Genomic DNA, 115,347 nt, shown 5'->3' with positions numbered 1-115,347 from the left:
TCGGCCCCTCCCCCACTTGTGCATGCTTTCTCTCTCTCTCAAAAATAAATAAACATAAAAAAAAAATCTTTAAAAAAATAAAAGAGTGGGGCTCGAGATAACAGTAGCCCTCATGGTATATGACCCCCACCCCCAAACCCCCTGGTAGATACCAGATTTTCACACGATGGGTAAATGGTGTTCAAGGATAACATCAGACACCGTATATCAGCACTGCTCGCTTGTCTCTCGCTGAGTATGTAAATTAGGAAATTTCATAATGTCGTGGTCTCCGTCTGCTAGGGCTACCATAGCAAAATCCACCGACAGGTGGCTCAAAGCACAGACAGTTCTTTTGTTACTGTTCTAGAAGCCAAAAGCCCAAGGTCAAGACGTCATCAGGGTCAGTTTCTGGTGTAGTCTCTCTTCCAGGCTTGTAGATGGCTGCCTCCCCTCTGTGTCTTCACACAGCCTTTCCACCTTTCCTTTTGTGCATGTAGGGAGAGAGAGAGAGAGAGAGAGAGAGAGATCTGATGTCTCTTCCTCCTCATATAACGACGTCCATCCTATCCGAATAGCCCCACTCTTGTGACCTCATTGATCTTAATTACTTCTCTAAAGTCTTTACCTCCAAATACAGTCTTCTTGTGGGTTAGTGTTTCAACATGTGAATTTGGGAGGAGAAGGAAGGAGAGACAATTTAGTCCATAACAGCTAGTTAGTAGGTATTCTGTAGGTTTGCTAGAGAGAGAGAGGGGATATACAATGGCTTATATTCCTGGCAAGCCAACTTAGAGCAAGTGTTGCCAAATTACAATATTAATAATTGCTAACATGTATTTATTGTTTACTGTGGACCAAGCACAGTTGTAAAGAGTTTGACTGTGTTATCTGAATTAATTCTCCAAACAACACTCCTAAGTAGATACTACTATCAACCTCTTTTTGCAGATAAAGAAACTTTGGCACAGAGAGGTTAACTGACTTACCCAAGATCACAGAGCTAGACAGTGACTGAGCCAGGATTCAAACCCCAGCATCAGACTCCAGAATATATGCATTTAACTACATTATGAGAATATGGACAAAATAGGCAGTGTTTTAAAGGTACAATGGGCCGTTCATCTAGAAGTAAATATATGCAGAGTAATAACCTTAGCATAATCACCAGTGATGGCTAAATCAGTACGTAATTGGACTAACATGAAATTTGAATTAACCGGTGACCCTGCTCTGTGTTCGTCGTATGCTGCAATTTATACAGACAAGATGGTTAGAAAGTTTTTCAAATGCATCTTCAGGCGTCTCCAAGGCCTGGAAAAGATCTGTCCACTTCAACAGGCCTTAAAACCCTGACTTTTCTTTCCATTTAGACAAGCAAAAAAAAAAAAAAAGTCAGTATGTATGGCTGATTTCTCTCTTCTTGTATAAACCGGACAGAATCAAATCTCTTCCAACTCTACCCAGAATGGATTTTCCAGAAACAAGCACCTTTGAGAGATTGTCTTTCTCCTGGACTCCTCACCGGGAACATCAGTCATGCTTCTCTTCTTTGTCACGTCTGGCAGAGTGCCTCACTGATGGGGGGTTCATTACCTGGGGCCATGGGCGTGTCCTCCGGCAAGCAGCTTCTCTTTGGGGACAAAGTTCTGCACAAGCAGAGCTCAAGGTAGCCTGGAGGGGAAGCAACAATTCTACCAATGAAAGATCGGGCTTAAAAGTGAACGAAGCATTTCCACTTACACCATTAGGTCCCCGGGTTCTTAGGCCCCTGGACTCAGACTGACTCACACCACCGGCTTTCCTGGGTGTCCAGCTTGCAGATGGCAGATCGTGGGGACTGTTCAGCCTCCACAATCATGTGAACCAATTCATCTCCTTTTATCTATATGCGTATAGATAGATACACACATCTATATTCTAAGTATACGTAACTATAGATATCCTTATACATATTTTTTAATGTTTTTTTTTATTTTTGAGAGAGAGAGAAAGAGACAGAGTATGAGCAGGGGAGAGGCAGAGAGAGGGAGACCCAGAATCTGAAGCAGACTCCAGGCTCTGAGCTGTCAGCACAGAGCCCGACACGGGGCTCGAACTCACGGACCGCGAGATCATGACCTGAGCCAAAGTCAGACGCTTAACTGACTGAGCCACCCAGGTGCCCCTATCCATGTCCATATCCACACATATATATATGGCTTAGATTATATATTATATATAAGGCTTATATATATAAGGCTGAGATTATATATTACATATAAGCCATATTCATATATAAAAAGCCTATGGCTTCTGTTTCTCTGGTTGAACCCTGCCTAGTAATATACTATCCAACCAACTCAACACAACCATCCAGAAGTTAGTGTCTTTCCATACTACCTGCCATCTCTGAGTCTAGACACAGTGTACAACTAAACGTGCTGCTTGAAGCTCTACCCACTGGGAGTAGTTTCCTTCACCAGTGTCCTTCATGTTCGGGCCTGAGCAGCACTGAGTGATACCCATTTGAAATACAAAACAATCTGTAAACCAGGCTTAAGTTATTTCTTCCTGAGTCAACTGGTCATCAGGAACATGGTCAAGAGGCCACAGATGAAGGAAAAGGAAGGGGCGATGCACCTTCAGAGTCAAAGGAATCTAAGGGGCGCCTGGGTGGCTTAGTGAGTTAAGCATCTGACTCTCGATTTTTGGCTCAGGTCATGATCTCATGGTCAGTGGGTTCGAGCCCCACATCAGGCTCCACAATGACAACATGGGGCCTACTTGGGATGTTCTCTCTCCCTATCTCTCTGCCCCTCCCCTATGTTCTCTCTCTCTTTCTCTCTCTCTCTCTTTCAATATAAATAAATAAGGGACACTGACAGCATGGGGCCTGCTTGGGATTCTCTCTCTCCCTCTCTCTCTCTCTGCCCCTCCCCTACATGCTCTCTCTCTCTCTCTCTCTCTCTCTCTCTCTTTCAGAATAAATAAGGGGCACCTGGGTGGGTCAGTTGGTTAAGCGTCCAACTTCGGCTCAAGTCATGATCTTGTGGTCCATGAGTTCGAGCCCCACGTCGAACTCTGTACTGATAGCTCAGAGCCTGGACCCTGCTTTGAATTCTGTGCTTCCTTCTCTCTCTGCCCTTCCCCTACTCATGCTCTCTCTCTCTCTCTCTCTCTCTCTCTCTCTCAAAAATAAATAAACATTAAAATTTTTTTAAATAAATAAATTAAAAAAAAAAGGAATCTAAGCCACTTGTTATTCAACTTACTTGTATTTCGGACCTTCCTTGCTCAATCTTTCACAAACCATTCCCATTTGACCATAGATTGCTGTACACACACACACAATTTATGGCTGGTGGGTCAGACAATACCTAGTTCATGATGGGAAACTCAGATCACATGGTCACCCAATACACCATGGTGAGGCATTCTCTACCAGGGCCTGATAGCAAGATAGAAGCTATTTTTCAAAAGGAAAATACTCATATCCAGCACAAGGCATAGATTTGCTCCAAAATCCTACAGCTTGGTGCTGTGACTAGCCTGTTGGTCTTCACCCAGAGGCTCCTTACAGCATGCCCGTTTGCCACAGACATTTTAACTATCATTGAACCTGATGGGTAAAAAGGCCCAAGTGATAGGGTGGCTTAGGCTACAGCCTGAACTCATGGCAGGGCATCCCTTTGCTCGTCTCTACTTAAAACTGGTAGCCTTACAGCTGATTCTGTAGATGACCCAAGTAACACAGTCAGGTACTCCCCAAATACAAAAAGGCTCACCAAGCATTTTTCCTCTTTTTTCATTGTAGGTGGTCCAAAGAACAGCAACTTTACTTTCACTTTGGAAAAGTGACATTAAACCACCAGAAACTTCAGGGCGCCTGGGTGGCTCAGTCAGTTGAGCCTCTGACTTCAGCTCAGGTCATGATCTCAGAGTTTGTGGGTTGGAGCCCCATGTCAGGCTCTCTATGCTGACACCTCAGAGCCTGGGACCTGCTTCAGATTCTGTGTCTCCCTCTCTCTCTGCCCTACCCTGCTCATGCTCTGTCTCTGTCTCTCTCAAAAATAAATAAACATTAAAAAAAAAATTAAAGCTCCAGAAACTTCAATGAGGTCACAGGCCCCTGAATTTTTGTGGGATCGCCCACCTTCCAGTTCACATTAGAAGCTCCCTGAAGTATTTGCCACTTTATGAACATCAAATCCAATCATCATCATGTCCATCAGCAAGGTAGAGTATGATGTTTTGTGGAATGTCAAGACAATCAAGATCTTGCAGAATAAATGTAACAACAGAATTGGTTTACCCTGAGGCAAGTTTGTGAAAGTGTACTGTCAGCCCTGACAAGTAAAAGCAAACTATTTCTGGTGGTATTTACAAATTGATATGGAGGAAAGGACATATACCAGGTCAGGAGCTGTGAAGCAAATGCCAAGAACATGTCAATGTGCCCCAGGAAAGATACTACATCTCAAACAGCATCTGAAACTTTAGTTATCACCTCATTAGTTTATAGTAGACTTCACTCATTCTTCAAGATCCATGTGACTTTTGCAAAGGTGAAACTGATGAGTTCAATGGAGATGCGTAGTATCATGTTTTGCATCGGTCTCAGCCTATTGATAACCAATGCTGTGGCTGGACCAGCCCTTGTGGTTCTTATTATGATTGCAAGACACCATCAGCAATAGCCATCAGGAAACTTTGAAAAACAAGTATATTTCTTACAAGTCCTGCAAATTACATGGCACACCTGAGGCCACAGAGCAAAGTGATGGGTAGGAAGAGAGAGCAGGAGGCTGGAGTTCTGCTTTTATTGGGATTGAGGGTGGGATGACTAGGGTTTAGCAGACTCATTCTTTATTGATGAGTTTAAAACATAAAAGCAGAAAATTAAGGCCTGGGAAGAGAAAACCCAGCAGCCCAAATGCTCAGTTATCAAAATCAACTAAGATCTCTAAAAGAAAGGAGACTCGGGGCAGCTTGACTCTTCATCCAGTCCTGTGGCTGGCACTGTGTTCATTCAAGATAGCTGTCTTTGAAGTGCATGCCTCAGCAATCAAAGCTTAAATCAGGAATTTGCATCACAAAAAAGGAAAAAAGAAAAAAATAACCAACTATCCGGGCTTACACTACATACCACTATCTACACTTCTTTCAAGCCTTCAGTGGCAGCATTAGTTTTTGCAATCCCCCCAGGGATACTGTCTTACTTCTAATTTACTGTCTCGGTATGAATGGAAGTCCTAGGGGCTTCCACTTACCCCTTCCTACCATGGTGGCCATCACCCATGGGTCAGAGAGCAAATGTGGGGACTCTGCCAGTTGTCAACAGTGTCTCTTCCATTTATACCTTCAGAAACTGGGGAAATAACCACTAGCTGAGTCTCTGGACCAAACCAGCCCAATATGGGTCTGATTTGAGCTAAACTTCATCTACAATCTGAACATGGTAAAATTTCACTTTGATTTTGGGACCCTCTGGGATTTCAAAACCGTTTCAGAGCCAGGGTCTAGTAATCCCCAAAAGGTCTTGGTATTTCCTTTTTCCAGTGCACATTCTAGTAAATTGCCTTTGGTCCTTTTAAAGAAATCTTAGAAGAATATTTACAATGTATACTTGCGGCAATGGTGTCGAGTCCTTCCTTAAGGGTACCTGGTCTACCTTGCAATCCAGGGGCTCTCTCTCTGTGAATTTACTTATGTCTGGAAACTGAGTAAGAAGCTTCAGCTCTCCTCTGTGACAACTTAAGTCTGGTTTTCTGCTATGAGGCCTACAGTTTTTCCTGTTCTACAGACCAAGCAATACTCTAGCAGACTCTATATATTTAGTTCTAAGGGACACCATGATCAACTAGCCACTGCCAAAGATCTCTGCCATTCAAAACATTCTGATTACTATTATGTCCTTCCTGCCCTTTACCTTGGATATCCTCACCTTGTCTTAGGCAGTTAAATGCTACCACTTGTCCCCTGCTACTTCAAAATCACATCATCCCCTTTAAAATCTGGGAACCCAACTAAACAACAGCATCTATGGTCATACCTTGCCTAGAAAGGTGAGCAACCACAGAGATTTTTAAGGATGCAGGTGCTCCCCTCACTAATATATATCTCATTGCCTTTGGGAAGGGAGTATCTTTGGGCCATCTTGTGGAATGTAGTTGTGAGCTGGCTGTGCAGGTCATGCATAAAACATTTAGTTTGATATCCCTAACCCCCTAAGCCTCTGGATTCCCTCCTCCACATTATGCCTTGGAAGCTATGACATCCCAATCGCATTAAATACGTGCTATCATTGAATCCAAATTTTAGTCAACCAATCAAGTAACCTATTGAGCCATCTCTGGCAGTACTTAAATCTACACTCTCTAGTAAATGCATCAATATCAATAAATTTGGCCAGAACTAGTGTTATACTCTACTCACTTCAGTACCCTGAAGCATGCTGAGCTTTGACCTTAATTATAGTGCTAGCTGACCTTAACTGCGGCTACAATTGCCTTATGGAGACTCTTCTGCAGTGATGAAACATGACGGTTCCATTAGTGATGGGATCTTCTAAAGATGGAGAGAGCCAGTACTGTCAATATGCCTTTCCTTCTAAAATAAGTTTAACAAAATCTCATTCAAAAACACAATGGAACTTTTTTGAGTTCGATTTTTAAAAATTATTCTAAGTTAATCACAAAAAGTAAATGAGTGAGTTCTTCCTCTTCTTCATATTATTTCCTGAAAAACTCAGTCCTAAACCCTTTGGTTTGGACCAAGCATATTACATCTCCAAGCTGGGATGGAAGGAGGGATGTAGGAGACCAAATAAAGGAAGTAGATTTCAGAATACAACTGCCCACCACAGGAATGAACCACGAAGGGTAAAGAGGGATCCATGCAAAAGAGTGGCCCAGTGTAGGATATCAGAGCTCCAGCAGGGCTGGGGGGTGTCTCTGCATATGAACAGCACGTCATGGGCTTTGGAGCCCAAGAAGGTGAGGAAGATAACCATGGGGGAGAGCAATTTTTTCAGAGATTCATGTCTAAGTAGGGCAAAGAGGGGGCCTCATATGGGTACAGCCCAACATGAGCTTCAGAAGCCAACAGGGGTAAGGAGGACATTCACATAGTTGTACAGTACAGGATGTCAGTGCATAAGCCAGGGGAAAGGGCTTCCATGTGGAAGGCGATAACGAGTGCAGAGTGTCAGAGGATGGTTAGAGTAAGGTGGTGTCCATGCAGAAGGGCAGCTCAGGGCAAGGAGTCAGAGGCTTAACAAGGTAAAGAGAGTGTCCATATCAGGAAGTTACCAGCAGTGAGTGTCAGAGGCCAAGTGCATCTGCAGGAGATATGCGATGGTGGCAGTGATGGGAGAATGGATACACACAGGAAGTTGACCAAATAAATATATTAAGGATAATGGAAGCCAGTTTTCTACTGTCAGAGAAAGGAGTTAAAAATATGGAAAGGAAGAAAAATGGAATAAACCCTGTGGTTCATTGTTCTCAATATAATATAAATTATTTTTAAATAATACAGAAATAAATGTAACTGTATGTGACTATCTGTATATGAATATACATCTTTGTCCCAAAAGTCTTAGTGCTATTTCAAGCTTTTATGAACTCAGAAATATACATGTTACATGATTACAAAAAGAAAAAAAGAGAGAACAAGAGAGAATTCTTAACTAAAAACTCTCAGCAAACTAGCAATAGAAAGGAATCTCCTCAACCTGATACAGAGCATCTGTGAAAAATCCGCTAACATGAATGTGAAAGACCAACTATTTTCACCTAAGACCACTCTCACCACTTCTATTTAACAAATTACTGAAGGTTCTAGCCAGGGTTAGGCAATAAAAAGAAATAAAACGCATTGAAAAGGGAATATGTAAATTCTACTTATTTATAGCTTACATGATCATCTATCTAGAAAATACAAGTGAATCTATAGCAAAGCTACTAGGACTAATAGGCAAGTTTAACAAGGTGCAGAATACATGATCAATATACAAAAATCAGTTGTATTCTATGTACTAACAATGAACAATTGGAAATTGAAATTTAAAAAATACCTATTTATAGTTGCATCAAAATACATGAAATACCTAAGAATACATCTCATTAAAAAATATGTGAAAGAATGTACACTGAAAACTATAAAATATTTACTGAGAGAAATTGAAGAACTTTGAAAAATCATGATATATGCTTTACCAATAGGTCAGGAAACTCAATATTGTTAAGGTGTCAATTTTAAGCAAACTGATCTGCAAATTCAATGTAATCCCAATCAAAATCCCAGTGGACTATTCAGTAGAAACTGACAAGCAGATTCCGAAGTTCATACAGAATGCAAAGAACTTGGAATAGCCAAAATAGCTTGAAAAATAAAGAGCAAAGTTTGAAGGCTAACATTAACTCATTTTAAGACTTACTACAAACTTAGAGTAATCAATAAAGCATGCTTTGGTGTGAATACAGACACATAGATCAATGAAACAGAATAAAGAGTGCAGAAATAAGCTCATATATATATATATGATTTTCTACAACTATTTTCTTCAAAGATTCAGAAGCAATCCATTGAAGAAAAGCCGTGTTTTGAACAAATGGTGCTAGAACAATTGGGTATCTCTAAGCCAAAAAAACAAATAAAAACAAAATAAAAACCTACAATCCATACCTTGCATCACATGCAAAAATTATCTCTAAAGCTTTTAAGAGAAAACCTCTCCTAACTTGGGTTAGACAAAAATTGGGCTTTATCAAAATTTAAAACTTCTGCTTTTCAAAAGATACTGTGAAGAGAATGAAACATCAAGCTATAGACTGAAAGAAAATACCTGCAAAGCATATATGTTATAAAGGATGCATATCTGGACACAAAAGAATATCCAAAACCCAATTTAAAAAAAAGACAAATGACCCAATATAAAAAATGGGTAAAATACTTGAACAGACACTTTACTTGCAGTTAGGTTGGCAACCAATTGAACGGAAAAATACTTAACATTGTTAGTCATTAGAGAAATGCAAATTAAAACCATTGCAAGATATCCCTACAAATCTACCAGAAGAGCAAAAATTAAAGAGACTGACCATACCAAGTACTGCTGAGAATGTGAAGGAATTGGAACTCTCATGCATTGCTGGTGGGAATATAAACAATACAACCACTTTGGAAAACAATTTGACAGTTTCTTCTTTTTTAATTTTTTTAATGCTTATTTATTTTTGAGCGAGAGAGAGAGAGAGAGAGAGAGAGAGAGAGGCAGAATCTGAAGCAGGCTCCAGGTTCTGAGCTGTCAGCACAGAGCCAGACACAGGGCTTGAAGCCACGAGCCACGAGATCATGACCTGAGCTGAAGTTGGACACTCAATCGACTGAGCCACCCAGGCACCCCGACAGTTTCTTAAAAAGCTAAAAATATGATCAGGCCATTCTACTCCAGGTATTTACCCAAGACAATTAAAGCATATTCCATACAAGGACTTGTATATCAATGTCCATAGCAGCTTTATTTGAAATAGCTAAAAACTAGAAACAACCCAAACATCCTTCCACAGGTAAATGGGTAAACTAACTGACAGACAACGAAATATTACTCAGCAGAAAAGGAATGAACTATTAACACACACAAAACATGGAAGTATCTCAAAATAATTATGCCAAGTGAAAGATGCCAGACTCTTAAAAAAGGAGTACATCATATGGTTTCTTTTATACAAAATTCCAAGAAATGCAAACTGATATATAGTATCAGAAATAAGATTAGGGGGTGCCTAGAGCCCAGGGAGAGATTGTGAGAAGGTAGAATTACAGAGAGATATAAAGAAACCGTTGGGGATAATGAATATGCTAGTTATTTTTACTGTGGTCATGTTCTCTTCAGTGTAGTCATGTGTCAAAACTTACCTACCAAAATGTACATTTTAACATATGCAGTTTAGTGTATGTCAATGGTATACAAAGAAAACTATGTTTTACGGACACCTGGGTGACTCAGTCGGTTGAGCGTTCAACTCTTCATTTTGGCTTAGGTCGTGATCCCAGGATCATGGGATCAAGCCCCACATCGGGCTCCACACTCAACCTGGAGCCTGCTTTAAAATTCTCTCTCTCTCTCTCTCTCTCTCTCTCTCTCTCTCACACACACACACACACACTCTCTTTCTCTAAAATAAGATATAAAAAAACAAAGAAAACTGTTTTAAACTTATTTAATTACTATATTGTGCCATACATGATTCTAGTCAATTTTTAAACTTTGTAAAACTTTCATCAGTTACTCCCCAGTGACATAAAAGATTTCCTTTAAAATTCTAGCTTTCAGGTCATACAAAAAATGAGGGTTTTCCTTTGAGACTCTCATTTGTTTTGCTTTTTTTATTGAGACCTAACTGACATTCCATAAAATTCACCCCTTTAAAGTGTACACTTTGGTGGTTTTTAGTATATTCCAAGGTTGCATAACCATCACTGCTATGTAATTCCAGAATATTTTCCTCACCCCAAAAGGATACACCATACCCATAAACAGTCACTGCCAATTTCCTCCCCCCTCAATCTTTTTTTTAACTAATTTCATTTCATATTTTGTTAGCTGTGAGCTTTTCACAGGTGACCTTTATCACATTGAGGATGTTCCCTCCTTTTTCAAATTTCTAATTTGTTGAATGTTTTTCATTAGAGTATTGGGTTTGCCAAATGTTTTTCTTTTGTCTATTTACGATCATGTGATTTTTATCTTCTAATTTTAGTAAGATGGTGTATTAATTTTCTTGTGTTGAACCAACCTTGCATTCCTGGGACAGATTCCACTTGGTTATGGTGTGCAATCCATTTTATATGTTGCTAGAGTCAGTTTGCTAGGGTTTTTTTTTTTTTGAGGATTTTTGCATCTATATTCATAAGAGATAGTGGTCTATATTTTAAATTTCTTGTGATGATAGTGGTCTATATTTTTCATTTCTTGTGATGATGTTTGTTTTGTTTTGGTATCAAGGTAAGACTGGTCTCATTGAATGAATGAGAGTTTCCTCTCATCTTTTTTTTTTTTTCTGGAAGATTTTATGATGCATTGGTATTAGCACTTTAAATGTTGCATAGAATATACCAGTGAAACCATGTGTTCCTGAGCTTTTCTTTGTCAAAAGTGTTTTGATTACTGATTCGATCTCTTTACCTGTTATAAATCCATTCAGATTTTCTGTTTCTTTTTGAGTCAGTTTTAGCAATTTGTGCCTTTTAGGAATTTGTCCATTTCACCTAGGTTATCTAGTTTGTTGGAAGAAAGTTGATTTTATGCATACATGCCAGTTTGATGTGATCTCACAAGAAAAAAATCTAATGGAGATACATCCAGTGACAGATCGGACCAAGCCAGGAAACTTCCCCTAATGGGAACCAAGCCAATGGTCTCAGAAATTCTCATCCATAAAACTGTTCAAACAAACCTTAAAATAAAACTTTATTACTCAAAATTCAAAAAGCTAAGTGTAAACAAGTATAAATAACGAAACTTCCCAATGACATTTTTTTGTTAATTTATAGCACTTGTACTTCTGAAGTTGTTAAAGCCTAAGACTGCACTAAGACTATGGGGACATCCTCACACACACACACACACACACACACACACACACACACACAGCCTAGCCTGAAGGAGCTTCCAGTGATCAATTAAAATTAATAATGATAATAATGGATTATAACCTACAGTTTACTATGCATGATAATTGTAATTATAAATACAGTAAAACCTTGGTCTGTAAGCATAATTTGTTCCAGAAATATGCGTGTAATCCAAAGCACTTGTATATCAAACTGAATTTCAAGAACCAATGTCTCACTTGTGATCATGTGACATTCGGCGTCAAATACTACTCATATTGCAAGACATCGCTCATTTATCAAGTTAAAATTGTTAGAAATGTTTGCTCATGGGGGCACCTGGATGACTCAGTCAATTAGGCAGCTGACTTCGGCTCAGGTCATGATCTCATGGTTTGTGGGTTCGAGCCCCGCATCAGGCTCTGTGCTGACAGCTCAGAGCCTGGAGCCTGCTTCAGATTCTGTTTCTCCCTCTCTCTCTGCCCCTCCCCCATCTGTGCTGTGTCTCTTTCTCTCAAAAATAAATAAACATTAAAAATTAAAAAGAAAAAAGAAATGTTGTTCATCTTGTGGAACACTTGCAGAACAAGTTGCTCACAACACAAGGTTTTACTGTAGTTTACCATTTACAATAGTAAATCCATGAATGAACAACATTTCAGGAATATTTACCTAGTTACAAATAGCTCCCAACAACATATTTATTTATTACAAAGGACAAAAAGGATAACTTTATAGTTGGAGCAGTCTGGCAGAAACCACCTGAGTAATGGGACATATTGAAATCACGTGACACTTGATATAACGCAGTGAGAACAACATCACTTCTATCATGTTCCTGCTAAAGGTGTGTAACATAAATATAATAGTGAAGAAATATCAGACAAACCAAACTGAGGAATATTCTACAGAATAATTGGCCTATGGTCTTTGAAAGTGTCAAGTTCACAAAAATCAAATCAAGACCCAGCAGCTGTTCCAGATTGAAGGGGATGGAAAAGACATGCAAAAGAGTAAAAGCAAAGTATGATTCTGAACTGGGTCCTTTTGCTATAAAGGACAATATTGGGACAAGTGGCAAATCTTGAATAGGGCCTGACATTTCAGTGATGGTAACATATCAGTGCTAATTTTCTATTTCTATGCCCTTGATTGTAGGAAATGCACACTAATTAATTTGCAGATAATGGGGCATCATGGACCAATTTATTCTCAAATGGTTCAGGAAAAAAATTTGTTGGTACTTAATCTGCAACTTTTCTGTCCATTTGAGGATGCCTCAAACTAAAAAAAAAAAGGAAAATTAATAAGTGGAATAGTTAAGATGTGTTTAAAAGAGTTTAACAGGAATAATTTTGCCCTTCCAAATATTAAAGTATATTGTACAGCTACAATTCTTGAAATGGTAGTAACTGTGCAAGGAGCAACTTGCATATCAGGAGGACTGTTAAAACAGGGGCGCCTGGGTGGCTCAGTTGGGTAAGCATCCAACTCTTGATTTTGGCTCAGGTCATGATCTCAGAGTCATGGAATCAAGCACTGCATCAGGCTCTGCACTGAGTGTGGAGTCTGCTTAAGATTCTTTCTCTATCCCTCTGCCCATATTCTCCACTCAAATGCCCTCTCTCTCCCTCTCTAAAATAAAAAATAAAATAATTTTCAAAAATAAAATATTTCAAAAAGGGGAACAAAACAGATCTGTGTTTATAAGAACTTAATATAGTATATGGGAACCACCCAAATTGTCAACAGAGACTGCCTCACAAATTGTCGCACATTTATGTACTCCAGTAGGTTATCACAATTAAACATAAATTTTATAAATTCCAAAGGATGTGCACATGATATAATGTTAAATGAGAGAAGAGTAGAAATGATCTGTGTGCACATGATGGGTTCTTGGGGTGCTGGCAATGTTCCATGTCTTGACCTTGGTGGTAGCCATACAGTCATTAACTCTGTTTCATAAATATGTTCCATGTATTTTCTTGATGTATGTTACAACAAAAGATCTTTAAAAGGACACCAGACCCTTTGTTATACTGGACTATAGTGTAGATATTGAGCTGCTAAGCGGACCAAATTTTAGCACCCTCTTACACAGATGAGGAACCAAGTTTCAAAAAGTTAAACCATTACTCTCTGGGAACTGATAGGTATCAAGGTCAGGATGTAGACCCCTCTGTGCTTTGGCCACAGCACTACCCTGTGTCCCCAACATTAGTGGTGAGAGAGACAACAGTTATTGTGATTATGTGCCCCAAAAGTGTGTCAGACAGTGCGCTGGGCACTTTACACATATCAGTCATCTAGCCCTCACAGTAGCCTGCAAAGAGGGTATCATTACTCCCAATTTGCAATTCAGGAAGAAGGACACAATACAGGCAAAGAGTGAGGCTACACTTCAGATCCTAGTGCACTCACTAGACAAACACTAACTAATTAGCAGCTCTGTGTCAGGCTCTGGAAAGATATGGGAGACATAAAGATGCAAGACAGAATCCCTACCCTCTGGGAGCTTACCATCTTGATAAACTCCAAATTTCAACCAGTCCATCTATGCCAACTGCTCTTCTCCAATAGGAGTGCCTACTGATTTGCCTGAATACAGTCCCGAGTCAAACGCTTCTCCCGATAGCAAGTTACCTCACCCCAAAGTTAACAAATGAACAAAACACCCCAGCAGCTATCATTCAGAGTGATCCTACCTGAATTAGGTTCAGAGCTTTCTTTTACACTTGCCTGTTCTTTTGTTATTATACATAAAGATTAGACCCAGAAAGATTGACCAAAGACCAACTTAAAAATAAAAGACATTCTTTCTATTATATCACATTTCCTACTTATGCATTGCCTTTCTTGGAGTCTCCCAACGCAGCTATGTAAATGTTAACTCATTCTTCCTTCTGGTATCCTTGGGAGGCAGGAAGCCAATGTTATTTCACAGATAAAGAAGCTAGAGTCCCAAGAGGTGAAATGCCTTCCCCGGGGTCACATAACTACAGGCAGTTGGGGGTGCTGGGAATGGGGTATGGGGTTAAGAATCCCCGCCTGGGGTCCCCTGGCTCCCAAATGGGGCCTCTTTCTTATAAGATAACTTGGTATGTTAAAACAGTTGGAATCTTGCTCTGTAACAGGAATGTTATGGGACTGCTGAGAAAAAAACATTAATGCATGGTACATTTTCAGGAGGAAGGTTTAGAACATGTGGCCATCGCCTACAGTAGTTGAAACTACATCCAATTTGGGGACTAATATTTAGACTAAATGACCCTTCCAGTGACTATGAGTCTATGACAGTTTTGTCCTGTCAGGAGAGGACAGAAACAGGGGCCTAACCTCTTGATAGACATCTTAATCTGTGCCATTTTAAGTATATGCATTTCAGTAAGAAAAACGAGCTAAGTTTGGGGTGGACAAGCACCCCATAACAATGCGCTATGCTGGCTTCCTCACTCTACTGCTTGACGAAGTCACTGCCAATGGCAGTGGCTGGCAAAACAGAAACAGGGAGACTAGTTTATTTTTCAGGTAATCAAGAATTCCTGTTGTAATTTTAAGTCTATCAAATTAAGTTCCCAACATCCTCTTGTGTAAATTTTTAGATACTAAATGGAAATATGAGGCATGGGTTGAGCATTTTATACTCTATACTCTATAGTAATCACTCTATATTTGTTTCAACAAATAACTATCAACATTTACCTTTCAACTACTGTGCATCAGGCACTTTTCAGTCCCTGAGAGTATAGAAATGAATAAAGCAGAGACTATGTGCCCTTGGGGTATACATCCACCAAAAGTCAAACTGGTACCATCGATAAGTTGGGGAAAGAAAAAAAAAGTGCCTTTGAAGACATAACCTTATCTGAGAAAGAACAGCCTTTATCTGAGAAAGCAACTTGAAAATCTTCTAGTTCAACATCCTCTGAAACGCCTTCATTTACATGTTTAAACGTCCTTGTAACTGACAAGGTTAAGGTTAAGCATGCCAGGCCAGTCTCTGAAAGAAAATTTTCCTTTTTCATGTTAGAGTACAACTAACCCTCAGACTGAAAGCAAGGTGGTTTTCATTGACCTTCCTTTCACATCAATGTCCCTGGAATGAAATGGGAAAAAAAAAAACAAGCCAACGTTAAGGAGGGGTGGAAAGAGGGTATATGTGTGATTATCACAAAGCTGCCATGAGTTTCCCTGAGACAGTGTCAACAGTGGCTCTTTCCCATAGGAAGTGAAATCTCCTGGGGAAGTGTTGGAAGCCACGGAGGCTGAAGTGGAGCAAAGTTCTTAAAAGGGAAGCGCCCCCCTGCTGCAGGGGAGGCCCGCAGCTGGGCCCACTCAATAGACTGCAAATGCAAAACTGCATAGACCGGTTTTCACCTCTGAGCAGTTGCATGATATCTCAGCTCATCAGTATCTGTCAGTATCTGCTGGGGGGGGAAGTGCAAAGCCAATGGCATTGCATGCATGGGAAAGTTTACAAAGACTCCAAATATACACACCACTGTGTGTTTTCAATCTGCTGGCTCAATGTTTTTGCCAGCTGACAGAAGAATTAAAATCCTGTTGAAAAGTTTGCTGGAGAAATGGTCTCTTATTCTGGGGGAAGAGTCTCACAGGCGTTTTGGCTTGGTAGGACATTGTGAGGACTGTTTAGAAATGAATAGAAAGTGTAGAAGTTTGGGTGTTCTTATGTTTACTATGAAAGCATCACATTAAAGGGGTTAACAAATACTGCTCTGAAACATAATTGAAAGCGGATAGCACTGATTATGGCCTTTTTTGGTATCCAACTGATGCATTTTTAACAAAACCCTAAAGGCATTACAATTAGTGGTTTTTCCCTAAGTGATTCTTCACCTGCACTCTGCATTTATTAACCTTTCTATCCCTGCTCTTATTGCCAAGGAATAAGTGGTCAGTATTCTAGCAACTTCTACACCTAAGGTAAAGTACTTTGTACAAGAATATCTGCTTTTTCCAAATTTTCCATTACTGACTTTGTTCCACTTAAAACATTTGTTCCATTTAAAAACATTAAGACTTAGTGCCAGTGACCCCACTTTATACATTACAGCTTTTAAAAATAAGTTTCCAGAGGCACCTGGGTGGCTCAGTTGGTTAAGAGTCCAACTCTTGATTTTGGTTCAGGTCATGATCTCACAGTTCATGGGTTTAAGCCCTGTGTCAGGCTCCATGAGGGATTCTCTCTCCCTCTCTCTCTCTGCCCCTCTCTGCTCCCTCTCTCCCACACGTGCACTCACTCTCTCTCTCTCTCCCTCTTTCTCTCTCTCAAAATAAATAAACTTAAAAAAAAAATAAGTTTCCTGAATCTGCTTTAATAATATGAACACTAGATATAGTGACTGGCACTCATGAGGCGCTCCAAATTTGTTGAATGAATTAATGAATGCACATGTTCTGTAGCTATAAATGTACAACATCAGCTTTCTGAAGTTTGTTCAACACTAAAACTGGTTATTTCATTTAAATGTTCCTGTGTATTGAATTTGTGTGTTTAAAGGGATAGATTATAGCTATGCTATAAAATAACTATAAATATCCTGCTAATTATTTATAAAAATGAGTTATGTGGACATAACTAAGCTTAACATTTACCAATAAAAAGTAGATCTGATCTAACTCTTCTGGAACAACCCTTTAAAGTAAACCAATTCAGAAGCGCCCGGGTGGCTCAGTCGGTTAAGCATCCGACTTCGGCTCAGGTCATGATCTCACAGTTCGTGGGTTTGAGCCCCGCGTTGGGCTCTGTGCCGACAGCTCAGAATCTGGAGCCTGCTTTGGATTCTGTTTCCCTCTCTCTCTGCCCCTCCCCCACTAGCGCTCTGTCTCCCTCTGTCTCAAAAATAAATAAACATTAAAAAAAATTTAAAGTAAACCAATTCAAAGTACACCCGTTCCTTCCCGTCTTTGTGCTCCTCCATTACAACTTGATCTTGTCCCCACCTCCAGATCTTCTCTCAAGACCTGCTCCCTCCACTTCAAGCATCCCTAGGAGTCAATACCCTTCTAGCTCTAGTGCCAGACTTTAGGAAAACTTGGCTTTAAACAATTATGCAACTTTTTTCAACAACAAGTAATGAGAACTTCGACTCACACAAGCTCATGTCCTGTGACCACCATCTCTTAGTCCGTTGCTAAAATGGTTCTGCCCAGAGGCGCAATTCTTTTGCTTGGTTCTCTCTCCTCTTTTCCACGGGGGAGAATGAAGAAAAAATTACAGAGTGATCTGCCCTCAGAGTGGAAGAACTCCCCCATTCCTCAACTTTGTGACTTCCCCACATCTCACCACTCAATGGGTAGATTCTCCTCCAATAAGAAGGATATTGAAAAGGGATGGGATTCTTCCATCCTTTCTACTTTTCTATTCCTCTACCCCCTCCTTCCTCCACCCTCCCACAAGAGATGAAGAGTTGCTAATTTTATTGATAAGAGCATAGGACATTCACTAGGTCCCATCTACCAGTAAGTAGGTTCTTGGTGCCTTTAAGGGCCACCAAGAACTTCTTTCTCTTCAGCCTCCTCCTGTGCAGGCTGTGCGAAAGATCAATTCTCAGGGCATTCATCTCTTTGTTTCCCACCTCTTTCACACCTATAATGGCATGCTAAGACAGGTGTGGGGACCCAGACTTCTTTCTAGCTCTCTCCCTCCCCAAAGTTTGACCTGAGTGGGTTGTGCCAAGATTTAGATTCAGGGTGAAAAGTAGAAAACTCCTCTTAGACCATAAGCCAAACACACATGCTTCAACTCAGCTTTCACCAGAAAGTGCAGCATTGTCTGCTACCAGGGCCTGCCCAGCTATATTTATGGCAGTACAGGGGACCTCTTAGTATATGAGTGTACAATATCTGACTTGTTTAAGAGAAGCAAAGTCATCATAAAGCAAACCTATGTATTAATAAACTGACTTCTGATGAAATTAATCTCTAACCAAAGCCCCTCCCTTTCAAGATATCAATATCTTCCTCACCATTATAGCAGATAATAAAGTCAAATACAGTAGAAGCCTACTGTGAAAAGAAATTGTAAATACTGCAAAAGATACAGAATTTCATTAGTTGATTAAAGAAATATTATACAACTATTTGAAATATATGCAAAGCCAGAAATAAATGATATAGCATAATTTGCCAGTTAACAAAGAGAAAATAAACAAGAATGATAACATAAAAGATACTTTCAAAATAAAGATATTCAGGGGGCACCTGGGTGGCTCAGTCTGTTGAGCGTCCAACTCTTGATTTCAGCTCAGGTCATGATCTCACAGTCATGGGATTGAGCCCCACACTGGGATCCACACTGAACATGGAGCCTGCTTGGGAGTCTCTCCCTCTCTCTCTGCCCCTCCCTGGTTCAGTCTCCCCCCCACCCCACCTCTTAAATAAATAAGCATTTAAAAAATAAATAAAGATATTCAACTGTCAATAGATTCACAAAGTGCTTGGGAAAAATTAAATACAACTTTTGACTATTTTTACAAAAATAGCTCTTTTGTGATAATATGGCAAAAGTTCAACATAATGTAAAGGATATTCTATCCTGCTATTGCACAATTTTATCCAAAAATTATTAGCCTCCCAGGGCACCTGGGTGATTCAGTTGGTTGAGCGTCCAACTCTTGATTTCAGCTCAGGTCATGATCTCATGGTTCTTGGAATCAAATGACAATGCAGAGCCTGTTTGGGATTTTTCTCTCTCCCTCTCTCTGCCTCTTCCCTACTCACACTCTTTCTATCTCTCAAAATAAGTAAACATTAAATAAATAAATAAATAAATAAATGAAATAAAAATTATTAGCTTCATGATTGGTTTATCTATTGCTGCATAACAAACCAGCCACATATTTAATAATTTAAAAGAATGAGAACATAACATTTCTCACAATTCTATTAGTTAATCTGGTAGCTCTTCCACTTCATATGATATTGTCTAAGATGCTGGATTGATAAGAAAATCCAACATGGCGTTATTCACATGGCTGAAAGTTGGTGCTAGCCATTGGCTGGGCGTTTAGCTTGAAGTGTTTTCTGGGACCTCAGTTCTCCTCCATATGGTTTCTTGGGCTTTTCATAGTTTGGTGTCTAGGTTTCAGGAAGTATTGCTCCAAGAGAGCAACTCCCAATGTACAAGTGCTTATCAAGTCCTCAGTTGCATCAAATTTGCCAAATTCCCATTTTCCAAAACTTGCCATGTGGCCAAGCCCAGAGTCAATAAGGAAGGGAATACCAGAAGGTAAGTTTCACTAAGGACCACCAAAGTACAGTCCACAAAGCACCCTCTGGCCTCTAATGTGTCCTGCCCTTCCCACGTTCAAAATACACTCACCCTCTCCAAAGCTCTCAAGGTCTTATCTCATCAAGTACAGAATCTCATCATCTAAGTCAGGTCTAGATGCGATCAAGGTCTCCTGAGTGGAGTTCTTTTTGATCTGAAGACGTGTCAACTAAAGACACAAGTTTTCTGATCCTCACACAGTCAACATACAATGAAGAGGCAAGGAAAACTTCAATAGGTACTTCTACTCAAAAAGGTTGAAAATGGGAAAAACACAGCAGTTACTGGTCCATAGCAATTTTTAAATCCAGCCAGACACATATAGGCAGTGTTTTTGTTTTGTTTTGTTTTGCTTTGTTTTTTATCATGACCTAGTTCAATTTCCTGAGAGTGATTTTCTGTGGCTCTTACCTCTACCCTCTGTGCTCTAGACTTTGTTCTGAGCTATCCTTATTTTTCCAAGAGAAATGACCCAGGCTTGCATCTAAGCTTCTTTCTTTGGCTTGCTTCCTCCTCCCCAGATGAGTTTGAGGATCTTAAGCCACCTTCTTATTTTGAATTTGTCTCTGTCCTTTTAATCTAGGCCAGTATAATTTCAGTACATACTTTGCATTTTTATGTATCAAATTATAACTCACCCTAATAAACAAAATCACACACACAAATCTCTTCAAGACAATCCTTTCTCTGTTTAGGGAGTGCAAATCAGAATCCCATGGGAAAATACTCTTTAGCTTCTTAGAAATATCTTTGTCTGAGAGGATCTTTGAGATACTCCTTATGTCTTTCAGATCCCATAACACAGACCTGAACCCTGAAGACATATTTCACTACCAACACCTTGGATTTCATCTTCAAATGAAGATCATTTCATACTTTGAGAAATTTTTTTGTAGAGACTGAGGGTGAAAAACAATTTTATTAACAAACCCACATGTTTAGAGCCTCTTTAGTTCTAAGTTCTGCTTGAAATCTGAACAGTTCCTTCTTTGGTTCAGCTTGTTCCCCCTGTACTTTACTACAGGAGCAAAAAGAAGCCAGTGGCACTTTCCACATCCTTCCCAGAAATCTCCTTAGTCAGATCCACAAGTTCGGTAGGTACTCTCTCTGTTTCCTGGAATACCACAAGCAAACAGTTTTGATCATTGTTCTGCCAACATATAACTCACGTTCTCTGTTCTTCAGCTTCCAATAGGAATTTCCTCACTGCCCTTCCAGACTCCACTAACAGTCTTTTTGTAGTTCCTCCAAATTTCTCCCTTCCTTCTACCAGACTCAAAATCAATGCCAGGTCATAGTTTCTGTTTTAGTTATCTGTTGCTGCATAACAAACCACCCCCCACTTACCACAATTTATTACTTCCTTTTTTTAATGTTTATTTTTTATATATAGAGAGAGTAAACAGGGGAGGGACAGAGAGAGAGGGAGATAGAGAATCCAAGGCAGGCTCCAGGCCCTGAGCTGTCAGCACAGAGCCCAATGGGTAGCTCGAACCCACAAACTGCGAGATCATGACCTGAGCTAAAGTCAGACACTTAACCGACTGAGCCACCCAAGTACCCCACAATTTATTACTTCTTACATCTCTGTGGGTTGACCCAGAAGTTATTATCCTCCACATGTTGTAGGCTTGAAGTCAGAATGTCTAGAAAACCTAAAACGGACTCACCTAGGGGCACCTGGGTGGCTCAGTCAGTTGAGCGTCCGACTTCGGCTCAGGTCATGATCTCACAGCTTGTGAGTTCGAGCCCCACGTCGGGCTCTGTGCTAACAGCTCAGAGCCTGGAACCTGCTTCTGCTTCTGTGTCTCCCTCTCTCTCTGCCCCTAACCCACTCACATTCTGTCTCTGTCTCTCTCAAAAATAAATCTTAAAACTTTAAAAAATAATTAAAAATAAAATAAAAAATAAAATGGACTCACCTCCGTGGCTAGAAATCAGTACTGGCTACTGACTAGGAGCTTACTTGGAGTTGGCTAGAGGGCCTCACTTCTCCTCCACGTGGGCTTCTCTCATGATTGCTCATGTTTTCTCATAGCATGGTGGATGGGTTCCTAGAAGCATCCCAAGATAATAAGGCCCAGTGTGCAAGGACTTACCAGCCTTTTACTTGCATCACCCTCGCTAATGTTCTACTGGCCAAAACTAGTAACATGGCCAAGCCCAAAATCAATATGTAAGGAACTAATAAGAGTACAAATACAAGGAAGCTTGGTTCGTTGAGCATCACCAAAGTTAACAGTGTACCACAGCCCTAAAATTAACACATGTTTTTGTTTGAGCAAATGATTAGTGCATAACTGTCATTATAAAACTATGTGGTTGGGGCGCCTGGGTGGCTCAGTTGGTTAAGTGTCCGACTTCGGCTCAGGTCATGATCTCACGGTCCGTGGGTTTGAGCCCCGCGTCGGGCTCTGTGCTGGCAGCTCAGAGCCTGGAGCCTGCTTCAGATTCTGTGTCTCCCTCTCTCTCTGGCCCTCCCCCGTTCATGCTGTCTCAAAAATAAACATTAAAAAAAATAATAATAAAAAATAAAACTATGTTGTTAATTATAAGGCAAAATAAATTTGTTTTTATAAATTTTGATTTTAGTTTTCCAAAATCATACCTATCAACCCTGTTTTACTTTGTCTACTATGACATTTTGGTCCTCACTTTAAGTGGATTCCATTTAAGTGGACTTTTTCTGGTTATTTTGTTTCCCCTTTAGTTTTTGTGCCTTAGTTTCACTGTCAGGTCAAGAACCCTTTGCAGAGGAGGAGTGAGTCATAAAACGGAATTTGGGCATCATTGGTCCTTGGAAATAATACCATCATAATAGCACCCACACATCAACCCTCATGATGAGATATATTTTTTTTTAACTTTACTCATGAAGAAGAATTAAATAGTCATTCTTAGTCATTATAGTCTTAAATAGTCTTAAATAGTCATTAAATAGTAAGCCCAGAAGCTTACTAGGCACCAATAACCATTTGCCTTGAAATTACATACAATAGTACCTTCCTCATCAAGTCTTAATGACCTACAGCTTTTACAAACTGCTTCTGTATGAGAGTTCTACAGAAATTAGATCTGAAAGGCCTATAGATGTTACAAAGAACATGTGAACAAAGGTATACTTTTTAAGTAGAGGTTTAATTTTGATCTCTGCTACATGTTTAAGTTTTAAATGAAACTTTAGTAAGAGTACATTGTGTTTTATAATACTGTGCAGTCTACACTTAGCATTGGATAGCTGGGATATGACTTCTTTACATAATGATAGAAAAAATCTCAAGTGCTTGAATTCACTGAGACTTAGGAAACAGTCTTTTTCATTCTTATTTAATCCTTGATGAAATTACATAATTTGTTTTAAAAAGGGGGGGTGGCTGCAAGTCTAACCAAAAAGTATACATGCTGATCATTTTGTTTTTCTTCCATGAGATTCTTAGTTTAATCATATAATAGTCAATGTAACATAAGCTTCCTTTTTTTTTTTTTTTACACCAGCATAAATCTGACAGGCAGTGTAACTGAAACTAATCAAAATGCTTCCACAGAGTCAATGATTTCAACAGTGCTGTTTTGGGCCTCCCAAGGGTGTTGTTACCTATTTTTTCATTTCCTTTTCTTGAACAGATCTATCATTTTACCAGGCCCAAACTTTCCGTTCATCTATCTTCATAAGCAATTAACAAAGGATGCCTCCTCTTGGCACTTTGTCATTTTGACTTCAGTTTCCATGGCAATCTCAAGTCATTTTTAAAGGACCTGTAAACGTTGCTTCAATATGAGCCCTGTTTCTGGAAACTTGAAAACAAAACTGCCAAAGGCAAACCAGCTGGCCTGTCACCAAGGGGGAAGGTAGGACCTTTATTAGGGATGAGTTTGTGAGAAGCATCAGCTCCTGGGTTCACAGGTGAATCTCACTAGTGATTCCTCTTGCTAAAAGACATTTCCCAGAACCCAAAGTACACCTCAGGAGGTAATATGCTCTACAGCAAACTCTTTCAACAAATGGATACTGTCTTATTTTAAAGAACCTAACGAGAAAGAGATTGGATAGCTTCCTTCAGAAAAAGTTTCCCATTAGTCATGATTTATCAGGAATTTCTTCACATCCCTTAATATTATGAAGTCTTCCCCTTTGTCTCTTTTCTCTCTGAATTCTCACTACAGTAAAACACTGACTATTCATTCATTCACAGCCACCATTCATTGGGTAGCCACCATGTGCCCTTATTATATATCAACACTCTACTGGGTAGTTCATCATTCATCGCTATGATCTTACAAAGTAAATATTATTAGCCCTGTTTCATTGATAATGAATTAAAGCAATAGTTCAGAAAAGCAATATTAACTCACCCAAGTTCTAGTCATACAGCCAGTAAATGCTGGAGCCAGCATTTAAACCTCATGTTCTATCTTCCCAATTAGTGATGGAAGCCAAGGTCAACACTCCTCTTAGGGAGATATTATTCTGCAGAAGAATGTTTATCACATGTTTGACTAGGACCCCTTGGCTTACATGGCCAGGTTGATGCACTAGACGGTGTCACAATGCCACTAAGTCAGTGGACTAGCTCAGAACAGAATTTAGAACACAAGTGACCCAGACCACCCAGACACTTGAAGAACCTTATTGGGATTTCAGGTTCATTTTTTTCTAATGTGAGTACTCAGTTCTCAGTTAATACAGCACTCACAGATGATAGAAACAAACCAAACCTCTAGGGATTTAAATGGCTTGTCCAATTTCACACACACACACACACACACACACACACACACACACACACACACACGGTATATTGGAGTGAATTTGTAGATTACTGCCAATCCCTTGACTCCATCCACTAAATAACTGATTTGGGTTGAAGTCTTAGGAAGATGAATTGATGATATACAAATACACACATACAGGAAATAGAAGGATAGTAAAATCCAAAGGGCACTGTCTCTCCAATAGTCAAATCTACAAAAACCAAGATGCTGCCTTTTTACAAATAAGGTATTGTTCCAGATATTTCTGGACTATAAATGACTTGAGGACAGAAAACAGTGTCTCAGTCCCCACCACACAATATCAGCCTGCAAAATGGCAGCCATACTGTCAACTCTCAACAAATATTGATGGGATAATTGTATAATAATGTATGGGATTTCCCTCTGATTTAGAATGACCTATTCTACAACTAAACCAGGTATGCAGGTGTGTGATCAAGGATGAAAGTGGAGGCAGATGAGTTACCAGCCTCTCCCCCTGTACTGCTGTGGTGTTCTCTGACGCCACTGCCTCTACCACAGATTCCACCTCTAACTTTCAAAGTTCTGGAAATTTCCATGGCATGAGAAATCTGTTTTGACACTGCCTCAAAAATCATTTTCATTTTGTTCATTTGGATTCAAAACAAGAAGGACTAAAAGAAATACTACAAAACCCAATCTTCTCATCATTTGAGGATGCCCAAGTAGAGAGCACCACTGCTCTCTCCATTTCTGGGTGGTAATCTTACAGACAGAGCCTTTACTAGGTGGAAGTGGCCTCTGCATGTCTTCAGTGTATTTTGCTCCTGTTTTTGCTCTAGCTTGTCCCACATTATTTTTTCTTCTAATTTCCTGAAAGCTAGACAAAGGAAACTCACTTTTTGGCATGACTGCTATCATGGTCTAGTAACTTGGTTCTGGACTGAATGACCATGTGTTTCAAAAAACACTTTGCTAGCTTCCTGCATTATGTGACCCTTTCAAAAAGTATCAATTTTTCTGTGGTTCCACATTGTCACTCTGGTTAGACCTGTGATCTTCTCAAGGACAAGAGATATCATGCTTATATATGTTCCATTAAACCAAGATTATTCTGCTTGTTTTATTCATATTAAGAAATGGCCAGGAGTGCCTGGGTGACTCAGGTGGTTGAACATCCTACTCTTGATTTCGGCTCAGGTTGTGATCTCCTGGTTCATGGGATCAAGCTCCACATCGGGCTCTGTGTTGACAGCATGGAGTCTGCTTGGGATTCACTCTGTCCTTCTCTCTATGCCTTTCCCCAGCTCACACTCTCTCTGTCGCTCTCTCTCAAAATAAAAAAAAAATTTTAAGGGCCATCCTGGGGCGCCTGGGTGGCTCAGTCAGTGGAACATCCATCTCTTGATTTCAGCTCAGGTTATGATCCCAGGGTTGTGGGATCAAGCCCCACATCAGGCTCCATGAGCATGGAGCCTGCTTAAGATTCTGTCTCTCTCTCTCTCTCTCTCTCTTCCCCTCCCTCCCTCTGCCCCTCTCCTCCTCTCTCTCTCTAAAAAATATTTTTTTTTTAATTTAAAAAAGAAAGGGCTTGGGGCACCTGGGTGGCTCAGTCAGTTAAGCATCCAACTTCAGCTCAGGTCATGATCTCATGATTCATGAGTTTGAGCCCCACATCAGGCTCTGTGCTGACAGCTCAGAGCCTGGAGCCTGCTTCAGATTCTGTGTCTCCCTCCCTCTCCCCCTCCCCCACTCTCTATCTCGCCCTCGCTCTCTCTCTCTCTCTCAAAGAAATAAACTTAAAAAAAAGAGGGTGATGTCTATAAAGCTTCATTAAAAAGGGGGGGGCATATTATCCAAAAGCATTTTTTTAAATATCAAGAATACCAAGGAGCTCCTAAATATATAAAGCAAATATTAACAAACCTAAAGGAAAAAGCAGATTGCAATATAATAATAGTAGAGGACTTCAATACCCCACTCTCATCAACAGATAGATCATCCAGACAAAATCAGTAGGAAACATTAGACTTGAATGACACATTAAACGAGATGGACTAACAGACATTTATAGAACCTTTCATCCATCCAACAACAGCAGAATACACACTCTTCTCAAGCACACATGAAACATGCTCCAGGATAAATCATATGTTAAGCCACAAAAAAGTCTTAATAAATTTGAGATTGAAATTATATCAAACATCTTTTCCAACCACAGTGGTATGAAACTACAAATTAATTAAAAGAAGAAAACTAGAAATTTAACAAATATATGGAGATCAAATTACATGCTATTGAAAAACCAATGGGTCAAATAAGAAATCAAAAGACAAACCAAAAAATACCTTGAAACAATTAAAATGAATCACACCATAGCAAAACTTACGGGATACAACACCTACATTAAGAAGAAAGACCTCAAATAAATAACCTAACAAGGAACTAGAATAATATTTTAGAAACCAAGCCCAAAGTTAGTAGAAGAAAAGAAATGAAGATCAGAGTGGAACTAAATGAAATAGAAATGAAAAAGACAATAGAAAAAATAAAACCAAAAGCAGGGGTTTTTTTGAAAATGCGAACAATATAGATGAATCTTTAGCTAGACTAACCAAGAAAAAGAAAGGACTCAAGTAAATAAAATTATAAATGAAGGGGAGACATTACAAGTAACACCATACAAAAAAAAGGATTGTATGAGATACTGTAAACACCTACAGTAAAACTTTGGATTGCGAGTAACCTGTTCTGCGAGTGTTCCATAAAACGAGCAAACATTTCTAATAAATTTTAACTTGATGAGTGATGTCTTGCAATGTAAGTAGTACCTGACACCAAATATCACATGATCACTACCGAGCCAATGGTTCTTGAAATTCACTTTTATATATGAGTGCTTTGGATTACAAGCATGTTTCTGAAACAAATTATGCTCACAAACCAAGGTTGTGCTATATAGCCTATATATCTCAACAACTTTGACAACCTATAAAAAATTAGTAAATTCCTATGAATATACAACCAACCAAGACTGAATCATGAAGAAATAGAAAATCTGAACAAACCCATTCCTAATAAAAAGATTGAATCATCAATCAAAAACTTCCAATGAAGAAAAGTCCAAAATCATATGACTTTATGGAAGAATTCTATCACATATTTAAATAAAAATTAATACCAATCCCTCCCAAATTCTTTTAAAAATAGAAGGGAATATTTTCAAACTCATTTTATGAGGCCAGCAATACAAGGACAGTACAAGAAAATTATAGGCCAATATCCTTGATGAACTTAGATGCAAAAAATACTCAACAAAATGTTAGTAAACCAAATTCAGCAATACATTATCATGATTATATACCACAATCAAGAGGTATTTATTTCAGGGATGTAAGAATGGTTCAATATCCACAAATTAATCAATATGATACAACACTTTAACAAAATGAAGGTTAAAAATTATATGTTCATCTCAATGCATTTGATAAAAGTCAACATCTATTCATGATAAAAACTTCCAATGAAGTGAGTGTAGAGGGACTAATTCAATATAATATAGGCCATATATGACAAACCCATAGCTTGTACTCATGCTCAAAATCATATTCAATGGTGGAAAATTGAAATCTTTTTTTCTAAGACCAGGAACAAAACAAGGATGTCCATTTTCACTATTTTTATTCAACATAGTACTGTAAGTGCCAGCCATAGCAATCAGACAAGAAAAAGAAATGAAAGGCATCCAAATTGGAAAAGAAATAGTAAAACTGTCTCTATTGAAGAAGAGAAAAATAAATGGAAAGATATTCAGTGTTGATGGATTGGAAAAATTAATATTGCTAAAATGCCCAACTACCCAAAGCAATCTACAGATCCAGCACCAATTGTACAATGGCATTTTTCAGAGAAAGAGCAAACAATCCTAACATTTGTAGGGAAGAGAACTGTGTGGAATAGAGTAGCCAAAGCAATCTTGAGCAAAAAGAACAAAGCTAAAGGCATCACACTTCTTGATTTCAAACTATATTACAAAACCTTAGTAATCAAAATGGTATAGTATTGGCATAAAAACAGGCACATACATGAATGGAACAGAATAGAGAGTCAGGAAAAAACCCACCCATATATGGTCGATTAGTTTATGACCAAGAATACGCAACAGGAAAAGGACCATTTCCTCAATAAATAGTGTTAGGAAAACTGGACAGCCACATACAAAAGAATAAAATTGGACCACTTTCTTATACCGTACACAAAAATAAACTCAAAATGGTCTAAATAGTTGTATATAAGGCCTAAAACCATAAAATTCCTAAAAGAAAGCATACGAGGTAATCTCCTTGACATCAGTCTTGGAAATGGTGTTTTTTATTTGACACCAAGAGCAAAAGCAACAAAAGCAAAAACAAACAAGTGGGACAACATCAAACTAAGCTCAGCAAAGGAAACCATCGATAAAATGAAAAGGCAACCTACCAAATGGTAGAGAATATTTGCAAATCATACAAATGATTAGAGGTTAATATCCAAAATAAATAAAGAATTCATACAACTCAATACAAAAAAAAAGCTGTCAAATTAAAAAATGGGCAAAGAATACGAACATTTTTCCAAAAACATACAAATGGCTAATAGATACATGAAAAGATGTTCAGCATCACTAATCATCAAGGGAATGCAAATCAAAAACTATCACCTCAGACCTGTTAGAATGGCAATTATCAAAAATATAACAAATAAGTGTTAGTGAAGATATAGAGAACAGGAAATCCTTGTACACTGCTGGCAGGAATGCAAATTGGGCAACCACTATGGAAAACAACATGGAGGTTCCTCAGAAAAATTAAAAATAGCACTACCATATCATCTAGCAATTCCATCTCTGGGTATTTATTCAAAGGAAACAAAATTGATATCTCAAAAACATATATGCACCCCCATGTTCACTGTAGCATCAGTTGCAATAGCCTAAACACAGAAATCACCTAATGGTGCATTGATGGATGAATGGGTGAAGAAAATGTGAACTATAAATATTATAATTTTTGTATATGGAATAATGGAATATTACTTAGCCATAAAAAAGAAGGACATCTTGCCATTTGGGACAACATGCATGGACCTCAAGGACATTATGCTAAGTGAAATAAATCAGACAGGGAAAGAAAATACTGTTGTGATCACTTATACATGGAATCAAAAAACAAAAACCAAACTCATAGAGAAGAGATTGTGGTTGCCAATGGCAGTGGGTAGAGGGATTGGCAAAATGGGTGAAGGTCATCAAAAGATACAAACTGCCATTTATGAGATAAATTAAGTCCTGAGGATTTAATGTACAACATGGTGACCACAGCTCACAATACCGTATCATGTATTTGAAAGTTGCTGAGAGTGTAGATCTTAAAAATTCTCATCACACGAAAAAAAGTGCTTTTAACTATGTGTAGTGATAGGTGTTAACTAAACTTATTGTGGCAACCCCTTAGCAATACATACATATATTGAAATCATTACCATGTAATGAACACAATGTATATGCCACTTATATCTCAATAAAATATATATTACTTTTTAAAAAAGAAAAGAACAACAACTATGGTCACCATTCACATACCATTCATGGTTCCTTGATTTCAGGTGTGCTGGAATTGGAACCACTTGGGAATACAGTTCAGAAAATGGACTTGAGTGGAAATACATACGCAAACAAAACCTTTTCCCCTACGGAGAAGAGAAAAAGGAGCTGAAGTGTCTAACAGCTACCAGGAAGTGCCCGTCAACCAGCGTGAATAAGAAAAAGGAGAACAAGGGAAATAGATTGCCCTCAGGAAGAGAGGTATTATCATGAACGCTACTTTATCTCTTTTGAACTGTGGACATCCATGAACTTAGCAGTATTTCCAAAACATTTTTAAAAACCCATAAAATAAATAAATTTCAGGTAAACTCTACCAAACTTGGCAAACAGAAACCTCCTTGCCAAAGGGTTTAAATTGGACAATTTCTAGAAAACCATGCTCCCTCTAAGCTAGACAGAAAGTAAAGGACTCACGTATGTTGAGAACCTTTATCACACAAGGAATGGCCATATGTTTATATGATACTTAATTTTTTCTTTGTTAAATTATTTTCACAAAAAATTTCAAATGTACCCCCCCAAAAATAACTCCCAGCTGCCAGTCATCCAGCTTCAATAATCAATGACATTCTGCCATACTGTTTAACAACAGTAACTTTTTTCTTAAGCTAGAATAGATTAAAACAAGTCCCTGTGTTCAAGTTATTTTGCCACTAAATACTGCAATAGGCATGTAAAAAGAAAAGAATATTCTGGCACGTAACCATAACGCTGTTAGCACACCCAACAAATTAATCATCTGATAGCCAACTTCATAAAAGTTCCCCAAATATCTAAAGCAATCTTTTTTGCCATAAGTTTAGTTAAAACAGTGTATAAGGTATTATGCGTCTTAGGTCTCTCTTGTATTTCTTTCACACTACAACATTCTCCTCCCTTTGCCCTGTTCATCCCATGCCATTGGGTAGTTGAAGACACTGGATCCATAGTCTTGAAGAAATTGCCAAACTCTGAATTTGGTTGCAAAGCCATTTCTTAAGCTTCGAACACTCTGGCCAGCTGAGATATCCCAGAGGAGTGTACCTTGGTCTTGTGGGCACTGTCTTTCCATTTGTTTAGAGAAACTGGCAAGTGTATAACCTGAGTGTCCACACGACCCTGTTCTCCTAGATCCAGGTGGAGGGATGAAACTGATCACTTAGAACCCAGAGACACAGCTTTTCCTGGAGAGGTCTCTCTCTAATAGATTTCACAGGCAAGCTGGAGGACCAGAGGAGTGTCCCCACAATTCAGTTATGGGAAAGAGCAGCCTGGGCCTGTGTAGGGGCTCTTCTAGGAAAGAACAAAAGTTGATTGTTGAAGGTTGGGGGGGGTACTATTTATTTCCAGAAGAGGAAGCTCCTATCACAGACAAATATACAGGACTTGCTGAGGCTTAGAAGTAGGGGCTTAACATCTCTTGTCGGAAAGACACGTAGCAAGAGGCAGCCTGGGGTGTGCTCAGATGCATTTGTTTCTGTCTACCCGGCCCCATTCCTTTCTTTGTATTTGCAGACACAGAGCCCAGGATCTGAAGATTAGAAACACTAATCAGGATGATGTTTGTACCGCATCTTGTTCCAGGCGGCTTGGAGCATTTGGCAGGTGGCATCTTGCTCAAGACACTAGAACTCCCAGGTGGGAGGGATTTATGGACTGGCAAGGGGGCCTGCTCTATGCACCTCGCCCAGTAGCTCAGTAGCCCCTATGGCCCGTTTTGGCCACCCCTTGCACACCTGTTCTCAAGGTGACTCCTTTAGTTTCAACCTGGGCTACTTGTGAGGGTCCAGTTCCCTCACCACAATCTAAGCGAGACGGAACCAGAGCCCCTTGGAGTAATGAGAAATGAAACTCCAAGATACACCGTTTGATGAACTGTCTGGGAGAACAGCTCAAACGCAAATATGCCTGTGCCTCAGGTGCAATGAGCAAACACTGGCTCACTGTCAGCTTCATGCCAGGCTTCGAGCTTAGCACGGGGGTGTAAAGAGCATATTCCAGACCTGGCCTCTGGCAGCTGTTAGTCTGGGCACAGCTGTGTTCTATCTATCTCTGATCTGTTTCTAAAAAGTACTTCCCTAATGGATTACAATGTAAATTTTTAGTCTGTAAATTATGCTCTTGTTCAGAGTGCCTTGTGCTATAAATAGATGATAAATAATTTGGGATAGTTATGTGGTATCTTTTGCCTAGGACTTTAAAGCATTTCACAAACACTGCCCATGAATAGTAAATTAATTAGTATATTAATTCCTTGTTTACAAAAGGATGATAGCCACATGGGGATGAGTCAACTGATGGATGTCAGAGTAAAAACCTGACTTCACTACTGATTTGCATTATGACCTCAGGCAAGCCACTCCCCATCCCTGATCCCTGGTGTCCTCCCTGTACACAGCATTGTCAGCTAAAAGTCCTTTGACCCTCTCCTCTCCCCCAGTGTTTGGAAATGCTGTCACAGGAACCGCGGCAGAAGAATTATTGATATGTAGGGACGGGAGCAGGATGCTCTTTCTCCTTCACTGCAATGATTCACAGAAAAAGACTTTCCTGCCCCAAACACCTATAGACCCAAATGGCCCTGGGTAGTCATTCACGCTCTACACTTACCTCTAACCTCCTTCCCAGTGTGACAGTCAACGTACATCCATCTCTGAAAGTTTAGCCACAAAGGGATTAAGTTCTACGTTCAGGTAAGTCTGTCCTGTGCTCAGTGACATCTCAGAGGGCATATCAGAACCAGAGATGAGCAGAGAGAACCAGCAAGGGACAACCATCTGCAAGTTCTTCGGGTCACCCAGGATTTGCTTGAGAAAGGCCCCCACCCACTGTTTCACCCAGATCTGCTTTTAAGTTCCATGCATGAATTTAATATTTGTAAGCGGGTCAGCTTGTGTTAACACATTCACCAGCCCTAGATCAACTCTGACAAAAGCAAGCAGATCCCAGCTATCAGTGGAACCTGAGTAACCATCCAGTTGAGCTCACTCAGAAGTAAACATCTGGAGCCAACCAATGAGAACAGGTATAATAAGTTCCAGGTGACTCACCTCTTAGCCATCTGCACACTGGAACTTGCAGGTGGTCACTGAGTCTGATCCCAGGCTGTTTACAATGCTGCAGTCCTTTCTTTAGTAAATTATTTCTGTGTGTGCTAAGAGGCCTAAAATTATTTACCATACATTTTAGCTACATATTTACTCCTTTACAACCTAGAGAATCCATCACTTTTAGAAATCCCAATTAACTTTATATTGTTCTTGAGGGCTCAGCCTCAGTGAAATACCTCACACAGAGGAATCAAAAATCGAGCCTCCAAAATGGAATATTTTATTTTTCTAATACATAGGTCTGGCAGCCCGAATGCACTTTAAAAAAAAGAAAAGTTCCCCCCAAAAGTTTTCAAAAATAACACATGAAACATAGTGAAAGTCAACTTGTTCCAGCCAGAAATACCTATTAATTTAGACTTCTTGAGTTAAGTTGAAACAGATTTAGCACTTCTTCTCTCAGTTTCTAAAAGTCTTTGTCTTTGATTAAAAATAAAAACTGAAGCTAGATGATTGGTATTTTGACTTCCAACCAAGTGTTATTTCTGGTACAACTACACAGACTAAAACACCACTCGTGGCAAATCTTGTGCATTTTTATGTGAATGTTTGTTTATAGTCATCTCGTCTTGGCTCCACACCATCATATCTTGCTCTGCATCAAGTATGTGTATGTGTTGATCTCCCTCTCGCTGTCCATAAGTCTATTCCAAGGTTCTGGCGGAGAATCTTGATGGAGAACCCAGGGAGGGGCCAGCAGACAAGGACACTGTGCTGACACCCACCACCATCTCCAGGGGGCAGGCTCAATAAGGGCACTGAGAAGTGGACCACTCCAGACTCAGGAGATCCCAATTGGTTTGCCTTGACCTTGAGCTAAAAAAGACTCTCCAGAGGCACTGCGCATCGTGGATAAAGCAAGGAGTTTGAAGACAGATGACCCAGATCCAAATATTAACTCCACCATTTCTTACAAATCAATTAAATCCTCTGAGCGCCAGTTTCTTTCTCTAATGCGGCAGATTGTGGTAGAGTAAATGAGGGAATACAAAGAGGGAAGGGCTTTGAAAACTGCAAACCTACAGATTAATGCTCATTATTGAGATGGTGACAGGTGGACTGGGGCTCAGAGGTCAGAACCAGCTGTGGGCTTCCTACCGTCTGAGGGTTTCTGGGATTGTGGCAAGAATGAGTTGGGGAGTGTGAGGCAGCAGACCAGGAGATGTCCCAAGGCCAAGTTAGTATGGCTGGTTATCAAGTCTAAAGGGAATGAGTGTTGGGGCTAGGTGATGTGGGGAGGAGAAGGAGGGGGAGGAGTAGGGGGAGGAGGAGGTTAGCGGTAAGGTGGGACTTTAGGTTGGGAGGGGAAGGACCTAGAGCTGGATGAATGGATGTGGGTGCCAGACTAGAGAGAGGGCTCCATAGATGGAGGGAGTGTGATATGGGCTAAATGTTGCCATCTCTGGACCTGCCTCTTCCTTCTCCTTATGGGCTGTTGGACACAGAGACTTCAACTTCCTGCTTTGTCACCCCTGAAAATAATTTTTAAAAGCTACACATCTTCTCATACCCTTTGAAGTTAACATCTAAAATATTTCTTCATTGTTTAAATAGTTGCCAAGGATATAACTGCTGCTGAATGGACACTGAACACTAAAAAATAAAACTCATATGACCTCCAAAAATGTTTCCAGTGCAATCTAATACCATAGCAATTTGATATCCACCATAATTCTTTTTTTTTAATGCTTATTTACTTATTTTGAGAGAGAGAGAGAGAGAGAGAGAGAGAGAATCCCAATAAGGCTCCATGCTGTCAGCGCAGAGCCCAACCTGGGGCTCAATCTCCCCAACTTTGAGATCATGACCTGAGCTGAAACCAAGAGTCAGTCACTTAATCGGTAGAGTCCCCAGGTGCCCCCATAATTCATTTTAAGTATATGCCAACAAGCAAAAAATTATTTCATTTACTCCTGAGGTTATATCTCCATTCCACTTCCCACACATGAATGTGTGATAATGTGATGTTTTACGTCTGAAACACTTTTATTGATCAAGCATAACTATCTGAAGCAAGAATATGTATATAATTTGAAATTAATCTTTCACATTTTAATTAATTTGAAATTAGTGTCTAAAATTTCCTGTGACTATATAGCTCTAGGTATCAAAGAAATATTTCTAAACTGAATTGTCACTATGGGTATCACTAATACACAATTTATGAAAATAACAATTTTTATAAATACAATTTTTATAAATAATTATTCACCATAAAAGGTAAAATTTTATTAGAAAAACTACTCTTCATCAGACTTCTTGCTAAAATAGATGGGGTCTGTCATTAACATTATTCCCATCTTGTAATTATTGTTGTTACAGTTATTGTAAGCATTATGATAGAATTTTTATAGAAGCAAAATTAGAATGGAAGGAATTTTATCATAGCTATGACAATTATCAAGCCCCTTCTGATATGGTGATCTATCAGTGAAACTGATCTAATTCTCTTACAATTCAATTAGGTCTTCCCTCAATTTGCATGAAAGCAAAGAAGTAGAAATCATCTGAGTTGTAAAAAGATTACTCAGTCAATAGACTCATTCACTGTCTTTTAAAAACAGCGTTTGCTGGGCACCCCAGAGATTTGCCTACCTTGGGGCAATGCAGCATCACAAGTAGGGGGGAGGCAGAGGACCCCCCCCCCCCGTTTTATAAAACAGCCTCTGTGCAAGAACCAAAAGGAGGCACTGTATCCTGCAGGAACAGCTCACAGGAATGGGCAGAGCAGTTGGAGGAAAGTGATGAACCTAGAATTTGGACTCTTAGCAAGCCTTTGTGCATCCCCAAGGATGTGGATACCCAAATGTGAAGCCCACTGGGCTAGAACCTGAGTCTCAGGGGAGCTAGTGACCTGGGACAGCTGGGGCTTCTCTGACTTCTCCAAATAGCATTCTCCAAACTGGGTGGTGTGGGATTTTAGGGCCCTTTGAAATGTTAGAGATTCCCAGTGAAGAGGAACTTCTAGGTCAAAAAAGTTTGGGAACAGCTTTCTGGTATTTTCCCCACTTAAGACTTTCACAATAAAATCTGAGTTTTTAAAGGCTGACGAAATCCATTTAACTTTATTTAACGCAGAATTTCCCAAACGAACTTGATCCAGTCCCATCTTCTCCAAAGAATATTTGGTTATATATAAAGAGACATTAGTAACCTGCTTTGGTCCTAAGAGCTCCAAGGTGAATCTCCTGTGTCTTGTCTACATGGCCTGACTTATTCATGACAACCATAGATCTCTCAAAAACCCTCCAGAGGGACCAAGACCCAAGAATGGTTTGTTCCATTGACTGATACCTACTAAGGAAGTATTACCTTTTGCTGTAGCTTTCCTATTGAGTCAATCCATTTTTAGATAGAGGTTCTGATATAACAGGAAGGTTTCTGTGCTGTTGACTTTGGGTAGCAGTCACTGCGGCCATGAACTTGAAAGTCATTCCCAAAGGACAACACGTAGATGGTCATCTTGCTGCTTTCCCAGCTGTCCTTCTGGGTCCCCTGGTTATTGGCAGTATGGAACAAGCCAAAAGAGGATTATAATCAGATGCAAAGTAAAAACCCAAACATAGATGAGTGGGATGTGTGTATGTGTGTAAAGAGAGACACTGTGTCTCAGTACACGACTGTTTTTCATTATATCTAGAGCTATGTGGATTTTAACCATCTCATTTGAATTTTCCATCTTTTCATTGCAAAACATGAAGAGTCAGCTATATAATAATGATTATGAGTAGACAAAGTTCGTGTGTCACAGCTGGAGAGAGAAGCATGGGAATGAGGGCCAGGTCACCTGACGTGGCCCATTGTTTGGGGCATCTTAGGCATCTGACCCCTCTAAAGATCACCACTAAAGATACACAAAAATGTGCCTGGTTACCCTTTCCCTTTTTTCACCAGAAAGACTACAAGATGACAAGTTAGAAATTAGTATTCTGTATACAAGCTCTGAACATTTTGGTTAGTATGGAAATCCAATTAGACTCTCCATTCTTGACTAGAGCTCAAAGTACAAACAAATTGGTCAGTACCTGCTGGAAAAGAAGGCTGGAGAGTGAGCCTGTGGGGCACCTTTCTTCCTGGAATACAGGAACCATGACACATTTTCTGTGTGTACATTCACTCTACACACCTCCTCAGAGCAAGCAAATTGGGTAGAGTCAAAGGCCAACAAAGCTGATTACTGACTCAGCTTCAGCCAGAATCCACTTTGCTCTTTGGAGACCTCGGCTCTCACCTGTGAAGCTGGAAACTAATGCATTTTTAGAAGCCTCCACAAACCGAGGAGAACAAAACTCAAAATAGCTGCAAGAAAAAAGATGAAGAATCAAAAGTAGTTTTTGATTAAAAGCACTTGAGATTTCTCAAAGAATTATGCCCCCAAATCCCTTTTATGGGAGGACAAAGGCAGCAGAAATCAAATGGTTGGCCTGCAGTTTAAGAGGGAGTGTGGAAGTGTGATCCAAAAAAGAGTCTCAACCCTCCAGGTCTTGCGTCCTAGAAGCTAAAGTTCAGAGGAAACCACCCTGAAGTGCTTGGAAATAAGCAACACGCAGCAGGACTATCAGCTGGATCCTCATTTGAGGGAAAGAATTTTCCCAAACCCTCAATCACCCATCTGTCCCCATCCTGTTGGGGGGGCAAATGTACCAGCAGCCAGGGGCTGTTCCGTTTCCCTCAGCAAGGAAGGGACTCCCACCCTGTTTTTGGGCAAGTGGGTGCATTATGTTCTGACTAAATGTATCCCAGGTATGGAGGACAGCTGTAGCAGATTTTCAGCATGCCTCTGCCTATTTCCCAAGAAAGTCAGTTTTCCTCTCCATGGGTTCTCCCAGGTAGTAGCTAAGGGTAGGGGAGAGAAGCATAGAATAAACATGTTGCTCAAGGACACTTTCTGGTCCAAACCCACAGTGTTTTGTGTAAATCTGCTGTTTTGATTCTGCTGGAGAGGCAACCACAAATCTGAAAGGTGGAAAAGTGAAATCGGGAAATCAGCCCAGGTGTGAAGCTGGGTGTGAGGTAGAGTAGAGAGAAACATTCTGTGTGGCCCCAGATGCTCATGAAGGGGTGGGGTGGGGGGAGTGGATGTGGCTGTGCCCGCAAGTCCTATCACAGAGGGAAGTGCATCTGGCAGGACTGGCCGGGTGGGGCTAGGCTCCTGCACCCAGGGGGGCTATCTGTAGGAAGAAGGAGCCCTTGGGTCATTTCTGGGCCCAGGGCAACATGTGCACTACCCAAAGCTCTAGACGTTAAAATTCCTTTCTGTCCCAGATGTACCTCAAGTATTTCCAACCATTGTGTTTATTTATCTATTTTTATCACAGCCTGCAAATTAGATTGTTTGCTTGGAGAAGAAGGGGACACTTCTCACCCAGCAAGGCCATTTCAGCACTGATCTGACGTTAATGGAACTACCCTCCCCACCCTGCCCCACTATGCTGGGTACTGGCGAGAATAGCCCTGGAGTGTGGCAGAAAGATCCAGAGTTTGGTAGCAGACAGGTCATTTGTCTACAAATCCCAGCTCAGATATTTGGGCTTACAGTCTCAGCTTCGATTGTGTCATCCCAAAAGTGAGAATGACAGTCCACCCCTTACAAAGCCATCAGCATTGGAGATGATCATGTAAAGCACAAGGCACTAGTGGGCATACAAATGGCAGTTGTCACTACTATTATTATTGTATTATCACTATTCCTTCAAAATCACAGAAACACTCACTAGGAGCAGCACTAGTCCTTTAAGATATTGCCAAGGCAGGGCTAGTGTAAAGGCAGGCAGCTGGCTGCTGGAGATCGTGGGCAGGAGGTCAGGAGGTAGTGTGCCTGAGACAGGTAAGGCTCAGTGGTCCCACCCAAGGGAGAAAGGAGGGCTGGGGACCATAGCAGAAAGGTAACAGTGGAGTCACCACACAGGAGGGAAAGTACTCTACTGGGCAGGAGCAGACTTCAGGACCAAAAGTTCTGCCAGGACAAGACAAAGCAGAAATGAACCAGAGCCAAGGAATGTGCTGCTGGGGAGGAGACAGGAGGGACTCACTTCCCTGAGTTCCTCCCACAGAAGGTATTCGGCTGCTCACCTGAGGGTAAGGATAGGAGGGCCCCTCCTGCGGGATTTTAGGAGGAACCTGGAACATGCAGACTACCAGCATGAAATTCTCCAAACTTTGTTGATTGCTTACCTGATTTCATCAGGTACCTTCCATATACATATTTTTATTTACAAATTATTTGTCTGCATTGATTATATATGAAGTATGGTTAGATTTAAAAAACACACAATATCTGTACAATATTGTACCCATAGGTCACAATACCTAGGAATTGTGACGTTCAAAACTGGTCAAGAGGGGAGATCTCACGTTAAATGTTCTTACATAATTTTTTTCAAAAAAATAGAAGTTCCAGTGGGTTTTTTTCCCCTGCCCCTCAATGGATCTTCTTGCACACGCAATTTTGGATACTCTTTGCCCCCCAAATGGGAGGTGGAGTCAGGGGGAAGGGTGTTTACCTCCACTCTCAGAAAGATAAAACCTCACTTTTCTTTAATACCAGTGGTCTGAAAGTGGAGTTACTTGTTTTTGTTTTTGTCTCTGTTTCTGTAGGTCAGAGGGTTAAAATCAGAGAGAGAAAAACTTGGACGGTTGACTTATGTAATAAAAGTACACGGAGCCCACCTTAACGCTTTTTAGAAAAACAGGAGATGATAGAAACAGAAGGATTACCACGTCTACAAGTGAAGGATGTTGACTCCTCATTCTTATGTCACTTACGAACTCAAATCTGACGCTCCGTTTCTACACCACTCATATCAAAATAGGAGCTGCCTCTTTTGCTCCTCATAAGGGTGTCCCAAAGTCACAGCCCTCACGGTGTCATCTGGCACAGCGTGGCGCCTACCACAGCCAGGTAGCCGTGTTAAGAACACAGGACTCAGCCAGGGGGAGCCTCACCTGGTTTGCCTGCTCTCAACTCAGCTATCACAGAGTGCTCTCGTTCGTCCTATTTACGCTCCTGATTCCCCACTCCTGTCTTTGTTCACACTCTCACCTGCCTGGAATGCTTTGGCTCCTCCCCTGTGGTCCCCTCCAGCTACTGATTAAATCTACTCAGCTTATAAACTCAGTTTACGCTTTGAAAAATGGACTGCTCCCACTGTTTTGTCCCCCACTCAATATCAATGCCAATAACTAGTTAATCGTTTGTGTTTCTGTCTCTTGCTTTGCCGTAAGATCCATGAGGACAGGGAGTGGGTCCCCTTGCCTAACAGACTCAAGTATAGAGGACTTCAGTAATTCATACTCATGTAGCACCCCAATGCGGGCCCAAATCAGAGAGGGTACTCAGCTCCGTGCAGTCGTAAAGGGACCCAGGCTGATGCCAACTCTGCTACCTCCATCCTATGGTTTCCAGGGTCATCCTAGGCATTGACACCCAGCTAGAAGAGGGGGAAAGTACAGGAGACTTTCACAGGCCGGGCCTGGAAATGGAAAGATCACTTTCTCCCACAATGCACTGGCCGCAGCTCAGTCACTACAACAGAAACCAAGAAATATAGTCCACTTGTGCGCCCAGGAGGTGAGGAAGCGAGCTCAGTCACGAACCAGCTTCTGCCCCAACATTTCGAACCAGCTCACACTCAGCTGTGAGCACTCTAAGCCGGGAAGGTGAGCCTGCCTATGCATCTAAGGGAGGGTTTTGCAGGAAGCTTGAGTGCATTTTCCCTCAACATCTTTCCAGACTTGGGCACAGTGCCATCTGCTGCTCATAATAAAAAGCAGGAAGGTTTGGGGACCCCAGGAACCATGTTCGAAGAGCCAGAATTTAGCACTCTGGAATTTTCACTGGCTTGGTAACCAGAGGAGATTAGAGGAAATTCATACAGCAGCCATTTTCATCCAACAGACACCAATCAATAACTGTGAGGACAGGGGAGACGAGTTGCTTAGTGGGTTTTAGCTGACTTTATTTTTCTGTGACATCAAACTAGGAGGTAAACACAGGGATGAAAATCAAGAGGAACATGTGAATGTTCTTATATAGGAAGACATTAATGACAATGGGGCATTTGATTGGAGTCAAAAGACCTAGATTCGAGTCCCAGCTTTGTCATCAGCAGGGCTATGGTTTCCTCAGTTTTAAAATGAGGAAACAAGAAGACTTGACTAGATCCCTTCCAGCTGGGAGTTCTAATCCAGTCATATAAGACCCTTTTTTTCTCTTCCAAGTTTTTCTCTCAATTCCAGTTAGTTGAGTTAAATTTCCATGTAATATTAGTTTCAGGTGTAGAATTTAGTGATTCAACACTTCCACACATCATCACGTGCTCGTCACAACAAGGGCCCTCCTTAATCCCCATCCCCTATTTCACCCATCCCCCGACTTACCTCCTCTCTAGCAACCATCAGTGTGTTCTCTATGGTTAAGAGTATATTTCCTGGTTTTCTTCCCTTTCTCTTTTTTCCCTTTTGCTCATTTGTTTTGTTTCTTAAATTCCACATGAGTGAAATCATATGGCGTTTGTCTTTCTCTGACTGACTTATTTCACTTAGCATAATACTCTCTAGCTCCATCCATGTTACTGTAAATGTCAAGATTTCATTCTTTTGATGACTGAGTAATATTCCACTGTGTGTGTGTGTACCACATCTTCTTTACCCATCAATGGACACTTGGGCTGTTTCCATAATTTGGCTATTGTAGACAATGCTGCTATAAACATCAGGGTGCATATATCCCTTTGAATTAGTATTTTTGTATTCTTTGGGCAAATACCGAGTAGTGCAATTATTCAGTCCTAAGGTAGTTTTATTTTTAACTTTTTGAAGAAATACCAAACTCCATACTCCATACACAGAGGCTGCACCAGTTTGCATTCCCACCACAAATGCAACACATTTCTCCACATCCTCACCAACACCTGTTGTCCTTGTATTGTCGATTTTAGCCATTCTGACAGGTGTGAAGCAACATTTCATTGAATCCAACTTGAATTATTTTATTAATGTATTGTTGGATTTGGTTTGCTAGTATTTTGCTGAGAATTTTTGCATCTATGTTCATCAGGAATACTGGCCTGTAGTTCTCTTTTTTAGCAGTGTCTTTATTTGGTTTTGGTATCAGGGTAATGCTGGCCTCAAAGAAGGAATTTGGAAATTTTCCTTCCATTTCTATTTTTTGGAATAGTTTGAGAAGAATATGCATTAAATCTTCTTTAAATGTTTGGTAGAATTCACCTTTGAAGCTATCTGGTCCTAGACTTTTGTTTTTTGGGAGTTTTTTGATTACTGATTTGATTTCTTTGCTGGCTATTGGTCTGTTCTAATTTTCTATTTCTTTCTACTTCAGTTTTGGTAGTTGATATGTTTCTAGGAATTTATCTATTTCTCCTAGGTTGTCTTATTTGCTGGTATATGGTTTTTCATAATATTCTCTTATAACTGTATTTCTGTGTTGTTGTTTGTTATCCTCTCTCATTTGTGATTTTATTTGAAATCCTTTCTCTTTTCTTTTTCTAAGTCTGGCTTATCAATTTTATTATTTTTTTCAAAGAACCAGCTCCTCATTTCACTGATCTATTGGTTTTTAGTTTCTATATCATTTATTTCTGCTCTAGTCTTTATTGTTTCCTTCTTCTGCTGGTTTTAGGTTTTGTGTGTTCTTCTTTTTCTAGCTCCTTTAAGTGTAAAGTTAGCATATTTGTGATTTTTCTTGCTTCTTGAGGTAGGCCTGTATTGCCATATACTGCCATCTTATGACCACTTTTGCTGCATCCCAAAGGTTTTGGACCATTGTGTTTTCATTGTCATTTGTTTCTGTGTATTTTTTATTTCTTCTTCTATTTCCTGGCTGACCCATTCATTGTCTAGTAGCATGTTACATAACCTCCACTTGTGCTCTTTCCAGGTGTGTGTGTGTGTGTGTGTGTGTGTGTGTGGTCAACTTCTAGTTTCTTACCATTGTGGTCATAAAAAGTGCATTGTATGTCTTCGATCTTCTTAAATTTGCTACGGATTGTTTTGTGGCCTAATACATGATCTATTCTGGACAATGCCCCATGTATACTTGAAAAAAGCATATAGTCTTCTGTTTTAGTATGTTATGTTCTGAACATATCTGTTAAGTCCATCTGGCATATAGGACCCATTTTAAAGATGGCAGTTGAAGCCATATAAATACATTGGATCCGCCAAGGAGAGTGGCTTTTGTTTTCTTTTTAAAAAATATCCAAATCTGTATGTTTCAATTTTCTTATCAGAAACATGTTTCTTGCATTTAAAGACATAAATATGCATGTATTTTTTAATTAGGTATGTAGGACTCACCAACTTATTGGTGGTTCTGATGAGGGAAGAGAGTTTCTAGGTTGGTGTAATGGGGCTACTGATGAAATTCTGCAACTAATTAATAACAATACTAGTTAACCCACTTGTGAGCATCAACTGGAAGTCAGACACATTCTAATTGCTTTACACAGGTTTTCTCACTTTTCACAAAAACCCTTTGAAGAGCACAATTGTTGGTGCTTTTTAACAAAAATGAAAATTAAGACTCAGAAAATACTGAAGAACAAATTTCGAATGGGGAGGAAGGAGAATGACAGATGGAGACCTCTCCATCAAAATGCAGTACTATGCTCCCTCCCATGGTGCAGATATAGTGTTGGGATGTCAACTCTTCCCCTGGTGTCTAGGTGACCCAGTGGACTGGGAACAGAAGTGGTGTAATACTAAAACGTAGATGTGCCCTTGTCATGCTCTCTTCTGCCCCCTCTCCTGACTGCACGCTGACACCAAGGCAATCTTGGAAGCTACCTAGAAGATGGCAGAACCTTCTTGAGTCTGGACCCCTGAACCTTGTAGAGTGGACCTCCTGTGCCCCATTTCACCCGCCACCTCCTGACTTACCTTGGAATGTTACACAGATAAGAAATAAATTTTTATTGATTAAGCCACTAAAATTTGGGAGTATCTTTATAACAGGACTACTACAGAGCAGGTATATTGCTATATCTAAGTAAAACTGAGTGTAAAATAAAGATGAGAAATATTGGATGTGTTGAGTTTGAAATCTTGTGGGACAACCACATGAAGATATTCAGTGAACAGGCAGTGGAGACACATGGAATCATTGTTAATGCACACAAATTCACCTGTGTGTGCTTGGTCTTAAATAAATAATAGGGGCACCTGGGTGGCTCAGTCAGTTAAACATTTGGCTCTTGATTTTGGCTCAGGCCATGATTTCATAGCTCGTGGGATCAAGCCTCACATCAGGCTCTGCACTGACAGTGCATTGCCTGTTTGGGATTCTCTTTCTCTCTCTCTCTCTCTCTCTCTCTCTCTCTCTCTTCCCCTCCTCCATTCTCTCTCTCAAAATAAACATAAATAAATAAAGGAAGAACTATTTAATTTCCTCTTTCTGCCATTTCCCCCCAAAGTTGTAGCCTCTAAACAGGTTGTGAAATGGGAGATAGGAGCCTCTCCTCCTCCCTTGTATATCCTCACCACATGAACACCTCACTACTCCAAGCCTCATTCCCATCTGTAAGGAAACGTCCTTTTCTACATAATAGCTCCAAATTCAAGCCAGCTGTTTTGTCTCTTATTCAACTGAAAAAAACAATGAACCAGTCTCATGTTGAAGAAACGTTATTTTTCCACAGATCCTGATCTTAGAACTCAGCCTCACACAGGATGTGACTTCACTCTGTAAGTTTGGGAATTGCTGTTTTCAGGATGGCAGCTGATTTGTCAGACAGGATTGGCTCTTTTAGGGAGTGTGAAGAGAGGGCCAAAGGTGGCACCCTGGGGACCCCAACATGTGGGAGGCGGGTGGAGAAGCTGCTCATAAGGGCTAATGAGCAGAAGCAGTAGGAGGTCCAGGAGTATCTAGTTCTCCCCAAACCAAAGGAAGACAAAATGCCACAGAGTGAATAACTGATTGTTCAAATTAAAAAAAAAAAAAAAAGCAAACTGAGAAAAAGGTCACTGAATTTGATGACAAAAATATCATCTGTGACTTTTGCCAGACCAATCTCAATGGAGTTGCAGGCATAACAATCAGAGGTTGGTGGATAAAAAGATGTGGCAGAGGGAGCAGGGCTCTGAGATGTCCGGTCCTGGGTCAGGGCTGACGGTCCAGATGAGCTCAGGGAGCCAGCACCTCAATCCACTCCCACCATGTTCTAGCTGTCCAACCACTCCTGGACTCAGTTTCTTTATCTATAAAAAGGGTTTAATGATCCCTGTTTCAGAAGCTGAGGCTTCAATGAGAAAATAGTTGCAAATGGCTTTTAAGAAACCAAACATGGGGCACCTGGGTGGCTCAGTCGGTTAAGCATCTGACTTGGACTCAGGTCATGATCTCGCGGTTCGTGGGTTCAAGCCCCACATTGGGCTCTGTGCTGACATCTTGGAGCCTGAAGCCTACTTTGGATCCTGTGTCTCCCTCTCACTCTGCCCCTCCCCTGATCATGCTCTGCCTCTGACTCTCTCTCTCAAAATAAACATTTAAAAAAAAAAAAAAGGAAAGAAAGAAAGAAACCGAACAACTCAGAATGAAAAGTTACGGGTGTTGCAGGTATCGTAAAATCTTCTTCTCGATGAGGCAAGACAGATAGACAGCCAAGCACCTGGGCCCCACAATCCATCTCCCTCTAGAACTGCTTTACCGAAATGCCCTTGGGGTTCTGGTTTGAGGAATGTCATCGGAGCAGCCCTGAGAAACCCTGTAGCTCCTTTGCCAAAAAGCTGCTGAAGACTTGTGTATCGTGCTACACAGCCTCACCCTAAGCTGACCTGGCGAGTGTCCTCGGGTCACAACAGTGTGAGTAACTGTGTAAATAACCGTGTTTCTTCCAAATAATTGGGCTGTTTTTATCTTGCTGCTCATCACGTTCCCCTTTTCTGCAGTGATTTCCAGAATGCTTGAAGACAAATGTGTGGTTCACCCACTGCACGTACCTAAGTTGCCATGTATGCATTGTTGTACTAGACTCTTCTCCAGTACTTTCATATCCCTAGTCTTGCTATTCTCATAATTTAAATGTGTTATATGATTTCATATTACACATTCTTATAAATAGGCTAAATGTTTTGTTATAAAAGAGGATATAATTTTCTTGGGTTGGGGTTGAATAATTTTTAGCCCCATATTATAGCTGGTTTTCAAATATATATTAATACCTCTCCAGTTTGCCTATATATCCCAGTAAACTTGTCCCTGTGAACCTTCCTTTGCACCAGAGCTCATGACAGTAGCTAACACTGACTGAGCTATGGGCTCTTCTAAGTGCTTTTATATGTATGGATTCATTAATCATCATAAGAATCCTATTTATGTCTGCTTTACAGACGAGGAAACTGAGGCCCCTAAAGGTTAAGTAACTTTGGCAAAGCTACCCAGAAGGGAAGTGATGGATCTTAAGATTAAAAATCCAGTTGTCTGGCTCCAGAGTCTGTGTCCTTTCCCATCAAGTATGGCGGGGTAGCAATGCCACTCCTCTACATGCCCAGTGAGAAGATACTTTAAATATTTGCTTTCCGATGCTTTGTAGGATACTGGTAAGAAGAGCTGGGGAAGGGGAATAAGGTAGCTGGATCAAAATTTTTTTTGCCCAAAGAAATAGGCAAAATATAGCTAAGAAAAATACCATGCCTAAACAGAAGTGTTAGGAATACAGATTGCTTTGTTAAATACATGATTTTTGATTTAAGTCATCTTCCTTCCGTGGCTTCAAACAGTTCTACTCTTCTTCTTAGGATGTTAATTGCCTATACTTGTCGTGTGTCTTATCATAATGTTAACTTTTTGAAGGCAGCTGGATGAAATAGATATGAATCTGTGCGAAAAGCAAGTTATACATAATAAACATGTCATGTCAAGCATTTCTACTATTTATTAACTTAGCAAAGTAGAGAATGGTTCCGTTGGCAACAGAATATTGAAAAAAACAAGGAGACGATGTTGCTGATTCAAAAGCTTTTGCTTTCTCCTCCTTTATTTCTTCTCTGAAGGTAGTTAATGAGATTATAGTTTAATCCCTGGCCGTACTTTGCCACTCTGCTATCTTTAGTATAGGCTTATGGATGATAATAGTATACTTGCTTAATAAGCAGGATATGAAGCGAATGCTGTTCCTACATCTCAAATATCCTGCTCACTTGTCATCATTCAGGCCCCAGGCAATGTCCTACCCCCTCCACAGAGCCCTTCCTGCTGTCCCAAGCATGCCAGCTCACATGGACATGACTTCCTTCTCAATCCCTACAATGATCTTGGACTTCCACATCAGTTCTACAAATGCAATGCTTACCACCTGACATTGTCATTCACACGTAAATGCATATCTGTATCAGGCATTAGATATAAGTTCCTCTAAGGAAGGAACTGAGTCTCCTCATATTTACTATGTCCCACAGCACCAAGTACAAAGGAAGGGCACTAGGCAGTATGTGTTCAGTGCTCGGTGCATTATGTGCTTGGTGCATTACGTGTTCAGAAGAAGGGGAGGAAGTGAATGAATGAATGGAAGTAAATTTAGAGGTTTCTCTGATTGACTAATTCTGCCTTTGCTTCGGGTAATATTTCTCTGAGGAAGGTCTTTCCATCTTCTGCATCTAAATTACTCGAAATGATGAAATTATCTCTAAAATGCAAATTCCTAAACTCTACCCCCAGTCTCTACAATCAGAATATCTGGAGTTGGGGTAGGAATTTATATCCTAATAACCTACCCTAGGTAATCCTTTAGCACACAAAATTGAGAGCTACTGGCCTGTCAGAGTATGCTTACAAGATATTATTTGAATGATGAATTGGAATAATGTGGATTAAATACTGTTCCTCTCCATAGATTTTGTAATCAAGTCCCAGTTTGTACCAACCTGGGTATCATACTCCTTCTGTAAGAAATCAACTCTCCTGGAAGAAAGGGTTATTTATTCATTTATTTATTGCAAGCAATGTTGTAAATCCGTTGAAATTGAGGTATTGCAAAGCCCATAATCATATACTATTATGCCTCAATGACACTTCTGCCTCTAGCATCACTTCACTTGGGAGTTTTAGAACTTGCACAATTCCTGAGAGAAGCCACATCCTCCTGGTCAAGACTGGGCAAGACTCCTAGAGTCTTAGTCTTGTCTCCAGGGGTCACCTGTGTACGATCATTGGAATATGTCACGAATGCTCTCCTTTTGTCTTCCTTTTTGAAGGGTCTCCAGGTAGGGGACACAGGACACAGAGAGCCATTTTCAAACTAAGTCAACGGCCCTGCTCTGGAAGCAGCTTCTAACCCAGGCAATAGATGCCCCAACTGCAGCAGGAAAACACACACACACAAAACCAAAAAACTTCTTATCTTCCACCTTATCAGATGCAGACTTCATTTCAGTGGGAGATTTTTAAAGCTTCACTAGAAAGTGAACCCAATAGGTCTACCAGGACAATTCAACTCTGCTTTTTGCTTTTCTCCTTTTCTGCAGTACAGAACATCCTCCTTCAGAACCTGAAGCTATGACTCCCCCTTCCCTAACAGGTACTGTGTGTGGTATGGATCTTCCTGGTCTTTGTGAGTACAGGAAGACTCCCTTGAAAGGAATTCCATTGAATTGGCTCTGGATGACTTGGTGTCATTTTTCCTAATCCTGTACTCACGTGATATTCATTGATATTCAAGTCGCCTTTTATATTAGGACTGCCAGAAATAGAGGAATAGGACCCTTTCTTCTGGAGTTTCCATATTAACTCTCAAAACTAAGCTCCCTAGTCTGATGCTTACTTGAGCACACTCTTTCATCTCCAACTTTTTTAATCCCTTTATAGGTTCTTCTACAATATTTTCTCTTTACCTTTAAGTATTTTTCATCACAAGCACATGTACACACACACACACGTTCCCCATGTCAGCTCCATATTTGGGGGCTACTTTACTAGGCTATCTCTTGTGTTTCACCTACATTTCCATTATTCCACGATATTACCACATTCCAGGACTGGCCACCATTTCTGTGGCCACTGCTCATTAAATTCACAGGTCACACTAAAATGGAGCAAAAGAAAGGGTTTCAGGGGGCACCTGGCTGGCTCAGTCAATACAGCATAAGACTCTTGATCTTAGGGTTGTAAGTTTGAGCCTCACGTTGAGTGCAGAGATTACTTAAAAATAAAATCTTAAAAAAGAGAAAGAAAGAAAGAAAGAAAGAAAGAAAGAAAGAAAGAAAGAAAGAAAGAAAGAAAAAGAAAGAAAGGGCCTCAGACAGGTCATATGAGTGCTTTGTTTAAGATGCTGGCTTTATAGGGGCTTCTGGGTGGCTCAGTCAGCTGGGTGTCCAACTCTTGATCTGGCTCAGGGCATGATCTCACAGTTCCTGGGTTCAAGCCCCACATTGGGCTCCACGCTGACAATGCAGAGCCTGCTTGGGATTCTCTACCGTTCTCTCTGCTTCTCTCCCTCCCTCTCTCATATATATATATATATATATATATATATATATATATATATATATTTTTTTTTTTTTTTTTTTTTTTAAGATGCTGGCTTTATAGAAATATATTTCATGTTTTGCAGAGGAGCCCGTGCGTCCTAGCTAGAACCAGCCGTTTGGCGCCATCTGCTGGACACAAGCAGTCACAGGTTGGGGGAAATTCGGTCATGCTTAAGGAGTCAGGTGCCCACTGATGCTCATCCCTGGGACGGTTCTGAAGAAGTGTTCCCACTGGATTGATGCTCTATATCCCTTTATGACAAATCTCCCTAACCTTTAATAAATATCTCAAAAGCGAAGGGTCTTTCCTACTACGTCCTATTCCCTCTGCAGTTTCATAAAGCGCCGTTGTTTTATTTAGTCAAGCAAGTCACGAGAACGAAGGAGCCCCACGACAAAACCATCAACAAATAGAGGGCAGAAGCCACATTTCCTGTCACTGTATCCTTAGAACTGGCACGTGATAGCAGTTCTGGAATTTATTTTGTTTTGTTTTCGTGGCTTTTGAATAAGACAGTAAGTAAGTATCATCTGAGGTGGGTAAATCTGACATACAGAAGTCTTTCTTTGAAGACAGAGTTTTCTAGACTACTCTGCCTGGGTGGCTCCTAAAAAGCTCCTAACCGGGAACCCTCTCCCCACCTCTTATGTGTTGAATCTTTGTTAAGGGAAGAAACACCAAAATTTTAAAAGCCAATAACAAACTCCTGGGTGGGAGGCAGGAGGGAATAGGGTTTTGCATTATAGTGACTCCATGACACCTAGCCTAAAACTGGAGAAATAGTAGATGCTTAATACATTTTTTTAAATGATAATTAAAATATTTGCTCAATATGATAGTTAATTTTGTGTGTCAACTTGGCTAGGACTTGAGGCCCCACTGTTTGGTCAAGCACCAGTCTAGATGTTTCTCTGAAGGTATATTTTAGCTATAATTAATATTTAAGCCAGTAACCTTGAGTAAAGCTGATTACGCGCCCCCCCCCCCCAATGTGGGTGGGCTTCGTCCAATCAGTTGAGGAACTGAAGATCAAAGACTGAAGCTAGCCAAAGTGGAAAGGCTTGTGGTCAAGACTGTGGCATAGAAACCCTGCCTGAGTTTCCAGCCTCCTGTCCCATGGAATTTGAACTCAAGGCTGCAATATCGACTCTACCCAAATGTCCAGCCTGCTGGCCCATCCTGTGGATCCCAGCCCTCTTTCAGTCTCACTCTTTCTCGCCATATATTTAAAACCTCTTTTTTTTCCATCTGGAGAACCCTAATATGCCCAATACCATACTTCAACCTATATTCTGTATCACTGGTTCTCAAACTGATAGGCATCAGGATACACACCATTTAGATCAGTGTCTCTGGGAGTACAGCCCACGCACCTGTATATGTAATAAGTTCTACAGTTGTGCATGTAATAAGTTTAGCGATGCACATTTTACCAGATTTGATTAAGACCTTCTGGATGCACATTATATGCTTATTCTTTATAGCCCACACACATTTTTATGTGCTTAAAGAATATATTCTTTATAACTTGTATAGCTTCTTTTTTTAATGTTTATTTATTTTTGAGAGAGCACAAATGGCGGAGGGGCAGAGAGAGATGGAGGGAGACATAGGATCCAAAGCAGGCTCCAGGCTCCAAGCGGTTTGTTAGCACAGAGCCTGACGCGGGGCCTGAACCCACAAACAGAGAGATCATGACCTGAGCCAAAGTCGGCCGCCCAATCGACTGAGCCATCCAAGCGCCCCAATTTTTAATTCGTTATAGGAAGGGGAACTAACATTAAATACCTGCTATGTGCCACATCCTGGTTTAGGCTCTTCTCAGTGTATTATCTCATATCTCACCTAATTCCCTTAATGTTAGAGAACAGACCTAATTATCACAAGGTTAGTAACCTGCTCTGGACACACATTCATTTGTTCATCAGATATTTGCCGAGCAGCTGCTGTGGGTCAGGAGCTTCGCGTGGCCCTGGGGCTGGAGAAGTGAACGAGAGACACAGTCCCCTCGTGGAACTAAAATTCTAGAAAGGATAACCAGTAACAGTCAAGTGAACAAGAAATGAACGCAGCCTTAGGGCACGTGAGGCATGCTGCACAAGAAAGGAGAGTGGACAAGACTGAGTCACTGAAACAGTTCTGCCCCGAGTTAAGGCGATTGCAGATGGGGAACCCCAAGCTCATGGAAATGTGGAGGAGGCGACATGAAGAACACGGTGGGGGGGGGGGGGGGACTGGGCACTGCTGGACAGGACGCAATCAGGGCTGCTTTTGCCCAGCACCAGAATGGAGGCGTCTCAAGAAGGCAGGAACTCAAAGAAAAGGTGTGACAGGGGGGTATAAATTTGGGAGTCACCGCTGAGAGATAGGATTTAAGGCCATGGCAATGATGAGATGCCCCGGAGGGAGTTCCCACACAGAGGGTAGAGCCCAGGAGCAAGACCTGAGGACGGCAGCCATCAGAGGTCAACGGGAGGGGTACCTGCTGAGGAGCAGCGACCTGCAAACAGGAAGCAGGAGAAGCAGGAGAGAGAAGCGTCACAGAAGCCCAGCTAGTGCGTGACCGGTCCAATGTTCAGATCTGGGGTCTGCGTCCACTGCCCTTGCTCAGCTCACCGCATTCTCCTGGTGCATCTGGAGGGCAGAGTGTTACATTCATATCATGCCCTGTCAGCCACGCTGGCATATGTTAGCTCAGCTGATACTTGTGGTTTTAGAAGGCGAGTGAGGCAGGTGTTACTGTTTTACAAATGAGGACACAGGTGCCCAAAGTGAGATAACTATTGAGTGGGGGAGCCGGGATCTAGCCAAGCATCTTTCCTGTTGAGTTCACATCTCAAAGAGGATTTTTTAAAGCTTATTTATTTATTTTGAGACAGAACACACACACACATGCATGGGGGAGGGGCACAGAGAGAGGGAGAGAGAATCCCAAGCAGGCTCCACGCTGTCAGTGTGGAGCCTAATGCGTAGGTCAAACTCACCAACCATGAGATCATGACCTGAGCCCAAATCAAGAGTCAGATGCTTAAATGACTGAGCCACCCAGGTGCCCGTACTGATCAATTCCAATAAGAAAGCCACTGCTCCATATTTATAAGCTAGGAGGTAAAAAACAAAACAAAACAAAAAACAAAACAACAAAAAAAACAAACACATGATTTCTCCCTGAAGAAGTTTACAGACTCACAAGAAAAAAAAAAAGACCAAAATCAAGGCAAAACCCCATCAATACAAGGTTATAAGTGCAGTAACCCAAGCCGCCTCAGATGGGGCACCTGACCCAACGCGAAAAATGGAGAAAAGGTTTCAGCTGAGCTGAACCTTGAAGAAAAAAAAAAGATAGGAGCCAAGATGACCCTGGAGAGGCAGGCAGGGTTGTGTCTCCAAGAGCTCAATAAACTGGTAAGGGGCATGGACTGAATCATCCAGGAGGCCATCAATAGCATTTCTGCAGGAGAGCCGGTGTGGTCAGAACTGAGTTTAGCAGCTGGCTACAGAATGGCTTGAGCGGGGAGAAGCTTGAAGAGAGAGGGGCTGAGAAGCACCAAGGGGGTTGGGGCCATTGTCAACTAGAGCTGGCTTGTACCATCTTGCAAAAAAGCCAGTGAGGTTTTTAGGAGTTTGGGGGAGAGACTATTAAACCTTGGGTGGCTTGAAATCAGCCGTGGTGAAAGTACTGATGTAACAGACACCATCAAATGCTACAAATCAAGGCTTCCCCCCCAGAGCTGTTTGTTAATTACTTTCCAGCCCACTACTGATGGAAGCAGAGATGCGAGTAGATTCCAGAAAAGCTCACGAAGTTGTTGTTTTTTTTTTTTAATTTTTTTAATGTTTATTTATTTTTGAGACAGAGAGAGACAGAGCATGAACAGGGGAGGGGCAGAGAGAGAGGGAGACACAGAATTTGAAACAGGCTCCAGGCTCCGAGCTGTCAGCACAGAGCCTGACGCGGGGCTCGAACTCACAGACCGTGAGATCATGACCTGAGCCGAAGTCGGATGTTTAACCGACTGAGCCACCCAGGTGCCCCACGAAGTTGTTGTTTTTAAAGGGTCAGGTCTTGATGACTAACTCAATGTGGGGGGAAGAGTCAGAGGTACTGCTAAATTTCTAACTTCTAAAACTGGGTGAATGTCCATGACATGAGTTGAGATGGAGAACCGAGAGGAAAGACCGGCTTGGCCAAGATGATGAACTCAGGGGTCGAATGTGTTGATCTTTAGATGTCTAAAGGGTTGCAGCCAGCAACTGGTTACGGAGGGTCTGAAGACCAGAGGACAGCAAGAGCGGGACCAGGACAGGGAGAATTTCCAGGGCGAGGGAGGAGAGAGCTGAGCACTAAGCATCGAGGCATGCTGAGGAGGAGCATTGGAAACACGAACTTCAGCTGTGAGGGAGGCCAGAAGGAGCACTCAGGGCAGCAGGAAAAGGACACAGAAGCCAAGCGCATGATCACAGGTGTCCGTTGCGGCAGAGGAACCAACAAAATAACACAGAGGGAAGTCTCCACAAGCCATGCATCCCATGGCACCATCTTTTTAAAATTTTTATGTTTAATTTATTTTAATGTTTTTTAATGTTTTGTTTATTTCTGAGAGAGACAGCACGAGCAGGGGAGAGGCAGGGAGAGAGAGGGACAGAGGATCTAAGTGCGCTCTTTGCTGACAGCAGTGAGCTCAGTGTGGGGCTTGAACTCATGAACCCTGAGATCACGACCTGAGCCGAAGTTGGACGCTCAGCTGACTGAGCCACCCAGGTTCCCCCCACTGTTGCACCATCTTGAGGTACAAAAAGTAGCATTTCTATAATATTCAAGCCACAGTGACAGGATAGTCCCAGTCCTCCAAATGCCAACAGACCATTCTGACATTCTTAGGGTTCCTACCTCATGTAGAGTCTAAGAACCCCACACACGGCTATACCAATGAAGATATGGATCCCAATAAGACTCATTTAACAGAGAAGGGGCAGAAGGGGTGGCCAGTCCCCCAACGTGTCTCTGCTAACAGCCACTAGTTCTCTGCCAGAAGTACTTGAAATCAAAGATTTCTGAGGCTGCGGCCAACAATGTGAGATATGGGGGGGTAGAGTTGCCTCCATCTATCCCCAAGGTTACTACATGCTAACGTAGGCCATAGCTCCAAGGTGCTGCTCTGTGTACACACACACACACACACACACACACACACACACAAACACACCACAGCCATCTCCCCTATGATTCTGGTGTGCCTGGGACAGAAGCAATGACAGCATCAATTACCTGCTGGGCGTGGAAAGCCCCTCCCCTCCCATCAGGTACCCCAAGGTACCTTCTGACCAGCTGGCCTTGGTCTAGTTCTGCCTATCTCATTAGTCATGCTAATCTACTTCAAGGGGACAGTTTCCCTATTTCAGGTGTTTCCTCTAGAAAGGGAGCCAGGAAGGTACTTACTGAGGTCACCCTCCTGGATCTTTCTGTCCATTCATTTACTTCAACCCAGGTGCAGTGGGGTGACTCATCTGAGTGATAAATTTGGGAAGAATCAATCACACACATTTATTTCTTCCCTTCTCTTTCTCCTCTTCAGAGGGAGTTGCTTGTCCGCAAGAGCATGGGCTCTGCTTTGCTCCTCCAGGGCCCCAGGGGTGTGGTAGCCAGGGCTGCCCCAGTGGACGTGTCCATAAAAACTTAGCAAGTCAAGTTTCCCAGTAGATGAGCCACACCCTGCAGCCAAGCCTTCATCAGTCATAAAGGAAAATGTTAATTTTCCATGTGCCCTTCTCCCTTGCCTGATTTCTCAATTTGTTCAGAAGCCAGGCAGGGAGGAAGATCTTAGACACAGCCGACAGAGTCTCAGTCAAAAGCATTCAGAAGGGGCGGCGGGGAGGCTCAGTTGGTTAAGCATCCGACTTTGGCTGTCATGATCTCATGGTTTGTGAGTTTGAGCCTCACATCAGGCTCTGTGCTGTCAGAGCAGAACCTGCTTCAGATCCTCTGTCCCCCCTCTCTCTTCCCCTCCCCCACTCATTCTCTCTCTCTCTCTCTCTCTCTCTCAAAAATAAATAAACATTTTTAAAAAGTATTCAGGAAATACTGAATCTGTGTGAATAATGCATGTTAGCATGTTCTATTTTCTGAGCCCCCTCAAAGACCCTGGGTGCCTGGGTGCCTCAATCAGTTGAGCATCCAACTCTTGATTTCAGTCCAGGTCCTGATCCCAGGATCAAGGGATCAAGCCCTGCATTGGGCTCTGTGCTGAGCCTGAAGCCTGCTTAAGATTCTGTCTCTCTCCCTCTGCCCCCTCTCCCCCACTTGAGTGCTCTCTCTCTGTCTCTCTCTAAAATAGAGAGAGACAGAGAGAGAGAGAGAGAGAGAGAGAGAGAGAAGTCTCTAGTGTCAGTATCAGTTCTTCCTGAAATTGTTCCGGCAACCTTCAGCTATGGGTCAAGGTGTGGGGTCTACCTCAAGCCAGGGCCCCCCGACCCTTGCCCAAGGAAAAATTAATAAGTAAGCATGTTAGTGCACACTCTGCCCAGAAATGCTGTCGCTCAGGAACTAAAAGGGGGAACTCCTGTGGCTCTTCCCAGAAGAAAGAAGGTCTGCTGCAAGATCACTGGGGTGTCCCCAAGCCAGAAATAGCAAGGGCTAACATTTTGAAATGTCAGCTTCTGCTAAAAACAATCCTACATCCTGTTACACATCCATTGAATTTAGCGATAGGAGGGCCTCAGTGATCTTGGACAGAGCAAAAGGGTTCTCACCCAGAAACATTTAGGAAATACTGAACTCCATGTGAATAATGTGCATCAGCAAGGTAAAGGCCACGGATAGAATAGTGTCCTAAATTTTGCTTAACAGAGACTGTGTAACCCATAATCTCTCCTTCGAGGCCAAAAACCTATGAAAATCCCAAAAAACATTGGAAATTCAGGGAGTCCGATATCACATAAGACATCAGGGTACAGGAAATTAATTAGAAAAGCTGGTTGATGGTTGTAAAGAGAAAAGCAGAACTAAGAGAGGCCTTGCTTACTTAGTGATGGAGTTATTTTTAGAATGGTAGGGACTACCTTATGTTTCTAGGCCAAGGGAGGAAGGCCCAAGAAAGGAAAAGATGGCCAATAGGATAAACAGAACAATCTTAGTCCCTCAAGGTGTTTATTATCAGGCAGCTTTTACTTGGTAAATCCATCCTATATCAATGACCAATGAAAGGAAGCCCCAAACTTATAAGGTGTAAATGCAAAATACATGGGTAATCATTCTTTCCAGATATTTCCAAAGATGGCATAATGATTTCAAGCCAGTCTTATCGATATTTAAATGTGAGGCAGTTGTTCTTTTTTTTTTAAGTTTATTTATTTATTTTGAGAGAGAGACAGAGACAGTGAGCAGGGGAAAGGCAGAGAGAGAGGAAGAGAGAGAATCCCCAGCAGGCTCTGTGCCGTCAGTGTGGAGCTCAATGTGGGGCTCAATCCCACAAACTGTGAGATCATGATCTGAGCTGAAACCAAGAATCAGAGGCCTAACCATCTGAGCTACCCAGGCACCCCAGGGCAGTTGTTGTTAATATTTGGGGAGTTACGGATAAAACTCTAATTCCCTACAAAGGCACCTACAAGGGTATCAGGGGTTTCACCCCTAATTTCCAGGTTTGTCCCCAGAGCTATGGTCCAGAAGTCAGGAAGTTGAAGGTCCCACCCAGAAGTCAGCAAAATGCAGAAAAGGACTGTCAGTGGCCACATGTCCACAACCTGGGGACTGAGAGCCATCAGAGGAATATGAAAGGGGCTGCAAATCCATGTGTTGAAGCCCACACACTGTGTGGCCACAATTCTCCCAGTCTGGCACAGATGTACCTTCGAAGTCCTGTCCTAAGCCTAATGGCAAGAGAGTCTCAGAGTTCCCAGGGGCACCTGGGTGGCTCAGTCAGTCAAGAATCTGACTCTTGAGGGGTCAAGATGGCAGAACAGCATGGAAGGTTTTTTTTTTTTTTGCATCTCTTGTCCCTGAAATGCAGCCAGATCAACACATAACCATCTTGCACACCTAGAAAATTGATTTGAGGATTAACACAACAATCTGCACAACCTGAACCACAGACCTCGGCAGGTACACAGCGCAGAGAGGTGAACTGGAGGAGAGAGAAGCTGTGGAAGGCAGGGAGCTGTTTTTGCTTGTGGAGAGAGGACAGAGATGGCGGGGGCGGGGGGGTGGTTTGGAGAATATGGGAAAAGCACCCCCCCCCCAAAATCAGCTGGAGAGAAAGTGGAAAAGTGGAAACAGCCACAGGGACTGAACAAGAAAAGGGAGAAAGGAGAAAGGAGAGGATTTAAATTTCATTAAGACTCTATAAACAGGGGGAGCGCAGAGTCTGAAACTCCGCAGCTCAATACCTGGCGGTGCTCTGGTGGGAAGGGAAAATCCCCAGGAACAGAGTGAAGTCCGGGCAGTCCTTGGACCACCCAGGGAGAGGTGGTTCCCCTGTTGGGAGGACATTTGGTAGAGGCTGTGCGGCCACCCCACAAGCAAAGGTCCCAGTGGACCCTGGAGAACAACCACATTCGCTGGTGCTGGAACAAGGACATTAAGGGGGAAGCCTGGTACCAGATGTGTGTTGTAATTTTCCATAAACTCTGAAACTCTGCTGCTACACAATCGTGTGAACCTTTTCTGGGGCGGGCTGGCACCCAGCCGCAGTCTCTGGGCATTGGCAGCAGCACGGTCTCCCAAATGTTCCTGGGGTGGGTGGGCACCCAGCCATTGCTGAGTGACACCCTCCCCAAGACGGTCTGAGCAGGTCAAAGCCACAGTCCCTCAGAAGTGAGGGGTCAGGAAACACAGCCACATCTGAGATAAAACTCAGGAGGGAGGTGCTGCCTGGAAGCCTGATGGCATGGTCATGGACAGTGTAGAAGCAGGGAGTAGACGGAAGCCGGAGACAAAGGAGGGGTGCTCGACTGCCAGTCAGGGAGAGCACAGAGTTCTGATACTAGAGACTGGGTAGCTGGGTAACACCATTTTCACCCCTCTCACGCATACACGCCTATAAGCGCTACAGCAATCCATCCCAGTAAGCTGAGCAACACCATCTAGTGGAGAACGGAGCCGTTACACTAAACCCTGACCAACTGGGCCAACAGCACTCTTGACAAACACAAGTCTCTCCACTTGCTTAGTTTACAGACTATAAAGTGCTTCACAGTTTGACTTCTAGGGGAAACAGATTTAATTTCAATCATATCTCATTCTGTTTGCTTGTCCTTTTATTCAATTTTTTTCTCTTTCTTTTCTTATTCTTGAATACAGAAAGAGAAAAAATTTATTTTATTTTCCATTTTTATTAAAAAGATTTTTCCTTAATTTTTTCTACTATATTTTATACTTTTTTGTAAATTTTTAAAATTCTATTTTACTTTCATCATTTCATTTTATTCTATTTTATTGTATTCATTTTTCAAATTTTCAAACATTTCTTTTTTTCCTTCTTTTTTTTCTTATCTTTCCCTTTTTTGTCTAATCTATCAAGCTTCTTTCAACAACCAGATCAAAACACACCTAGGATCTAGCATCCTTTATTTGATTTCTTTGTGTTGTTTTTAATTTTTAATTTTTTTTTACTTTATCAATTCCTTTTCTTCCTTCAAAATGCTGAAATGAGAAATTTACCCCAAAAGAAAGAACAGGAAGAAATGACAGCCAGGGACTTAATCAACACAGATACAAGCAAGATGTCTGAACTAGAGTTTAGTATCACAATAATAAGAATACTAGCTGGGGTTGAAAACAGATTAGAATCCCTTTCTAGGAAGATAAAGGAAGTAAAAGCTAGTCAGGATGAAATAAAAAAACGCTATAACTGAGCTGCAATCTTGAATGTGTGCCACGGTGGCAAGGATGGATGGGGCAGAGCAAAGAATCAGCGACATAAAGGACAAACTTATGGAGAATAATGAAGCAGAAAAAAAGAGGGAGACTAAGGCAAAAGAGCACGATTTAAGAATTAGAGAAATCAGTGACTCATTAAAAAGGAACAACATCAGAATCAAAGGGGTCCCAGAAGATGAAGAGAGTGAAAACGGCATAGAAGGGTTATGTGAGCAAATCATAGTAGAAAACTTTCCTAACCTGGGGAAAGACACAGACATCAAAATCCAGGAAGCACACAGGACTCCCATTAGATTCAACAAAAACTGACCATCAACAAGGCATGTCATAGTCAAATTCACAAAATACTCAGGCAAGGAAAGAATCATGAAAGCAGCAAGGGAAAAAAAGTCTTTAACCTACAAGGGAAGACAGATCACATTCGCAGCAGACCTATCCACAGAAACTTGATAGGCCAGAAAGGAGTGACAGGATATATTCAGTGTGCTGAATTGGAAAAATATGCAGCCAAGAATTCTTTATCCAGCAAGGCTGTCATTCAAAATAGAAGGAGAGATTCAAAGTTTCCCAGACAAACAAAAATTAAATGAGTTTGTGACCACTAAACCAGCCCTGCAAGAAATTTTAAGGGGGACTCTCTGAGGGGAGAAAAGACAAAAAAAAAAAAAACAAAACAAAAACAAAAAGACCAAAAGCAACAAAAAGACTAGAAAGGGCCAGAGAACACTGCCAGAAACTGACTCTACAGGCAACATAATGGCAATAAATTTGTATCTTTCAGTACTCACTCTAAACGTCAATGGTCTAAATGCTCCAATCAAAAGACATAGGGTAACAGAATGGATAAGAAAACAAGATCCATCTATATGCTGTTTACAAGAGACCCATTTTAGACCTAAAGACACCTTCAGATTGAAAATAAGGGGATGGAGAACCATCTATCATGCTAATGGTCACCAAAAGAAAGCCTTAGTAGCCATACTTATATCAGACAATCTAAATTTTAAAATAAAGACTGTAACAAGAGATGAAGAAGGGCATTATATCATAATTAAGTGGTCTATCCACCAAGAAGACCTAACAACTGTAAACATTTATGTGCCAAATGTGGAAGCACCCAAACATATAAATCAATTATCACAAACATAAAGAAACTCATTGATAATGATACCATAACAATAGGGGACATCAACACCCCACTTACAACAATGGACTGATCATTTAAACAGAAAATCAACAAGGAAACTATGGCTTTGAATGATACACTGGACCGGATGGACTTAACATACATATTCACAACATTTTATCCTAAAGCAGCAGAATACACATTCTTCTCGAGTGCACATGGAACATTCTCCAGACTAGATCACATACTGGGATACAAATCAGCCTTCAACAAGTAAATAAAGATCGAGATCATACTGTGCACATTTTCAGACCACAACACTATGAAACTTGGAATCAACTACAAGAAAAAACTTGGAAAGATAACAAATATTCGGAGACTAAAGAATGAATGAATTTCTAACCAAGAAGTTAAAGAGGAAATTAAAAAGTACATGGAAGCCAATGAAAATGATAACACCACAACCCAAAACCTCTGGCACACAGCAAAGGTGGTCATAAGAGGGAAGTATATAGCAATCCAGGCCTTCCTATAGAAGGAAGAAAGGTCTCAGATATACAACCTAACCTTATACCTCAAAGAGCCATAAAAAGAACAACAAATAAAACCCAAAACCAGCAGAAGACAGGAAATAATACAGATCAGAGCAGAAATCAATGCTATCGAAACCGAAAAACAGTAGAACAGATCAATGAAACCAGGAGCTGGTTCTTTGAAAGAATTACCAAAATTGATAAACCCCTAGTGAGTTTGACCAAAAGGAAAAAGGAAAGGACCCAAATAAATAGAATCAAGCATGAAGGAGGAGAGATCACAACCAACACTACAGAAATACAAACAATAATAAGAGAATATTATGAGCAATTATACACCAATAAAATGGGAAATCTGGAAGAAATGGACAAATTCCTAGAAACATATAAACTACCAAAACTCAAACAGGAAGAAATAGAGAATTTGAACAGTCCCATTACCAGTAAAGAAATCCAAAGTATAGAAATGGAAGGAAAACTTCCAAACTCTATGAAGCCAGGATTAACTTGATTCTAAAACCAGACAAAGACCCCACTAAAAAGGAGAACTATAGACCAATTTCCCTAATGAACATGGATGCAAAATTCTCAGTAAGTTACTAACCAACCAGATCTAACAATACATTAAAAGAATTATTCACCATGACCAAGTGGAATTATACCTGGGATGCAGGGCCGATTCAATATCTGCAAAACAATCAATGTGATTCATCACATGAATGAAAGAAAGGAAAAGAACCACATGATCCTCTCAATAGATGCAGAGAAAGCATTTAACAAAATACAGCATCTTTCTTGGTAAAAACCCTCAAGAAAGTAGGGATAGAAGGACCATACCTCAAGATCATAAAAGCTGTATATGAAAGGCCCACTGCTTATACATCCACAATGGGGAAAAACAGAGATTTCCCCCAAAGGTCAGGAACACAACAGGGATGTCCACTCTCACCACTGTTATTCAACATAGTACTGGAAGTCTTAGCCTTGGAAGTCAGACAACACAAAGGAATAAAAGGCATCCATATCGGCCAGGAGGAAGTCAAACTTTCATTCTTCGCAGATGACATGATACTCAATATGGAAAACTCAAAAGACTCCACCAAAAAAAAACTGTTGAAAACTGATCCATGAATTCAGCAAAGTTGCAGGATATAAAATCAATGCACACAAATCGTTTGCATTCCTATACACCAATAATGAAGCAACAGAAAGAGGAATCAAGGAATCGATCCCATTTACAATTGCACCCAAAACCATAAAATACCTAGGAATAAACATAACCAAAGAGGTGAAAAATCTATACACTGAAAACTATACAAAGCTGTGAAAGAAATTGAAGAAGACACAAAAAAATATTCCATGCTCCTGGATTGGAAGAACAAACATTGTTAAAATGTCGATACTACCCAAAGCAATCTACATAGTCAATGCAATACCTAGTGAAATAATGCCAGCATTCTTCAGAGCTAGAACAAAAAATCCTAAAATTTATATGGAACCAGAGAAGACCCTGAATAGCCAAAGCAATCTTGAAAAAGAAAACCAAAACTGGAGGCATCACACTCCCAGATATCAAGACGTATTACAAAGCTGTAATCATCAAGATAGTATAGTACTGGCACAAGAACAGACACTCAGATCAATGGAACAGAATAGAGAACCCAGAAATGGACCCATAAATGTATGGCCAACTCATCTTGGACAAAGCAGGAAAGAACAGCCAATGGAATAAAGACAGTCTCTTCAGCAAGCAGTGCTGGGAAAACTGGACAGCAACATGCAGAAAAATGAACCTGGGCCACTTTCTTACACCATACACAAAAATAAACTCAAAATGGATGAAAGACCTCAATGTAAGATAGGAAGCCATCAAAATCCTAGAGAAGAAAGCAGGCAAAAACCTCTTTGACCTCGGCCACAGCAACTTCTTACTCAACACATCTCCAGTGGCAAGGGAAACAAAAGCAAAAATAAACTATTGGGACATCATCAAAATAAAAAGCTTCTGCACAGCGAAGGAAACAATCCACAAAACTAAAAGGCAACCGATGGAATGGGAGGAGATATTTGCAAATGATGTATCAGATAAAGGGTTAGTATCCAAAATCTATAAAGAACTTCTCAAACTCAACACCCAAAAAACAAATAATCCAGTGAAGAAATGGGCAAAAGACATGAATAGACACTTCTCCAAAGAAGACATCCAGATGGCCAACAGACACATGAAAAAATGCTCTACATCACTCATCATCTAGGAAATACAAATCAAAACCACAATGAGATACCACCTCACACCCGCCAGAATGGCTCACATTAACAACTCAGGCAACAACAGATGTTGGCGAGGATGCGGAGAAAGAGGATCTCTTTTGCACTGCTGGTGAGAATGCAAACTGGTGTAGCCACTCTGGAAAAAAGTATGGAGGTTCCTCAAAAAATGAAAAATAAAACTACCCTATGCCTCAGCAATTGCACTACTAGGTATTTATCCAAGGAATACAGGGATGCTGTTTTGAAGGGACACATGCACCTCAATGTTTATAGCAGCACGATCAACAATAGCCAAACTATGGAAAGAGCCCAAATGTCCATTGACAGATGAACGGATAAAGAAGATGTGGTATATATATACAATGGAGTATTACCCGACAATCAAAAAGAATGAAATCTTGCCATTTGCAACTACATGGATGGAACTGGAGGGTATTATGCTAAGCGAAATTAGTCAGTCAGAGAAAGACAAATATAATATGACTTCACTCATATGCGGACTTTAAGATACAAAACAGATGAGCATAAGAGGAAGGAAACAAAAATAATATAAAAATAAGGAGGGGAACAAAATGTAAAAGAGTCTTCAAGAACAAACAAAGGGGTGCTGTAGGGGTTGTGGGAGGGAGGATAGTCTAAATGGAATCTACCCCTGAAACCATTGTTGCACCATATGCTAACTAACTTAGATGTAAATTAAACAATAAATAAATTAAAAAAAAAAAAAAAGAATCTGACTCTTGGTTTCAGCTCAGGCCATGATCTTACAGTTCATGGGATCAAGCCCCACATCAGACTCTGTGCTGTCAGCACAGAGCCTGCTTGGGATTCTCTCTCTCCCTCTCTCTCTGCCCCTCCCCTGCTCATACGCTCTCTCTCTCAAAATAAAGAAACTTCAAAAAAAGAAATAGAGTTCCCAGACTTCTAGCCTCTCTGGTATAGGGGAGAGCATAAAAGGCAATTGGGATATGCTGTCCCTGTCCCTTCTCTGTGCTCAGCCCTGCATTTCTGCCCATGAGGAATCAACAACAGGGCACTCAGTGACAAGACCAGATGGCAGATGGGGAGGGTGAGAGAAAAGCACAGAAGGGTTATGTGTGATGAGAGGGGGAACAGGAAGTCTGAATGGGAAGGGGCTTACCTCCTTAGATGGCCATGTTGGAGCAAGTATGGTCTGGCACCAGTGGAGAAGAGGAGCAGGGAGCCAGTCACATAGCGGAGCACCCGTGGCCACACCCCCTTGTGGGCTCTGTAGGAGCTGGAACATATAGGTGGAAGCAGAAGGTCAGATTTATGTTCTTCCAGACTTTCTGGGTGTGCTCGCACTAAGACAAGGTCTGTTCTGCTTCCTGTCTTTGGTGATAGTATCGTAGGCTGAGGAGCTACCTAAAATGATCAAATTCAGGACTCCACGGATCAATGCAGTGCCTTTGTATAAATTAGAAAAAGGAGGGGCGCCTGGATGGCTCCATCGGTTAAGCGTCTGACTCTTGTTTTCGGCTCAGGTCATGACCTTGTGGTTCCTGAGATCAAGCCCCCATCGGGGTCTGTGCTGACAGCGTGGAGCCTGCTTGGGAGTGTCTCTCTCCCTTTCTCTCTGCCTCACCCCTGCTCTCTCTCTCTCTCCCTCTCTCTCAAAATAAATAAATAAATGTTAGTGGGGGGAGGGGCAGAGAGAGAGTAAAACAGAATCCGAAGCAGGCTCCAGGCTCTGAGCTGTCAGCACAGAGCCCGATGTGGGGCCCAAACCCATGAACCATGAGATCATGACCTGAGACGGATGCTTAACCGACTGAGCCACCCAGGGGCCCCAACAAACAATCATTTTTAAAAAATAGAAAAAGGAATTGATTCCCTGAGGAGATGCAGCCACACACCAAGGTGGGTGGCTTGGTGAGGACAGTGCTGGGTGCCTGCAGCCTGCATTCGTCCCTGTGGCCAAACACCCCGGTGCCACGAGTAGCCTGCACAACTGTGCACGGCAGCCTCACCCACAGCCTGGCAAGACTAAACTGCAGTGAATTTATATATCCAGAAAGGTTGGGCAGTCTTAATCATGATTTAGTCATTTTCACTGGCTTTTTTAAAACTGGTTCTTAATTATCATAAAAAGATTCAACAGTTTAGAAACAGCGTTGAGAAGGATAGAAAGGATTTGCATGCTGTTCCAAAGATAGAAGGATTCCAATTCCGCGGCGGAGATATCAATCTTGGAATAAATGAAGGGGAAATATGAAATGAGCAAGCCAGTGTTTACAAACACAAGAGAGGAACATGATAAGATGACATCCTCTAAAATGCAGTGGAAGCAAGCAATCTCAACTGTAATTAGCACGAGCCACTAAGTAGAATGAATCGTATTGAGAAATGAGTTCTTGATCTTGAAAGGTAAAATGAGCACCAAGGATGGAAACCAAGCTGCAGATCTCCCAGAGGTGACATTCGAGAAATAACCAAAGCCACCAAGTGAATAAAAAGAGACACGTTGTCTCTCATCTACCTGCTCTTGTCTCCAAAAAATTAGGCAAAGGAAGCCAATGAGGCATCAAGCAGCATCAAGGAGACAGGAATGGGAAGGAAGAAAGCATTTCTTTATTAACTAAGCATTGAGATACGTGTAGAATTAGGTTTAGAACAAATGCTCTCTTCAAATTCTCCAGGGTCTGATTAAGGTCCAAGAAATACATAGCTGACCATATAAACTGTATCATGCAGCTTACATCTAATGGCCAAATCTGTAGAGAATCATTTTTACATAATGAGTTTATGATTTGGCTTTTAATCTGATGTTTAATCAAATAAAGAACACATCCCAACAGTTGAGTATTATTGCTTTATTCTTTTGAAGTCAATGGGAATAGACTGGCTAAAGTCTCCAAATTTCAAACTTACTTCTCGGCTCCCATTCTTTGGATGGCTCTGCGGCTTTGGACACTGATCTCTCTCCTGAGGTTCATTTTCCCAAATGTTCACTCCCTGAACCACAGGGACTTCCCACACCTACCTATAGGTACTTGACTCACCTGCCCCACACATTTTTCAAATTCCTCAGACAGGACTAACCATCTTCCCACCAGTGCTGCCCATCTGTGTTTCCCATCTCAGCTAATGATTCCACCATCTATCCAATCACCCAGGGCAGAGATTCCATTTTTATTATTATTTATTTCAAGAGAGAGAGAGAGAGTGGGGAAGGGGCAGAGAAAGAGAGAGAATCCCAAGTAGGCTGTGCCACCAGTGGAGAGCCCAACATGGGGTTCGATCTCACAAACTGTGAGACCATGACCTGAGATGAAACCAAGAGTTGGACGCTTAACTGACTGAGCCACCCAGGTGCCCCCACCCAAGGCAGAAATTCTTTATTGTTTTAACTACTCTCTTCTTACCACAGTCACATCTCACCATCCTGAAATTCTGTCCACTTCACGTATAAAAGCTCCCAAATGTGTCCCCCATTTTATGAGTCACATATATGACTTTTTTGTAGCTGAGATCGAGGTCCCCTATATGTCCAATTTCAGGCTTACTGGGAAGGGCCCAACCTTAAAAAAAGTCCTCCCTGCCAGTGGATCCCTGAAATTCCTCTAACAGACAAAATTTTTATTACCACGTTAGAAATGATCTTAAATGCAAAAGGCTCTGTAAAGGTCACAACCTACACTGAAAGCACACCAAGAAGTCACTGCTGTCACACAGGCTTCCAGGGGGAAAGGCTGGTGGCACAGACAGTGAGGGTGGGACAAACAAGGTATTTGATCAAGGTATTTGATCTGCAAGAAGTAGATTTTGGCTGGGACTTTTTCCCATCTTCCTGGGGTCAGGTCATATTAACTTGGTGAGAACTGCTTTACGTGAATTGCTTTATGTGACTTCCACAGTGGAATGACTCCCTGTGTAATCAAAGTCATTTCCTGCCCCCTGAGTTTCCAATGGAACCGGTGAGAGGAATGAATAAGGTCAGAAATATCAATGGAGTAACTGGTGGTGAAATTTAAAGCTCTGTTAGGTGGAGAATTGACCCATGGACCTTAGGAAAGAAAGAACTGGGCTCCTGGCATCCAGCTGTGAAGACCTGAGGAGACCAACCTCAGAGAAAGCTGATTTACTGCTCAGCAGGACATCGTATCTATAAACTTAGTAACTATCTACTGGCCTATGACAAGGGGATCAGGACCTCCAGCCACAAAACCAGAAAAGGGTTAATGTAGTCTGGTGAGGGCAATGCTGAGGTTTTGTGGGTACAAAAGGTCATGGGCAATCCAGCTAAGGTTTTGTAACCAGGTTTATCATTATCTAGTTGAAAGCCATGCATGAATGTACTTTCTCATGAAAACAGGGGACTTGTGACTTTTTCAATTGCAAAATCATTTATGATCACTTAACTAGCCAGGCATTAAACCAGCCTCTATAGAAATAAGACAGTTAATTTATGTGTCAACTTTACTGGGCCATGGGGTACCCAGATATTTGGAAAAACACTATGTTGGGTATCTCCATAAGGGAATTTGGGGATGAGTTTATTTGAATTGATAAGACAGAATAAAACAGATTGCCCTCCTTAGTGTGGGTGGGTCTCATCCAGTCAGTTGAAGGTCTGAATAGAACTGAAGACTGACCTTCACCCGAATAAGAAGGAATTCTTCCTTCTTGACTGCCTTGAGCTGAGACATCGTTTTTTTCCTGCCTTCAGGCTCAAACTGAAACAACAACTTCATGGATCTCAAGCCTGCCAGCTTTTGGACTGGAACTACACCATCAACTCTCCTGGATCTCAGCTTGCCAACTGCAGATCTAGAAACTTATCAGGCTCTATAAGTGCATGAGCCAATTTTCCTTATAATGAATATATTATTACATCTATAATTCACATTACAAAATCAAAATAAAATTGTATAAACACATACACACATATATCCAATTGGTTCTGTTTCTCTAGAGAACTGTGATCAACAGAAGAAAGTAGTCTATCAAAACATTAAAAATAGAACTACCCTACAACCCAGCATTTGCACTACGAGGTATTTATCCAAGGGATACAGGTGTGCTGTTTCAAAGGGGCACATGTACCCCCATGTTTATAGCAGCACTATCAACAATAGCCAAAGTATGGAAAGAGCCCAAATGTCCATCGATGGATGAATGGATAAAGAAGATGTGGTATATACATACAATGGAGTATTACTCGGCAATCAAAAACAATGAAATCTTGCCATTTGCAACTACATGGATGGAACTGGAGGGTATTATGCTAAGTAAAATTAGGCAATCAGAGAAAGACAAATATCTTATGACTTCACTCATACGAGGAACTTAAGATACAAAACAGATGAACATAAGGGGAGGGAAGCAAAGATAATATAAAAATAGGGAGGAGGATAATACATAAGAGACTCTTAAATATGGAGAACAGTTACTGGAGGGGTTGTGGGAGGGGAGATGGGCTAAATGGGTAAGGGGCATTAGGGAATCTACCCCTGAAATCGTTGTTGCACTATATGCTAACTTGGATGTAAATTTAAAAAATAAATTTTAAATAAATAAATAGATAAGTAAATAGAAAGAAGTCTAAACTGAAATTAAGTTGTTTTGGCATCTACTAAGCTAGAATGCCAAATATAATGAACCAGAAAGAATGCCACATTTCAGTGGAAGGAAGAAGCTAAGAGATCACCTGTCCCAGCCTCTCTACCTCACTTCATGTGATCTCAGGTCAGGCCTAGGTAGCCTGTTGCCTAGGGCTGTGTCCCCTTCTCCATCATGCACATCTGAGAAGTGAGAAATTTCACTTTGGAAAACACAAAGTGAGAAGGAAAAAAGACAAAATCATATGGGCTTCATCAGAAGCAAGAAACTACTAGAAAATGAGACCCCCAGGCCATTTCTCCCTCCTTCACACACACAACTAAGACAATGGCAGTGCTCTTCAGACCCTGACAAAGAGCTGTGGTGTCTTATTGTTCCCAAATCACTGGCTCTAATAAGTACTTTCACAGAAAATTTTATTCCGGGAATTCTTAACAGTTCTAAAGCAAAACATGAAATAAGAACTTAATGTTTAATCTGTGCTCTTAATGTTTAATCTTGATAGAAACGGTGACAGGGTCTAAGATGGCTTCTGTGTAGACATAACGGATTGGAACAGGAAGTAATTAATAAGTAGTAGTGTTACTATGGTATTCTTATTAAATACTCACAGAGGGCCGATGAGCACCTAAAACATAAACAATGACTCCTTCCCAAAGTCTGCAGTTTCAAGATTTAGAGACATGGGACAAAGGAGGGGAATTAAAAACAGACCACACACGCCGTGCTCTGGCTTTTCCTAAAGCAAAGCCACGGCTCCTGGCATGCGGGGTACTTGGCTCACAACCCGGTGGCAGGTTAGACTCTGATTCCAGAGCCTCATTCTGATGGAAGCCTCGACTACCCACCTCATTCCCACCGGCAGGTGCTGCAATGGCAGATATCTGTAAGAGGAAATACATGCCCTTTGCTTGAGCCCCTGTCTGCAATGCTTTGGGGTGTTTCCAGGCCTTAAATTGCTGGGTCACGTGGTCATGCTGTTGAACTTCACTGAGGAAGCCATCCTCGGAATATTTGGAGCCAATGGTGAGCCGAATCTAATTGGAGTTTAAACAAAGCCCAGATCCGGCTCAGCTACGGAGTAGTTGACTGCCACGGTCACTACACCGCAGGCCCAACAGAGGAAGGGGTGTAACCCTTTTATCAGACATCATGCTTATTTATTTCAGGCTCCAGTGTGCTTTCTGGTGTTGCTTTGCAGCCCTACTGAGGTATAATTGACACGCTATAAAATTCACCCGTTGGAAGTTCAGTGATTTTAATTATGCTGGGTGCCTGGGTGGCTCAGTCGGTTAAGCGTCCAACTTCAGCTCAGGTCATGATCTCACACGGTTTGTGGGTTCGAGCCCTATGTGGGGCTCTGTGCTGACAGCTCAGAGCCTGGAGCCTGTTTCGGATTCTGTGTCTCCCCCTCTCTCTGCCCCTCTCCTGCTTGTGCTCTGTTTTTCTCTCTCAAAAATAAATAAACGTTAAAAAATTATTAAAAAATGATTTTAATTATGCCAATAGAGTGTGTGATAATCGTTACCATCCAGTTTTAGAATATTTTCATCACCCCCCAAAATCCCTTTGAACTTACTGGCAGTCAAAGTTGCCATTGCCTTTGAACTTACTGGCAGCCAAAGGGGCCATTCCCAACCCCAGGCAACCACAGGCCTGCTTTCTGCATTCTGGACGTTTCATATAGATGAAATCATAGTACAGGCAGATCTATAGTATAGTTGGGTTTTTTTTTTTTCTTAGATTTTTCTTTTTTGTTAAGCTGCAACATCCATGGTTTAGCACAAAAACATTTCATCAAGTGAGCAATAATAAACTGAAAATTAAAGAAATAAACACTCAAAATACTTTCCACTGGAAACACATTAAGATGGTGGAGGGTTTTGTTTACTATCTTACTGCAATTTTCTTACATGTTACTAGCCCACCTACCCTATGTTTCCCATAAGCACGCAGATGTGAATGGAAGTTTTTATGATGAAACAAATGAAAAGTTTGTTTACTGCAGAGAATCATTTCACAAGGCAGCGAAACTGGGTTCAGAGAACAAAATTATTCAAGAAATTCTTAACTTTAGAATCAGTGAACCTTAAGCTGTTTCTCTGTGACACCGCCAGCCTCCAAGAGAAACTGACAAATGCTTTTTCTTTCGTCACCTTAAAGCAGAATAACTTCTCCGTATTCGGGATGTTCAATGACAGTATCATCAACAGGCAAAGGGTCTGAGGCTTGAGCCTGATGCCCCTGAGACCACCAACCTCTACACTTCTTCCACTTTGGGGGAGTCACACTTTGGTCCAACTGCTGTGAAAGCCTCCCACCTGATAAAGAAAATTTCAACTCTTCATGCTGTGGGCTCTGCTCCTGGGCTCTCAGGGAAGTTTTTTTTTTTGTTGTTAATTTATTTATATTCAAGTTAGTTAACATATAGTGTAATAATGGTTTCAGGAGTAGAATTCAGTGATTCCTCACTTGCATATAACCCAGTGCTTATCCCAAGTGCCCTCCTTAATGCCCATCACCCATTTAGCCCATCCCCCACCCACCTCCCTTCCAGCAGCCCTCAGTTTGTTCTCTGTAGTTAAGAGTCTCTTACGGTTTGCCTTCCTGTTTTTAACTTTCACCAAAGTGAGAATGATTTAACCAAACTTCAGAACAGGGGCACTATTTCTGCTGCGATCACACACTATGCGTCTGCTTCATTAGTAAATAACCTAAAGGAAACATTTCTAGAGATAAGAATAAGAATCCCCCTGAGTTCCCATGCCTCTGATGCCCGCAACCTCGTACATACTAAAACATAAGATAAAGTTTGTAATTTTCTGAAATGTCTTATGTCATGGTGAATTGTAACCCTTGATGTAAACAACATATATAACCCTGCATCAAACATTCTCATTCTTTCTCCAGAGCACTCTCCTCTTTGTGAGGACTATTTATCCAGAGCAGCTGTCCTCACTTGCGCTCACATAAAACTCTTTTCCTTTTTTTAAAAAACTATTTTTTATGTATTTATTTTGAGGGGGGAGGGGCAGAGAGAGAGAGAGACTCCCAAGCAGGCTCCGCACTGTCAGTACAGAGCCCAATGTGGGACTCGATCTCACAACTGTGAGATCATGAGCTGGCTCAGTCAGATGCTTAACCAACTGGGCCACCCAGGCACCACTCCTCCTCCTCCTCCTCCTCCTCCTCCTCCGAAACAAAGTTTTGTTCATTTTGCTTTAACACACACCACCTGGCCTCTCTCCCCTCCCCTCCAGGACACCTGGGGTAGATCATGTATTTACTGACATTGGGCTTTCTCAAAAGACAAGAAGAAAGGCTGTTTATCCAAGAATCCTGCAAATGTCCTGGAGGTAGGAACCAGGAACCACAAAGGGATGAGCTGCCTTCTACAAACAGAGCAGGGGCGGGGGTGGGGGGAACACAAAAAGCCTGAAACAAATGAATATCTCACTAAATATCCTGCCCCAGTGCTTTGCGCTCAGCTACCACAAGACCACATCAGTGAACAGCTAAAAGCGTGTTATAATTTTAGTCTTCTTATCTACACTTAGATTCTATCTACTCAAGGAAGGGTGAGAGGAAGGAAGCACCACCCTGGACTCGGGCTCAGAAACGGAGAGGGCTCTAACACCAGCAACACCAGCAACGTAACAGTGGCTGGCATTGTGCACCAGGGTTAGTTTCACACGTTTTAGCCTTTAATCCTCACAACGGCCTTAGGCAGTCGTGGCTGTAGATCCAAAGTCCTTATTCAAAGCCTCTGGAGCAAGCCCCGGTTTCAGAATTCAGAGATTTTTGGATTTCAGAAAGATGATACAGTAATGTATTACAAAGTGTGTAATTTCTGCAACATAACTCCCCAAGAAGGTCTGAAGCAGGGCGCCTGGGTGGCTCAGTCGGTTAAGTGTACAACTCTTGATTTCAACTCAGGTGATGACCTCACAGTTTGTGAGTTCTAGCCCAGCATCTGACTCTGCACTGGCAGCGTGGAGCTTGCTTGGGATTTTCCCTCTTCCTCTCTCTGCCCCTCCTCCCCTTGTGTTCTCTCTCTCTCTCTCTCTCTCTCTCTCTCTCTCAAAATTAAATAAACATGAAGAAGGAGGAGGAGAAGGAGGAAGGGGAGGAGGAGGCGGAGGAGGAGGAAGAGAAGGTGGTGTGAACGCGGATCTCCTGCAAACTGAAAGGCTTTTGCTCCTCAGAACTTTCTGGATTTTACAGATAAAGAGAATGTGGCACAGCAAGATGAAGTAACTTGTCCAAGGTCACACAGCTAAGAAGTAGCAGGGGTGCTCAATGCTTCAAAGGCCCCTTTCTTCATTGCTGAGAAAACCACCTCGACCACTTTCTCTACCAGAAATTCAACTCTAACCTTCCTACTCCCCGGCCGAGTGCAGCCTGTGTACGACTTTCCTCCCGCACCTCCCCGCCCCCAAATTCTCGAATACTCCTTTTATCTCACCGTAATATGGTTTAAAATAGTAGAAAGAAACCCAATGGGAGTGTGACTCACCCCAGGCACCCCTAACAGACGCAGGAGGGACACTCGGGAATTGCGTGTGGGGGCGGGTACTGACACGCTACCCCTCTGCCCAGTTCTGGAGGTTAACTCAAGGGTGATTGATGTCAAAGATCCGGCAGGCGGAGCCTGACGAGCTGGCGGTCTAGAAAGTGAAACAGAATTCTTCCGAGATGCCAGGAGAGGGCGCGTCTGCCTTTTCCCGTTAGGATTAGGATTCCCCGCCCCCATTTCCTTCCAACCAGTAGGCAGTTTGGACTCACAACCACATGCTGCCGTATTCCTGCTGGGCAGCGTCAGCCTTTTCATTGCTACTTGCTCTTCCCCCGTATGCAGTCTTTTTTTTTTTTTTTTTTTTTTTTTTGTCTTGGTTAGGGGGTAGGGTTAGGGTTAGTGCCTGATATTTTGCAGTTCAGAGAATAAAACCTCCGACTTCTTCTGGGGTCAAGAGTTACAGATTAGGGTATATGTCTGGTATTTTAAATCCTTTCTGATCTTTGGCACAAACCTGCTCTCAGACCCTCCCCTTTCCCTTCCTCCCCCTCTCCCATTTGCTGTCTTGCATAGGGGTCCCGTTGCGGGGTCACCGGCTGCACCGCCTTGACCTCGCTATCAGCTGCCTTCGGGGTCTTGCGTCTGCGTCCTTGCTCAACCCTTCTTTCGGTGCTTAGGTTGCAAATTATTGTGGTCCTTCCTCCTTCCTCGTCTTGTTTCCTCCCTTTTAATTCTATCTAATCCGGAGGTATCTTCCCTCCTCCGGTACAGTAAATCAATACTTCTACTTCCCCAGACAGTCCAGGTCATCCAGTAATCCCACCTGCCTTGGCACACCTGATTCATCCAGGCGTCAACAGTTGGCCTCTTCCCTGGGAACAAAGGGCCCAAGAAGCACCCTGCAGGCTTTGTGTCTTTAATTAAAGGTCTATTTTAAGGGCAAAGCCGGATGGAAAGTCAAGCATGCTCATTTAACTATATCTAGATGTAAAGCTTTTAAATAGAGATCGAGGCTTCCATCCAAGGATGCCTGGGATCGTCCTCCTTTTTCGGTCGAGCCCCTGCGACTCCAGCGCAGAAGACTGCCCCCACACACTTCCTTTAATTTGTTTAAATGAGCGCCGCGGATCACGGCAGTCCACTGACGAGGGGTAACCCTCATTTCCCGGGGCGGGGGCCTCGACCTACGCGAGCTGCTGGGCTCGGACTCTGCCCACGGGGGACGCGCACAGGGGAGAGGAGGGGCGCGGCCTGTGGGGGGGGCGCGGCGGCGGGGGGCGGGGATTCGGGGGCGGGGCCCGGGAAATTCCCGGCGGAGGCGCGGAGGCCTGCGCGGCTGTCAGCTGAGCGGCGGTGGGCGGTGTCGCGAGGCAGCAAGTCGGCCTGAGGCTCCCCGAGCGCCCGCCGCCGCCCCCGGCCGGTGCCCCGGTCGGCGTCTGCATCCGGGTCCGGAGCCCTCCCCCTGCGGGCACGATGCCGAGGAAGGAGTGACCCCGAGAGACTCCGGAGCGCCGGCGCTGGGTGAGTGGGGGCAGGGGGCGGGCAGGGGCTCGGCGAGGCGGCGACCCCGTTTCCGCCCTGGAAGCGGTTTCCGCGGCCCCCTTCCTTGCGACCCCGAGCCTGTGGGGGTGTGGGTGGCGAGGGGTGGGGCGTCCCCTCTCCTGGGAGGGTTTCCAGGCCTGGGCGGAGCCTGACCTGGTGGGAAAGGGCTGCGGGGCGGCCATCGCAAAGCGCCCTCCCCCTTTTTTTACCGGCCCGGCTGGCCGCAGGTGACTTCCTCTGTAGGTCACGGAGATGGTTTAAGGATGACATCCTCCCGCAGGTTGGGAATGATCAGCCAGCCAGTTCCTCATTATATGGGAAGCGGTTAAAGGTACACCTTTGAGAAACAAAAACTAATCTAGCTTTATGAGATAGCCCAGGAACACTAAGGAACAAGTGACCTGTCTCTAAGGCAGTGGGACTCCTGAACAGCCGTTGTGTCCAGGAGAGCATGTGTGTATGTTATGCGTTTGTGTGTATAAACACACATAGCTATGAATACTAGTTGAGCCTGAGAACCCCAAAGAATAGTTCTTACTGTCGGAAAAGCATAAGCTGGAGGAAGAGTAAAACACCGCAAAGAGAAAACGAAACCCAGATTCTGGTCTGGCGTCCTTCCCCGGGAAAACTGTTGTATGGAAATGTATGCCACAGAACTTGTTGAAGGATGAAATGGAAAACAGAGCCGTAGACCAGTAAGGTGGTGTTAGGACCTGAAAAGCCTCAGATCTGGTTAAGCAAGGCAGCACTATTAACATGAGAACTCTTTGGGGAGGGAGAGAAGAGCTAGGGAATCCTGGCTACTTCCCAGGAGATGCCTGGTTTGTACTGAGGAGGAGAGATCTTGTAGCAGAGGCTAAGGCTAGGAACTGCCCTGAAATGAACAAGGTAAGTGAACTTTAAATATGGCCTGGAGAGACAGGACAGTGACTGGAATCTTTCGGGTGAATGTTTTCTGTTTTTCTCCTGGGGCAGTTTTAGTGGTTCTTTGTATATTATGTGCAACATTATAAAAATAGCCCTTTTTCTTTTTCTTTTTTTGGAACCGATCTCAGGTTGTACATTGTGCTATGGAATCCAATTAATCCTTCCAAAAAAAACAAAAACTTTATTCTTGAAGGGAAGGAAATCAAAAATAATATAAAAACAGTGAGGGGGACAAACCAGAAGAGACTCTTAAATACAGAGAACAAACTGAGGGTTGCTGGAGGGGTTTTGGGTGGGGGGTGGGTTAGATGGGTCTTGGGCATCCAGTAGGGCACTCGTTGGGAGGAGCACTGGGTGTTATATGTAGGGGATGAATCACTGGATTCTACTCCTGAAATCAGTATTGCACTATATGCTGACTCACTTGGATGTAAATTAAATAATAATAGATAAACAAATACTAAAAAAAAGAAAAAAAAAGGAAACTTACTTTAAGTACCAAAAAAAGCAACAACAAAAAACACCTAACTTTACTCTTGAAAAGAACTGGCTTTTGTATTACTTTCCTACAGAACCCTCTCCCTTAAGTAGGGAAAATGGGTATTTGTTTTCTCCAAGCCCAGCTTTTTCTGAATTTTATGGAGACTTGAACTATTTGAGATGTTGTTTGGCATCTATGGGATTAGTGAATCCAAATGAAAATGAAGAAACTGCAGTCTGTTTTTAAAAAGTGAAATGAATTTCACTCAGAGGAAAATATTATTTTAAAGGTTTTCATTTTGACACACATATGAGGGTTGAATAATAGAATGTATATTCCCGAATGATATCCAGATACCTTTGGGGATGATAGAAGAAACAGTACTAATTTTCAAAACGAGTTTTAAAAGTCAAGTTCAAGAATCTGGAAATGAGTGCCACGGAACTGTAGAGAAAGTCATAGTACTCACATGCTGGGTTTGTCACCTACATAGCAGAAAGTGTTTTGTAAGTGTTAGTCCTTAAAATACTTCGTTACACTGTATTTTCATTTCATTTCAACAAACATTTGCTGAGAGCCTGCTGTGTGCTGCTCCCAAGGAAGAATAACATGGAGACCTTCGCGGAAGTTTGATGGAAGATAGACTGGTGAGGGATGAATATAGGATTTTGCAGGCCAAGGCCAGGGCCAAGTGCTACTGAGTACTTAGAGGAAAGAAAAGTTTGTTTTTCACAGGACGTCTATTTCAACTGGACATCGAACTGTCTGGTGGGTATTTGCCAGGGCAAAAGTGGGACCACACATTTTGTGCAGAGGGGAGAACAGAGATAAGAGCAGAGAAGCAGAAGAAGGCAGGGAACTGTGAGCTGTTCAATGTGCCTTGGGTGCGAGTGGCACGGTGACAGGAGATGATACCGGTGGGTGAGTGAGGGCCAGACTCTGGAAGGCCGAGTTCTTCCCACTTGGGAGCTGGAACTCTGTGTTGTATGGGAAGGGTTTTAAGCAGGACGGTGGCTTCATGCGGGGTAAGAAACTGGGGAGGTGGCAGACCTGCGGTGGAAAGACAGAAGTCAGACCATGTAGGAGACTCTTCAGCAAGTTTTCTAGGTGCTGGGGACACAGTGGTGGACACAATGGACAAAAATCCCATACTCTGTGGAGCACATCATTGCTGTAATTGAGACAAGCAAGAAGGGCTGGACCTAAGCTAGCAGGGACGGGGAGGAGGTAACAAGTGCCAGGACTTGGTGACCCATTAGACTCAGGATAAGAGGGAATGGAGAAACAAGAATGACTCCCAGGGCCCTGCCTTATGTGATGAGGTTATTTCCATTTTCTGTATGTCAGCAAATTCCAAAATCAGAATACCATTTCTGGCATAAAATGTGAAGCTTCTTTTTCCCCCTTGATAGGATACATACTTTGAATTCTCTTCCCAGGATGATGATGGTTCTGGTTGATGCAGTCGTGGGTTCTTAGTCCTTTGTGATCCCAAACCAGAATTTGCCGATAGCCACCTATTGTCTCTGGTCAAGAAATAGATTTTCACTGTTTTAAAATTAATTTATCCATGTGGGGGTTGAACCTATGAATGCTTATTAAGCAACTTTGGAACATCAGACATACCGGGGTAAGGGTATGTCTTACTTATTCTGGACTTATTCTGTATTATGCTCACTGGCCCAACGTCCAGTGGGTGGACAGTACAAGGCAGATTTGTGCCCGATACAAAATGAGTTTCTGATGATGCGAACCATCCTGTAATAGAACAGGCAGTTGCCTGCTAAAGTCATTGCACGTATTGAAGTCTTTCAAGATTGCTCTATATGACCATCTTCCATGGAAATCAAACAAGACATTCTTGCATTGAGTGTCTGGACTGGATCATCTGTACAGCCAACTCGTAAATGAAATTTAAGCTCGTGCCCATCATGCCCACAAAGTCAAGTCATTGCTATAATTACTTGACCTCTGGAATTAAAAATGATAATATATTTAAGAATTCAAATACCAGATCTTGGAATAAAATCTAGGAGATTTTGCCTTTGAACTTCCACCGTCCAGGTAGTTTGCCTTCTTCCTCGTGGGTGGAATCTTGACAGATCCCATGCTAAATTCATTTGCCCTTCTGTCGTTAAATACCACCTTTGCTTAGAAATGACACGTTTCAGAAAATAGTTACAAACTGAGAGGGATGGAGGCAAACCATAGGAGACTCTTAAATACAGAAAACAAACTGAGAGTTGATGGGGGCGCCAGGGAGAGGGAAAAATGGGTGATGGGCACTGAAGAGGGCACTTGTTGGGATGAGCACTGGGTGTCGTATGTAAATGATGAATCACGGGAATCTACCCCCAGAGCCAAGAGCACACTGTATCCACTGTATGTTAGCCAACTTGACAATAAGTTATATTAAAAAAAAAAAAAAGAAAAGAAAAGAAATGACCCCTGGATGATTCAGTCGGTTAAGCATCTGACTCTTGATTTCAGCTCAGGTCATGATCTCAGGATCATGAGATTGAGCCCCGTGTTGAGCTCTGCACTAGGCCTGGAGCCAATTAGGATTCTCTCTCTCTCTCTCTCTCTCTCTCTCTCTTCCCCTCTCCCCCCCCCCTCCCTCTCTCCCTCAACTCCTCCCATCTCCACCCCCACTCATAGAAAGAAAGAAAGAAAGGAAGAAAGAAAGAAAGAAGGAAGGAAAAAGGCACATGTTTCAGTGGTGTCTGGCTGGCCCAGTTGGTAGAAAATGCAACTCTTGACCTTGGGGTCACAAGTTCAAGGCCCATGTTGGACATAGAACTTACATTCAAAATGAAAAAGAAAAAAAGAAATGACACCTTTTAGATCCAGATTATTTGGATTTTTATGGGAAATTCTGTTAAAAAAAAAAAACAGAAAGAACATCTGTTACTAGATAGAAACTTGGAATAAATGGCTTAGTTCCAATTTCTATAACCTTTGAAGATGTGTGCAAGAAATTATAATGCATCTCTGTGTTTGTTCAATTGAATGCAGCATCAGGTGGTGTTAAAGACTTAGGAAATTCAGTTTCTCTAACAGGTATTCTACCAATAGACATTTCACATAGGCAGTGTACTCATAAACTCATAACAATGCTCCCAAAATACTCTAAAATCATAGGATACTCTTTGAATCCCTGAAAAGCGATTAAATTGCTTTTAGTAAAAATTTGGTAACGAGTATGTACATGCTTATGTTTGGCATATATGCTAACTTATTTACCATGACATTTGAATGACCGAGTCTTTCCTACAATGCTGGATAATGAAGAGCTTGCTGTGATTAGGACAGGCCTATGTATTAGTGAAAGAGGGTGGCATGGCCGCGAGGGTGCTGGGGTACTGGATGGTAGGGTTGGATTCCGATCTTCATAGAAACTTCAAGAATACTTTTCCTGGTGTTTGACGGCTGAAAGCAACTGAAATGATCATCATTTGCTAGATAGGTCAGTAAATCATCATAAGAGGTCACACATCTGTTTCAGGTACCCAGTGTTTTTTTCTACCATCCTCCTTAGCATGAGCCTGCTTTTTCCCTTCATGTCCTTAGAAAATCTGGGCAACCTGAACAAGTTAGAAGAGCCACAACCAGTTTTAACTTTATAAGAGCTGTGTTTAAAGCCTTGGAGGGGTGGAAAGAAAGTCGAGGAGGAAAAATACCTGAATAATTTTCAAGGGAAAATCTTTCTCTTCTCCTCTCCCCTGCCTGCCCTTCCCCTCTTCACTCCTTTTCTCTCCCCTTTCTTCTCTCTTGGAAAAACCATGAAGGAGAAATGTGTATACAGTAAAATGAAACCAAGCACATCTCTAGAGAACTGCCTGGGGGCTTCTTAAAAAACATCCGTGAAATGTTTCCATTTACTTTTTTTTTTTCTTAAGTGTTTATTTATTTTTGAGAGAGACCATGCACACACACGAGGCGGGAGGGGCAGAGAGAGAGAGAGAGGGAGACGGGATCCTAAGTGGGCTCTTTGCTGACAGCAGACAGCCCGATTGTGGGGCTCGAACTCACGAGCCGTGAGATCATGACCTGAGCTGAAGTCAAAAGCTGACTGAGCCGCCCAGGCGCCCCTCATTTACTTTTGCAAAGTATAATCATTGAAGAGCTGAGCAAATTGAACATTGGCAAGTAGATGTACACATTGCGAGGATTGTATCTTTAGGTCTCTTACCTAGAATTTTAGTATTCCTCGGCTGTTTAGGAAAAATCCATGTTTATTAAGTGTTAGCTCTGACCTCATACTGTGCAACAATGAATGTTATGGAAAGCCAGAAACTGACATTCTCCAAATTGTTTTTGTCCAAATTATTAGGGAAAACAAAAGCAGTCTATTCCAGTCACCGAAGGCCAAGGGCACACCTCTCTTGTAAATGTATTAGGCTACATGAACCATAGATACCTTCTAAAGGCTCACGGTTGAGCAGCCTGCTTCGTCAGTGTTTTTCACTTCATAAATCCTTATCCTCATTAAAGCGTTTCATGAAAAGGCCTCTCCTTAAGCTGGCCGCACAGGGGAGGAGTCAGGGCCTGCTGTCCTGCGTTCGGCTTCCTTCAGACCAAAAACAAGTCGCCAGGCTCTCGGGTTCAGGGGACCCCCAGAGAGTCCCAGGCCTTACCTCCTGTTGGGATGGGGAAGAGGCTCCTGTGTCTGGTTGCATTTTAACATGTGGTCACCGTGAGCATACATAGATGTCCTGAGCCAGTGATGTATCAGAGAGAGCACGCGTAGCCTTCTGTGCCTTCCACTGACCAGCTTGGTGACTCTGTAGTTGTCGTGAAAAGACTTATCGTCATCTTCACGAAGCCCCAAAAAGAAAACATTTGCCTATAGCACGTAGCCAGTTGTTAGAAGACATTCCTCTGGTTGCCCAGGTGGTAGGACATGTATAAATGGACTTGGGATACACTCGTCTGCCTTATTTATGACCACATTGACCCCTCTACAAAATAAAGTGGCGTGCTTAAAATATTCTCAGAACATGCCATCAGTAAGCAGGATCTCTTCATCTTGTAAGTGTGCTTTGCAGAAGTGTTGAACACTGAAGCCTAAATATTCAGTAGCATCTCTATTGTATTCCAGGGCTGGGTTTTGGAATCATCACTAACGCCCGGTCACACCTCTTCTTAAGTGACCTTGGACGAGCTATAAATCCTCTGCAAACTCAGCTCTGTCTCCTGCAAAATAGCCATCTAGCTGAGTTTGAGTGAGGATTAGAAACTGACGTGTCTGGTGCAGTGATTCAGCATGTAGGAAGCATCTAGAATGCATTAGTTCTTCCTTTTCTCTTAGCCAAAAACATAAGAGCTGAAATACAGAGATTTAAAAAAAAAATTTTTTTTTAACGTTTACTTATTGAGAGACAGAGAGACCCAGGCGCCCCTAGAGATTTTTTAAACGGCTTTATTGACATATAATTCACTTTCTGTGCAGTTCACCCACAGCAGAGAGATTTGAACTTCAAAGATTTGCTTGGGTAAACCAATTTCGTGATACTTTACCCATGTCTACAAATACATGTTCAAAGCCTTCATGAAATCCCTCTGTCCTAATTATCACATTGTCATGCTTTTCTCTTCTTCCTCATGTCGCAGCTCCTCGCTGCCCCCACTTCCATGGACGGACATGTACATGCATACATACTGAAGCTAGCACAGACATGTTTTGTTTAAAAGGAAAAATCAGGGGCGCCTGGATGGCTCAGTCAGTTGAGCGTCCTACTTCGGCTCAGGTCATGATCTCACGGTTTGTGAGTTCAAGCCCCATGTTGGGCTCTGTGCCGACAGCTCAGAGCCTGGAGCCTGCTTCAGATTCTGTGTCTCCCTCTCTCTCTGCCTCTCCCCCACTTGTTTCTCTCTCTCTCTCTCTCTCTCTCTCTCTCTCCCTCCCTCCCTCTCTCTCCTTCCCTCTCCCTCTCCCTCCCTCTCCCTCTCTCTCCCTCTCCCTCCCTCTCCCTCTCCCCCCCTCGTCTCTCTCAAAAATAAACATTAAAAAATTTTTTTTTAAAGGAAGAATCAAAAATGTCCAAAATCTAATTGGAGGGGAAGTAGGCACCTTTTGGAAAACTCACCAGCAATTGCCGGTGGATTTGCGGGGCTCATGGGGACCCCTCGCAGAGGGAAGACAGCTCTGTTTTCAGCCTGTGACTTTTCCGTAGGTCCTTCTGCCATGTCCCACCAACCACTTAGCTGCCTGACTGAAAAGGGGGACAGCCCCAGTGAGACCACAGGAAATGGACCCCCCAACCTGGCCCACCCAAATCTGGACACGTTCACACCAGAGGAACTGCTACAGCAGATGAAGGAGCTCCTGACCGAGAACCATCAGCTCAAAGGTGAGCGGCCGCCGGCCCCCGTGTTCTCCATCCACCCTGGGCCTTCGTGAACCGCATCTCTTTGCGAAGAGCCTTGATGGTGAGCTCCCTTCTCTCCGTTTCACTACCTGGAGAGAGAGCCCAGAGTTTAGCTTTTGGTAAGGCAAACATTGCTGCCAATGTTTACCTCGGGATGCAGGTAAGAATAAAAAGCACTTACATACCTCAGGGAAATGGCCCAGTGACATTTAGCCCGTTTAGAAGGAAACAGGGAGAAACACTACTATTATTCCAGAGTGAGTCCTAAATATGCCCTTGTTCACAGAGAGCATCCCAGTGTCTCAGGCCGTGGCTTCTGGCAGGACCGGTGTTGGAGGCTGTGCCCTACCACGTGGGCTGTAGCACAGGCACCCAAACCAGTTTTGTTTTCTGGAGTCTTTGGAGGACGAGAAACAACATTAGGCCCCCTCGTCCTATCTGGAAACAAAAACCACTCACTTTGCTGCAGTCTTTTTGCTGCTGAGCCTGGGGCTCAGGCCAAGTACGGCTTCTTTGGATTCTGAGCTACAGGGTGAAGGTAGTCCAGAGGGAGGTGGGATTCATCCAGTCAAGTCTGATGCGCGACACTCTCACTCTGAACCTCCTACAGAAGCCATGAAGCTGAATAATCAGGCTATGAAAGGGCGATTTGAAGAGCTTTCAGCCTGGACAGAGAAACAGAAGGAAGAACGCCTATTTTTTGAGATACAGAGCAAGGAAGCCAAAGAGCGTCTCGTGGCTTTGAGTCATGAAAATGAAAAATTGAAGGAAGAACTCAGAAAACTAAAAGGGAAAACAGAAAGGCCCCTTGAGGTGAGTGAGCAGACTGATCTGTTATGATTTTATTTTCTTTTAGTTACATTTAGAGTGGAATCTTACTCGTCTAGACTTCTAGATCAAACTTTTTACGGTTCAGGCTAGACAAGTCCTGTTTTGTTTTTAATTTTTTAAAAATGTTTATTTTTGACAGAAAGAGACAGACAGACAGAGCATGAGCGGGGGAGGGGCAGAGAGAGAGGGAGACACAGAATCCGAAGCAGGCTCCAGGCTCCAAGCTGTCAGCACAGAGCCTGACGTGGGGCTCGAAATCACAGACAGCGAGATCATGACCTGAGTCAAAGTCAGACCCTCAACCGACTGAGCCACCCAGGCGTCCCATCTAGACAAGTGTTTTGTATCATCTTGAAAAAATTGGGGCACCTGGATGGCTCAGGCAGTTGGGCATCCAACTCTTGATTCGGCTCAGGTCATGATCCCAGGAGTCATGGGGTTGAGCCCCGCGTCAGGTTCCACGCTGACGGTGTGGAGCCTGCTTGGGACTCTCTCTCTCAAAATAAATAAACATTTGAAAAAAATAAATAAAAAGAAAGAAAATACTGTTCTTGCTGAGAAGGTTGGTTGCAACTTCAAGGGTCGTGTATGATTTCTGTTGGGGCAAGGAAGTTTGTACAGCTTTGACCATAGTGATTATAGTCAAAAGAAGGTTGTAGTTATAAATCAGTATTTTGTATTCATTGTAGACGGTGCAGATAACCTCTGCCTAGAACCACCCAAGGGTTAGCTTTTAGTTTCTGTCTTTGATATAAAATTGCATTAAAAAAAATCTATGATTCGGGGAGTACCTGGGTGGCGCAGTTGGTTAAGCGTCCGACTTTGGCTCACGTCATGATCTCACGGTTTGTGAGTTCAAGCCCTGCATCTGTGCTGACAGCTCGGAGCCTGGAGCCGCCTTCAGGTTCTGTGTCTCCCTCTCTCTCTCCCCCTCTCTCCCTCTCTCTCTCTCCCCCTCCCCTGCACACGTTCGTCGTTCTCCCTCTCTCTCTCAAAAATAAATAAGCATTAAAAAAACAAAATCTATGACTGGGAAGTTTTGCTTACCGATCTTGTCCTTCCCACCAGTCTACCATAGAGATTCCTCAATTTACATTTTACATTTACTTTTGGAAAATGGTGCGACACATCATGTTGTGGCAGGAGGCTGTGGGGTTGCTACATTTTCATTGACCCAGAGAACCGGAGAAAAGTGCCCACAGCTGGGAGTGGATGTTAAAGATGCGAGTGGAAGAAAACAGGTTGTGTCAGAACACACTTGAAGCGTCTGCCCATATTCTAGGGCTCACTGGACATTGTTCATTAGGATGGACATCTGCTCGTCACTTTCTCCCCAACCTTGAACTTAGCAGCCCTCAGAAGGATGGAGCACTGGTTTGGCTCAGGGAGGAAGGAATCGAGGCATCAGTGATTTCCTTGAGATACCTTGAGCTCCATTGACCTCTGATTTCTTGGGTAAAGAGTGCAAAGAAAGAAAGATAAAGGAAAGAAAGTAATGAGAAGAGGACAAGCTGGAATAATCTAAAGAACGAAGAGCTGTTGAGAGAAATATTGTGGTTTAGGTCAGTGCTTTACTCCTCAATCCCTGCTCATGGGACAGCGTGGACATTCTGCTTTCATAAACTTATGTGTGTATGGGAAACGATTCATTGCTGATAAGACTCTTCACATCTGATGCTTGAACTTGTCTTACAGTTCAAAGAGCATTAAGTCACTACTTTGGGGAAAGTCTCTCAGTGTCGAAATGTTTTCGAGGTAGAATGCTGTGAAGACATGATCACCTGGTGGGATATATGAATGTATTTTCTACTCTCTGGAAGAAAATATCTTACACTGTTTTCCTCCTTGGTCTTTGGGATGTGAGCTGACAGCTGGCATCAGCCTGCTGGGGACTTTTGCGCTGGAGCTCAGAAAGAAGCTTCCAGAAGCACTTTGCTTGAAATAGTCTGCCTATGGGTTTTCCTAAAACGTCCCACTATTGGAAGAAGTTGAGAACAGAGCTGGAGCTCTGGACAGCTTCTTGCAATGCAGAAGATCAGATAAAACAAGCTATAAGCAAGACTCAGAAGTGAGTCCTTGGGACACAGGACTTGGGTGCTTGGACAGAGATACTTACAGCTCTTTAAAACCCTTGGTCATCAGCCTTTCCCCCCAAAATACGCCTCCCAGGCCTGCCTATTGCTTCCCTGCCTCCTCTTTGCTGTTTTTTTTCATGGACCAGTTGAGGTGATTTGTAAAATTTAGGCTCTCATTTTCCTGACTTGAAGCCCTCAAAGCCTCTGACTTTTCTCACTCTTGCTGACCCATCCTCGCTGCTGGTTCTCCAGGGAGTCCCCTGTAGCCACCGGAGCCTCTCACGTGTTCTGTGCCACACAAGGAAAGGGGAGTAGGGAATTTCCTTTGGAGATCTGCCTTCTGATTGTCAGGGTGAGGCTGAGGTAGTAATTATTCTGTCCAATTTCATGGAATCATAAATTATAACCATCTGTACAGAGAACTTGTTAACTTTTAATTGCGCAGATTGTGAGGCAGAGGTCATTAGATGGATGTTTCTTCTAGGATTATGAAATGGCATGTTCACCTGGGCAGATTCCCAGGACAGCGTGATGGAGACATGATACAAGCACACAAGAAGTAGAGTCGTTGTGTTGCGTGAAAGTCAACGGCAGGCACTCAACAGAAATAAAAGACGTTAACAAATGATGGAGTTGGGGTTGATCAGAGAGAATAAAATGTGCGCATTCTAGTCCAGGAAGGGAATGGAAAGGGTCTCATTAGTAAAAGGAAGAGATTTAACATGGTATTTTACGAGGTTTTACGGCCAAATAAGTAGATTCCGAATTGCCCAAGGATAGTGAAGAGATCATCACCGTTGCAAAAAAGGAAATTAACCTGACAGTCTGAGATTCCAGAATCGTGGCTTTATATCCCTTGTCCTCAGACACTTGGTTAAAACTCTGTTTCCTACCCTTTATGGCAAGATTGTTTTAAAAATCCATTTAGAAGATGTCCTCAGACGGGTCCAACAGGAAAATGCGAAGATTCCTAATAGGGCGTGGCCTCACCCTCACCTGCTTACCTCCTGGTTCCAGGCCAAGAGTGCCTCTCCTTTGATTGTTTCTGTCCCTGCACATTTATGTTTCTTTGGGACGGGTCATGACCGAGACGGGATGCACAGGCTGGTAACCATTCCTTGCATGCCTGACTCCTCAGGTTCACCATGAGTTCTTTTCTCTCGGGCCTGTGGTGGTTTCATGGCAAAGGAAGGCCCCTGGGGAAGGAACAGCACGATCTCACTGGTGTGAGGGGCACTCTCTTGTTGCATATTAATCCGTTTCCTTCCACTTTCTACTATTTCTTGGACCAGCTGGTTTATCATCCGTACGTATTCTTTCTGGTGCTTTCTTGGTTCCACTCAGAGCCTCTGGGTCGGTTTACAGTTCCTTAGGAAATCTATTAGAGACATGGGGTGTGTGTGTATGTGTGTGTGTGAGAGAGAGAGAACTTTCTGATGTGTTGTAAATCTCTGATGATCTCAGGTATGTATTTCTGGTGGTCCCATGTTTATAGAAGCAATGAAGGTTTCCTGAGGAGGAAACCAGAGAGGTCTACAAGGTCACAGCTGGAAGAGACCAACGAAACCATTTGGTGCCACCATATTCCTTTCTAACCCAAGAAAAAGAAAACCAAAAGAGGCCAAAAGAGGTCAAGCCATTAAGGGAATGCACTCATGGCCGCACACACAGCGATTAGCAGGGTGTGGACTGAAATCTGTTTTCCTTACTCCCAAGTGCAAGCATTGCGTCTAAACAGGGTCTCTCTCTTATGCCACGTGCAATAATTACAACAAGAGGAAAGCAGCACATACTTGATATTAGCGAAAGGTGAATATTTATTACTAATGTGTATATAGGCCAGAAGTTAATTTTTTTTACCTTTGGTAGCAGCCTCTGAATTTTCAGTTTTTATTTCTCACCAGGCTTACTTTTAGCAACCTGAAAACACCAATGTAGTATATTATAGCAGCCAGCCTGCATGCCCTGGAGAATTTTGGAACTTTTGTTGTCTTTGGCCACTTATGTGTCAAGTAATGAAACGTCTTGATGCTTTGGCTTCTAACTATACATAACAAGTATGGGGGCGTGAGGAGTTCTGCATTTGTAGGAAGAAAAAAAGATAAGAGGTTGATGCCCTTATTTCCTGAGATTTTTGGACTACAACTTACGAGTTTACCATCGTCGAAGTCTGACTGGTTGTCTTCATATCAGATTATTCCAGTGTGCTGAGGAAGTCTTTCCTTTTTGTCATGAGGTTATTTTAATTTTCTATTTGAATGTAATAAAATCATGTAAATTTTTCTTTTTAAAAATTTACATGAAAATACATCTCCAAGAAAAGGCTAGAATTTTCTACCATAAAGCTTAATTGTCTTGCCGTGGGGTGTGGGGACACTTGAGTTTGACGACCAGGTGTTCGTTTGATTCACTGATTCACTTGGCTTCTCGTCATTTCCAGGACCCCACTGGGGACCCCAAAGTCCCCAAGGCAGTAGCAGACCAGGAAGTGGAACAGCTGAAGACCCAGGTGGCCCGTCTTCAAGCTGAAAAGGCAGATCTGCTGGGCATCGTGTCTGAACTACAGCTCAAGCTGAACTCAGGCGGCCCCTCGGAAGACTCCTTTGTTGAAATCAGGATGGCTGTAAGTGTCCTGGTTTTGATTTTGTTTTAAGCAAATTACAAAAGACCTCACATAGACACCTAGATGGTGGGGGAATTTCAGCATCACCATCACCAAGATAAATTGGCTCCTGTTTTTAAGCATAACATAATGCTCGTAAAGTTTATCATAGCAGCAGTGGAAGAATGTTGATTACCTTTTATGACAAAAGAGGTAGTTTTTTTTCTTCCCATGTGTCCTGACAAATCAGACATTTTGTGACAGATCTAAAAAAACAAAACAACTTTTTTCAAGCCAGGTCCTTAGGGGTGGTCAGCATTGGCCTTGGGTGAGTAGAATCATGATCCGATCCAGGAAACTGATGTCTTTAAAATAATAGGACCTTCTTTTTCCAACGAGTCTTACAAGGAACTGTGGTTTGTTAAAAACAAGAAGTGGAGAAAAGAGCAGAGCCACTGGAGTTATGGGTGGGGGTCGACCTTGACTTCGCCCCCACTTCTAATAGCAGCTGCCTGGGTGCCTCCAAGAGCGGAGTTTAAAGCCCACAGTGTCCGACACATTTCTGTGGAAGCGAAAACGCAGTGAGCTCAGTAACACAGTGAAGTGGCAGGTGCCAGCCTGTTCCTGAGCGCATGAGTGGCATCTGTTGTGGCCACATCTGGGTATGCACGTGGTCTGGCCAAAGAGCAGGGCAGGTAGATGAACCACGGAAGGGCCTCCCCTTCATCGCTGCTAAAAAAGATGGATTAATGAGGGAGAAGAACACCTAAGGACGAGGTCCTCTGTGATACACACTGGCATTTGGGTTTTGCCAAACCGTACATCTGATAGAGGAAAAGAGATCGTGTCTCTGAGAGAGAAAAATGTACCTTGGAAATAAGTAGTGGGGAACTCGTAAAGGGCTAAACTTCTGGGCGTGTCGGAATTACTAGTGCAATGCACGACTCTCTGCTTTCCAACTCATTTCCTGCCCTAAAGAGTAATAGGATGGGGAGATGACTCTCAATAACCTTGCCAAACATGCTCCCAAATAAATCTTTGGGTGCACTAATGGCAGCTGAAATCAGGAGAATTCAAATACCAAATGGAGGGGTGTCTGGGTGGCTCAAGTTGGTTAAGCGTCCGGCTTCGGCTCAGGTCATGATCTCACAGTTCGTGGGTTCAAGCCCCACGTTGGGCTCCGTGCTGACACCTTGGAGCCTGGAGCCTGCTTTGGACCCTGTGACTCCCTTTCTCTCTCTGCCCCTCCCTGCTCATGCTTTGTGTCTGTCTGTCTGTCTTGTCTGTCTCTCTCTAGGAAATAAACATTAAAAAAACAATAAATAAAATACCAAGTGGAAAGCACGCTCTGCCAGAGTAGAGTGCCCTTTCTGCAGATGACCAAAGATTATGAAACAAATTTGATCAAACAGCTTTCACCTTCTGCAAATAACTGGCAAAATTCAGGAAGTCCCAAGAGCATATCAGAAGTTTCCAAATGAGGCTTCTTCCTTTAGGGCGCGTGGTTAGCATAATATGCTCCTTCACTGATCTGATAGTGGCAGTTATTTTTAGCGTAAATGTGCTTTTCTTGCCTTGTTTCTGTGAACCAGAAAACGCTGCCTAAGATTTAGGAAGAATGTACACAATCAGAATTAACTATCTTTGTGCATTTTCGGAAGATTTTTCCTGCAAGTTCATTGGAATATACATGCCTTTCAAATCATTTAACGGGCCTTAGACTTCTTCCCTTAAACGGCCCACGGTGTGTATGAATTTCTAATAGGAGCCAACCTTGTGCTTTGTGTGAGCCTTGCCCACAGAAAGCAGCCTCTTTTTCAATGTGGCTTCAGCAAGTTCCCACATCGTGCATTTTAAAGGCCTGTATAGGGAAGGTGTGTGGAGTTGTCACTAGCTCCGTGTGACCTATATTTGGGAAAGAAGGGAACTGCCAAGGAGAAGGAGGAGATAAGCTTTCATGTGTTTGGGGTCAGGTTGACTGCTCGGGATGAGAGACCAACCTTCACGCCGTGGCCCTAGATATTTATAATCCTGACAGGGTGTGCAGGGTGAGGGAAGGGTAAAGTTCCGTTCCATTTCAGTGACCTAATTTAAACATCTCACATTCAAATGTTGGTAGATTCCTTGGGTGGCATGCCATCAAAATTCTTGATCTATTGCCTTTTTCTCTTCTGGTAAAGCATTTTTCTCGCAGACATATCATGTCAAATCCCTTTCATTTCTGCCTTGACAGGAAGGAGAAGCAGATGTGGCACTGAAAGAAATCAAGACAAGTCCTGGGCCCACAAGAACTGATTCCGTTGACACGTAGGTGAAGAAGGGCTAAGGCCGTCGGAGACACCCTTGCTGGGAGGTCAAACATGATGGGCTGCAAAAGTCAATTCTTAATAACTTATACCAGGACCTTTGAAGAATGTTCAGTTTGAATGATACTTAATATGTTGCAGCCCAAACTGGCTGATAATCAAAACAACGTTGGGTGCCTTTGTAGGCTAACTCCCCCTCACCTCTCTGTTTAGATGTGTTTCAACTCCCATCAGATGAGAAGTGAAAACAAACTCGCTCTTAATCGAGACTTCTGTTTCCCAATTTATCAGTATAGTTTGACCTGGACCAGGCTGTCCAGCTTGATAAAGGGGGTTGTTAGCATTTTCTCTTCCCTGATCAGTCCCAAATATAAGCCAGGGTGACTGATAGGGAGTAACCTTCTCTAGGGATGACTGTTAGTGCCCTGAGTCACTGTCCTACCCACTTTCCAGAGGTCTTACATGTGGAGTCTCAAATTGACCTGTTGTAAGTAGATAACTAGGAAGCAGACATCTTAAATGGTGGCGGCGGGGGTGGAGTGGGGAGCTCGGAGGAAGAGATGGGAGAGGACTTGGGCAATCGGGGGTCTTGTGCCTTGCACTCACGAGGAATGGACTGTTGGCTCATCCTCTGTGAGCGGATTATTGCCATATTAGTCTATTTGAAAGAGACAGTTACCTGAAAATTTCTCTAGGAATCTCTTCTCTCATAGGCTTTTAATACCTTTTGTTTCTAGAACTTAATGAATGTATTTATAAAACATCAAAATGGGTGGTGGTTGTTTTTTTTTCGAATTATGTTACCAAGCCCTTGCACAAGGAAGAAAATAAATGTTAGATGATATTCTTATATCCAACAGGGCAGTTGGCATCAATGAAAGCTATCCCTTTTTTACTTAACAATTCCTCAGCTTTCTCCCATGTTGCTTTTTTAGTATTGGAGGACTTTCCTGAACGTGGTGGGAAGGAAAAAAGCCCTGTTTGAAATTTCCAAGCCACTTCCTCCTCATTTATATCCACCTGCCAAAACCACTTCCCCTTTTCAGCCACAGGTTTTTTTTTTTTTAAGATTTTATTTTTAAGTAATCTCTACACCCAATGTAGGGCTCAAACTTAAAACCCTGAGATCAAGAGCCACAGGCTCCTGACTGAGTTAGCCAGGTGCCCCCAGGCCACAGTTCTTGTCAATAACAGCTTCCTTGCCTTGTTTGAAGGTATATTAAGGGAGCATCTGGGGGGCTCAGTCGGTTAAACATCGGACTCTTGATTTCCGCTCAGGTCATGATCTCAGAGTTTGTGAGTTCAAGCCCCACACCAGACTCTGTGCTGTTAGCCCAGAGCCCACTTAGGCATCTCTCTTCTCCTCTCTCTGTGCCCTTCCCCGACTCATTCTTTTTTTTCTCTCTCTCTCTCAAAAATAAATAAATGAACATTTAAAAAAAAGAAAGTGGGTCACCTGGGTAGCTCAGTGGGTTAAGCATCCAACTTCAGCTCAGGTCGTGATTTCATGGTTCATGGATTCAAGCCCTGCATCAGGCTCTGGGCTGACAGCTCAGAGCCTGGAGCCTGTTCTGGAGTCTGTGTCTCCCTCTCTCTCTGCCCCTCCCCCCCTCACACTCTCTCCCTTTTTCTCAAAAATAAACATTAAATAAACATAACATTATTATTATTATTATTATTATTATTATTATTATTATTATATCAAGGAGTCATAGATTGATTTCTGGGTTTGGAGTTTGAGCTTTGGAGTCAGGAACCGGCATTTAATCCTGACTGTTTATGAGACACGTGAACTTGGTTAGATGCCATGAGCATCGGCACAGTCACCCGGGAGGTGTAGTTACCACACCGGTGGTCCTGGTTTTATTTGTGGATGAACTGCTTCTTGATTTCATCAGAGTTGAAATCAAGAAAAATATTTGACATACCAACAGTGCCTACATTTCTCTGCTCTAATGATTTGAAATCAAAAACAAAAATGATTTTTTTCTCTTGACTTGAGAACGTCAAGCAGGAGAAAGGCCGGTGGTCTGCGTGTCACAGGCAGCAGGCCTGCTTGTGTCCTTTGTATAACTGTGGTCCTCTCTGAGGCTGGTTCTCTAGGAAGGCCAGGCACTGGAAACCAGGGCCACCTCTGGTCCCGTGGGCCCTGTGGTCTGATGTTGTGGGCACACCGGCCATTTGGAGGAAGCGAGCGTGTGCTTCCCAGAAAGCATGGAGGAGTGGGGCCCTGGTGGGCGCAGGGCCACCCGCGTTTGGTCTGTAAATGAGAGTTGTTTGGAAAGTGTTCTGGGAAGCAGTTCCTTTAAGTTGGTTCCAGTTATACTCACAGACACTTTGACATTTTTGTTTGCTGATGAAAACCTTTTAATGTGTATGCTGTTTTTGATCTAGGAGCAAATTTGCAGAAGGTGCCAGGAATTATTTGGAATCTGAAGAATTAACTGTGAGCCAGCTCCTGCTTTGTCTAAGGGAAGGAAACCAGAAGGTGGAGAGCCTTGAAATTGCACTCAAGGAAGCCAAAGAAAGGTATGAAATAGGTAATTTGAACTATTCATGCCCTGGCACAGCTTTATAGAGATGTGATTAAGATACCAGATAATCCATCCACTTAAGGAATACATTTCCGTGTCGTCTAGAATATTCAGTCATGTAACCATTACCACATTATAATTTTAGAACCTTTTTTTCCACCAAATAGGAAACCACTTCCCACTGACACTGATTCCTCATTCCCCATCCCCAGTAATCGGTTTTCTGTCTCCACAGATTCGCTTTTTCTGGACATTTCGTATAAATGGAATCATATAATATGTGCACCTTAGTGATTGACTTATTTTACGTAGCATGTTTTCCAGGTTCATCCATGTTGTGGCGTGTGTCAGTTCTTCAGTTCCTTTTTGTTGCCAAGAAAGAGTCAGTCCACCATGGGGCTGGACAACATTTTGTTTATTTATCAGCTGGTGAACGTTTTGCTTCCCAGTTTATGCCTGTTGTGAATAATATTTGCTTTAAACATTCATGCACAATTTTTTTGTGTGGAGGTATATATACATATATTTTTTTAATTCTCTAGGGTTATGTACCCAGGAGTGGGATTGCTGGGTCATTGGTAACTCTGTGGTTAATCGTTTGAGGAAATACCAAACTGTTATCCACATTGGCTGCTCCATTTTATGTTTCCACCAGCAATATATGAGGGTTCTACTTTTCTCCCACATCCTCACTGTGATTTTGATTTCATTTTCTTAACAACTAATATCTTTTCATGTTGCTCATTTGTATACCTTCCTTGAAGAAACATCCCTTGAAATCCTTTGCCCATTTAAAAAAAATTGGATTGCCTTTTTATTACTGAGTTATAAGAGTTCATTATATATTCAAGATGCAAATCCCTTATGAGGTATATGACTTGCAAATATATTCTCCCATTCTGTAGATTATCTTTTCAGTTCCTGGGTGCTATCATTGGCAGCACAAATTTTTTTTTTATTTTTATGTAGTCAGTTTATCTATTTTTCTTATGTCATTTATGCTTTTGGTGTTGTATCTAAGGAGCATTGACTAATCCAGGGTCATGAGGATTCACTCCTATGTTTTCTCCTAAAAGGTTTATAGTTTTAGCTCCTACATTTAGGTCTCTGATCCATTTTCAGTTCATTTGTGTATATGGTGTGAGGTAGGGGACCAACTTCATTCTTTCATGTGTAGATTTACATTCATCCTAACACCATTTGTTGACCATTCTTTCCCTCACTGAACTGTCTTGCCCCCCTTTGGAATAAATCAGTTGGCCATACCTGTAAAAATTAATTTCTAGACCCTCAATTTCATTCCTTTGATTTATATGCCTATTCTTTGCTAATACTACACTGTCTTGATTACTATAGTTTTGTAGTAAATTTTGGAATCAGGAGTAATCAGGACGATTATTTTGGCTACTGTGGATTTCATGTTTTTCTGTATAAATCTTAGGATAAGTTTTTCAGTTTCTGTCGGGGGTGGGGTGGGGGGCGGTGGTGTGGAAAGCCAGCTGGGATTTTGTTAAGGATTGCATTGACCCTGGAGTTCAGTTTGGAGAGTTATGCCCTCTTAACATTGTTAAATGTTCTGATCCATGAAAGATAATCCATGGATTTATTTAGGTCAGCTGTGATGTATTTCAGTGATGTTTTGTTGTTTTCAACATATAGGTCATACACTGCTTTTCAAAATTTGTTCCTATGTATTCTGGTCTTTTTAGAACTGTATACATGAAATTGTTTTCTTAATTTCATTTTTGGAGTATTCTTTGGTAGTATGCAGAAATATCACTGGCTTTTTTTTTTTTTTTTTGTATATTATATATTGATCTTGTAGCTTGCAACCTTGTTAGAACTCACGTATTCGCACTATTAGTTTTTTAGTGGATTCCTTAGGATTTTCTTTATACAAGATCACATCATCTACAAAGAGATAGTGTTACTTCTTCCTTACCAACATGAAATACTTTGTATTTCTTTTTCTTCCATTATTCCACTGGCTAGAATCTCTAGCACAATGTGAAATATAAGTTGAAAAAGCAGACATGCTTGTCTGTTCCTAACCTTAGAGGGAAGGCCTTCAGCCTTTTACCATCAAGTACAATGTTAGCTGTAAGGTTTCATAGATGCTGTGTCAAGTTGAGAAACTGCATTCTAGTTATAGATTGTTACAATTTTTATCATGAAGGGTTTTGGATTTTGTGAAATGCTTTCCATGTCTATGGGGATGATTATATGGGTTTTTAAAGCTTCTGTTAATATGATGTATTATACTGATTGATTTTCACATGTTAAACCTTTCATTCCTGGGTAAATCCCATTGGTCATGATGTATAATCCTTTCTATATGTTGCTAGTTTGGATTGCTAAAATTTTATTTAGGATTTTTGCATCTTTATTCTTAAGGGGTATTAGTCTGTAATTTTCTTTTCTTGTGATGCCTGTGTCTGTTTTTGGTATAAGGGAGATACCAGCCTCATAGAATGTGGTAGACGTGCAAACACACATAAATACTTAGGGGTAAAATTCATCTACGGTATAGAGTTGTGAAGTCAATAAATTTCTATGTGCAAATGTACTTTTTAGAAGTGCAAAATGCTAAACCACATAAGACATGGAAGAGGTTACACAGTAGTTTTAGGACTCCAGTGATTGCAACATTTAATCATAAATATACTACAATATAATTAATTCTCTCAGAAGTTATAGATGCCTTATTGATCTTAAAATTCTAGCACTATAAGAAGCACTTCCTGGGGTCCCTGGGTGGCTCAGTCAGTTAAGCATTCGACTGTTGATCTCAGCTCAGGTCATGATCTCACGGTTTATGAGTTCAAGCCCCACGTCAGGCACTGCTAACCGCTCACTCCCCTGCTCACTCTATCTCTCTCTCTCAAAATAAACTTAAAAAAAAAAAAAGTACTTTCTAACTGAAGCAGTTAAAATTTTTAACTATAGAAAGATCTTAAAATGTGAAACCTATGTTATTTATTCAGATGAGGTTAATCTGGAAAACACATTGGCCTTTGTCCGGTGACTTATCTGATAGCTTTTCAAAGGTGCTAAGGGCATGCTGGCTCTAAATCCTAGGTTTTTACACCATATGCTACTGCTGTCCCTTAGAAAATTTCAAAGGTTGACTTCTAGGAGACTAGCACCATGTATTCTCATGGAGCAAAATATTTGTCCTATCTTTTAGACAAATCCCAAAAGCATAGTTAACAGTGCACAGATAAATGAACAAAGGAATGGATGGATGAATGGCCTCCTTTTACACCTTAGTTATCACAGCTGGTTTTTGAAGGGAAGGAGTTACGTGTTGAAGAAGGCCCTCAGTAGCCTGAGTAATCCGTGTGTTTGTATTTTATAGTCAGGTTTACCCCTCCCATGTTCCATACATCATTCTCAGAAGTCAGGTGTAGCCAGTAATTCATCCTTATTTAGCATGATCAGCTTTCATGGTGGAAGTGGAAACTTAGGAATTTGCTAATTATACATCCTGATCGTTCATATGAGATATATATAATTCCTGCTTCCAAAATGATTACAGCCCTCTGTCTGCAGCCACAGCCCTTCAGCCTGCCCTAGGAAGTCCGGCCTGCCCTTGAGATGGCTGTTTTTAGTCTCTCCCCTTGAACACCTGTGAAGGGTCCCATTCCCAGTCGCACTGAATTTCTACTTTGTGCGCCAGCCTTCTTTCTGTATTTAACAACCAGGAAGTCAGTGATAGTTACCAAGACTAATGTTCTCTAGGTGAGTGTCAGGATGATTTTCTCCTAGCTAAGGCAGGACTGAAACTGAGAAACCTGGTTAGCCTGCTTTGGTTTCATGCTCTATAGGAAATGATGAAAACACATTCCAAGACCTAACATGTGTTTTTCTCAAACAAGTGAGTCTTCAACTCCCTTCATTAATCATGAGAAATAAGGCTATAAACAGTCTAAAATTTATTCTGAAAATTTTTAGGAGATTTGTAGGGAGAGAAGTCAATAGGTTTGTCTTTTTTTTTCCCCATTGTTTTCCAGGATTAGTATTTCATGCAATTTTTTGTTTTCTAAACAAACTTAAACTGACAGCAAGTAAGTGGGGGAAGTGTGTAGAAAGTGTAGCCCAAGAGAATCGAGAGGTAGCACAGAAATTCAGTCCAAGATGAAAATTTTCCTTGGAGAAGAATTTTCCCATGGAGCCCTGTGTCGGATGTGAATAGTGTAATGAAGGGTCATCCGTCAACCCTGCACCAGCTGGCCCTTAACCCATTTATTTGGCTTGGCCTGAAAGAGTGCCCGTGCAGCCCCTTAGGTTTGCAAATGGTTTGGAACCATTTGCATTGGTTCCGGCCATTTTGATGTTTCCCTCCATGTACCGGGCTCAAATTGCTGCTGAATTTTCCCCCTGTTGTGAACACAATCTATTGACCTCCGACTCTGAAAGATGGAGATTTAACTGTCTTTCACCCCCCTCATTGTCATCGCACACAGATGCTTCCGGACCTGGCTTGCCCGCTCCACCTCCAAAATCGGCTATGTTGAAATGTAGTGAGATAAGTACTCAGTGTTGATGTTATTAGACATGCACATGGAGCTGAGTTGAGCTCTGCTCTGTGCCTTGAACAGTCTTCCTTTTTTTATACAACTTATTTTTCTTTTGCCTCTATGCATAATTACATTTTTAAAACTTGCTTAGTTTCCCCATGCTCTTCCCCAACAAGGAAACCTCTCAGATGTGTTAGTAGTCTAACAGTATTCTCGCTGCAATCTGGCCTGCTTGCTTCCCAGGTCCTGCTACATTGAACTCATCTTGGCACCTCCCTTTACTTTTGCCCTGGGGAACTCCTTCATCTCTCCTGTGTTCCATCACCTGTTTCCTGAATCTAATGCCTTTCCTATGCTTTTTTTAAAAATTTCTTTTCAAATCAAGCCCACCATATCTCCACTGACTCACTGAAAAAAGAATTTATGGGCAGTATATTTTCTGACACCTTCATATCTGAAAATCTCTCCTCCTGCCTTTATACTTCATGGATAGTTTGGCTAGATATAGAATTCTGTAATCGGATATAATTTTCCCTCCACTTTTCGAAAACGTGGCTTCCTTGTGCCCTCGGTTTTGGTGTTACTGCTGAGAAACCCAGTGCCATTGTGATTCTTCATGTTTGTGGTGATGAGACTTCTCACATGCGTTGGTGGTGAACCTGTTTTTCATCTGTCTGTTCTGGACACTCTTGGGCTCTTTCATTCTGCAGACTCATGTCCTTCAGTTCTTTAAAAATGATCTTGAATTCATTTACTAATTATCTCTAACCCTCAGTTTTCTTTGTTCTCTCTTTCTAGCATCACTTTTCTTTTTGAATTGGATCTCCTGTGGTTTAACCCCTTGTTCCCTTTTTCTAGCTCTCCTTTTTTCTTCTTTCTCCTTTCTGATACATTTGATCAACTTTCATCTTCCTTTTTTGCAGGAGAGAATCTTTTTTATTGTGTTCCATTTTTTTGGTGGTTGTAGTGTTTATGTGTCTAAGGATCCTTCATCGGTGCTGTTTTTTTACTTTTTTTTTCCCCACTGGCATATTCTGTTTTCAGTAAATTACTCTTTTCAGTTTCATATTAAGATTTCCCTTAAATGTCCAGCAGTCTTGCCTGTTTGCTCAGATTCAGCAGGATAATAGGGTATTAGAAGCTGATTACAGCTCTGGGTCCACATCTCAGGAGATCTGGCTGGGAGGTTTTCTCGGGGAAGCCCTGTGTCAGAAACTTTAAATCTTTTCCCTTATGCTGGAGTATCCTTATGTACTCCAACGGAGACTCTTCCAGCATCCTGCCTGGAAGGTACTTTTCTAGATGTCAAAGTCCTTGAGTAGGAAGAGGTGGCTGAGGGTCTTAGTGTTCTGTGTGTAAGTTCCCCTTACAGAAGAACCCACTTCTCATCTCTTACTAATGTCTGACTCCAGAAACCCTTTATTTTGTGATCTTGTAGTCCCTCTTAGACAGGCCCCATCTTTGTCCCCAGATCCCGAAGTACCTGGTGCCGATGACTCCTGAGCCTTTTGGTTCCCACAGTGTCGATGACCTTACACTGGCTCTCCCTACTGTTGGCTTCAGACCCAGCTCTATTGGCTCAGTTCCCACTCGTAGCCGTGCCCCCCAAATCTTCTTGCTGTTACTTCCTTTCCCTTTCTATTTGTTCTTGTACGCACGTGGCTTTTTAAAAGTCATTTTGGTGGGGTTCAGGGTGGGACAAGAATTACATGCATGTATTCAGTATACCATCTTTAACCAGAAATCTCTTCTTGTTTTATTTGCGCTAGGCTGGCTTTCATGTGGTTATGATTCAGTGGAGGAAGGTTGGTCCATTTGTGTGTTTTTAGGGACTTGCGACCTTTGATGGGTCCTAAAAAGGCATCCTCTCTCTGCTGAATCCTTATAAAGGGACACACAGTCTTGTAACACACGTGCATGACCTACGTACACACAAAAACACAGATTTTAAAAATATTTCTGCATATTACTGTTACGTGAAAAGTGGCAGTGTTTTTCAGTGTTTGGGATGATTTATGCCTTTTACCCTGCCTAAACCCATCCCTTCAGTCAATTCTAGCCAATTTGAGGATGAGAGCAAAACCCAAAAAAGTTAACGTAGCAAGTGCAGAGAAATTTTGAAGCCCCAGATCTCTCATCGATTTCAAACGGCGTTCTTTTAGTGCTTCCGCAACTGTTTCTCTTCTTGAAGCCACAGAGAAAGTAACTTTTCCATATTCTGCACTTTTTCAGAGTTTCATATTTTGAAAAGAAAGCCAGTGATCATGCGGAAGTCGAGACCCAGACAGAGACGAGCAAAGAAAAAGAGAAAGAAGAGGAGAAAGGCCCAGAAACCGTGGGTACTCAGGTTCTCAGACTCTGTCACCTCCCCCCGAGGGCCCAAAAAGTGGTATCTGAAGTCGAGTCTTGTGTCGGGTTCTTCGCATTAGAAATAGAAATAATTTTAATGTTGGATATATTCTATTTCTCTCCTATTCCATGTCCCGATTTGAAATTCATCCATAGTAAATTGTAGGGAGATGTGTTCCCATCCCAGTGATTCTAGGGAATCACGCCTCTGTCTCTTCTTGGCTGATTTCTCTCCTAACTTACTGAGTGAACAGGCCTGCTAATGGAGAAAGGAATGTTGTCCACTTTGTAATAAGATCATTTGAGAATATGACCCAGAAACTCGAGATCTCATTAAAAGCTTTTGGTTCTACCCTCCTACTGGTTTGAATGACATAGTTTGAATGAAAAGCTTGTACCGCCAGTGTTCCGTGGCAGCTCAGAGATGTGCCCTTGGAGCCTGCCACATGGTCTTCAGCTTAGGGAAGGCTGGCGAAGCCAGGAAGTTGTGAGGGCTGCAGTTGCCCACGTGACAAGCGTGGACGTAAGATGCTCACCTCAGCGGATTCATTTATTCAGCAAATGTATGCGGAGTGCCTACCGTATGCCATGGCCGGGGCTGAGTCTCCTACTTCAAGAGACTGACGACCACTTAAAACACAGAGACGAAGAGGCAGCCTGGGCGTAATCGTACTTGGTTGACCAAAACCATTTGTTAGTAATAGAGAAGTACCGAGACTTCCAAGGCAACGTAAAACTCATTGCCAGCAATTCTGCCAGAACTGCCGGGAAAAAGGCGGTTCAGTGAAAAAAGTGGAGTAAACTGGAGACATAAATCAGCCAGGGAATATGGATGGGCATGGGTTGCTGTCTGGATAAATTAGATTGTGCTCTGACACCACTATGTTCTGTGATCCCCTGGACCGTGATCAGTATTAACGTAGTTATGATAAAGGACGAGCAGAAATTAGCAAAACCTAAAATGCCTGCGGCCTCTATTTAAAAGTCAAAACCTTAACATCTGGGAACGTTTGTGTGAATTTTGGCCCCTACAAGTCTTAAGAAGGGAGGTTCTTGGGTTGCCAAGTATCAAAGAGGAGACGTTTTTCTTCCATTTAAATAAACTCCACCCATTTCTATAAGAAAAAAAACTATGATAAAGTCATTATCACAAGTGCATCCGAATTGATCATTTATGTAAGAAAAAGAGCATTTTGTGTATACATATATGTTATATTTATTTATATTTATCTATTTATATTTATTAGTGATTATACATATAAATTACACATTGTGAAATATAAACTGTTATATATAACTAGTAAATACAGACATATCAGGTGACAGAGTTGTACCTAAAACGTTTCTTTTCATGTACAGTATTTGGGGTGTTCATTGTCCAAAGTTTAATCAATTCACCCATCAGTCTTAGTTGGACACTAATGGTTCACACTGTTTTCTCACAAAGAGGTTCATTTGATCTCTGATGTGAATTGCATGTGCGTGCTTGGGATTTTCTGTGTGACAGGTTGGAAGCGAAGTGGAGACGTTGAACCTTCAGGTGACCACCCTATTTAAGGAGCTTCAAGAGGCTCATACAAAACTCAGCGAAGCTGAGCTAATGAAGAAGAGACTTCAAGAGAAGTAAGAGTGAGGGATGAATTTTTTCTTCTTCTTCGGAAAGTGTACATTTTGACAAAATACCATGTAAAAACATGGTTTCGCTACTGTGTTACCGAAAGAAAAATAGAAACCTAATTAAAATCTGAATTTGGAAAACACGAATGTTGAGGTGAAGGCACAGGTTCACGTGAAATACGTGTACGAAAATGCGGGGGGCGGGGGGCCGGGGAAATCTGGTTCAGCTGTTTGCGGGTGTCAGTGAAATGCACTAGCCTCTGTGAGGACCTGTAAAAAAGCAGTAAGCCAGATGTCCTGTGACCTTCCTGAGTCAACAGCGTTGATACAAGGACACATAAACGAAAGCTGCAAAGAGCAAAAAGAACTGGAATGAGATTTATTGAGGAAAAGAAAATCATTTTCAGTCAGTTATGAAGGCTACTGTTTACACTGAGAACTTTGCATGTGCTTGTTTTTCTTGATGTAACGAGTTACCCAGAATTTAGAAGAGCGAAGTTTATGTGGTTCTTTGGGATTGGCTGGCAAGCATATTCCCGGCACAGTGTAGGAGCGTATGTTGCCTGGGAGTTAAATTTACCAAGGCTAAACAGTATTCTGGTAATCTGGCACAGCATGGTAGCGAAAGCTAGGGACTTTGGACAAACTGACCTCGTTGAAATGTGGATCTACAATTCATTTGTGGTATTAGCTTGGGCAAGTTGGTTATTTAACCTCTCTGAGCCCTAGTTTTATCATTTGTAAAATGTGTGTCATTATCCCTACTTCGTAACATGTTGAGATGTTTGACACGCTTGGCGTTAATGCCTTGCATGTGGCCACCGTAGTTTCATATTTACTATTATTATACTGAAATTCTCTTTCTGATCTTTAAGAGGGCTTAGGATATTTTCTTTTCCCTTATTAAATCTTTGTCATGGGGCCCCTGGGTGGCTCAGTCAGTTAAGCATCCAAATTCAGCTCAGGTCCTGACCTCACGGTTCATGAGTTCAAGCCCCATGTCAGGCTCTGTGCTCACAGCTCAGAGCCTGGAGCCTGCTTCTGATTCTGTGTCTGCCCCTCCCCCACTCATGCTCTGTCTCTCTCTGTCTCAAAAATAAACACTAAAAAAAAAAACAAACTTTGTCAGAAGTCATATTCTTTGTGCTTAACAGAACCCATAACTTTTTAAAATATTGACAATATCCATGGATCAGTATGTGAAAAGGACCTTTAGCCAATTACTATTTTGGTCTGTGTCTGAAGAACAAAAATATGTTCTTACATGACTACATAAGGCAGTTTTTACATGACTGCGTAAGGCTTGTGTGGTCTTAGATCTGTACTTTTTTACATTAGGCATACGGATTCTGAAATATGTAAATTTATTTTCCAAGAAAAGATCTGTATTTTTTTAATGTTTAGTCATGAGGGTTTAGAAATACTGCCTGTTTCTAGTAAAGAAGCAAGGAGGATAAAATATTTTAGTTTGCATTGCTAAATACTCCTTGAAAAATGCAATCCTAAATTTCTTTGTATTTGCTACATAGTCTTGGGATTTAAGAGCCACTGAGAAATGAAGGAGCGTCGTTCATCCTCATGAAATATCGATCTTTCTTAGGTGTCAGGCCCTTGAAAGGAAGAATTCTGCAACCCCATCAGAGCTGAATGAAAAGCAGGAGCTTGTTTATAACAACAAAAAGTTGGAACTACAAGTGGAAAGCATGCGATCAGAAATCAAAATGGAGCAAGCTAAAACTGAAGATGAAAAGTGAGTAGCCACGACCAAATGACTACTTGCTGGAAGAAAATAGGAGAGCACTTTTATCAGATTGGAAATAGGATTTGAGAATACATTAAAAGATTTTCTCTTTTATGTATCTGAAGGAGCACAGGAGATTTTTCTGAGGAGATAACATTTGTTTTATTATAACAGAATTATTAACGTGACTTGTAATCAATCTTGATTTTTTTTTTTTGTAAAGATTGTTTTCTTTGAGAGTAAGAAAATGCTAGCAGGTGGTGGGATGGCAAAGGTAGGAGAGAAGAATTTGCTAGTTGAGTGTTCAGAAGGGGGTTGGAAAGCAAGACTAAGTTCTTATGATATCTCCCCCAAGATTCCATTTCTTACTGTCTTTTTCAATAGGTCCAAGGTAGCCACTCTCCAGGTGACACATAACAAGCTTCTTCAAGAATACAATAATTCGTTGAAAACGATCGAGGAGCTAAAAAGGAAAGAGGTACTCATAGAAGAAAATTACTTCCGTAGCCTCATAATAAAAAGAAACCGTTAAACATTTTTATACGTAAAGTAGTTGTCAATCCTTAACTAAGTCTGGTTTCAAAGGGTGCCCTTCATTTTATCATTGATTTCTCGTGTCCGAGTGCGTGTGAGTTCCGGTGTTCTTCCTATGTGTAACGTGCTTCGCGTGCAGGGATGGTGCTGAGTCCTACAGTCGGGGAGTAAGTTTTTAGGATTTCTAACAGCAGGTGGGTCTGTAGGACAGCTACCAGCATGGGCTCCCACGTGAGCAGGGCGCGGTGAGACCACTGGCTGCCCCTGGAGGGGTCGTGTCCGTTGAGCTATCATGGGGCTAGCTTGCTACTGTCAGTGACCTTGAGACTCTGGACTCACCAGACTGCAACTTCCATTAGTATAATACCACCATGATATGGCAGTTTAAACATGGGTAGATATGTGAGGTGATGGATGTTAATTAACCTGGTTGGAACCCTGTCATGCTGTATACACCTGTCAAATTGCCACATTCTTCACCTTAAATATCTTACAGGTTTTTTTTGTTTTGTTTTTTTAAATTTTTTTTTTTTTAATGTTTACTTTTGAGACAGAGACAGAGCATGAACGGGGGAGGGTCAGAGAGAGGGGGAGACACAGAATCGGAAGCAGGCTCCAGGCTCTGAGCCATCAGCCCAGAGCCCGACGTAGGGCTCGAACTCACAGACTGCGAGATCGTGACCTGAGCTGAAGTCGGACACTTAACCGACTGAGCCACCCAGGCGCCCCAAATATCTTACAGTTTTATTTGTCAGTTTTACTTGAAGAAAGCTGGGATAAATAAGTAAAGATCATGGAAGCTCTGAATTTGAGTTTATATGCTTATAAATGTACTCTTTGTTTTTCGTTTTTCTTAAGAGAATATTGTTCCTAAGACTTAGTAAATTTTTTTTGATTATTTATTTTTTAATGTTTGTTAATTTATTTTTTGAGAGAGAGATAGTGAGCGGTGGGGGGCCAGAGAAAGAAGGAGACAGAATCCCAAGCAGGCTTCCTGCTGTCAGTGCAGAGCCCAGTGTAGGGCTCAAACTCACAAACCGTGAGATCATGACCTGAGCCGAAATCGAGAGCGAACACTTAGCTGACTGAGCCACCCAGGTACCCCTATGTATTTATTTTTAATTGCAACTAAAGTATAGTTGCAATATTATGTCAGATCAGTTTTCATAGTGATTTGATATTTATACACATTTTGAAATGCTCATAATTGTAGTTACCATCTGTCACCATACAAAGTCGTTATGATAGTATTGACCGTACAGTTGACCCTTGAACAAAAGGGGTTTGCATAGGTCCACTTAATGTGCAGCTTTTTTATTTCTTTTTTAAATTTTTTAAAAAATGTTTATTTTTGAGAGAGCGCAAGCAGGGGAGGGACAAAGAAAGAGGGACAGAGGATCTAAAGCGGGCTCTGTGCTGACAGCAGCAAGCCCGATGAGGGGCTCAGACTCACAAATCACGAGATCATGACCTGAGCTGAAGTTGGACACTCAACCAACTGAGCCACCCAGGTGCCCCCTAATATGCAGATTTTTTGAAGTATAGTACTATAAATGTATTTTTTTCTTTATGACTTTCCTAATAACATTTTCTTTTCTCTAGCTCACTTTATTGTCAGAATATAGCATATAACTCATATAACACACAAAGTATGTGTTAACCAACTAAATTATCAGTAAGGCTTCCAGTCAACCATAGACTATTACTAGTTAAATTTCTGGGGAGTCAAAAGTTATGTGTAAATTTGTGACTATGCAGGAGTAAGTACCTCTAACCCCCGTGTTGTTCTAACCCCAACTGTATCCCCTTCGCTGTACTGTGCTTTCCCTTGGCTTATATTTTATAACTAGAAGTTTGTACCTCTTGACCCCCTTTACCTATCTCGCCCATCCCCCTATCTCTCTCTCCTCTGGCAACCACCAGTTTGTTCTCTGTATTTATGAGTTTGTTTCTGTTTTGTTTGTGCATTTGTTTTGTTTTTTAGATGCCACATGTAAGTGAAATCATATGGTATTTGTTTCTCTGACTTACTTCACTTAGCAGAATACCCTCTTGGTCCATCCATATTGTCACAAATGGCAACATTTCAGTCTTTTTATGGCTAATACTTCATTGTGCATATACATATATACACATCACTTCTTTGATGGACCCTTGGGTTGCTTCCGTATCTTGGCTACTGTAAATAATGCTGTAGTAAACATAGGAGTGGATATATCTTTTTGAATTAGTATTTTCATTTTCTTTGGATATATACACAGAAGTGGAATTGCTGAATCATACGGTAGTTCTATTTTTAATTTTTTGAGGAAACTCCCTACTGTTTTCCAAAGTGGCTGCACCAGTTTACGTTTCCGCCAACAGTGCACAAGGGTTCCCCTTTCTCCACATCCTCACCAACATTTGTTCTCTCTTGTCTTTTTTGATACTGGCCATTCTGACAGGTGTGATGGGATAAATTTTTAACTTAAACACGTTTCTTTTCCACTGACTTCACCAAGTAAGAGTAACATTAGTGGGAAAAATAACAGTAGCAGTGAGTTACAACGTCATTGAGATCAAGGTTTGTTATTATTTCCCTTATTTTAGTGGGGGTTTTTTCATTGTTTTAAATTACGAAATTATAATTTGTGGGGTGCCTCGGTGGCTCAGCTGGTTAAGCATCTGACTCTTGATTTCGGCTCAGGTCATGATCTCACGGTTCATGAGTTCAAGCTCCACATCAAGCTCTGTGCTGACAGTGTGGACCGTGCTTGGGATTCTGTCTCTCTCTCTCTGCCCCTCCCCTGCTCACACTGTGTGTATGTGTGTGTGTGTCTCTCTCAAAAAAAAAAAAAAAAAAAAGAAATTATCATTTGCAAGCTGTGAGTTAAATGAATACAACTTTCTGAGCACGTTACCGTTGCCAATGAACAGAACAGTTCAGAGCCTGTCATTTAAAAACAGACAAAACTTCCTTTAATATTTTACTACAGCAGGTTGGATTATGTCACAACCATTCTAGAATACACTTGTCTCTTGCAGTCAGAAAAAGTGGATAAGGTGGTACTACAAGAACTAAGTGAGAAACTGGCGCTGGCAGAGAAGGCCCTGGCTTCCAAGCAGCTTCAGATGGACGAGATGAAGCAGACCATCGCGAAGCAGGAGGAGGACCTGGAGACCATGACTGTCCTGAGGGCTCAGGTGAGCCGCGTCGCGACGGAGCTCAGTGGCGCCAACCCCGGTTGTGGTCTCAAATGGGAAGGCGATGGTGTTTCAGATATATTTTTGGATTTTATATTCTTTCCACCGACATATTTTGTTTAAATTTTATTGAAGCACATCACGTGTGGAAAGTGCACCAGACCGTCCAGTGAAACCATAAAATGTGAGGGGGAAAAAAACCTGCTTTTATTAGAGTAATGGGCATTTCTCTATTAAGTAGCCCATTTTTACTTTGTAACTTTGTAACAGTGAAGAGATTGCTATCGTGGCATAATGTTTACGTTTCTAGGTAAGAAATTACCCTCCGATTTAGCGGCTAAAACAATGACAGGCATTCGTTACCTCACAGCATTTCTGTGGGTCGGGCCTCCAGGAACAGGTTAGCAGGGTGATTCCGGCTCAGGGCCCCTCGTGAGGCTGCACTCAGGATCGACTAGAAGACCCGTTTCCAAGCCGGCTCGCTCCCATGGCTGTGGGCGAGAGGCCTCAGTTCCTCACCCCCCGGGCCTCTCCACGGGCTGGCTTGTGCGCCCCCGTGACACGGGAGCTGGCTTCCCCCACCGCAGGTAACCCCGGAGAGAATGAGGCGGAAGCCACAGTGTCTTTCATGACCTAGGCTCAGAAGCCACGCACCGTCCTTTCTGCGCTACCCTAGTGCTTACGTGGGTTGGCCCTGTTCGTTGTGGGAGGGCACCACGTAAGGGTGTGAATACCAACAGTTGAGGGTCACTGGAGCCATCGTGGAGGCTGGCCACTACCGTGGGAAGCGGCGTTTGGGCTTCACTCTCGGTTCAAGTGCTGGTATGACACTTACCAAGATTAAGAGCTATTAAACTTGTAAATGTAAAATGAGCATAGCAAGGCTACGTTCCCAGGATTTTTGATAAGGTGCAATAAGATAGGAATGTAGGCACCCAACAGAGGACTTTGTGCATGTTTGGCCTCAATAAATACCATCTATTTACTATTACTGTTTAAAATTTAACTTAAGGAAAGTCTTCATAAACACACCTGACAGAGTAAATAAACCATGTACTATATTAAGCTAACCCTGAATATTATTTTTTTCAAAAGATCAGAGAATTTTGGGGCGACTGGGTGGCTCAGTCGGTTAAGCATCTGACTTCAGCTCAGGTCAAGATCTCGTGGTTCATAGGTTTGAGCCCCGTACAGGCTGTGGGCTGACAGCTCAGAGCCTAAAAGCCTGCTTTGGATTCTGTGTCTCCCTCTCTGTCTCTGCTCCTCCCCTACTCACTCTCTCTCTCTCTCTCTCTCTCTCTCTCAAAAGTAAACATTTAAAAAATTTAAAAAAAAATCAGAGAATTTTACTGAATGAATGGTACGTGCAGTGTTTAAACCACCTACCTTGGTGTCATTGCCGAGTTCTAATTGTCTAAAGTGCACACACACAGCTTGTCTTCTGTCAGAAGGTGGTCGGAAGGTTACGGTCACCACCCTGGTTTCTAGCAGGAAGATGCACCTGTGACTTACAAGGTGCATCCCAGGAGGCAGCACCCATTCCGCGCCCTGTCCCCAGGTGACTGTGGAGCATCCAAATCCATCCAGGCAGTAACTTCTGTGTCTTTTACCTTCTTCCAGATGGAAGTTTACTGTTCTGACTTTCATGCTGAAAGAGCGGCAAGAGAGAAAATACACGAAGAAAAGGAGCAGCTGGCTTTGCAGCTGGCAATTCTGCTGAAAGAGAATAACGTTTTTGAAGATGGAGGCAGGTGAGGGGAGGGAGGGCTCAGGCCACACACCCGGAGCCCGGGGCGCAGGTGGAGGGCAGGCGGTGATCAGAGGTGCTTCTTCAGTCGAGCTGCAGGAAGTACTCTGGGCTCACTTCACTTGGTTGCTTCCCCGACACTCAGCCTGACTTACAACAAGGCCTGGTGGCGTCTCGCGGGAACCTGAGGTGTTCTTTGCTTTCAGGCCTTGTGTGTTCCCAGGTTCTAGCCTGCCGCTGTCGGGGGTCAATATTCTGAACACTTTAAACAATTCCGTAATATGTTTGCAGGGCGCCTGGGTGGCCAGTCCGTTAAGCGTCCAGCTCTTGGATTTCTGCTCAGGTCATGATCTCACGGTTATGAGATCGAGCCCCATGTTGGGCTCGCACTGGGCATGGAGCCTACCCGGGATTCTCTCTGTGCCTTTACCCTGCCCTATTGCGCTCGCTCATGCTCTCTCTCTCTCTTTCTCTCTAAAAAGAAAAAATATCACTAGGTCTCGTTCTGCAGCTTGTTTTATGGAACACTGTGATTTTGGACTCTGGGTGTGTGCGTGTGTATGTGTGTGCAGATTTATTTCACTCTCTTGAATTGCCCTATAGTGTCTTCTTTTAGAAATACGCCCCTTTTTTCTAATCCATTTCCTTATCCAGTTTGGTTATTTACTGATTTTTTTATCTTAATTGTTATTTTCTTTTACTACACTGTGCTACTACCAATAATATTTCAAACTCAAGTTAACCCTTAAGTTCTGGTTTTTATGAAACTTGCATTTTTTTTCAGCTCTCTCCCCCCCATATTGCTCTTGAATGTCTGCTTAATGTTGTCATATTTCAGGGCTTTAAAACATCACTATAGTGTCGCTTTTCATCCCAGTAGGCAGTCCTTGATGGAGATGCAGAGCCGTCATGGGGCAAGAACAAGTGACCCTGACCAGCAGGCCTACCTCGCTCAGAGAGGTGAGTCCCGTGTGATTGTTGGTTTTCAGGGCTCCAGGGGATAACTATTCTATGAAGAGAACGCTTGAAGACAATTTCACTACATTCTACAAAATGAATTTCAGATCAGACTGTGAAAAATGTAGCATCCCGCAGTCTTATTTTCACAGTACCCTAATTCTCCATCCATTACAGACTGACTCCAGACACCAGACTCTCTTCGTGCTGGCAGTTAAGGCCTGGCATAGCCTAACTTTTAACCTTCTCCCCCTCGAATTCCCTCAGCTGTTAGCCAACAGAATCGCTCCCTGTTCCTTGAACTCGTCATAGGCTTGCATACCCGCATATACTTCCTTATGTGGCATCCTTCCCTCACACACGTCCCTGTGCCCCTCCTGTCTCTTTCCACTGAACCCCTACCCCATCTGTAAAACCCATTTCAAATACTGTCACTGTGATTCTAGCAAAATGTAACCTCTCCCTCCTGAATTTCCAAAGTACTCTGTTCCTCTTATAGGACTCATCTGCTATGTTATATTATAATTATCGATGCGTTCTAAATATGCATCTAGGCGTTGTATTAAATAAGCTGTCCCAGAACTTGAATCTTCGCCCATTACTTGGTGTTATGCACATAATAATGTTAGCATTTACTGAGTTTACTGTGCATAGACACTGTCCTGATCACTTCATACACGTTATTTCTTGTGATCCTCACAAAATTTCATGAGTTATATATTTTCACAGTTCTCCAGAAGACAAGGTTAAACAACCCAGGATCACAAGGTTAGTTAGGGGCTGAACTGGACACGGAAAACCCAAGATTATCTGACTCTTAACCACTACACGCTACCGCATGTAATAAGTTGTCATCTAATTATGTGCCACATCCAGATTTTAGTTGCCTGAGTGAAATCAGTCTTGACACTTACTAACAGTGCTGTGTTTATTACATGGTTTTAATACACTGTAGTAATGTTTTGTAATGTATAATAAATCCCTGTGTTGTAGTACATCACTGAAAGGGAAGTATTATCCCGGAGTCTAGATAACAAAAAAAAAGAATTCAAAGGATTGAAGACTGACAGAGCTGCCACTAAAAAGAATCTGGGTTTAGGATGCCATCCCAAATTTCACATAAAACTGGCTTTTTAACATTTTTTTAATGGTGGACCAGTCTGAGTCCCTTCCATATACCAACCGATTACTGAAACATCACAGTGTCAGCAGCAGCAAGGAAGCAAGCAGGATGTATCGTCACCTGTTCAATCTTGGGGAAATTTCTCTGAGTATCCCTTTCGCCTTCCTTCTTCCCCTGTCCCCCCACCAAAGTTCTTTCATAGGAAAAAAATAAGTTAAAGTAATGTTAGGGGCACCTGGGTGGCTCTGTCGGTTAAGCCTCCGACTTTGGCTCAGGTCACGATCTTGTGGTTTGTGAATTTGAGCCCCGCGTCGGGCTCTGTGCTGACAGCTCCCAGCCTGGAGCCTGCTTCGGATTCTGTGTCTCCCCGTGTCTCGGCCCCTCCCCTGCTCATGCTCTGTCTCTCTCTGTCTCTCAATAATAAATAAATGTTAAAAAAAATTTTTTTAAAGTAATGTTAGAGGTAGTAACTCAGGTTAAAAATCAACCACATTCATGGGGCATACGTAGAGGTAGCACGTAGACCGACATGAACACTAGCCTCAGGCATGTTGAGCGTTGTAGGGTAAAGCTGTGTTCTTCTGTCAAACCTGCGTCTACACTTGAGCACCACCAGACATTTTCTCTAACCTGATTTAAATATCCCAGGAACACCCATCTACCTCTGATATCAAAAGTGCGACATTGTCTTGGGTCCAAAAGGACAGTCTCTTGCGTCTGGATTTCTTAGAGGAAGGTTTTCCTTGGTCATAATTAAATAAGGCAAATGCCTGTTTATGTTAAAAAAATAACAAAAACAGACATTCTTTGACTTACAGTCCAAAACTAATCGCAAAGTACATGTTTGTTCATGATTTTCCTACTAAGCTTCTTGTCTTCTACAAAGTAATATTCCACAGACTGTCTTCAGATTTTTATCTTAGTTTTTTAGCTTCGTAACAAAGCTGCCTCAGACAGTAGCCCCTGTTCACTCTCTTTCATCATTGTGGTCATCCGTGGCCAGCAAAGCGTCTGCCCTGGTCTGGGACACTCAGCTGAGCACGAGGGAAGAAATAGGTACAGGCATGGTCAGGTCTGAAGCAGCTGATGGTCTGGTTGGAGAGACAGGATGTGCGCATAAGAAGATGGACGCATAAAACAAGATACGATTTAAGTAATAGAGATGATGCTACTTAAGGTCAGAGGGAAGGATGATCCCTGAGGGCCAGGGCAGCTGAGAAAGGCCTTGAAAAGGCCCGACTTTAAGCTTGACCTTAAAGCTAGGATTTCAGTCAGTACGGTACGAGAATAAAAGGTCAAAGACAAAGGAGTGTGATGGGTTAACAATGAAAAACAAAGTTTATTTTATAGCAAAGAGCAGGAAGGTAGAGGGAACCCGTTAACCACCTCATACGACGGCTCAAGTCTGAGTCTCGAAACCTAGACCAGGACGAAAGGAAAGGCAAAGATGGATGAAATAAAGTTTAAAATGAAGAATCAACAGTCCCCGATAAGTGGCCTATTGCCCTCCAGAGCAGGGTTTAGCAAACTGCAGCCCACACAAAAAGTTTACTGACTCCTGATCTAGGACCGTGAGATCACTAGAAAGATCCATGCTTCTAGAAATCACAGCTTGTGATCAGTATTTCTGTGCAATGGTGTTTCTGAAGTTCACTGAACACAGACTGTCTACCATAGTCTCCATTATTCAATTCAAATAATTGAACTGAATTGAATTGAATTGAAGGTTAAAGGTTACCTCCATGACCAGCCTCCAAAGCAAACACTGGGCGCCGACTGCAAGTTCTGACACCAGAATGGTTTGCACTGGTCCAGAAAGGTCAGATCAAGGAGATGCCCTGGTAGCCAAAAGTCATTTCCAACATCGATTAGTTTGCATGTGGGACCTTCTTAGAGTCCAGGCTTATTTCAAGCATTCTTTAATTTAGACTTGAACCTTGGGCCAGCTCTAAAATTGGACAGAATGACACAACGCATACTTCCCTTCTTTCTCCCCACTCACTTTGCCTGGGCAGCCCTTACATATCCGTAAAACTCCTCCCAGGTGCTGTGGGTCTCATGAGGCGGCCTTTCTGCACAGAGCAGTCTGAGCCTGGTGCCTTTCCCATCCTCCCGCTAACCTGCCTCACGTGGCACAGGGTGGCCCTTCCCTCACACACACCCACTGCCGCTTTTCTCTCTTGAAGTCCCCTTCATCTCTGTACCCCTCTCTTCCACCTCCCAGGTCCTCAGATGCATGGGCGGAATGAACATGGTTATTATCTCTGCTTCTGAGGGGGTTCATAGTGTTCTAGGAAACCTCTCTGTGTGCCACTCGTTATTTTCTCCACCTTCTCTCCTCTTGAGCTCATATCCTTATGTATCTTGTTTCTTCTCTCAAATATTCCTGTTTGTATTAGAATTTGTCTTGTTCTGTACCTAGAACTGAAACCACGTATTATCACATACTAAAAACCTGGACTAGAGCCCAAAACCTACAGCAGTAGGATAGCAGGTACTATGTGGGCACATTTTCTTTGTGTGTGTAGATTTCTTAAGTTAAAGACCCCCCCAAAAAACCTGTATTCCCTCCCCATTGGGTACCAATTGCCAAGTTTAATGGATGTTAAAATTTATTGTCTGTTATTAAAATCAAACAAAGCCACTTGCAACATGGAAGAAATGGAATAGCGTTTCATTCAATGCTTGTTCTCAGGAGATGAGGATACCAACTGGAGGCAGCAGCAACAGCGGAATATTCCAATTCATTCGTGCCCCAAATGTGGAGAAGTTCTGCCTGACATAGACACGCTACAGATCCATGTTATGGACTGCATCATTTAAGTGTTCATACCCCACTTCCCCCAGACTGTTGGTAAATATCAGATTTTTTCCTCCAAGAATTGTGCTTCTGTGTTATTTGTTTTCACTCAGACATTTTGCCTCATTATGCTTATTTTAGGAGGAAGAAAATCAATATGCCCTAAGTAGGACATTTTTTTGTGGATTTCCTTAGAATCCTTAACGTGCCACTCTTGTGATAGATTCTTTATTTCTGAGGGGGTTCCATGTATGTGAACCGAACTGTTCATGCAGTTAATAAGTGTGTGACATCATGGGACAGGGTAAATATAACCAATGGAAGAGGCCTCACAGATGAACATTGAGAACCTTTTAAGGAGGCAGGAAAAATGAAGTGGCTACAGATTTAATCAAGAAAAGTCATCTTTGGAGGTTTTTAAAAATAAATTGTTATTTTTCTTGATTTAAGACACATTTATATGGGGTTGTGTGTATGTTGTAGTTTTATTGCAGCCACGGTAATTGTACCAAAGGTGATATGGCTCTTTTCATATGAGCACTGTGGGCTCTTACTGGATCATCCAGACAAGTGACAATATATCGGTATATGTGAGGTACATACATCAGGTTCACTGGTTTCATTGTGCTGCAGGTATATGGATTTGTACAGTAGTTTATTAATTTCTAAAATAGAACAGCTGTCTTTTGATTTTCCCGGATCAAGCTGTATACTCATTATCACAGAAATAGGTATTGTAAACTACAATTTTGCTTTTGAATCTTTCACATCGTTCATATATGATTGGCCAATTTCATAGGCTGTATTTTCCATATTCAGCTTCATAGAGGCTTAATACTTATTCATATCTGTTTTGCTAAGTCTATGAATATATACAAATCCCTTTACTAGAGGCTAGTATTTGTTGTTTGAATTAAAAATTATTCTTGCTAAGGAGGTGAAAAAATAGAGATTTGCCATATTTTGTAAATCTACGGTTTACTGAGATTAGCTAATACTGGGCCAGTCATAAAAGTAAACAGTGTCCTTGTGTGTCTATATCCTAGAACGTTTAGAAAAAAATTAGGCAAACTTGATTTAATACACACACACACACACGTACATGTGTGTGTGTGTGTGTGTGTGTGTGTGTGTGTGTGTACATCTGTGTTTTTTAAACCAGGAATCAAAACTGCTAATTCTGTCTTCATGCCAAGAGACCACACTGCACAGATTCACTAATAACTGAGATTCCCCCATGTCAGTCCACAGAGAATGCTTCTTAAAGACGTTTCTAAAATAACCATGAAATTCTCATTTTTAATTTCTTATTTATCGTTTCTAGTTTAAACTTTTTTCCTTACTATTTTATATTAAAGGAAATAGATTTCAACAG

General features: G+C 42.0%; 1 protein-coding gene and 1 long non-coding RNA gene across 10 annotated transcripts; one reads left to right on the top strand and one right to left on the bottom strand.

Moving 5' to 3' along the window:
* Nucleotides 1-205: 205 nt before the first annotated feature.
* On the bottom strand, nucleotides 206-73,910 carry LOC109273721 (uncharacterized). Of its 2 annotated transcripts, XR_008419726.1 has the most exons (7): nucleotides 73,733-73,909; nucleotides 71,373-71,537; nucleotides 64,775-64,891; nucleotides 37,369-37,642; nucleotides 36,656-36,838; nucleotides 21,799-21,930; nucleotides 206-464 (listed from the first exon to the last, which is right to left on the bottom strand). It is a non-coding gene; the product is annotated as an uncharacterized LOC109273721 (long non-coding RNA). The 2 variants fall into 2 exon arrangements; XR_008419727.1 differs by lacking the exon at nucleotides 21,799-21,930 and having other exon boundaries at nucleotides 73,733-73,910.
* A 1,139-nt stretch (nucleotides 73,911-75,049) lies between these two features.
* On the top strand, nucleotides 75,050-114,427 carry OPTN (optineurin). 8 transcript variants are annotated; one of them, XM_019460771.2, is made up of 15 exons: nucleotides 75,050-75,253; nucleotides 82,859-83,035; nucleotides 83,664-83,866; nucleotides 88,400-88,582; nucleotides 90,795-90,868; nucleotides 93,265-93,396; nucleotides 100,154-100,256; nucleotides 101,778-101,893; nucleotides 103,488-103,637; nucleotides 104,013-104,106; nucleotides 107,187-107,345; nucleotides 108,966-109,096; nucleotides 109,970-110,052; nucleotides 110,779-110,817; nucleotides 113,868-114,427. In XM_019460771.2, exons 2-15 carry the CDS (start codon nucleotides 82,870-82,872, stop codon nucleotides 113,993-113,995), a joined length of 1,761 nt encoding a protein of 586 aa, XP_019316316.1. In that variant the 5' UTR covers nucleotides 75,050-75,253; nucleotides 82,859-82,869; the 3' UTR covers nucleotides 113,996-114,427. The 8 variants fall into 8 exon arrangements, with proteins under 8 accessions (XP_019316316.1, XP_019316317.1, XP_019316312.1 ...); XM_019460772.2 differs by having other exon boundaries at nucleotides 75,051-75,253; nucleotides 93,262-93,396; nucleotides 109,973-110,052; XM_019460767.2 differs by having other exon boundaries at nucleotides 75,051-75,253; nucleotides 93,262-93,396.
* The last annotated feature ends 920 nt before the right edge of the window (nucleotides 114,428-115,347 follow it).

The sequence above is a fragment of the Panthera pardus genome, unplaced genomic scaffold (genome assembly GCF_024362965.1).
Source record: "Panthera pardus isolate Hobbes unplaced genomic scaffold, ASM2436296v1 HiC_scaffold_6, whole genome shotgun sequence".
NCBI lineage: Eukaryota > Metazoa > Chordata > Mammalia > Carnivora > Felidae > Panthera > Panthera pardus.
The sequence above is the reverse complement of the archived record's forward strand: the minus strand, read 5'-3'. Positions and strand labels throughout refer to the sequence as shown.

Excerpts from the sequence above, each read along its gene's own strand:
- OPTN (XM_019460767.2), top strand. The coding sequence starts at position 82,870 with ATGTCCCACCAACCACTTAGCTGCCTGACTGAAAAGGGGGACAGCCCC. Across the intron at positions 103,638-104,012 it reads GCTAAAACTGAAGATGAAAA|GTCCAAGGTAGCCACTCTCC; the intron begins GTGAGTAGCCAC and ends CTTTTTCAATAG. Across the intron at positions 109,097-109,969 it reads GTTTTTGAAGATGGAGGCAG|TAGGCAGTCCTTGATGGAGA; the intron begins GTGAGGGGAGGG and ends TTTTCATCCCAG.